The sequence below is a fragment of the Tiliqua scincoides genome, chromosome 2 (assembly GCF_035046505.1).
Source record: "Tiliqua scincoides isolate rTilSci1 chromosome 2, rTilSci1.hap2, whole genome shotgun sequence".
NCBI classification, from domain to species: domain Eukaryota; kingdom Metazoa; phylum Chordata; class Lepidosauria; order Squamata; family Scincidae; genus Tiliqua; species Tiliqua scincoides.
In genome coordinates, this window is record NC_089822.1 from 115,792,287 (window position 1) to 115,936,465 (window position 144,179).

A 144,179-nucleotide genomic window follows, 5' to 3' on the forward strand; every position below is an offset into this window, starting at 1 on the left:
AAGTGTGCATAGAATTGAAGTCTAAATTTCCCTAATATAATTGACAACTCTAATTATAGTTGGATCCATACTCACCCTGAGGATTCCATTTTGTTATGTTTTATAATGTATTGAAATTTGCTGAGCTCTTAAGATGTCATGGTCCATGATAACAAAAAGGGAAAGTTTATACGTATTTATTTTTGCCTGTGTGTTTGACTGATTGGTTAGTGTAAGAATGGATGGATGCTGCTAGCTTTATTTTCTGTTACTGCTACTGTTCTGACAGATTCTGCAGCAGGGACATCCATTGTGTCAGGCTCCGACAAGGACTGCATTTCTCCTTTTTCCATGGATTGGCCCCTGGTAGACCTCTACGAACACCTTTTGCCCCTCCCCCTGGGGCTCTGTAGAATGAACCCAGGACACATCTGAGACTGAGCAGGTAAGTAAGCAGAAAGAAACTACCATCCACAGGATCAAAATTATTTTGTATAATTTATTCCTCTAACATTCTGTTTCCTGTTCCCCAATAGGTTTCTCCTTCTGTGTACCAGGCTTACATAGCCCAGCGCTCCCTCCCCTTTGTTCAGTGTTCTGCAGCCCAGCTGTGGCTGACCTTCACCATGGGAGACATGGCCAACAGCACAGTGGATTTCTACCCAAAAAACCAGCGGCGAGAGCTGAACCATGCAGGTGGTTTTGGCTGCACCCTGTCTGAGCTGCGATCTCTCATGGAGCTGCGTGGAGCAGAGGCAATCCAGAAAGTCCAGGAGGCTTACACTGATGTCAGTGGGCTCTGCAGGAGACTCAAGACGTCCCCCACTGAAGGTAACAGGCTTATCAAGGTTTGGGGAGAAGGGGCACTCAGTACCTGGCTACAGTCCCATTACCACAGATCAATCCTACACAGATCAGCCCTTTTCAACACTACACACTGGCAGGACCAAAACCACACTCAAAGGAGGCAGAAAATTCTCCATAGTGTAACCCACTAGCAATCAAAGCTCTTTTTCCAGCCTGAACCTGTGGATTAGCCTAAGGGGAGAAATGTTACAGACAACATGCACACACATCCTTTCTGTAGTCCCAAATGATTAAAGGGGATTCACTTAGCTTTTGAAGGGCATGCATGGTCTTTCACTTGACATCAATGCTAGCTAGGAGCTCTTTATAGAAAGAGGAGAACCTCCTAATGGTCTCTTTAAAAGTTTGTGGAGTAAGATTAATTGTGAGGGATCCACTGTGTTCTTTCTGCAACCCTGTCTTGGAATCAAATAGACATGTGAGAACAGGGTGCTGTGATCCCTTTGAGGTGCATTTATGTGAGAGGAACTAAATCACCCTTGACCTTCCTCTTGCACATAAAGACTGAAATCGCAGTACAAATAAAGCCAGTTTTAAGTGCCATGAGCATCAGTCAAGAAACCAAGAGAACTGTAGTTTTCTGTAGGAACTACGATTTCTGAAGAATTATTATGTGTACCTTCACAATCCCAGGTTTCTGAGAGGGAGACTGTGGCAGTTAAACTGGATACAATGTGGTGGTTTTTATTTGCCATGGAAGTGTGGCCATGTTCCTTTTCCTGTGGTTGATTCTGATAGATCCTGTAGTTGAATCTGGTAGATCCAACTGGTAGTTGAAGTTGTATCTGTCAACTGGTAGTTGTACCTGTCACACATGGCAACCATGGAAAGATGCTATCGTCTCTTATGTAAGGTGTCTCACTGAGAACGGAGATGCAACTAGCTTTGGACCACAGCAACTGTTTACACCAGCAATTTCAAACATCAGCCCTTGTCAGGCTCTTTAGGAGCACTGAAAATGGAGCCCGGAGCACCAGTGCCATTCAAACCATTGAAAACCTTTTAAGAGATTGACTTACTATCATATCAACTTGCTGAGGTCTAACTTAGCCTTTAAATTGGAATTGATCAGTTGGTTTCAAATTCAGGCAGATCTCCCATTTTTTTGGTGAAAAATTATGTGCAGCGAGACATTGGTTATGGGAGGAAATGAGCCCTTTAACCCATTTGAGATGGACATCAATCATTTAAACTGAGCTTGTCTCTCAAGAGTACGTGACAATTGTTTATACTGTAAATTGTTTGGTAATGAAAAGCAGTGGCCTCTGGGATGTGAAACAGCATCATCTGTTTATTACAGTATGTTTAAAGTCAGTGATCTACAACCTTTTTCATCTACAGCACACTAACAGCCCAATCCTATGCATGTCTACTCAGAAATAAGTCCCACTGGAGTAATTAGGGCTTACTCCCAGGAAAGTGGAGATAGGATTGGGCTGTGAGAAGGCACTAAAATTGTCAAGGCACACCATCAGTCTTTGACAACTGGCAAGGTACACTGTGCTGCTGGTTAATATCCCCCAATGACCCTCCCCAAACTCATGTGTCACAGCTGCAGACCATTGGTGACATTCCAATGTGCTTGCAGTACAGTGGTTGATAATTACTGGTTCTAGACTCTTTAACTCTAAGCTATAGCCCTATCTTAGGCTGATAGACATGTCTTCATGGAATTTTCTGTGTTTAATGAGGGAATCAATTATTCATGACTGTTTTTGACTATTATGACTGTCATGGCTATTTATAACTGACGTGCACCTATTTAGTCAATTCTGTTGTTGCATTTGCTGGAGGCATAAACTGGATCATTGATTGTAGTTTTGTAGATTTCTGATTCCTTTAGTACATGAATAAAAAAGCAGGGTGTAGTGTTTGGTCTTTTAGTTTAAAGCTTTGCTCTTTACCATCATGATTGCTGCCTGCAAAATCTTATAGTCTGTGTTCTGCCTTACGCAATGCACTCTCTGTTGCATTGTCAAGGAAGAGCTGCCTGTGGCTAAGGGGTGGGATAGAGATACACTGGTATATGTATTTCCATGTGAATAGCATGTTACTTCTTTCAAATTCTGTTTTCAATGAGGAGCTGCTTAAGGTGATTCACATGACTGGGGAAAGCTATGTTCTGTGAACATTTTGTTCACAGAGCTAAAAAAACTTTATCTATAAAAGCAGTTTACATAGGCAAATAAATAACATATAAAAATAAAGAAACTGAAATCCTAGCTTAGTGAGCCATGGAAAAATTCAGTAATTTGATTTTCTGTAGCATAAAGCTAGTTAAAGCAAAATTCTCCATAATTATGGCCAGATTAGTCAAATGTCTCTTGCAATTTTTTTTGTTCTAAGTTTAAGATCTCAGGGATTGTCAATCAAGTTAATCTGGTCTCTTAAGCTGGTCTTTGTAAAAAAATTTTTACACCTTCAACAATATTTCAATTGTTCAAAGAATGGGAATCCAGAAAGCAAGCTTTACCTCACAGGTGGAGACAAGAGTAAAGGTATGTGGCAAGTAGCCTCTGAGTCATTAGCCTCTTGACCATCACAGTGTCCTATGGACAGTTTTGTATCTTCTTTCTAGTTCCGTCCCCAGCATGTCCAGATAGAACTGGGAAAGACCCCGTCTGAAAACCTGGAAGACTACTGTCAGTAAGTGAGTTACTAGAACCAATGGTCTGACTCAGTAGGGCAACTTTCTGTGTAGCATGTTCCCAGAAGAGTAGGGTTTGATGAATTAACCCAGGGGTGTCAAACTCATTTCATCCTGGGGGCCACATTGGATTCAGGGCACCTGTTGAGGGCCAAACTCCAAATGTGGCACCCGGAAGTGACCTGAACACAGGAAGTGATGTCACAAGTGACATCACTTCCTGTTTTTAAAAAAGCTGAGGCTTCCCCCTTGCTCTGCTACTTCACCCCACCCATCCCCCATCCTACCACAAAGCATCCCCTGCCTGCCAGCCAGCCAGCCAAGCGTCCCAGTCACCCCAGCCCCCCATCCTACCACAAAGCACCCCCTGCCAGCCAGCCAAACGTCCCAGTCAGCCCCAGCCCCCCCATCCTACCAGAAAGCATCTCTTGCATGCCAGCCAGCCAAGCCTCCCAGTCACCCCCCAGCCCCCACCTGCCTGCCACTAGTCAGGGCCAGGGAAGCCACGCACAGCGGCTCTGGCTCCCAGGCCCCCTCTGGCCACCACCAAAGCCCAGGAGAACTCTGGCCGTGGCTGGAGGGAGGACTGAAGACTGGGGATACCGTGCACTACTGCTCTAGCCCTCAGAACTCTCTCCCGCTGCGGGCGAGCCCTGCTCGCGCCTGGAGGGAGGACTGAAGCTGGGGATGCCATGTGTGGGTGCTCGAGCCACTGGCGTTGCTAGGGGTGCAGGGGGTGCGGGTCGCACAGGGTAACACGCCCTGGGGAGGACGTGCTAACTTCGCGACGTTAGGAGCTATCACATCATGCCATACACCATTGGATGTGTAATGGCCAGTGGAGTGCAGTGCAGAAAACAGAATTGAAATCGCTCCTTTCCTTCAAAAGTTAAGGCCAAAAAACTGGAAGGAAAAAATGCATGCAGCCCTATGGAAAGTGAAAGTGAGCCGTATCGTGCGTTTACTCGCGAGTAGGCGTACGTGCCATAGTCCACCAGAAAGGGCAGGCTGAGAGGAATCCAACATCACCAAATTGGTCCCAATCCAATGAATGCAGCCCCCTAAAACACCCGAGAAGCTCCCCCCTCCCAGCTACGAGTCTGAGCCCGAAACGAAGCCACGTGGTCGCAAGTAGGTGGACTTACCTTAATCAAGGCAGGCTGAGAGGCTCCAAGGACATTGGAATGATCCTGATCCAATGAATGCAGCTCCCAAAAACACGGAGAAGGAGGTCCCCCCTCCCAGCTGCGAGTCTATGGAGCTCTATGGAAAGTGAAGCAGCCTCACATCGTGTTTACTTGTGAGTAGGCAGGCGTACCTTGGCTGGTGGTCAGGCCAGGCAAAGGGGAATGTGAGGACACTGGAATGGTCCCGATCCATGGAGCTGGAGCACAACAAATGCTCCAGAAGGCAGCCTCCCCCCCCCCCCTCACTAAAAAGGACAAAAAAGTCGCTTGAACTGGTAAGGGGAAGTTTTCTATTTTGCACTTGCAAAGCCAGGAGGGTCTTTATCTTGATATACCTGAAATCGAAGAACTTTAAACTGGGCACTGGGGAGGACTGGAAATCTCACTGATTCCTTTGGGGGGGTTGTTATTGCAGGCAGGCTACAGAGTAAGCTCCATTGACCACTATGGGACTTACTTCAGAGTAGGCATGCATAGGATTGGGCTCACAGGCTGCACTCTTACCCACACTTTCCTGAGAGTAAGCCCTATTGACCACTATGGGACTTACTTCAGAGTAGACATGCATAGGATTGGGCTCACAGGCTGCAATCCTACCCAAACTTTCCTGAGAGTAAGCCCCATTGACCACAATAGGACTTACTTCAGAGTAGATTCACTTGGTGGAACAGGACTGGCTCCCCCTTATGTAATTATTTTATTTTAATTTAATTATTTATAATTATTTATTTTAATTTGCTTGATGATGTCACTTCTGGCCATGACATCACTTCCAATGGGTCCTGGACAGATTGTCATTCTAAAAAGTGGGTCCCAGTGCTAAAAGTTTGAGAACTGCCGCAATAAGGTGTTAGTAAGTTGACACGGAATGTGTGCGTGTGAGACTCTACAAGTTTTCAAAATCACTAAAATCAGAGTTTGGAGGAATAATCCCATCATGTTATATATCAATCAATGCTTTCTTTCATGTAGAATGCAATGAAACAAACCACATTGAAATATCTGTGTTATAATGAAAGGTACAGCCAAAAAAATGGTGGGAGTGGGGCGATGGTACATCACCACACCCACCTGGGGCATTGCACCGCCCACTGCATGGGGTGATGCGCAGGCCTCCCGCACCGGGTGACTCAAATCCTAGTGCCACCACTGGCTCCAGCCCTCAGTCACCCCTTCCAGCTGTGGGCAAGGCCCACTCGCAGCTGGAGGGAGGGCCGGAGACGCCACATGTGGCTGCTCCAGCCCTCGCAACTCTCTCCGGCTGCAGAGCTCTGTTCGTAGTTGGAGCGAGCGGGGGTGGGGCAGCCCCAAACTCCCCCAAAGCCTGGGGAGACCATCTAAAATGGCTCTGCGGACCGCATCTGGCCCGGAGGCCTTATCTTTGACACCCCTGAATGTAACCCCTGTGTAACCTGGCATGCTTTCTACAGCTAATGCCACCAGTCTTGGTTTTGAGAGTGGTAGCTTAATTATATGAGCCAAGGCATATTAGACCCACTACAGAACAGCACTGAAAATGCAGTAAAGCCAGGAATGGCTTTCTGAGCATGTGGTCTTTTTCCACCACTTCTTTTTCCAGCATGCCTTAAGAAGAGCCCTACTGCATCAGGCCAAAGACCCATCAAGATACCTGCATCATGTTGCAAGATACCCTTGCACCTGGCATTTGGAGGTAGCCTACTTCTTAAACCAGGAGGTTGCATTCTGGTTTGTAAAGTCTGGTAAACTTTTCATTACCAAAATCAGCTTTCCACATATCCTGACATTAGGGGGAACAAGATTTGCAGATTCAGAAGGCATTTTTGGGGAATTGAGGAGCCAAGCAAAACCTTTTTTATTTTTATTTTTTGGTAACAACTTGTCTCCTGGGCATATCCTAAGAAAAATCCAGCCACTGGAGGTCTGGCTATGCCCACATTTTTTCACTCTTCTCTGTATTACTATAATTGAAACAAGAGAATGAGAACACTTGATCTGCTCATGTTTTTTTACACTTGTAAGGATCTTTACTCACAAAGCAGTGATGTCCAACTGGTCTCTGATTAGGAGCTGGGGCACGAAAGCAATCTGCTTCAGCTGCTTGCTTTCCTTCATCTCTCCCTTTGCTGCTTTCCCCTTGAATTGTCCTTGAGGTTGCGGCAGCAGCAGCTGGTACTGGTTCTCCACTGCAGGGAGCTGCAGGCTCCTTTCTGAAGAGACACAGGGAGAGAGGAAGGGTGGAATCAGGCAAGTGAGGAGGGCAGCAGACAACTATGTCTGGGAGTGAAGAAGGTCAGGGAGGGACTAGGGAGAGCAAGACTGGGGGGAGGGAGGCAAAAACAGGTGAGCTAAAGAGTGGCCAAAATGCAGTAACTTTCAGGTTGCAGCCTAGAGCTGCAAAATTGATGTTAACAGTTGGGTAGAAGGAGTTCTTAGTCAAGAGGCTTTTTCAGGTTGTTCTCAACAGTTGCAAGTGTGAGAAACCTGGTTTTTCAGAGAAAATAAACAATGGTTGGGATTCTAAGGATTTTGTGAAGACTACTGGGTGGGGTTTATAGGCCTTGAGCTATTGCAAGACCTTCATTCATTCATATAATTTCATCTTTAGTATATTCATTTATGCAAACTTATGTAAATTTATTCAAATTTTAAATATAAATTAATTCTTTTTTTCTGACACAGCGTCAGAGAGATGATGTGGCCCTCCTGCCAAAAAGTTTGGACACCCCTGGTGTATAGCAAGGTCGGACCCGTACACTGTCTGTGGCCACCTAGCTTATGAGACTTAAAAAAAAAATTCACTTTACCAGTCGCTCAAGTCTTTGTTTTTTTTTTTACTGTGGTTGGGGGTAGGACCACCTTCTGAATAATTTTTTGAGTGGTGGTGCAAGGTGTGCTCTGGAGCCCAGGGTGCAAGGTGTGCTTAGAATTTTGCACCAAGTGGCATGGAAGGCTCCATTGGAACACTCTGAGGCTGCTGGAAGCCTCTGTCCAGGGCGCCAAATCCAGCAGCCCCAAAACACTTGATGAAGCCTTTTGTGCTGCTTAGAAGCTGTGCGAAAGGCTCCATCAGAGCCTAGGAAAGAAGGAGGCAGCTCAGGCTCAGAGGAAACAAACGGAGGAGGCAGACGTGTGGAAGTAATTGCAGTGATGATGACAGCACTGCAATTACTTCCAGGTCAGAAGCAGGGGGATAGCAAAGGCAGAGGTGGGCCCTGGCAAGGAAAAGCCCAGAACTGCCTCTGGTTGAGCTCTGTTTGTTGAATTTGAACCATTCTGGTAGCATTGCACTCCACCTGGCCTCCAATAGGAGTTAAGGGACATTTGCCTACTCATGCGTAAACGCATATGTGTGGCCCAGTTTCACTTTTCACAGGGTTCAATATATTTTCCTTGTCAGCTTGTGGTTGAGGACTTCCTTCTCAAGAGTTTGTTGGTCAGAATTCATCCAAGTAGGACCAAGAATTTGTGGCACTGTGTTCCCCTCAGTCTTCCCTTCAAAATGAACTGAGGCACACTCACCTGCCAATGAGTAAATGTGCACATACTGCCCTGTTTAAGTTTCCATAGAGCTCAAAACGTCCTTGTCAGCTAACAGGTTGTCAGTTTCATGATCCACCATAAAGGAGGTCATGACTCACAGTTTGACAACCACTAAACTACAGTACAGTTTCAAAATTTATTTATGGTAATCACCTATCTTGGACCACTTGATAATTCACTCATGGATTTAAAAGGAATTCAGTGGTGTTGCTAGGAGTGCGGGTTGCACTAGGTGAAGCACATGGTGGAGTGACACCACTACAGTACTCACGAAAAATTTTTAAATCTTGATATTTTCAAATAATACCATAATATCAATCAGTGTGTGATGTCATGCATGCTATTCAATCAAAAGTGAGCCAAAAAGCCAACACGGCAGGGCAATGGTATCACCATACCATCCAACTGGGGTGTTGCTTCGCACACTGCATGAGAGGTGGTCTATCATTTTTTCCTCTTTTATTATGAATAACATGATACAAAAGATACAATTTTAGTACATAGTATAAAGGAGAAAAAAGTGAGAACACAACGAAAAAAGTAAAAAGAATAAAAAAATCTTTAAAGAAATACCTAAAACAGGTTTCCAAATATCAAGAAAGTTATCAACATGAAATTGTCTTTTGTATACGACAGATTCAAATATAATGACAGGAGATCCTCCCTTAATTGGATAATAGTGGGCGGGAGTTTGTCCTTTCAAGTTTAAGTATGTCTTTTTGCAACTGTCAGGGTGCAGAGAGTCCTTCTTTGTTGTCCTTCAGAAAGTTTCCATAAAGTGGGTATATAAATCAAACGAATGTACATTAAAAACTCTGACTGCTGCAAAACCTGATTACCTCTAATAAACTAATAACCTCTATCCAATATATAACAGCACAGGGCCAAAACATTTGTCAGAATGATGCATTACACTCACCACATCACCAACAATTCGATTCTTTAATAAGTCCCTTACTAAACAAACGTTTGGGAGTCCAGTAGACTGTAAAAATAATTTTTTTGTTGGATCAGCCTTAAATTCCATAGATATTTTGGTCATATTTGCTATTGCAATCTGCTATTGATAATCTGTTTATTGATGGGATTTCGCTATTGATATCACAATCTGCTATTTTCCTATTCCTCATTCCACACATTCCAAAGACTACTATGGTCATATTTGTTCAATGAAAGGTGGTCCATCATAGGGGTGATGTGCTGACCTCCCGTACCAGGTGATACAAACCCTAGTGACATCACTGCAGCAATTATCATGCAAATAATAACTACTGTTGCAAAATAAAATGGAAGTGTTCAGCCAAGCCGGGGACTAGACAATAATCTTGGTGAGGGTATGAATTAGGACTTTAATGGAGGCTTGTATTTCTTGCCACGGAGCACCAATGACTTTAAGAACATAAGAAGTGCCCTGTTGGATCGGGCCAAGAGCTAATCTAACCCAGTTTCCTGTATCTTCAGAGTGGGAGCTCTCAAGACAGCAAAATGCCTGTATCCTATTGTCACTCCCTTGCATCTGGCATTCAATTATAGGCTACCTCTAAAACATCCTCTACCTCTAAAACACTGCATATAGTCATCATGGCTTGTAACCTGTGGTGGACTTTCCTACATAATTCTGTTCATTCCAGATGCCAGATGTCATCACCACATCCTGTGACAAGGATGCATAATTCACTACATAATTTTATTGTCTCAATCATGTCCCTCCTCAGACTGAAGAGCCCCAATGTTGTAGCTTTTCCTCATGTTGCAGCAGGATCAAAAGAGACCACTGACACCAAGCTAAGGCTTTTTATTAGGAGGAATGGAACCTGAACCAATCAATGAAAAGACCTAGTTTTGGGGGGAGGGGCCAGCCAGCAGCTGAGCAGACATGTGAGCTCTTGAAAGGCACTCTGTTTTTCCCCAAAAACTGTGGATCTGAGGAGACCCGAGGATTGTTTGTCAGGAGAAACAAATTCCTCCATGTGATGGCAGGATTCCTGAGGTGATAAAGCCGGGGGGGGGGGGCTTTCCCAGGAGATTCCACCGTCTTGGCAGCAATGGTGAAGAATTCATTTTGAAATCAAGCTGAAGGCCCCAGCAGGGAAAGACGCTGAGAGTCTTAAGTAAGTGTTATTCTTTTTGTCTGTGCCTGGCGTGGACTAAATAATTTGATTGCCTGATTTGTTTTCTTGACCTGAGAAGAGGAGGAGAGGGGAAGGTTTCCCCCCTAGCTGTATATTGGTGTGAGGAGAAATCGTAGAAGAGATTTACCAAGCTTGTTATGGATATATGAAAATATAACTACAACTTTACAACTTTGAATTTCGATGGATTACAAATTAACTGTCCCTGAAAAGTTTGTGAATTGGAGCATTTATTGCCTTGGTTTGTTACTATCATTTGGGATTGCCTGAAGGAGTGGCTGGATGTTTTGACATTCCTGGACAGAGGAATGGCGTTGCCAAGGCTACAAGTATAAACAAGATAAGAGAAATAAAAATAAAACAATAGTGCACCAGTGACATCTAGTGACATCTAGTGGATTTTAAAAGACACTGCAAGAACTAGATTTGTGTTTGCAATTGAAGCAAGGAAGATAATATGCTGAGGACATCTCGTGGCCTTAAAGAACATTGCAAGCAGAAGGAAGGAAGAACAAAGATGGCGGGCAAAACAGTGAAAGTCCGAGGCTTGCCAGCATTGGAGATGGTACTTGGAAAATTAGTACAAGAGGAACCGAAAGGCAAAGACTGGAAACAGACTGTACAAGACAACATAGAAAAACTGTTGGTAATGGTACAGCAACTAACAAACCAATCTGTACAAACTCAAGTTAGTGTGGATGCTTTAACTAAACGATGATCTTACTGGATGGAGGTGAAAATTACATCAGAAGAAAATAAACAAAAGATTGCGAGATTGGGACAAGATAAGAAAAGATCAAGCTAAAATACAGAAGAAAATCAGCATGATGCAGAGAACGTTAATGGAAATTCAGATGGATAGTGCAGCTCAAGTGGTGAGGATACAAAATATACCAGAGGAGAAAGGAGAAGATACATCGTGATGGATTGGCAGATTAATATCAGAATGGATTGATATTCCGATGGAGGAGATATCTAAAGAATTGGACTCAGTGAGAAGAGCGAGCACTTCTTATCTGAGAAAACACGAATTACCAAGAGAAATCCATGTGAAATTCATCAGAAACTTTTTACAGAGATAAATTACTGATGGCCTCACAGGAAAAGGAATGGACATTGGATGATAACAAAGTCAACATTTTGAGACATGTTCCAGAAAAGAATTAGAAGAATATAGACCAGAAATGGAGTCAGATGAAAAGAAATCAGATGATTTAGAAACAACAGATGCATCAGAGAAGGAAGAACCTAGAGGAGTGGGTAAGAGGCACTCACCAATAGCAACAAGAAAAAGACAAAAAGAGAGGAAGATTAGTAAAAAGAAACGCGATGACTAATGAATAGGGCATTGTTGGTGAATAAAAAATTAGGAGAAGTTTTTGTGGTTTCAGATGAGAAAAAAAGGTGTCATTTATGTTAAAGAAAAATTGAGATCAAAATTAATATATGCATTATAAGATGGACTATTGGACTATTGGACTTTGGCCCTCCTCACCCTAGCACTGTCTGTTCTAATGGCAGTCTGCTGGTGTTGCATCTTTTTAGATTGTGAGCCCTTTTGGGACAGGGAGGCATTAGATATTTGATATTTGATTTTCTCTGTAAACCGCTTTGTGAACTTTTGTTGAAAAGCGGTATATAAATACTGTTGTTGTTGATGTTGTTGAGATGTAAGAAGAAACAGTAAAACAATGCATGATAAAATGGGCGTAAAATATAGGCCATAATTTCACAATAGATCAATGGGAACAGATCTGGAAGCATAATAAATAACTTACTAGAGTAACAAATTTTATATTATTTTAGATATTATAGATAAAGAAAATGATGTATACCTAGTTATTATGATTTTAACTGTAGCGAGGACCTTATATGCTAGATATTGGAAGAATACTAAAATACTAATGAAAAATGAATTAACAGAGAAAATAATGAATGATACGGAAATGGACAGACTTTTAGAAGTTTTGGATTAACAACAAAAACCAACACAAATTGAGCAAGAGGAAAAAACCCTTTTATGCTTGGTTGAAAATGTAGAAATATATGATAGGGCATTTAGATGATTGTATTACATATATATTATCTTTGATATGATATATGTATGATGAATGAAAAATGATATTAAGAGGTAAATTTAGAATGGATTAAGATATGTAATTTTATTAGTTTTAGTGATATATGATAATGATATATGATTTCCTGCACCCTTTGTGTTTTTTGTGTAGTGAAGTGTGTTATGTTTTTGTGTGTTATGTGTATTTGTTTATAGTTGTTTTTGAAAAATGAAAATGAAAAAAGACCTTGTTTTGAATTCCCTCAATTGAGACAGGACCTCAGGCAGGCAGGCAGGCAGGCAGCAGGACTTGAGGCAGGCCAAGGGCTGGAGGCTTGATGGAGGTTCCCCTCTGGTTCTCAGCTCCAGTGAGAGGCTCTCTCAGGGCTCTTTCAGCAGTCTCTCTGAAGGTCTGCAGCTCCAGCAGAGCTTGCTTTCAGCTGCTTCCAGCAGTTCTCTCCTTAGCTCTCCAGCAGAGCTCTGTCTTCAGCTCCTCTCCGTAGTTCTTGGTGTTCTCTCTCCTTCAGGGCTTGCTCCCAGCTCCTTCTCCGGTAGTCTCTCGTCCTGCAGAGCTCTGTCTTGAAGCTCCTCTCGGCAGCTCTTCCCTGGTGGCTCCCATAAGGGAGATGCCCCAGCTCACTGATCAACTTTTCTAGTTCCAATATATTCATTTGAAATGTGATTTGTTAAGACATAAGAATGTCTTAACAAAATAATTAACCTATCTGCTTCAAGAACAGCTTGAATACAAGAACAGCTTGAATACAACATTTATTCGCTGTGTAGGCAGCTGCAGAGGAGTGGATGAAAGAACCATGGAAGCCATGCACAGGCATTCATATGTAGGCACTAGCATCAAAACACATTCGTTCCCCGGCTCAAATATTTTACTGATAGAGATCTAGTCTCAGTGTCCATTAAGACAAAATAGGGATGGTACCTTGCCAAGAACATTTGTCCCCAGAAATAGAGATTGTCCTTGGAAAAGAGGAACAGTTGAAGTGTGTGGGTGGAAGGGGGTCACTCTGATATTTCTGTGTTCTAGATAGTCTTCAACAGTTTCTGTTCACAAGGGAAACAACAGTCCTTATTTTCTGGTTATTTGTTGCTGTTAAGAACGTTAGAAAAATTCTGCTGGATCCAGCCAGAGGCCAAGGACTGGCCCAAGACTTTCTGACACCTGAGGCATTGACATTTGTCAGTGATAATGATACCCAATAATATGCCAGTGATACCCCTTACCCAATGATATACCAGTCTTTGCTTCTCCTACTTTCCAATGTTCTGTCTAAGCAGTCTCCTCCCTCTCTGTCCCCTACCTTCCATTTTCAAGCCAGGGATTGGAAAAAGGAAAAGCAACAGTGGAAGTAAGTAGGTGAACAGAACTGGGCGCTGCTGCCCCCCGCCCGCTACCTAGGTGATGGTTTCAGTTGCCTTTATGCCTTTATGCCTTTAGGCTTTTCTACAGAGGCCCAGCAGCTGTTTCTGGGAAGTCCACAAGCAGGAAATAAAAGCCTACTTCTCTCCCACCATGAAATTCCTCTGCAACTGGTATTCAGCAGCATAGTGCTGCTTGATTTGGACATACAGCATCGCCACTATTAGTAGCCATTGGTAGACTTGTCCTCCATGGCTTTGGGCAATCACCTTTTAACACTATCCAAGTTAGTGGCCTTCACATTTTTAGTAATGAATTCCATAAGCAAATAAACCAGCATCCTGCTAGGACTGCCAGGAATCTGGTTCCTGGTCCTCACTTTCCATTTCAGTCCCTGCTGTTATTGAAGTATAAATGTCTGTTGTTTGATTTTGAGAAAATGCTGATAAGAAGGATTTTGCCTGCATCACTGCACTCCTTAATCAGCTCCTGCTTGTGGGGGAACACTCAGAAATCTATTGCCCCTTCCCCTGCAGCTCTGGGGCAGAAAGAAAGCTGTTGCTCCATGTAGCAGGTGGTTTTGGAATTGTTTTGTCACTTATGTACGGTATATTGCTTGAGCCTGTAGTACTAAGTGACAGCCATATGGGGGGAAATAACAATATTCATTCAGGGACACCCTGGGTTGGGGCTAAATCTGCTTCTGCTCCCTTGTGATTCCATACATGGCAAGAAAGCAGGTTTTGCCCTTCCTCAGCAGTGTTTTGGGCCTTCTTATGTTGCTGCAGTGCTTTGAGTAGTCAAGGATGGGGTGGTGGGAAGAGTCTGTCAGAGATACAAGTAGCACTAGGTATGCCACTGTAGCCCAGATTTATCTCAGTGAGAAATAGATCAAAAAATATGACATGTGGAGAAGTAGATTTTAGGTGTATTGTTGTATCTGGTAGGAGAGATGGGTTAATTGCACTAACAGGTTTTTGCCTGCTACGTTTTAACCTTGATATACCACTTGGAGGAACTGAATGGAAAAATGGCCAACAGGGTCCCGTAAACAAGTGAGCTTCTTATGTTGCTGCAGTGCTTATTGTCTTATGTCACCCTGATCCTTCTCCTCCTCTGCTTCCCAGGGATCTCAGACAACACAGCTGACCTGGAAAAGAGAAGGCAGATTTATGGACAGAACTTAATCCCCCCAAAGAAGCCTAAGACTTTCCTACAGTTAGTATGGGAGGCGCTCCAGGATGTGACGCTGATCATTCTTGAAATTGCTGCCATCATCTCTCTGGGACTGGCTTTTTATGCCCCACCAGGAGAAGAGAGTGAAGGTGAGAGACCGTCATCATGGACTAATTATTAGCGCTATAACAGGTAGAAATAGCTTCCCTACAATCATTGTCTTGGACACACAGGAAAATTGGGCCTTTGATCACAGGTGATATCAGAGGTTGGCCAGGTTGGGCATTAGCCAACTCATGCCTATCAGTGCCTACCTGGCCAGATCAGCCCCTGAACTCTCAGTAGTGGTGGCAATGGGGGTGAGCTATGGGCGACAGCTTTGTCTCAGGGCTCTCTATGGAATATTACCTTGCTAAAGGAGTATTGCCCTGGGAGCCATAGTGAGTCGAATGACCAAACTACCCTCAAGGTGAGTTCTCCTGTCCCAAAATGGGTATCCAGCTGCCAAGTGGTAAGGGGGATTTGGCGCAGGTGTGTTACAAAATGGTCATTTGTAACCAGGGTGTGTCCCAGGATGACACCTTCAGTATCAGAAAAGCCCAGCCCATGTAACTAGAGAGGCAGCAAGTACCTGTGGCAGAGGGGACAAAGAGGTAAGTAGGTACAGAGAAACAACTTGCATTCCTCAGCAACATCTTATCCAAATGGTAGAGCTCTCTTGCAGTCAGTCATACCAGTTGAATTGCCAGGGTAGTCAGATTCTCAGAACTAGAAGGTTTGTAGTCCATGATGTTAACATCCCAGTTTAGTTAGTATCCCAGTATCCCAATTTGAACTCCTTAAATCCTCTCTTCTTGCTAGTAGTCCCAAAGAGTACGGAATCTGTGCCTGTTCTACAAGCCTCCTGGTTCAAGATGCAAGTGTGTGACTATGGCCCAAGTCCTAACCAACTTTCCAACGTTGGCATAGAGGTGCCAATGGGACATGTGCAGCATCCTGCAGTTGGGTGGCACTCACGGAGGTCTCCTCAAATTAAGGGAATCCTTGTTCCCTTACCTCAGAGCTGCATTGCTCTTATGTCGGTGCTGGAAAGTGGGTTAGGATTGAGCCCTATTTCTTCTTTCAGAACCAAAGATTCAGAACCAAATCTTGCCGGACAAATCTCATCTCCTAATTAATAACTTAGGGCGCAATCCAAACTTATGCTGGCATGCAAGGCACATTTGTGCCTCCTCAGGAGGAAGCTGGGCTGGCGCTCAGAGCTGGCACAGAGAAGCACTGGCCTGCGGAGGCTGATGCACGCCTCTGTGCTGGCTTCCTCCGCGCGGGCCACCTGGGCTGATGCAAGGAGCAAAGGTAGGTGAGGGGGAGGTATTGAGAGGGGGGAGAGCAGGTGGGTGGCCCCGGGAGCAGGCAGGAAGCATGAGGTGTGACTGGGATCCGGCAGTTATGCCAGATTCCAACCCCCGTTCCTGGGAAGAATGGAGCAGCTCCAAGCAGCTCCCATAGGGATCAGTGGCCCTTACCGCTGAACCCTTGCCACTGGCTGAGCCACTTATGGATACAGCACAAGCCTCTTGGGTTGCTTGTTTCAGTGCAGGATAGGATTGCGCCCTTAGTAAAATAGGGGTTAGATGAATTTGCAACTGGTTGGATGGCCGTACACAAAGGGTTCAGTTCACTTTTATTACGGTCACTGGCCCGCATAAAAATAACAATACATTCATAGTATACAACTGAACATACATACGACCCATCACAGCATCCTAACATAGGCTCCTGACAACATAATATACTAAAAATTAATAGATCTAAGTCTAGATAAGACTAAGTTTGGTCTAATTATTGTGGATTGAACTGAGTACAGTAACTGAGGAAGGTACTTCTGAAAGTCTTCTAGTCCATATTGGAAAAAAAACTTATTCAGAATATAAAAAGGGTTGTTTGTCAATGGCTTTGCATTAACCTGGAAGACAGTTTCAAGTGGGGTACCTGGAAGACAGTTTTGAGTGGAGGTCTTGGGCTTGGTTTTCATTAACATCTTCATAAGATGAAGGGATACAATTTGTGGATGGCACCAAGCTGGGAGGATAGAATAATAGAAGGCACAATAGAAGGCAGTAGAAGCCGTCAGGAAGACCTCAACAAAATGGATTACTGCACTGAAATGAATAAGATGAACAGGGAGAAATGAAAGGTTCTGCATTTAGGCAAAAATAACCAGACTCAGGTATAAAATGGTAGAAACCCGACTTGGCAGCACAACATGTGAGAGGGATCTTGGAGTTGCAGTGGATCACAAGATGAACATGAGTCAGCAGTGTGGTGTGGTTGCAAAAAAGGTGAATGCAATTTTAGCCTGCATTAGTAGAACCAGAGCTTCCAAGCTGCAAGAGGTTGTGGTTCTGCTTTACTCTGCATTGGTTAGACCCCCAGCTGGAGTACTGTGTCCAGTTCTGGGCACCTCACATTAAGAAAGATGCAGCCAAACTGGAGCAGGTTCAGAGGAGAACAACAAGGATGATCAGAGGGCTGACAAACAAGCCCTACCCAGAAAGGTTGAAGGAACTTGGTATGTTTAGTCTGGAGAAGAGAAGGCTGTGAAGGGATATGGCAGCACTCTTCCAATACCTGAAGGGCTGTCATATGGAAGAAGGGACAGATTTGTTCTCAACTGCCTCTGACAGTAGAACTATATAGAGAGATATAAGAGAAGATATTCAATAGCAGTGGCATACCTAGGCCATCTGTCACCGGGGCAAACTAAAATTTTGGTTCCCCCCCATTTAATTAATTAATTAATTAATTAAATTTATTTATTTTCAAATTTATTATTTGCAAAACAATGTGATTTTAAAAAACTGCCTAACACACAGCTGCCTAAGATAGACAGCACCACACTGGACAAGCAGCACAACAGCATATTAATGTCACACAGGAGGCTCGATTTGCAGCACTGAACTGCTTGAGCATAGGGAAGAACCCTGCTGAACAAACTGAGAGCAACATAGAATTTTATCAGGGGGTACAAAGTTTTTTTGGGGCCCCTTCCCAAAGGAGGAGGGGGCAATGGGGGCAGGCAGAACAGGGGGCCAAATAAGCCAGTGGGAGGGTGCTGATAGCCAGAACAGTCTTTGGAGCACGGGTCTACCAGGCTTCTTGATGCGGAGCCCAGGTCTACCTGACCATGCTCCATTGGCAGCTAGATAAAGTAATATGGAAACCCAAACACACTCCTCAGTCTCTCTAAAATCTTTGAAATATAGAGAATCCATTGCAGAAAATTAGCATCATCATAGTTAGGCTTGCACTAGAATGGACAGTGTGCTGTGTGGACCACAATGAACTTCTGCAACAGCTGTAGCCCTGCAACTGTGTCCCTGAACCAGCCATTTTCAACCACTGTGCCATGGCACATTGGTGTGCCACAGGAAAGTCATTCATTAGTAGGTCCACTGGGGATGCGAGCCCCCCCCCCCCACTGGCAGCATGGTGTGCCTTGACAATTATCAAAAACCTGACAGTGTGCCATGAGATGGAAAAGTTTGAAAATCGCTGCCCTATGCACTCCTTCATGGTTACGGGATCCACAAGCCGAAAAGCTGCTGTAGCAGGCCAGTTTCCTCCCAGATTTGTTTCTGTTAGGGAGGGTAATGGATGCATTCCTGGGCCTGGTGTGTATGAAGCAGCAGTTGTCACCTCATGCCTGTGGTTGTGCGCCCAGCATCATGTGCAGACAGTGAGTTTGGGTGAGATTGGAAAACATAATATCCCAAGAACTATCTGGGCCCCCTCCTTTGGTTCCTGGACCCCCTTTCTGACCCTGGGCCTGGGTACAAATTATCCCCTTTACCTCCCTCTTTTAGGCCCTCATCAGCGGCAGTACTCATTCAGTTCAGGTCTTCATTTTTTACTGCATATATGCTTATTATTATTAACAATAGCACACAATAACAGTTGATAATAGACACCCAATTCCCTGCCTCTCAGCAGATTGTGAATGTTTAGTGGCTTCTATTATTAAGAACATAAGAAGAGCCCCAAGAAGATATCAGGAAAAAAAATTCCAGATGGTAAGTATGGTGCGGCAGTGAAACAGATTGCCAAGGGAGGTGGTGAACTCTCCCTCACTGGAAATCTTCAAGCAGAGGCTTGACAACCAGCTGCTGGAGATGCTTTAGGAGGATTTCCTAATACAGGCTTGGGTTGGACTAGATGAACTTTAGGTCCCTTCCAAATCTATGATTCTATGATTCAGAGCTCAATTTTGGGCTCAACCACTGACGTGCACTGTCGCGCACATGCTGTAAGGCACATTTGCAAGGTTTACTGCTGTGTGAGCACCCGTGCTAGCCAGTGCTGGGCTTGTGCTGGGCGGGTGCCCGGCCTCCACCGTTCGCATGGACGGTAAGGTAAGCAGGGGCGGGAGGAAGGTGTTCCGGGGAGGTGAGAGAGCAGGGAGGAGGCATGCTGGGGGAGGAGCAGGAAGGGAGAGAGGCGGGTCCGGTGGTGCTCTGCTCCATTGGATCCAGAGCATTTATGCGGGACTTGGCGCCCATTGTGGGGCTACTTCCCTTACCCGGGACAATGGGACAAAAGTGCCATATATGCATTTCACGTTCATTCACCCATCAATGGAACACTAACCTGCACATCAACTTTCATTCAAGTTGGTTATCTAGCACTTTTTACTGTACAAAGTGCCACTCAGCGGTTGCAACGACCACGGTAAGGTAAGAAGGGATGGGGGGAGGTGGGGAGAAGGCATTCTGGGAAGGGGTGTGGTGGGCAGAGGGTGGGGAGGAGGCGTGCTGGGGGGAGGGAGGCGGGTCTGGTGGAACTCTGCTTAACGAGATCCAGAGTGTTCATGCAGGGCTCGGCGCTCATTGTGGGGCTATTTCCTGTACCTGGGAGAAAGCGGACGAAAGTCCCCTTCTCCCTAGGTGCCGCCCGCTGCTGCCAAGGATGTTCTGGATGTGGTGGCAGCCATTTTAGGTGCTGCCGCAACCTTGGGCAAGGGAGTCAGGCAACCGTGTGCCACAGAAGCGCAGGATTGGGCTGCCCATTTGGAGACGGAAGGTGAAGCAACCCTCTTACAATGTCAGTATAACTACCCAACCGATCATTAATCTCAGTCAGCCAGCTCAAATTTCTTCCCTTCATAGTGGTTCATTGAACACTAACTTGCACATCAACGTTTATTCAAGTTGGTTATCTAAGCACTCTTTACTGTGCAAAGTGCTTTATATGTTCATGACATCCTTCATCTGCAATACAAACCTTTGAGGTAGAGAAGGCTATTCCCATTTTGCAGATGGTAAACTGAGGTAGAGTTGTCCCCAGATACACTCCCTTCCTAGTGAGTCCCTTTGTCATTTGGGTTTTGCCATTTGTTCATCTGTCCACTGCTGAACTTTTCACCAATGATCTACCCAGCACAATCCAGGAAAATAATTTAGAACTTGAGCCGTTTAGCAAAATCACCAAGATAAGCACTGTCCATATTTGTGGAGTGTAATTTTGAGAGCTGTTTGAGACAAAGAGGAATTCTGGCAACAGTAGTCTGGGAGAAGGTTTAAGAAGTCAATGGAGGGGCAATGTGGTTCTAATGGTGGGACACACACACATACACCATGCCTTCTTTTCCCCATTTTCCAGCCTGTGGGAATGTGGCATCTGGTGGAGAGAATGAGGGTGAGTCAGAAGCTGGCTGGATTGAGGGTGCCGCCATCCTGCTGTCTGTGATCTGTGTGGTGTTGGTCACAGCCTTCAATGACTGGAGCAAAGAGAAGCAATTCCGAGGTCTGCAGAGCCGCATTGAGCAAGAGCAGAAATTCACTGTCATTCGCAATGGCCAACAGGTTCAGATCCCTGTGTCTGAATTGGTTGTGGGAGATATTGCCCAGGTCAAATATGGTAAGGAGGCAAAAAAGGGATGAATGAATTTATTACTGTGAACCTTCCAAAGATGCGAATGTTGGGGGAGGGGAGAAGTGCATGGGAGAATCTTGATATGTAATCATCCCAAAATTTACATTATCTACTTAAGAACCCTTGAGTCCTTATCTTTCGATGTTGGGTGGGGGGTGCCCATGGCATAAGATGTGGGCTAATTCATAGCTTTGGAGCAGTCATCAGGAACATCTTTCTGTATGAGTATGTCTAGCACATGGATATGTGGACTTACAGACTGCAGTGAGACAGTGGGGAGGAGACAACCTCAATATTTAGTAAATCTCCAGTGTTAAGGAGCTTCTGCAGTAATGGAGCCCCTGATGAAGCCCCTCTATTGATCTGCAACTCCCAAACAAAGTGTATGGATAGAGTGATTAAATGGATAGTCTCACTAGATCTGAGAAATGTAATGAGGGCAAAAGGTAATATCTGGGGACCAAATTTAGTTGCACTGTCAGTCTGTTATTCCAAACTATTTTCCCTAGGTGACCTGCTTCCTGCAGATGGGGTGCTCATCCAGGGGAATGATCTCAAGATTGATGAGAGCTCCTTGACAGGAGAGTCAGATCATGTACGCAAGTCAGTGGACAAGGATCCCATGCTACTATCAGGTGAGGAACATGAAAGAAGGGAGTGCATCTCAGAATAACTAGCAAGACCTGAAGTTTTCAGCTACTGTATGCTTGATCTTGCAGGGCAATGGTCTCCAAAGTTCCTACCTTTCAGAAACTTTCCACATTGATTTGTCTACCACTGAAACCTTGTGCTTTGCAGAGGATTCTTGGACGCAGTCCAAGACACAGTTGGTTTAAATGGATGGGTTTCATTGTCCTTGAAAAATGGGCTGCCCAATCCTAACTAAATGCCTCCGAGAACGGATCTCCTGCAGATACCGAGGCCCCACCTGTACATGCTTTTGTTCTCCTTTGTGAAAAGAGCTCTTCCTTTTAGCCAACATTCACAGACTACTGGGAAAGATGTACAGTGGACATTGCCCATTGCTGGGGCAACTGGGCTAACGTCTAACATCAGGTGCCAGTCTCTGAATGTGTATTTCAAGGAAAATCAACTGGTGATAAATTACAGTAAAACTAAGATCTTGGCCTTCTCCAGGAAACCCAAAAATCAGTGCTGGAAGATCGGAGGCCATAAAATAGAGAAAGGTGTCCCACTTTAAATATTTGGGGGTGGTATTCCATACAAATGGTTCTAGGAAAGCGCATGGAGAATATGTAATGTTAAGCGGTCAGCAAACCTCTTCTGCTATTCTGCAATTTATGCTAAGTAGAGGAGCCCAGCATCTGCCAGCAGCCCTTAAATTGTTTGAGGCAAAGGTGATGGCCCAATTATTGTATGGAGTGCAGTTGGGACCTTTTCCCAATGATAATGGAGCATGTCCGGTCTAAGTTTATTAGGGCCGCCTTTAGTGTATCCAGTAATATCTTGAACACTCTTTTACGTCTGGAATCAGGCCTGATTAGGAGAGAGGCCCATGTCTGGATAGCCATTTGCTCTTACTGGTTAAGACTGCATCTATACCCATTAGGGATTGCTCCCCTAATCCTCCAAGATGAGTATAAATCCAGGTGGATTAAAGGGCTGGAACGAAAATTGTCCTCTCTGGGATTTTCTATACCATCTTTGTTTGAAATGGGACTGGCTCAGGCGGGAGTTAGGATCAAGCAGCGGATCTTTGAGATAGAGCGCCAGGATAATGTCAGAAAGTTTTGTATCAAGGAGGAGCTCAGATATAATAGCTGCTCCAGCTCCCTATCTTTTCCAGTTGGAAATCCCAAGCCACAGAAGGGCATTTACATTGGGGTGTAGTTTGCCCTCAGCTGTAGTGGAAGGATGCTTTCGGAAGGTCCCATTTTTTAGAGCAATTGTGTCCTTGTGGGGCAAACCAACCAGAAACCACCAGTCATGTTTTGCTGGATTGCGTTTTTTATAAGGATATACAGTTCTCTTATTGCCCAACTGTTAGAAGAGCTCACCAAATGCCCAGGTCAAGATTATAGTCATTCTCTTCTATCAGATGCAAATCCAGAGGTAACGTGGAGGGTGGCTAAATTTCTAGCCGCTGCAGTTAGCATCAGGAGGAAGAGAGTGGATTGTGACCTTCCAGGTTGCTCATAGAGGAGTATAAACTTCTGAATAAGTTTTTAATTCAATGTGGACTAGTAGACTTTCAGAAGTACCTCCCTCAGTTACTGTACTCAGATCAATCCTTAATAACAAGACCAAGCTTAGTTTTATAGATAGGTCTATTAATTTTTAGTATGTTGTCAAGAGTCTATGTTAGGATGCTCTGTGGTGGGTCATATGTATGTTCAATTGTATACTATTTGTATTGTTATTTTTATGCTGGTTGGTGACCATAATAAAACTGAACAGGCTATGCAATCTTGGAGTCATTCACAATGATAGATCCAAGCAATGCCACTTCTGTCCCGCCAAGCCTAAATCACATCTCTTCCAGTCAAATTCAAATGCTGCTATTCAGCCATGGTCAGAACCATGGCAGGTGCTGCTGCTTATCTTTTGGAGGCTTGAAGCAATCAACTACCCATTCATTCATAATTCTCCCCCATCAATGATCAGGCACCCAGTTTAGGGAGAGTTAACAGCATGAACTCAGGAGATTAACCCTTCTGCTCTTCCAACTGGCTGGAGTGACATTGCTGTCTGATGGCTTATTGACTCTCCATTTGGCTTCCCAGGCACTCATGTCATGGAAGGCTCTGGACGGATGGTTGTCACAGCTGTTGGGGTCAATTCGCAGACTGGTATTATCTTCACTTTGCTGGGTGCTGGTGGAGAAGAGGAGGAAAAGAAAGACAAGAAAGGTAAGGTCTCCCCCCTGGGCTAGAAAAGCTTCTCCTCAGTGTTACCAGCATCCTCTCTGAATCTTTTCAATCTTCATCTCACGTCAGCCATTTTGTTTGCCAGTGGAAAGGGTACCAAGGTCAATCTCAAATCCACTTTAACAATACTTTCAAAACTGGTCAGCTTTTTTTTTGTGGATGTTTGCAGTCTTTGCATAGTGGTATTATTTTCAACACGTAGGTACTGTCCAACTGCTACCAAAGCTGTGCCAGGTTCTGTTACCTGCTGCCAACCCCATCTAATTTTCATTACCACCTTAACTCATCTCCTCTGTGACGACCACTTCCTTAAAACTGGCCAAGCAGGGGGATCCTGGAAACAGAACCTCCCCCAGCATCTTCCCCACTGGGCCAAAGTAAAGGAAATACCTTAAACCATTTCTTCCCAAAACTGCATATAAGCATCAGAGACAGCCGTGGTGGTAACATACTCCCCCAGCTATGCCACTGGAGAAGGAAGAAGTAAATCGTCACCCCATCCTCTTGCTTGTTTGCTTGAAGAACATGCCCAAGAAGAATGGGGCAACAGCCAGTAAGCGAGCAAGCTGGGGTGGTGGTGACAGGTGGGTTTTGGGCGCCCCCACCAGTTTGCTGCTTCCCAGCCTGCTGCATAAAGTACCCATTTCAGTTATCCTCATGGATGGATCATTCCATCAACACATAATAATGGGTTCAAGACTTCATTACTGTATATTGCCCGCAAGGTCGTTGAATTCACTCAGTTGCTCTCATGTTCAGCATCACAGTTTGACTCTTCATTACACAAGCAGTGCTGTGCCTTTGAATTATTAATATGTCTTCTTTATTTCACACAGTCTGATACTACTCATGTCCATCTCTCCTTACCTTAATAAACCTATTTAAATGACAAACCTGATGTCTTGTCAACTCAGTGGCATCAGTATTGGCCCAACGGGACTCAAATCAAATGTGTACACCAAATTCTTTAAGTACCAAATAAGTACTTAGCTGAAGTTTTTGACTTGGTGTTACTGGATCGCTTGTTAGCTATTGAAAGTTGAATAGCCAGAGGTGTTTCTCAGCAGTTGTGTTCAGATGTAAAGAGTAAACATGTTTATCTGCTACAAAAAAGAGCCTTGGAGAGCCATAGGTTCATATGTACTCCTTCCTCTGCAAGTGAGAGGAGAATGAATTTTCAAACACATCACAGTTCCATTTCCCTGAGAAATCATACCAGAGAACTGCAGTATAAACTATAGTTAGAAGAAGCAAAGGCCAGACTGTGGTTTGGTATTCTGATTTTTTTCTAATTTTGCCTTGTTAACAAGTTGCCAAAACTAATGCACACCACAGAACTGAGCCGGAGGAGTGGGGAAGGGAATCACACGAATTTCCTGAAGCCTTTTGTGGCTTCCTAAGGCTTACATACATACATGCATACATGCATACATGCATACATACATGCATACATGCATACATGCATAGAACCGAGCAGGAGGAGTGGGGAAGGATATCACATGAACCTGTGGCTTCCTGAGGCTTGTTGTGGCTTCCTGAGAAATAGTGAAAGATGCTAGCTTCTGTTACATTAGAACATAGCCAATCTGTTCCATTAGAACCTAGTCAATCTATCGGAACCAGCAGCAGAGTACAAATAGATATCCCAAATCTGCTAAAAGATGACCTAGATTCCAGTCCATAGAGCCATTTCTCCTTGCCTGTTGAACCACCAAGTAGCTTAGCCAGCTCTCCTCCATGCCTCTCTGTCTTGATTTGACCCTTCCCCTTCCTGTAACTTCTCCATTTGTGCCACTTAGAGGTGTACAGATTTACAGATCCTGTTCTTCATTCCCACTTTTACGTATTCCTGTTTCCCTTCTCGGTCCTGTGAGCTTTTGTTCAGTTTACCTGTCAAAACCTGTGCTTCTGCCCATGCTCTTCTCACTTTCATCTCAATTGTATTCTGACCCCTGCTTGTCTCTTAGTCTGCAGGTCTCATTTCATCCCCTTGATTCAGATTCATGGTTGCTGGAAGGACAACAATTCCTTTTCCAGAGGGGACAAATGCCCTTTAGAGGTCTTCCTAGCCACATGGAAACTGCTTTCCAATGAGTAACTCTCATGCAGCTTAGAGAACTTTAAAAGTTTCAACCTCACATGCAGGACCTAATTGCATGATTCTTTCCCCTGGAATAGTTAGCTCCCCTGTATGGGTCATGGTGGTGATGATTCTGTGGGAAAGATCCATTCACCCATGCAGTTTGGGTCATTTAAATGCTCATCCAAATGCATGGGAACTGCTTGTGGGTAAATCACTCACATACAATTGGGAGAATATCCAAAGGGCACAAGAGCATAACTGCATTAGACACTATTGATTCACCATTGCTGAGGTTTGACTCAGCCTGCTGAATTATTACTTATTTTTGGAGCCAGACTCAAATGAGATTGGCAGGGATGTGCTGGAGTCGCTTCCCCAAGTCTCAAGTTGAGTCCTGAGTCTCTACCCCCTTGATTCGAGTTGCAAATGATCATAATGGATAGCCATTGCAATTGCCCAGAGGTGTTTTTAGAGTCAGTTTGACTCAACTCATTCTGAAAAGCGAGTCAAGGCGTGAGTTAGGCACAGCTCCGCAGAAAAAAACAGAGGTGCTGGTGGGGTGTGTGTGTGTGTGTGTGTGTGTGTGTGTGTGTGTGTGTGTGTGTGTGAGTTCTCATTTAACACTCCCCAGATGTTCCCATCTCATCTGCCATCAGTGATGTGGTGAAGTCCTTCACTTTAGCCACACATTTTATTTCAGCCAAATTCATCACATTCAGCCAATCCATCCATGTGATGGATTGCCCCAGACTAATTATAGACTTCTAGATCACCCACAAGGTCCTTCTGATCCTGGCTCTGGGCTGATCCTGGCTCTGGGACCAGCTCTGGGCAGGACTTGTGTCGCAAGCTTGGCAAGTGCTCGCTCAGTCCAGGCACTGTCTCTTCTGCTGGCTTGGAGTGGTGCTGCCTAGAACTGATCTCTCAGGCAAGTGTGCAAAGAGCAGGGCCCAATTTGGCCAAATTGGTCAAACTGCCCTAAAGCCGGCCGTGCATACACATTTGCACCATGGCTATACAGACACTCCACATAGCTTCAGTCTGCTTCTTTCTTTATTATCTAGTCTAATTAACTGTATTAATGTTATTTTGTCAGTTAAGGCAGTGGACTGCAAAATAAGATACCAACAGTACATTTTAAAGCATCCCCCTTAAAACAGCTACAGAACAGCCAGCATAAAAACCTTGGCAAGAAGGGCCACGGGTTGGAGTTGAGGCAGGTAGAGCCATGGCAGAACTGGTGAAGTGAGGGAGGAGGCAGGGGGAATCTGACAGGCCAGGGTAGAATATGGCTGGTCATGGGTTCAAGCTAGTGGAATCAAATTCCAGTATTGGCCAAGAACAACTTTTTACTGGTCCAACCAAAAAATGGACACTAGTTGATCAGTCTGAGCTTGCATCCGAGGAGGCATAATCACTAGGCCCACATCTTAACAGGAAGTCCAACTCTGCTCCAGCTCCTGCTGTTGCTCCTGCTCATTCTTACTGCCTGTCTGCTCACCCATGCTCACGCACCCTTTCCATGTGGCCAAGGGTAGGACCAAATTCCACTACGCAGAGGACTTGGGGGTGGGGGGTGAAGGCAGAGTAGCACTGCCATGGCCATCTGTTTTATCAACTAGTAATTCTTTCATTCTGATGAAAGAATGGGCAGCTGTGGTGGTGGCAAGGTGGAGGGAAGGCCTGTTGAGAACATTTTATCTGGGAGCTCCCCAAAACCAGCTCTGGTTCAACAAAATCAAATCACAGTTAGTAGCAGAACTGCACATGAAAATCAACCCAGAACCGAAGATGCCTAATCAAATGAAGATATATATTTTTTTAAACTATCCTTCTCAAGATCCTGACCTTGTCTCCCAACCCCATAGATGAGTGAAAGCTGCACCTGTGTGTTTGGAGCCTCTTGGCTGGGACTTTCCCATTGGGCAGGGTTGGATGGGATGGAATCTCCTGTTTGTCAGTGACCATGCTCTCCATAGTTTGTGTACTGTGCTGGTGCTGTCTTGTCTGTTCTCAAGCGTCCTGTGTTTGTCGTTCCCTTCTGTTGTAGGGAAGCAGCAGGATGGGGCAGTGGAGAATAATCAAAACAAAGGTAAAGTTCCAGGATGCTCCCCCACAACACACTTATTCTTTTTAGTTCTGCATTTAGCTAAGAATAGTAACTAGATCTGAGATTCATCTGTCAAATTCTAAATTTATGTTGCATTTGGTGGGGGCTTTTTTTTAGAACCAGGCATAATGGGCCAGAGGCAAAGGAAGGCAGAGCTCTCATTAGGATTGCCAGTACCTGAAATAAAAAAAAAATTGGAACATCTTGGCTGGTTTCACAGAGGAAGAGCCCTGGGAGGTCTGGGGGTGAAGGCAAGAGCAGAGGCCTTTGGGTTTCTGGTGGATCTGGGGTGCAGCCAAACATGTATTGGCAATTTGGGGATAGAGTCCAGCAGTGTTGAGTGGGTCAAGCCAAGTAAAAAAAAAAAAAAAACTATGTAAAACAGCTGAGGTAGGAAAAGCCCCTTTCTTGGCCTTCACTTTACAATGAACTGTCCCCAAAGCATTTGAAGCATTGTTTGGTCTGTTGGCAACCTCATTCTTTTTAGCTTTAGTAGCAAAGGAAGGAATTCCAGGTGCAATTTTTCTCACCTCTGGATGAAAATCTGCTCTCTTCTGTGCTTAGTCCACCGCTCAGAGTGATTAAGATTAGAGTGCCATCATGAACCTAAAATCTTCTATAGTTGGCAAAGAATGGAAATACTCTGTCCATACTGACATTTGGGCAAAAAGGTCAAGGTCCAGAGACAGCACAGTACTTGAGAGCTGCATCAACAGCTAGAATTTAAAAGCCAGAATTTGCGAACCTCAGCATTGGGCCTGACAATCAGGAGCCTCACAAGCAAAATGAAATGCAAGTGATGGTTTCTACGAAATAAGAACTTTGTACAACGAAGGTGGGAGGCAATAAGAGATACAGGTGGGACCACGGTATCTGCTGATTTGATATCCACTGATACCAAAGTCCACCTCTAACTGCCTTGTAGGGAAAAAGTACCAAAATCCAATTTCCCTCCTTTGTACTGTTATTATTTCATTCCACTAGATTCCATTATTCACCCCATCTAGTGGTTAAATGCAGTATAGCATCCACACCAATGGATTCTGGAGTGATAATGCAGGAGCAAGAAACCTGGAAGCTTTAAAACTAATTTTCCACTGATTGTTGTTTAGGGTTGCCAATCCTGTAGCCTGCAGGAACACACATTAACTAAACTTGCATAAGGCAAACTACTAAATCCTCTCCTGGCAATTTTAACAAGGCCTCTAGGAGTTTCCAATACTGCATCATGATGGGGGGGGGGGGAAATATTCAAAATCTTCCTGGAGTGGTGGGAACCCTGGTGTTCTTTCTAAATGCTTATTTGTGCATATGCCCTAACAAGGAATTTGAAAACACTCCTCTAGGAAGCTTGCAACATGCTTTACCTTTTTTCCAGTTCTGCTCCTTTGCATGATGTACAACTTTAAGCAGATGTAGTTTTCCCTGGGAGAAAGATAAAATGTGGGAAAACTTCATTTGCCTAATTTATGTGTGTCATATTACTATTTACAGGGATGGGGCAGTTAAGAAAAAAAAAATGGCAACCCAAGCCATAGATTTAACATGGGTACAGGATGAGACAGGAATACTCTGTGTATGGGTGAACCAGTGATTGGTTGCTGTCTGTGTAGCCAAAAAGCAGGATGGGGCCGTCGCCATGGAGATGCAACCTCTAAAAAGTGCCGAGGGTGGCGAGATGGAAGAACGGGAGAAGAAGAAAACTAGTGTGCCCAAAAAAGAGAAGTCTGTTCTTCAGGGGAAGCTCACCAAACTGGCCGTGCAAATTGGGAAAGCAGGTATAGTAGGATATTGCATCATAGAACCCAAATGGGTCCCAGTAACATGCTAATGAGTCCAGTTGTGTCATGGTAAATTTTGAACCTTGTTATGATAGCCATGCCCCTCAGAACCACATGTTCAGCAGGACTTACTCCCAGTAAATTTACACAAGAGTGTAGCCTTAGTGTTAATCTAAGCTGCATGTTGTCTGTCACACAGTTATTTGGAAAGACAATGGCTTAGACATTAATATACCCTTAGGCAGATTTCTCAGTTTGCTTCCTGATGCTTCTTCTCAGCTCAGGTCCTTTGGTAGAAGTTTCCCAGGCAGTACAAGACTACTCCTGTTGATAACATCACAATTTCTGCTATAAGTTCTGCAGCTCAATTCTCCCATAACTACACCCCTGAAGGCCCCCCCAGGGAGACCCAATTCCAATTCTACACTTTCTGGCTTTAGATTGGGCGTTCTCAAAGTCTGGTACCTTGGCAGGATCACATGTCTAGCTGTCACTCTGGACTGTCTGTTTCTCTCTTTTTCTCCCTCACCTTTCAGGCCTGGTGATGTCGGCTATCACAGTCATCATTCTGGTTCTGTATTTCGTCATTGAGACATTTGTTATCGCTGGGCGGACATGGTTAGCTGAGTGCACCCCTGTCTATGTGCAATACTTTGTCAAGTTCTTCATTATTGGTGTCACTGTCCTGGTAGTGGCTGTCCCTGAAGGCCTGCCATTGGCTGTCACCATCTCCTTAGCCTATTCTGTCAAGGTGAGAACATTATTTTTTGTACCTGGCAGGGGGTTGTTACTCTTTGAACAGTCCTTTCCTAAACATTATCAGTGAACTCCTTCCCCTTTTGAAGATCCAGTGTGGGGTGGTAAAAAGCCATACTTGGGTGTGATGGCAGTGCATTGAGTTTGTTTGGGCAGGGTATATTGAAGATATTAGGGAACTCCACCATCAAGAAATAATCTTACAGGGAGGAGGGCTGGTTGATCTTGTAGACTCTTCCATTTTCAACTTCTGCTGTGTCCTCAGCACAGTAACCAGTGCAGCCAAGGGGAGACATCTGTGGCTCACCATTTACTCAGAGTCTGTTCTTTGACTGCAGAAAATGATGAAGGACAATAACCTGGTTCGGCACCTGGATGCCTGTGAGACCATGGGCAATGCCACAGCCATCTGCTCTGACAAGACAGGCACCCTCACCACAAATCGCATGACCGTTGTGCAGTCCTACATGGGTGACACTCACTACAAGGAGGCCCCTGACCCCAGTAACCTGACACCCAAGACACTGGATCTACTCGTTCATGCCATCGCCATCAACAGTGCCTACACCACCAAGATACTAGTGAGTGTTAGCCCTCTGTCAAAATTATGAGTCCTCCATGCCACTGAATCTTTAGGCTAAGCAAGCCAGGAAAAGACTGCCTGTGTCTGCCGTTTTGAATGAAAATTAGGGTAATCTGGGGAACTCAAAGACTGAGGAGGTCTCTGGCATATTTCTTGATGTAAATTTGTAAACTGTCAATTTGGATAGGCAATTAGTGGGAAATTATGCTGACCATTTATGGACTTGTATGTACTTTGCTCTTTCATCCTATGGGTAGTGAGTGCAATATTCCTTTAGGTTAGGAAACAGAACTAGAGTTGATTATTAAACTAATAATTTACGAATAACGAGCTGCTAGCTAACACTGATATTAACTAGGCTGAACTAGCTCAAGTTACACTGAGCTTCCTTCCAGTCTCCAGCCATTACCTTTCCAGTTTCCAGCCATAAGTCTCCATAAGTTCCAGCACATTTCTGGTCTTTGGGTTGTTGGTTTTAAAGCAAAAGTTACATGCACTGCAGTGTGCTTGCTGCAGACCAAACTACTGTAAATAGTTTGTTGGTAGCAGATCCAACTCTTTAAATGAGGGTCTCCCCAATAACGTAGAGTGTGTGTCCTCCAATTTAGGGGCACGTAAATGAGAAGGGCTGTATCCTCTTCCCTTACTGTGGCCTACCTCTCTGCTGGCTCTCCGCCAAACTCCTTCCCCCCACCTGTCAGGCTCTGATAAATTGTCTGCCCAAACATGAGGCAACCTGTTGGGCTTGAGTCAGTGGCAGGCAGGGTAGCGGATTTGGAGTGCTCTTCACCTCCTGTCTGCTGCCACTACCACCCTCCTCCAGCCTGCTGTGGCCATGAGTCATATTGATCTGCTTTCCTGTTCACTCAAGAAGGAAATGAACCATCCACCTCCTTACTATGCTTAAACTTGTTCATGCAGTCCCTTTAAATAAACCTGGAAGTTCCACGCTTCTGGGTTTGCTAAAACCACACAAACCGTAATGCCCCTTCCGCCCCCCCAGTGGGCTGTGTCAGGGGCAGTGGTGGTGGAGATGGGCAGCATTGTAAGTCACAATGCCCCTGCTCTTATATTAGCCCCGTTTGTAGAAAAGGGCCTAGAGGAAAGGCTGCTGGGAGGCAAGCAGTGGGTGTAGCAAGGGTTATACTCCCCTCATCCATCTGTATGCACTTATATTGGTTTAATAACATTTTAACCAACATGGTTTCTGCCAAAGAATTATATGAATTGTATTTGGTGAAAGCACAGAGATTTTTCTGTTATAGAGTAGTTCACCAAACTATGGGATCCTCAGGGAGGGTGCAATCCTAACTTGTGCTGGAACAGCCTTCACGCCATCGGGCCTGCACTGTATCCAGCACAAGTCTGCAGCTGTCTGAGGTTCAGCCTGAGGCAAGTGGAAACTTTCCCCCTTCTTTCCCTTTTTCCCTTTCTCTCCAGGGAGAGCCACAGCAGCTCCAATGAGTCTGGATCTGCGCCAGTGGCATCACTAGGGGGCGCGGGGGTGCGGGCCGCACCAGGTGATGTGCACGGGGGGGTGACGCACACTGGGGGTGACGCGGTAAAATCATGGTGGTTAGGAGTAACTCCATCATGCTATATACCGTTGGATGCGGAATTTCGAGCGGAAGGCAATGCAAAAAACCAGAGTGAAATATCTCCTTTCTATCAAAAAACTTTCTATGGCCAAAAAACTGGAAACCAAAAAATGCATGGAGCCCTATGAAAAGTGAAAGTGAGCCATATCGCGTGTTTACTCGCGAGTAGGCGAACTTGCCTTAGTGCGTCAGAAAAGGCAGGCTGAGAGGAATCCAACAACACCAGAATCGTCCTGATCCAATGAATGCAGCCCCCAAAAACACCAGAGAAGGAAGTCCCCCCCTCCAAGCAGACAAATGTATTGAGCCCTATGGAAAGCTAAACTAAGCCTCACGGTTGCATTTACTTGCGAGTAAGCAAACATGCCTTGGCTGGTGTGGAAGATCAGGTGAAGGAGAGTGCAAGGCTACCAGAATGGTCCTGATCCTATGCATCCAGAGCTAAACAAGTGCTCCAGAAGGGAGCCCCCCCCCACTAAAAAGGATCAAAACAGAAGCTTCAGCTGATAAGGTGAACCTTTTTGAGATTTGCAAAGCCAGGTGGATCCTGACAGTGATCTGGTTTAAACAGAAGTTCTTAAATTGAACTGGGCACTGGGTAGGACTGAAAACCTTACTGATTTTGGAGGGAGGGGGTGTTATTGCAGGCAGGCTACAGAGGAAATTCACTTGGTGAAACAGGGCTGGCTTCTGCTTATTTAATTTTTTGTTTTACTTTAATTACTTATACTTATTTATTTTAATTTGCCTGATGATGTCACTTCCACCATGACATCACTTCTGGTGGGTCTTGAACAGATTGTCATTGTAAAAAGTGGGTCCCAGTGCTAAAAGTTTGAGAACTGTTGCAATAAGGTGTTAGTAAGTTGACACCCTTGGGGGAGGGTGTGACACCACTAGTGACCAAAATCACTAAAATCATAATTTGGAAGAATACCATCATGTTATATATCAATCAATGCGTAATTTCGTGCAGAATGTGTTCTATCTTTGTTCTATCAAAAGGGACAGCCAAAAAACCAGTGGGGGTGGAGTGATGGTACATCATCACCTGGGGTATTGCCCCGCCCACTGCATGGGGGTGACGCGCTGGCATCCCGCACCGGGTGACGCAAACCCTAGTGATGCCACTGATCTGTTCCATCCAACAAGGTGACACAAATCCGAGCAGCATGGGACTGCCCCAGGCCATGCAGGGATGGGGCTGGAATCTGGCATAACTGCCAGATCCTGGCCCGTTCCCTGCCTGCCCCCAGGAATGCTCACCCTCCCTTGCCCCAAAATGCTTCTCTCCCACTTCCTCTCTGCCCTCCCCAGACCCTTGTGTCACCCTACCCGGGCCCGCATCCATCGACATTACCACGCAGGATTGTGCCCAGAATTACTTATAAACCTCTTGGCAGAAGAAATGGATAGGGTTGGGAGAACCAGAGACCAGTTCTTATCCTTTTGTTCCACTAGCCTCCAGAGAAAGAAGGGGGCCTGCCACGTCAGGTGGGCAACAAGACAGAATGTGCACTGCTAGGATTTGTGGTTGGCCTGCAGCGTGACTACCAACCTGTGCGTGAACAGATTCCTGAGGAGAAGCTCTACAAGGTCTACACCTTCAATTCTGTCCGCAAATCTATGAGCACTGTCACTTGCATGCCAGATGGTGGCTACCGCCTCTTCAGCAAAGGTGCTTCTGAAATTGTCCTCAAAAAGTGAGTTTGCTCTCTTGTGGGGGAGGTAGAATGACCACTGATGAAGTGAATGCCTCTATTAACACAGTCTGGCACAGGGGAATCTTAACCTGGGAGGGAGTGGGGCTGTATCCCTAGGGGATGTATGAAGGGGAGGTCCAGGGAGTGTGTAAAGTGTTCCCAGAATTAAGAAAAAATGAGCCAACAAATGCCTATATTTTCTTATTGGCTACAAGATTAACTAATTTTCGCTTTCTTATTGATTTTTGTCATGAGATGTTAGATGTCTTTAAGTTCTAAGAGGAAAGAAATGTTTTTCCTGAAATTTAATGTTGTTTTGAAGGGCCACTTTTTGCCTTATGTGTACAACGCAATTTCTTATAATAATATTGTGAAATAATAAATAATTTTTGAATAATAGTGATGAAGATAATAATAATAATGATCAGACCAAAGGCCCATCTAGTCCAGCTTCCTGTATCTCACAGTGGCCCACCAAATGCTTCAGGGAGCACACAAGACAACAGCACAAACTGCATCCTGCTGCCTCTGGCAATAGCAGGCAGCTTACCTCTAAAACCAAGAGCTTGCACATACCTACTATGAGTTGTAACCCACAATGAACTCTTCCTCCAGAAATTTGTCCAATTCCCTCTTAAAGGCATCGAGGCAAGTTGCCATCACTACTTCCTGTGGCAAAGGGTCCCACAGACTAATTACATGCTGGGTAAAGAAATATTGGCAGGGAGGGGGTGGCTGCAAGACCTTATCACTGCTCATTTTCTCAAACAAGAAATTTTTTTTTCTTTAGGTTTCTTAGCATTTTTTTAAAGCTAAATAATCCAGTTCTGCATCCCTCCTCCCCAAATGCTCAAATGCTTCCCAATGCTCAGTGGTCAATATTAATGGCCAGCAGGTGCTATACTACTCACTTCTTAAACAAGAAAATTTATATATACAGTAGAACCTCTTTAAGTTGACCACCCAAGGGACTGGAGGAAATTGGTGAACATAGGGAGGTGGTCAACATACGGGGGGAAATGCATTTAAATATTATCATGTTTATCTCCCAGGATGACAAATGCAAGACCAAGTTATTATTTAGATCAGATTTTTAAAAAGTTATATTGCAAATATCAATGAGAATTGATCCTCTTGTGATTTTTACTATTTATATCATCTATATCTATATCAAGAGACAGAATAAACAGCCCACAATCAGTGTTTAATAAAACCCCTGAAAATTCATAAGCTTAAAAAAATTGTAAGTTAAAAAAAATACTTGGTTTCATAGCAGACAGGCAGACCAATGCTATCCCTTGCCGGCCCGTAGCATGTAGCCCCAACGTAGCCCCAACAGCTAAAACAAAAACAAAAACACTTTTTTACTTAGGCTGCCTGGCCTCCACAGGGTCTCCTCAGATTCACTAAATGCCAGAAGGTGTTTGGTATGGTCCCTCACTAAAAGCCGTTGAGAAAACTCCAAAGTCAGGGAATAAGAGGACAGGACATGGATTGGGAACTGGTTGAGGACTAGGAAACAGAGAGTGGGTGTCAATGGGCAATTGACAAAAAACGTGGAGAGAGGGGGAAAGTGGAGTGCTTCAAGGATCTGTCCTGGGACTGGTGCTTTTCAAAATCTTCATCTTCAACAAATGACCTGGAAACAGGGATAAGCAAGGAGGTGGACAAGTTTGTGGATGACACTAAACTTTTCTGAGTGGTGAAGACCAGAAGGGACTGTGAAGTGCTCCAGAAGGATCGCTCCAAATGGGGAGAATAGGCAGCAAAATAGCAGTTGTGTTTCAATATGTGTAAAGTAATGCACTGGTGATGGGAACCAAAGTGAAAGGACAGTGGCTTCACTATGCACAAGCAACCTCATGTTCCTCACAACTTGGTATATGTCCAGATACAATCGGGAACCGGCACAGGTCTGTCGGCTATGTGCAGTGTGCCCACTTATAAAAACCCTTTCGCACACGTGCTAGCAGGCGTAGGGGAGGGATTGTCACGTGGCTTCTTGCTTTTCCAGGATGGGACAAACCAGACAAAACACAGGCCCACAGTATCGTGTTCAGTGGGCAATTTACGGAGGGTAAATTAATACTCTGTGCAATGGTTGAAGTGGTCAAGATACAACGTACAGAGGTGGTCAATATAGAGAGGTTGGTCTCCCATAGTGTATATGCAGTGTCTGTCCATACTGTGAAAATTAAATCAACTTAAGGAGGTGGTCAATATAGAGAGGTGGTTAACTTTGGAGGTTCTACTGTATATAAATAAGTTGGTGTTTTTTTTTTAAAAAAAACACACTAAGTAATTCAATTCTCTTGTAATTTTTGTAATTCAGTTCTTCCATTGTAATTGAGCAAAGCAGTACTTACAACAGGACGGTTTTCTTTTAAACTACTCTCCAGTTGGGGCCAACAAAGTCTACAATCTTACCCACACTTTCTTAGAGTAAGCCCCATTGAATAAAATAGGACTTACTTCTGAATAGACCTGGCTAGTATTGTGCCCAAAATCTCTGCTGACCTCAGGAGCAGCCAGCCAGCAAGATGGGAATAGAGAATTAATGGGTGAGGGGGGAGGCTACGGAAGGAGGGCAGCTCATGATTGGTTGATGATCAGACAGTGAAGTGCCCTGAGTCATTCCAAGAGAAAAAAACCAGTTTGGCTGAGCTGGGGACTTCGAAAACGGAAAAAGGGGCCTCTGCAGAGCCCGCAAAATTCAAAAGAAGCAAAGTCACAGAGCAGGTGGGGGGGGGCAGGAGAGACAGGATAGGAGGGCAGTGGCCGGGGGGGGCCAGTGAGCTCAGGGGGTGGAGGAAAGCCAGCCCGCCCTTCCCAAACATCTAAAAAAGTCTCTAAAAAAAGCTTCCAAGGAGCTGCTAAGTAACACGTGCGCGGGGGGGGGGGATCGCAGCTTCAGTGCCCCTCTCCAGGCTGCCTGGCCTCAGCACCTGGGGCTTTTGCCCAGTCTGTCCCCTTCCCCAGGTCCACCAAGTGATGATAATTATTGTACAGTGAGCCCTCCTTATCCACAGGTTTACCTGTGAATTTGACTCAACACCCTGGGTGCAACTGGGTCTTCCAGTCACATCCAAGAGGTGTTCTGAGGCATAGGGAGGCTACACTTGGCCTCCTTGGGCCTCAGAAGGCCTCCCTGAGGCATTTGGAGGGCACTTCCGTTTTTTGACACCCCCCCTCAAAAAAAAAAAAGCCAAAAAAAGGTTTGGCAGGCCTTATGAGGAGCAGGAAGGCTGTGCACTTTCACAATGGTTGTCTCCCTGGATGCACATGAAAGTCCAGCACTGATAAGGAGCAGGAGTTGGCCATTAGCCTCTAAACTAGGTCATTTCCACCAAGTACTATTACCACCAACAGAGACAGCAGCTGTATTCAGGAGTGGGCACCTTGCTCTGCAGCTGGGATTTCACTCTGCACCCTACTTTTCCAAATTGTGCCTCTTTTAGCTGCCACAAGCCATCTCCACTCCCAACAGGGGCCAGCAGCCAAGACAGCACCACATTGTCACCATGGCAATGCCTGGAATCACCATGGAATCAAGCAATGCCTCCCATACTGAGAAATACCATTAGTGGACCACTGGTTGAAATACCACTGATAGAAAAGCCCATGCTGCACTCTCCCCTGTTGCCTCCATCTACAATGGTTACCCTGTTAAAAAAACAATGGTACTTGATTTTATAAAAATCTCTCCCCTACATTCCTTCAAGGTCACAGCCAGAGGGTGGCAGTCGTAGGAGCTTGGCACTGTTGGGCTATTCCAGCCAGACCTGTTACCTGAATATTCAACTTTCATTTAAAAAAAAAAAAAAAAAGAGGAAAAAAAGGTAAGAGAACAATCCAGCCAAACCAAAGCACATTTAAGTCCCACTTATTTTAATGGAAAAGTTAAATGTACACTTTCGTTATTCTCATCTAGTTCTTATCTTTGGCTGGATTGATTCCCTTAGTCTCTTGCCCTTTTAGGCCTAGTCTACACATGCAAGAGGGTGAAGTGATAGAGTTCTGAGGTGTCAGAATAGATGTTACTTCGGAATACGTGAAAGATACAGTACTGTATTTCTGAATGCCCCTTGGTATCATGCCTACAAGTAGAAAATAAGAAGTTTTCCTCCCTCCCTCATGTGCTGGGCTTCTTTCAGGTAGTGTTTTGTTTTGCTCAAATGCGCATTCAAAAATGGCATCTCCCACTTGCGATTTGAAGTGGCACAGTCTGCCTCAGAATTCTGCCACCACATTCTTCTGTATGTATAGTTAATGAAAGGTGATTAAGAGAAAACATGTAAGTTTTAAATAAATGTCAGTAAGACATTTCTGTGATAGAGTTCAGTTAAGGGTCTGGCTGCATGGTATTCATACCAAATCAAAAGCAGACTTGTATGAGCCAGGCACTGACTGTTGAGGATTCTGAAGGATCCTTTGTAGATAAGCAAAGAACCCTGGAGGAGATCTACAGCCTCTGGCCACCTTTCTCTGTTAGTGATTTACAGGGCTGGCATTTGTTGCAGGCTTTGGAGCAAAGCCCTGCACTGACCCTCACCATGGTGCTTCCTGCCCCTGATGGTGCATTAGATGCTACCAGTACTGGTGGTTCATGCATTGTCCTGGCTGAGTGGGATGCCATCCCTGCCATCTCTGACTTTCTCTATTTCTTGTTTATGCCAACTTGAAAGACACCATTCTTTACCAAGGAAACTTCAGTAGAAAGTTGCAGCCTGAGACTGAATTAAACTTTATAAAGAAGACTGCTTGTATTTGTGCAAATCAAATTTGAATGATTCACAATCAAAACAATGGGTTCCTGTCATGTTTATTTGTTGTGCAATTAATTAAGGCCACAATCCTATACACACTTTTCTGGAAGTAAATCTAATTGAACACAATGGGACTTACTTCTGAGTAGATACGCATAGGATTGTGCTGTAAATGAAATAATGAACTGAAATTGAGCCAGGAGAATTATCACCAGTTACAAAATTACAGTTAATTTTGTTATTACCTGTAAATTTTGTTATTACCTGTAAATTGTCACTGTGCTTTTCTTATTTACAGATAATTGTCACAAAACTATGCAACAGAATTGTCCTTCAAATATTTCATGCATCTCTTGCATTTCATGGCCATCTGATCTCACTGCTTAAATATTTTTCTTTTATTTTCTCTATACACACACCCTTGCCAACCATGGATGCATCTTCATGCATCTGATGAAGGCTGCAATCCTATGCACACTTTCCTGGGAGTAAGTCCCACTGAATACAATGGGGATTATTTCTGACTGAGCAGACATCACAGGATTGTGTTCAAAGTTGGCTCTAGTTCACAACAGCTTTTGCTATGTTAACATTTGTTAGCAAGTTAAAATTTGGAAGTTGGCTATTTCAGTTAATCTTGCTTCTAACAGCTATGGACTGGGAGGGGAATTAGCTTGTAAGGGATAAGCAGAGAGAAAGAAGGGAAAGGGAAAAGTGGGCAGGGGCTATAGCAGGGGTCTCTAAACTGTGGCTGAGGGGCCATATCTGGCCTGCCACAAAATTTTATCCAGCCCTCAGCAACTTGTCTTTTTTTGTCAGACCGTTTGCTAATGTTTGACTTTTTACTTATTATATGTAATTTCTCAGTTTAATCCGTTTCCACCCAGCCCACAGGTGTACACCTTTGATCCCTGTTGCGTAAATGCTACGACATTGGGCAGAAATGGCCTTAAGCATGGCATTATTTCTTTGTAATTGTCACATTTATCTTTTACTATTATTATTATTATTATTATTATTATTATTATTATTATTATTATTAACAGTATTTATATACCGCTTTTCAACTAAAAGTTCACAAAGCGGTTTACAGAGAAAAATCAAATAACTAAAAACCAAATAACTTTTGTTCTGAATCATATCATGCTGATTACAAAAAAAGATTCAGATAAAACTTAAATTTAAATTTCATTTATTTATTTATGAAACTTCAGACCATGAAAATGTACAAAATATAAAATGTACAAAATGTTATGATGTGGCCCTCACACTGAAAAGTTTGGAGACCCCTAAGGCCCAAATCCTAACCAGTTTTCCAGCACTGGCATAGCGGTGCCAATGAGACGTGTGCTACATCCTGCTGTTGGGTGGCACTCATGGAAGCCTCCACAAAGAAGGAGAATGCTTGTTCCCTTACCTGGGGCTGCATTGCCCTTACATTGGTGCTGGAAAGTGGGTTAGGACTGTGCCCTAAGTCTTCAAACCTGGCATTACCTCTAGCTTTCTCTGCCTGAGTCTGCCAGGAACTTTACTATTCTGAATAGTCAGAGCTCACACAAGGCTGCTTTTGATTTTACAAGTTTAATGAAAAGCCAGGCTGTAAGACATGCGAAATTTCTTGAGGGGTAGGGGGAATCTCATTGCTAGATTTGTTTCATTCCCAAAGCCCTGGACTCATAGCCATTGTATGCTACGTGTAGAAATAGTGTGGCAGATAAAATGCTACTGGTGCATGTATGTATCTTTTTTTTTCTTCTCCCTACTCCAGGTGCACAAATATTCTAAATAGTAATGGGGAACTACGCAGCTTCCGACCCCGTGACCGAGATGAAATGGTTAGGAAAGTCATAGAGCCCATGGCATGTGATGGGCTGCGAACCATCTGCATAGCCTACCGTGATTTTCCAGCAGGAAAGGAGCCCGACTGGGACAATGAGAATGATATTGTGATAGACTTGACCTGCATTGCTGTGGTGGGGATTGAGGACCCAGTGCGACCAGAGGTAACTGCTGAGATAGGGTGGATTTTCTGTGGACAAAATTCCACCAATTTTCTGGCCTTGTTTTTCCTGAAGAAGGGAAATGATCTTGCATCTTAGATTTCAAGTTCCTTTTCCATAACTGATTCAAAATTGAGAGTAAGAATATACCTGCATTCTGTCCTGTGTAATAAGAGAACTAATTGGTAGGAGCAGTCTAAAACAGGGGTGTCCAAAGTTTTTGGTAGGAGGGCCACATTGTCTCTCAGACACGGTGTCAGGGGCCAGGGAAAAAAAGAATTAATTTACATTTAGAATTTGAATAAATTTACATATGTTTACATAAATGAATATATTAAAGATGAACTTATATGAATGAATGAAGGTCTTGCAATAGCTCAAGGCCTATAAAAGGCCTTGCACAAAGCAAGGCTGGCCTGTCCTTTGCTGCTGCTACTGCATCACAGACGTGAAACAACAAGCAGTGGAGGGAGCCCTCATCCCACAACTCACACAAGAGGTCAAACAGTCTCCCTCAAGCTGAGAGCAGTTGCATCGGGCCAGTGTGGGCTCCAACAAATCTCCGGAGGGCCAGAGGCTCATTGGAGTCTGGAGACTCCCTGAGGGCTGCATTGAGAGGCCTCGAGGGCCGCAAGTGGCCCCAGTACCGGGGTTTGGGCTCCCCTGGTCTAAAATGATAAAAATGAAATAACACCGCCATAACATGCAATTGGGCTTATAAAACAACTAAACGCGATATCCTGTTAATGCAAAAACACCAACATATACCTATCCAAGTGGCTATGGCGCATCTGAGTGGTTCTTACTGTGTTTCTAAGCCCCTAACTCCCTTGGAGCTCCAGCAGCAGACCGCCTATTGGAAAAACAGGGCAAATGCCCTGGGTGCAGAACTCACACACCTCCAGGACCATGTTGGAAGCCTTAATGAGAATCCATGTTGAAAGCCATGTTGGAAGCCTTAATGAGGTTGGAAACTGCTTCCGGATTTCCGGAAGCACAGTTTAAGTCTTTGGGGAAGCCTCAGATGGCTTCTCCTGTCGGTACTGGAGTGGCATGAGACTCTGTGGAGAACTAGGTGATTGGGAGGGTGGCTTCATGGCGCTTTGCCCCAGGACACCTTGAGGGGAGCCTCTGTGGAGCTCTGTTGCTTTAACTGGTAGTAGAGTTTTCTGAGCATGCTCAGAAGCTGCCAAGGAAAATGTATGGAACCCTATGGAAAGTAAAACTGAACCACAGTGCATGTTTACTCATGAGTAGGCAACCATGCATTGGCCCATTGGAAACGGCAGGCTGAGAGGAATCCAGTGCCACCGGAATTGTCCTGATCTGATGAATGCTGGCCCTAAAAAGTTTGAGAAGGAATTTCCTCTCAAGCTGATAAATGTATTGAACCCTATGGAAAGTAAAACTGAGCTACACATTCATATTTAAGTGTGAGTAAGCAAATGTTTAATGGTTCCTTGGTGTGTTTTTTCCTGCGCTTTAAAACCAGTTTGTTTCCATAGCAATTCAATGCTATGTTCAATTCTGTTGGTTCTATCTTCTCAATATTTTCATTTGACAAGGTGTTTGTTTGTGTTTGTGCGTACTCCCTGGTAAGTGAAGTAAGGTAGGATTGCAGCCTTACACAGTTTGAGATGTGCAGGAGGGGACTGGAGACAATCCTAAGAGCCAGCAGCTGACCTTTAGGAAGTGGAATTGAGGAATTATGTGAATAAATGATGAGGCCAAACCACCTGCTGCTCAGTGCTTCTGCTGCAACTTGCCTCCCAGGTTGCTGCGCCTTGCTTGCTACCCTCTTCAGGTTCCCGTACATGCGCAGGTAACCTATCACAGTCAGCCAACTCAGAGCCCAATCCTCTGCATATCTACTTGGAAGCAAACCCAGTCTAATCAATGGGGCTTACTCCCAGGAAAGTGGGGAGAAGAATGCAGCTTTGGAGCCCAATCCTCTGCCTGTCTACTTGGAAGCAAGCCCAGTCTAGTCAATGGGGCTTACTCCCAGGATAGTGTGGATAGGGTTGCAGCCTCAGAGCCCAATCTCCTGCCTGTCTACTCAGGAGCAAGCCCTACTGGCTTAGATTGTGGAGACAATTGGGCTGCTGCAGCCTTGCCAGGAGGAGAGAGGAGGATAAGGGGGCAGGCAAGTAGAGAGAACACTGTGACGAGCAGAGGAGCGCAGGCTACACAGGGCAGGGGAGTGGTGAGCAACTGGTCCCGCTGCACAAGGGGAACCCCCTCCTCAGTCCAGGCTGGGCTCCACAAGGGTCTCTGGGGCTATGCCTGCCTATCGGGGGCTCCATCTCTCTCTCTCTCTCTCTCTCTCTCTCTCACACACACACACACACACCCAGTGTCCTGATCAGCATCCAACAGCCCTCCCCCCTCACCAACACACTTCTTCCTCCCTCTCTAAACACAAACAAGCACTGACATGCTCTACTCCACTCCCCACGCACCTCTCTGAAGCCAAATAGGGCTTCAGGGGGCAGCATGTTGAGCAGGACAGGTGGAGGAAATCAGGGAGGGAATGAGGGCTGGCAGGTGCATGAAAGGAAGACTCCGAGGAGGTCTGTGCCCGTCGCCAGCATCTCAGCTGTGGGAGGGGGAGAGGGCCAGCTCCTCGTGCCTGCCGCGACCTACCTTCCATCTCAGCTGCAGGGAGGGGCAACATGCAGTTTTGCCCCTCTCCGTGACTGTTGCCCCTCCTCCCTCCGGAGTTCCTGGCGCTGGCAGGGCTGCTGGCAGCAGCCCAATTGTTGCGCACAGGTGCTGTTGCCCGCAAGTTGTTGCCCCCACCCAGCCTGTAGCCCGGTGCACCTGGTACCCCCTGCAACCCCCTAGCTATGCTACTGGGCTCAAGGGATGCTTGCTGCACCGTGTGACACGCACAGGGGGGATGACACCACTATTGCTCAAAATGGTTAAAATCTTGGTATTTTAGAATAATTCTCTCCCCAATCCCTCCAAATAATTTCCCTTGTCAGATTCCCCCCCCCAAAATATTCCCTACCATATTCCTCCTTTTAAAAATTAATTCTCCCAATAGTAATTTTCCTTTTCAAAATCCATTCCCCCTTCCATCTCTAATTATTATTTAAATTAAATATTTAAATATTTAATTTAAATTAAATCTGGCCTTCAGCACCGTATCAGATAAACAATGTGGCCCTCATGCTGAAAAGTTTTGGACAAGGTCTAGAAAAAAGGCACCTTGGCAGGACAAAATGATTGAGACATATAAAATTATACCTGGGATGGATAGAGGGATGCTCTTTTCCCTCTTTCACAACGAGACCCAGGGGACATCCACTAAAACTGAGTTGTCAGGAAAGTTAGAACAGACAAAAGAAAATATTTTCCCAGTGAGTATAAATTTGTGGAATGTGGTGATGGTCTCTGGCTTAGATATCTTTAAAATGGGACTGGACAGATTTATGAAAAGTCCATCTCAGTTTCAAGTCATGATGAGTATATGCAACCTCCTGGTTTTAGAAGCAGACTGTCTCTGAATGCCAGCTACAAGGTAGTGGCAACAGGGTATCTTGTTGATTTTTGTGCTCCTGGAGGCATCTGGTGGGCCATGTGAGTTACAGGAAGCTCAGAAGAGTTATGTGTCTGAATGACATCATCTGTAATCAGGAGCTGAGATTTCTGTGCCATGTTTACCTCCTTGCCTCTCTCCATGACTAACAAAACCAGAATAAAACTCCACCAATTTTCTGGCCTTGTTTTTCCTCAAGAAGAGAAATGATCTTGCATCTTAGATTTCAAGTTCCTTCCCCATAACTGACTCAAAATTGAGACAAAGAATACCCCTGCTTTCCGTCCTGTGTAAAAAGATTAATAGGTTCAACAGCCAATGCTGTATTGTGAATAGATTATTGGACTTGCATCTGGGGTGGACTTTGTCAAGGCTACTGTTTAGCAGAAATAATTTTTACAAGAAGTGTGCAAGTTTCCTTTGTACTGTGTAGATTCATTTAACATAGAAGAAAAATCCAGTTAATGTAGAATTTTTAATATATTAAGCTCAGAGTATAAACAACTCTGACCTGGACTCAAACATCTCACTCAGTCAGTGGCTTAAATGATGTGTGTGATAGGATGTAATATAGTCCATCAGATGAATAAACACTGGGGCAGGAGGATTTATTATGGGAGAAACATGTTCAGAGCCCATGGGCATCCAGGCCACTGAAACTCCATCCAGGGCTTAAAGTTCACTAGGGTTTACAGGCCAAAAATAATAGCGTCTCTGAAATACAACATGCTTGCACTGAGTAATCACAACTTGACATGGGAATCGGAGAACAGCATCTAAGAGGAAAGACACAACTCCCAGGCACAGCTGGGATCTGGGATCTGTCATCTAAGAGGAAAGACACAACTCCTTGATCCCTGGCACTCATAATTCTTAAATGGGGCCTGCTCGACTTCTGGAACATATTATCCAACATTTCTTCACAGTAATAATAACTAGAAGCTAAGAGCCGTATCCTATCCAATTTTCTAGCACTGCTGCAGCCTTGCCAATGATACATGCTCTGTATCCTGCAGTAGGGGAACAGTCACAGAGGCCTCCTATAGGTAAGGGAACATTTGTTCCCTTTTCCCTGGTCTGCATTATGGTTGCACTGACACCAGAAAGTTGGATAGGATTGGGCCCTAAGAGCGCTGTGTGTGTGTGTGTGTGTGTGTGTGTGTGTGTGTGTTGAAAATGGATAGCTAAGATTCCCAAAGCATCCAAATCCCACTCAGAGATTCAATGTGGGGGTGGAGGGTTGTACAAGCATGGTGAAATGTATTATTTGGTAGTATAATAATACATTATAGGGCTGGTTATATGAGCCTCATGTTTCTTTTTCAGGTACCAGATGCCATTCGAAAATGCCAGCGTGCTGGAATCACTGTCCGTATGGTGACAGGAGACAACATCAACACAGCCCGCGCCATCGCTGCCAAATGTGGCATCATTCAGCCAGGGGAGGACTTTCTGTGCCTGGAGGGAAAGGAGTTCAACCGGCGGATCCGCAATGAAAAGGGAGAGGTACTTGATACATTATTTCTAGTAACTGGGAGGGTGCAGCTCCTAGACTGGGAACTGTAAAGGTGCTGCTCCTTCTGACGGCAGGGGAAAGTCTGGTGCAGAAATGTTCTTGTAACGATTGAGTAGATGACAGTCAATCTGGGGATTAGGAGTGCTGTACACTTTGGTTTGCACTCTCCTGCATGTATCTAGAAAAGTGAACTATCAAGACCCAGTACTCATTCACATATTCATGTTTGTCAAGAAGATTTGCTTTGTGAATGAGCTAACACAAAGAATGCACTACAGATATGTTCACATCCCCTCTTATAAAGCATTTATAATAAAGCAATTTCTAATATTTCTAATAAATAATAATTTCTAATAATAATCTCTAATTTCTAGAAATAATAATTTCTAATAAAGCAAATTATCAAGTGATGATAAGCCAAATGATGTATATGATTGGGTGAACTAGTCTTGAACTTGTGGAAGTGAAAGTTGAAGTAGACAGGACAAGAGATGGATCATAGCATTTTTGTCTTTTAAACACACCCACACACAGATAGACATACACAGATAGACCCAGCGCCAAGTCGAAGGACATAATGGAACGACCTAGACCAGGACCTAGTGGAAGAGGGCTAACCTTCCCCCCCCCACTAAGTAAATATCATGCAGACACTCCAGCTGCTGTTTGCCCTGGGAAGAAAGCTGCTATGTGCACAGATATCTGACTATATATGAACTGATTCCATTGAATAGCCACCTGATTGGAATGGAATAGCATTTGAGGTTATCTGAAAGGTCTATGTGGTGTTGTATCTCGAATGCACATAATCCCTCAACCTTTTTGGAAACTTTATAGGTGTGGTTCATGCACTAGCTCTTTCTTCTCTCTGTCTTCCTGCACCACAGATTGAACAAGAGCGCCTTGATAAAATCTGGCCAAAACTTCGAGTTCTGGCTCGATCATCACCCACTGACAAACATACCCTAGTTAAAGGTAAGAGATTGTTCATCCTTTTGCTCAGGAGTATTACAGTGGTAGAAATCAGAATTCCTGGGGTCCGAATGTCTTTTCCTGAAAGTGATGTTCAAATAACGTGGGTTTATCTATGTGAGCACATCCACATACAGAAGAAAACCTCTTTAAAAGGATGTCACTGCTATTTCACTAATGAGTCAGTGGTGTTTATTTGACCGTAAAGCCCAGTCACTTCTAGCTTACCCATATTCATTTCCTTGAAGGTATCATTGATAGCACTATTGGGGACCAGCGCCAGGTGGTCGCTGTGACTGGTGATGGGACCAATGATGGACCAGCACTCAAGAAAGCTGATGTGGGATTTGCCATGGTAAGAAAAGTTGAACTGAATTTGCTTCATTGTATCCACAAGAAAATCCACTTCTTGGGGAACAGAAGGATTTATAAAGAGTGCTCACAGTGAGAGGTGTTTGTTTCTGGTGATTAGGATTACAGCTTAAGGCAGGGGTGTCCAAACTTTTTGGCAGCAGAGCCACATCATCTCTCTGACACTGTGTTGGGGGCTAGGAAAAAAGAAAGAATTAATTTATATTTCAAATTTGACTATAAATCAAATTTGACTATAAATTTGGGCAGCCCTGGCCTAAGGGCCCAATTCTATCCTTTCCCAGCACCCAGCAGTGCTGAAATGTCTTCCGCTGTATCCTGTGGGGCCAGGAAAGGTGCTGAGCCTTGGTTCCCTTAGCCCATGGCTGACCCCCAATGGATCTCCTCAAATCTGCCCCAGCCTTTGAACTGGTGTAGAACCAAGGAGACCCATGTTGGGTGGCTTGGCTCTGGAGGAGGGATAGGATCCTGTGGCAGCCTTTGCCACAATTCCCACCCACCCCCCTTGGCCCAATTTGCCCACCAGCCTGCCAGTCCGCTTCCCTCTGCCTAGTTTCACCCCCATCCCACCTCCTCACTCCAGAAAGCTTCCCTGCCACTTGGCAGGGATATTCACCACTGGGTGCTCAATGTCCACTTCCTTCTGGTGCTGAGGCCCAGTGCCAACAGGCGCTGGCCTCTCCACTGGCACCATATGCTCCCTGTCATTGCCTTACTGCATTTTCACAACAGCTGTTGCCAGGGTAGTTAGCCAGCCACCATCGCAGCCCCAGCATAAGATTGGGCTGCAAGTCTTACTGTAAGCAAGTAAGTCTTACTGTAAGTGGGAAAATAACACCATTTTCAAATGCCTCTACTCATATCTCAGCCATGGGGTGAGCTTGGCTTCCTCTTGTCTTCAGAATTGAAATGACAGCTGTGTCCTATGGCACAAACATCAGTCACGATATTTTATCCATGCCTTAGGCAGGCTGTCTGCCTTTTTAAATAAATACAAGGATGTACACTGATTTACCATTTCATAGCCAAGTGACAGGTAGACCACAGCTGCGATATATGGACATCTGCAAGAGGGATCTGAAGGCCTTAGGAGTGGACCTCAACAAGTGGGAAACCCTGGCCTCTGAGTGGCCCGCTTGGAGGCAGGCTGTGCAGCATGGCCTTTCCCAGTTTGAAGAGACACTTGGCCAACAGGCTGAGGCAAAGAGGCAAAGAGGCAAAGAAGGAAGGCCCATCGCCAGGGAGACAGACCAGGGACAGACTGCACTTGCTCCCAGTGTGGAAGGGATTGTCACTCCCAAATCGGCCTTTTCAGCCACACTAGACGCTGTTCCAGAACCACCATTCAGAGCACGATACCATAGTCTTTCGAGACTGAAGGTTGCCAACAGCCAAGTGACATTCCCAGGCCTTAAAACCCTACATAGATCTCCTCGGTTCTGCGCCAGTGATTGAGGGCGCAATCCTAACCCCGTATGTCAGTGCTTTCCAGCACTGACATGTCAGGGCAATGTAGCTCTGAGGTAAGTGAACAAACATTCCCTTACTTTGTGGATGCCTCCGTGATTGACACCCAACTGCAGGGTGCAGCACACGTCCCATTGGCACCGCTATGCCAGTGCTAGAAAGCACTAAGGGGTTAGCTGATGGAGATCTGAATAGATCCATAGGGTTGGGATTATAAAAGCATTAGCTATCCTGATTGGGTTATGCTGGCCTCAAGACACAGAACTATCTTGTACAATAAAATTCTTGTGATTCTCACTGATAGACAGGGATGGTCCCAATTAGCTAAAAAGCTGGTCTCATCCATATACATATATTTTAGTTCCTATATCAGAAAACGTCTCTCTGCAGATTGAAGGAAAAAACATTTATTTGGGAATCCTGAGCAGGTAACAATATAGTGACACTAAATGATCTATTAAATCCCAAAGAATATTCTCATTTCCTGAGTTACAATAAAAAAAGTTAATTCCCTAGCTGCGTATCTTGGCAATATGCACCTAGCGTACCTTTTCTGTCATCTTTGTGGTTTAGGAACTTGTGCAATTTTGGCTCCTTCACAAATATGTAGAATTCTGCAGTTGCTAAGCGCTCTGAGTACACCTCGGAGCTTATTGGTCTCCAGATCTGACAAAAAGAAGAACCTCTGGTGAAGCCGGCTGCTGGAGTTGCAAAGTATAGGGAGAAATTTTAATGCATGTTATAGAGTCATTGCTCCATTGTGTTTTACTGCAGCAATTTAGTTAGCAGTGCAGTGAATGATTTCACATTTGCAGTATTTGGTTATATCCCAGCAATTCTGGTACTGAGTGTTGCTCAAGTGTCTGGCTTAAGATGGCTTTAATAATTGAACAACATAAGAACATAAGAACAGCCCCACTGGATCAGGCCGTAGGCCCATCTAGTCCAGCTTCCTGTATCTCACAGCGGCCCACCAAATGCCCCAGGGAGCACACCAGATAACAAGAGACCTCATCCTGGTGCCCTCCCTTGCATTGGCATTCTGACATAGCCCATTTCTAAAATCAGGAGGTTGCACATGCACATCATGGCTTGTAACCCGTAATGGGTTTTTCCTCCAGAAACTTGTCCAATCCCCTTTTAAAGGCGTCCAGGCTAGACGCCATCACCACATCCTGTGGCAAGGAGTTCCACAGACCAACCACACGCTGAGTAAAGAAATATTTTCTTTTGTCTGTTCTAACTCTCCCAACACTCAATTTTAGTGGATGTCCCCTGGTTCTGGTGTTATGTGAGAGTGTAAAGAGCATCTCCCTATCCACTCTGTCCATCCCCTGCATAATTTTGTATGTCTCAAAATAAGGACAAATAAGGACGCACTCCTAAGGCACCCTTGGGCCAGCGCAAGTTCCTTGCACCAGCTCAGGAGGGTTGCAAATGTGCCTGAAAGCACGTTTGTGCCTCCTCAGGAGTCAGCTGGGCTGGTGCAGGAATGCACGCTGGCCTATGGAGGCTGAATCCAGCCTCCACACTGACTCCATGGAGAAACCTTGCATCGGCCGAGCTCAGTTGGGGCAGGAGGTGGGTTTGGGGCCTGGCAGATGTGCCGGATCCTAGTCCACATTCCCAAGCAGCACGGAACAGCTTCAAGCTGCTGCACTCTCCTTCCACTTATACCACCTCCAGAGGTGGCGCAAGGAGACCCATTAGGGCTGCGGTGGCTTACCCGGGACTTAGGGGAAGAGTTTCCCCTTACCTCCGGCTGAGCCAGTTTGGGGCCCTATCTAGTGCTAGATACAGCGGAGACCTCCTGGCCTGCCTGTTGCAGCACAAGATTATTATTATTATTAATTATTAACAGTATTTATATACCGCTTTTCAATGGTAAGTTCACAAAACCGTTTACAGAGAAAATTAAACAAACAACTAAAGCAGGGGTGCTCAAACTTTCAACTTTAGTGATGCTGGACCTTTAACAAGTGTATAGAAGAGAGAATTTCAGCAGGTGTAGCTTGTCATCTGTGGGATGACAAGTTGCACCTGCTGCAATTCTCTCTTCTATACACTTGTTAAAGGTCCAGCGTCCCTAAAGTTGAAAGTTTGAGCACCTCTGAACTAAAGGCTCCCTGTCCCTAATGGGCTCACAATCTAAAAGGATGCAAAAGAACACCAGCAAGCAGTCACTAGAAAAGACAGTGCTGGGGTGAGGAGGTCCAGTTACTCTCCCCCTGCTAAATAAAAGAAGAGCACTCACTTAAAAAGTGCCTCTTACCCAGTTAGCAGGGATAAGATTGGATTGCACAGTAACAGCACAGGTGTGCGCCACTTAACAGTGGGGATATGTTCTCCTGTCACTGTTGTTATGCGATTAAGTGCACAATCCTGCCTTTCACAAACAAACTCAAAAAGACCTTTATTGGCATATAATACAGATACAACAACAACAACAGCAGCAGATGCGGACCTAAGGTAATTAATATTAATACAAAGGCTATATGATGAACAAGGAGGTTTAGAGTATTTACTTCATAAAGATATACTGTCCGTTAGCTGTTATATCTTAATTCTTTTTGCCACCATTTGCTGTAAATAAACCACCACCCTCTCAGTTACATTGCTGGAAACATCACTCAACAAATGTTTTTTAACATCATCAGGATATTCCTTCTTGTCTACTAGAATCGGGTTTAAGTATTTGGCTCTGATATTCTTATATATAGGGCATTGCAGTAGCATATGTTGGAGAGTTTCAGTGCAGCCCTGATTACAGGAGCAGCATCTAGCAGAATAAGGCCTCCCATTAAATCTACCAAACAGGACTTCTGATGGAAAAACATTAAAACAAACAAGCATCTGAATCAATACTCATTGCTTGATAAAATATCCGATTGTCACTGCCCACCCTAGAATTAAAATCACGTATGTAGAAGAAGTATGTGTGTAGATGGATATCTGTGGATATGAATATCTGCTCTCTAATTCTTCTGTTAAACCAGTAAGTGAGTCCCAATGACTATACAGCTCTGAGTTATTCATATCCTAGGGCATATATATATTAAGCATAATTACACTAGTTCCCTTAAGATCAAACTTAAGTGCCTGTATTTTATTATTAGTTACCAAGTTGCTTATTAATTCAGTCTTAATATGTGGGGCCGCTAATGTGGCTAGTCCCACTTGAGGATGCCATCTAGGATTAGTTTTATAGGCTGGGCAAGAGAATACTTGGAATCCCTGAACATACAAAGGTTGTTGTGACCATGTTTCTTTGACCATGAGGTCAAAGTTGGTAAAGTATTTCAATCGGTTCCTATCCTTAGCCTTATCCCACCACCCTGCAATGTTTCATGATAAAATTTTAATTCCTGTTGGGTGCTGGGATGGGTGTGAGGGGGGCACCATCAGTCATTCTCCTGGGGTGGTTTGTTCTGTGACAGGATCAATCGATATCACAGAGTGTAGGCTCCCTTGGAACAGAACTGGTGTCTAGAGCTGTCACAGTTCCTGTGTTGTATTCCAGTTCCTCTTCATTATTATGTTCAGTTGGGTGATAGTGGACTATGGCTTTTGATGTAACTCTTCTCAGACTTGAAGTCTCATCCAATGGGTTTGATTTAAGGGGGAGCTGCTCTGTGGTGATCGTTGAATTAATGTGAGTCCAGTCTTGTGTTCCTTCCACACTTGTTTGATGTTTCCCTTCTTCCATATTCATGAGGAGTTCAGATTTCACCTTATCCAGGCTCCTGAGAATCCTCATTTGTTCTTCTTCAGTTAATTCCTTGAAAGCAGAAATTGCACCTTCAACTATTTCCTCCCCATCTATCTCCACTTGCATTAACAAATCCTTAGAAAGGAGATCCTTTCATCTTGGTAGTACAGGACACCTCAGCATCAGGGGGCTTCCTTACAGGTGCCAAAACATGCCCTTGCAATAGCTCAATGATCTCCATTGCCCCCACATCCCTCGAGAGGTTAAGGCCAACAAGCTTCTTGGGAATTTCCTTGGAGGCTGTTGTGTACTGGGGCTTAGGAATACCCCTTAAATCAACTAAAAAACTTTCCAAATGGGATGTCATCTTTTCCAGAGCAGCCATCTCATTATCTGTCAAGTGCTCAGTTCCTATCCAGTTGGGGTTCTCTGCTTTGGGAATTCATCTCCTTGTTGTAAGGTTTTTCAACAAGCTTATAGCTTATAAGCAGCAGGGTTGGACTCTAGCCAAGAGTCATTTTGAGATGACCTTGAAGCTGGTACAGCAGCTGCCAGCAGCTTCAGTTTTTGTTTTGCAGGGAGCAATGGCTTTAAACCAGTGTCGGCAAAAACTCTTTTAGCTGTTATTTTAAAGGAGCTTAGGAAGTTCTCCATCTGTAGTAGCATCATTGGGATTGTCGAGCTGATAACTTGATAAGTAGCCTTGTAAGAAAAAGGAGGGCCAGGGAGTCCTTCCAATGTTTCACTTCTGATGATTTGACTTCTGAGCGTAGCAGCGGGCTTAAAGAGATAAGCATGCTCTTTCGATCATGCCAGCGTGCTCTGTTAAAGGGGAGGTTCCCAACCTCAAGAATAATTTGGTTTGCTTGAAAAGTCCGTGAAACTGGTAAAGGTTTGTCTGTTACTTTATTCATCCTGTTTTTGGGTCCTTAGGCTGTTGGAAAGATTATCAGATTCTTTTCACTGGCGCAATGCCAAACAGTCACAAACCTTTTAAAAGGGTTTGGAGGGCTTTATTTCTACAATAGTAAGTTACACACAAGCCAATTGATTCAGTTTGGATACAAATGTTCACTCTTCATTTCTGTTCTTGTTTCTCAAAGAACCACACCCAGAAAATCACATTAAATAACGTGAGATAAACAAGTTACCCATGTGACACTGCATGTCACTTCCACCTCCTTATTGGGCATATTATGACAGGTTTGGTGCATGGTCCCAGCTCTAATTAGGAGGTCATTCTGCTCTGCATCTGTTCCTGGCCCACACCAAGGGTTATACAAGATCCTGGAATTTTCCCTTTGGGAAAGTTATGATCTACATGTTCTGCCAATCATTATTTCTTTAGGTCACTTTGACATAATGACCCTCCTATCCTGTTTTTGAGGGGAACAACAGTCATTCTCTTGGCTCCAATTTCAGTTATTTTTCCTAAACTAGAGAAGATAAGTTAACCCTCTAAAATCTCTATCAAGGCTCAGCCATGGCTCTCACATGCATTTGTTCTGAGGTACTTTTTAATTTATGTTGGCTATCAGCAACATAAATTGGGTCTTTTAATGGGTCTTTTAATTAACTGCTCCTGCAGATCTTCAATTTGTTGAGAGATATGTTTAAGTTTTTGGAAGGTAACCAGCACAGTCCTCACAGTAGCAATGCAATGCTCCCCCATAAGATTTAACATCTGCTCATTAGTTGATTCCATAATCTTATGGGCTTCTGGGTCTTTATCTTTATATTTAATTGTTCCTTCTGTTACAGGGGACTGTTGAGAAAGAAGTTTAGTTGTTCGAGCACAGCTTCCCTCAGAAATGGGGGAGTGCTCCTATGATACAGCAGGTATCTGCATCTCTTTTCTCCAGCTCTATTTCATTCTCCAAAAGGCTAAAGTTATTCAAGGAAGCAAAATTTGTTTCACTCACAGTCCAGGTCCAAATGGTTAGTTGCTCTAATCCAGGGGTGCTCACACTTTTTTGGCTCGAGAGCTACTTTGAAACTCAGCAAGGCCCGGAGATCTACCAGAGTTTTTTTACAATGTTCGCACCATCATAACATATAACATTTATGTGTACAATGTATGTTGGTGTACCTTGCATAACCACATGAGCCAATATTGCACAACACAACATAATTAACTATAAACATTTTTTGTAATTACTTGAGTTTACTTTGATGACTTGCACTGAAGTGAATCAGCCAAGGATGCATAGTCCAGACAGTAGCTGCTGACAGCCAACCTCAAGCACACTTCCAAATGTTCATCAGTCATGGTGGAACGGTACTTGGACTTAATGATCTTCATGTAGGAAAAGGCTGACTCACATAAATAAGTGGAGCCCTTCCTGCCTCAGGTGCTCTTATATCCCTGAGGATATCCTTATATTGCCTTCAAGTGGCTGCAGCTGTGCAGCACACTCTGCTGGATGCCCAGGCCTTACCCTTAAAGGGGCCACTGCTGACACCACATCTACCTCCTCACCAGATCTTCCTCGATTCCAATACAAGTGGGGGGGGGGAGCAGATCTCTATTCAGACCAGTGCAAAAACAGGGGAAAGGTGTGGGTGAGGGAAGATCTCTATATAGACATCACAGCAAGACCAGTGCAAAACCCCTTGCACACAGAACCAACAGATGGAAGTTGGGGGGGGCAGATCTCCATACATACCAGTGCAAAAACAGGGGAAAGGTAAGTCAGCCCCAGTAGAGTCAACGGGGCTCACTCCCAGGGATGCATGGACAGGAGAGAAGCCTGCCAGCGGCTCCTCTCCCAGGGAGGAGCCTGCTAGGGGCTCACTCCCTGGGCTCACTCCCTAGGCTCACAAGCCTGCCAGGGGCTCACTCCCAGGGATGCATGGACAGGAGAGAAGCCTGCCAGTGGCTCCTCTCCCAGGGAGGAGCCTGCCAGGGGCTCACTCCCTAGGCTCACTCCCTAGGCTCATTCCCTGGGCTCACAAGCCTGCCAGGGGCTCACTCCCAGGGATGCGTGGACAGGAGAGAAGCCTGCCAGCAGCTCCTCTCCAGGTTTACTCACTAGTCAGCCCCAGTAGAGTCAAAGGGGCTCACTCCCAGGAATGCGTGGATGGGAGAGAAGCCTGCGATTGACTCATTTTGCCTCTGAGATCGACCAGTCGATTGCAATCGATGTATTGAGCACCCCTGCTCTAATCTAAGAGCCTCTTGATTGTGCTTCTATCCACCTACCCCTATAGTGCTGTTACTCACAGCTGAACAATTTTGAAACAGTAGAAATAAATAAAAAAGCATCACTGTTGTACCGTGATGTGATTGCTGCTTATTTATGTTGCTACTTGCAAGTGACTGAAACAGCATTCAAACTGAGCTGAGAACAATACTTTGGCTTGTTCACATGAATACAGAAAACAGCAGTTAACAAGAGTAAGGGCACAATCCTAGCCAGGTCTACTCAGAATTAAGTCCCATTTTGTTCAGTGGGGCTTACTCTCAGGAAAGTGTGGTTAGAAGAAACTTATTTTGCAGAAATTGGGGCAGAGCAGACACACATGCACATGGCTCAGGGCACAATCCTGACCAGGTCTACTCAGAAGTGAGTCCTATGTTGTTCAATGGGGCTTACTCTCAGGAAAGTGTGGTTAGGATTGCAGCCTAAGAGACTTATTTTGCAGAAAGTGGGGCAGACACACGTGCACATGGCTGAGAAAGTTATTTTGCAAAAGAAGAGCAGGGGAACAGCAGGTAGCTGCTGGCAGATTCACCTTTCTCCTTAAGGAAGTAGCGGAGAGTGCTTGGAGGCAACCCAAATGTCTGAAGTACAAGATGTGCTGGCTGGTGGGTGCAGAACTCCAAGGGGGGGTGAGGCAGGAGCACTGGTGTGGGGGAGAAGCCCCAAGGAAGAGCACCTGCTGGTGGCTGCAAAGCCCTGAGACAGGAGCGCTGATGGGTGGGGGGAGAAGCCCAAGAGGAGCGAGGCAGGAGCGCAGATCCGCACACTCTCACGCCTCAGCTGCAGCACTGGAAAGCCGACTTTGTGCTTGTGCAAGGCCTTGCGCTCACACGAGAACAGAAGGGCTCGCATGAGCTCAAAGCCTATAAAAGCCCTTGCGCAAACACGAGGCTGCTCTTTCTTCGCTGCTGCTGCAGCAAGCTGGAAGCAGCAGTAAAGGAGGGGGTAACGTGAAAGCCTTCCAAGGCCCCAGAACATCATTCTGAGGGTCGGGGATGCCGCGCATCACATCTGTGGCCCTCAGAATTCTCCTCCAGATGCAGCAGAGCGCTAGTTGCGGTCGGAGTGGGCAGGGTGGCCCTTGAACTCCCCCAGGAGCACGCAGGCTGTCCATAAAGGCTCCACAGGCCTCATCCAGCCCACGGGCTGTACGTTTGACACCCTTGTTCTAAATTAAATTTAAAACAGAGTGAAATATTAAATCTGTAATGAAAAATGTAGCAATCGTTATGGAGTTCTTTAATGACCTTTCAAAAGTGAACTCTCTGAAATTGTTTATCTTATATAGGTGAATTGCCCCTCTCCCCTGCTTAGTTTAAAATTTTATTTTGTCTATTTATTTTAAATTTTAAAGTAGAGCATTGTAAAATAGTCTACTTGCCTAGGAGATACGGTAGATGAGCAGATGTGGAGGAAACTAATGGGATGCACGAGAAGGAGAGCTAGGTGAGTTGCAAAGGAAAAGGAGGGACTTCTCTGCCCTTTTTCTTAGTGTGCAGGTGTTGCAAGGTTGATAAGGCAACTCAAGAATAACTCGGTTCTCAGGAGTGAAGGTTTGCAGGATTTTTATTTCATTGCAAGCAATGGGCATCTCACAGGACTAGTGTCCAAAGCGTGAGAGCCCTTCCCAATATGGATTCCAACTTTTTTTACAATTTTTGGCCCTTTGTCCCAAAATCTAGACTTTCCATTGGCTGAAATTTGACATCAGAGATGGGGCTAACTCCTAATAGGATACAGATAAGGTACAATTTGCATTAAAGATGGGAAATAGGTGGGCAACAAGTGGGCAAAACAATTGATTGGCTCTGATTTACATACAGGTGGGGTTTCACTTTAAAACCTAGAAAAGTACAAAAGTTTCTAAATCCCAACAGGGTGCACTATAATTTCATTTACCCAGTGTTGAATTTCATTCACATAAATCAGGCCAATTATACAGATTGTTTGATAGGTAACATCATTAAAAGAGAGCAGTATAACACTTACAGACAGGTGTGAAGGCAGACATCACTTCATATGACTTTATAAAATAATTTCTTGGCAGAATTTACTCATCCCTCATTAGGATGGCCTGGTTCAAGCAGCCTATCTTATCTCCTCTGTGTTCCTTTTCTATGTGTTAGTAAAGCACTGTGGGGCCCTCTGCAAACCTCTGCAAAGCAACGGCTTTTAAACTTCTTTTAACAGTTTTACTAAAATCAAGCAGTTTTGGTTCCCTGTGGCCTTTTTCTATTATATGATTATTATGTCCCCTTATATGTGGGTTACAGGTTTCTTTGCCCCTATATTGCATAGATGCACTTTTGCTCTAAATCAGTGAGTGAATGTTTTTGCCAAGGCATGTGTATCTCTGCCAAGGATGTGAGGCCCATCCCTCCAGTAGCTGCCCAAAACTGGTACCTGCTATCTCTTGAGCTACATCCTTTGAAGCTCAAGCAGCTTTAGTCAGACTAGTAAAAAGGATTCCTTCTTAAAGCCAAGCAGCTTTCACATTGTGTGTTGCTATGCTTTAGCAGTGCAGGCTTTCACATATGGGCTACAGTTTGGGGACAAGGGCTACCGTGTGTTACCAGGGATGTGCCGGAGTCACTGCACTCGGGTTGTGAGTTGAGTTGTGAGTTGCTGACCCCAGCTCAACTCACAACATGCAGCCTGAGCCACATTGAGAGTCATTTTGACTTGAGTCACAAGTCTTTATGAGTCTCGTGCAGCAAAAACAAAAAAAAACGCTTAAGCCTCCCTGCCCCCCTTCCACCCACCAGCCCCTGCCTCCTGGAACCAACCTATTCTCCTCACATCAAGTCTGCTGCTGCTGTCCTTCTGACTGCTGACTTCTGGATCGGCCACAAGGTCTTTGGTGTAATGTGGAAAAGGTGAAAAAAGGAAGTAACCACACGAGCAAGTTGTCACTTGAGTCAATTTGCATCATGACTCATTTCCGAGTCACTGGCCTGAGTTGAGCGTTGGGTTCAAGTCAGTGACATCCATGACTCAAGTTGACATGAATCGCGAAAAATCAGCATTTTCACATGCTGAGTCATCATGACTCAAGCGCCTATCCCTGGTTACTGCTGTCACCTAGACCAGGGGTCTCCAAACTTTTTGGCCAGAGGGCCGCATCAAATATCTGGCACGGTGTTGGGGGTCGGAAAAAAAATTTAAATATAAAATTTATATAAATAAATTAGAGATGGAACTTAGATGAGTGAATAGATGAATGAATGGGCTCATTCCTTCTAACTCTCTGGCCCTTAGAACACCCTCCAGACTCAACCAGAGCACAGTTCCAGTCATGTTTGGCCAAGTGGGCCAGAGGCTTTCAGGGGACAAGAGGCTGGCCGCGGGCTGAATAGAGGCTTGCTGCGGGCCGCATCTGGCCCCCGGGCTGGGGTTTGGAGACCCCTGACCTAGACACATTGATTTGTATTGCAGATGTATGATGCATGTAAATGAATACTGAAGAAACAGAAAAGGAAATCTACCTTAGGAAAGGCAAATTCTGCAATCAGAATAAATTATGCAAAGCAAATGAATCAACTGATTTTATTTGCACAGTGCTGAGTGCAGTTATTTCCAGGTTTTCAAAGTGTTCAGAATAGGGTTGGAGGAGATGATTGCCCGACAAAGGTTAAGTAAGGGAAAGGATGAAATTTTGGTTCAGGTGGCAAGTCAAACTTTTAATCTGCTTGCCATTTCTGACTGAAGTTGATAGTAAGCTCTTGCAGAACCAGCAGCATCTGAACTTCTGAGTTAAGCCCCTGTGAGGTGCATTTAGAGTGTTGATCCCCTGGGAATATGGGGATCAGGAGGGGGTTTTGGGAGGGAGCAGGTGGGAGTTTCTTGCCAAAAAGTGCCCACCATATATTTGTCTCATTCCTCAGGGCATAGCAGGCACTGATGTGGCAAAGGAGGCTTCGGATATCATCCTAACAGATGACAACTTCTCCAGCATTGTCAAGGCAGTGATGTGGGGCCGCAACGTTTATGACAGCATCTCCAAATTTCTGCAGTTTCAGCTCACAGTCAATGTGGTGGCAGTCATTGTGGCCTTCACTGGTGCCTGCATTACACAGGTGAGCCTCATCACAGTGCAGGAAAATCATAGTGGAAAATGAAGGAAACAGTTCTTGCTTGGAAGCTGAAAAATGACATGAGGGCCATTGGGAATATGAGGACCCAATACTACTGATGCAGCATAAGGCAAGTTTGCAAACCATAGCGCTGGTGCTGGCTAGTGCCGGGTGAGCACCAGAGCTCTGCTGCTCAGCAGTCGTGTGGACTGCTAGGCAGTGGAGAGGAAGGTGGGGGTGTGGAGCAGATGGGGAGGAGGCATTCTGGGGTGGGGAGAGGGTGGGGAGGAGGCATGCTGGGGGAGGGAATGGGGTGGGAGGAAGGCGGGACTGGTTGAGCAAAGCCTGACAAGGTGGAGGACGGCTGGTGGAGGCCACCCTGACACGGACGATCAAAATTCTACGCTTACCCTTGGATCTAGGTAGTAGCCCCATTGCAGGACTACTTGGCTTACCTGGGGGAAGGGGCCGAAAGGAGACACCACCACTGCCCATGATGTGTCCAGGATGCAGCCACAGCCATTTTCATTGTCTCTACAGCCTTGGGCATTGAGAGTGCAGGATTGGGCTGTTCGTTGCCCCTCAAAGTCTATATGGGAGGGAATCCTAATCTTACTGTATGCTGGTGCAGTAGGCACTGCACTAGCCCAGGGTGTTGCAAATGTGCCATGTTTGCTATGTGGCACCCCACGAGTAGGCTCTGCCAGTGGAAAAGTATGTGCTGTCCTGCCAGTGCTGAATCCAGATGCTATACCCGATGGAGCAGGAAAACTCCCACTGTGCGGTGCAGGGGCAGGAGGAGAGCACAAAGGAAGTGTTCTAGGGTGGAGGGAGGGCAGTGAGTGGGCGGTTCAGGCCCAGGAAGAGGGATTGGTGGCGCTGGCCTATACCAAATCCTATTTCCCCCTCCCAGGCCTGAAAGCCTGACACTGGACTCCTTTGACTTCCACCAGCATTTTTGCTGGCACAGATCTGAGAAACAGATTGAGCAGGTTGAGCTTTATCCAGGGTAAGGGGACAAATTTCCCCTTACTCTGAGGAGACCTCCAGCCTGCTCAATCCCAGAGTTGCATACGATGCAGGCTGTGCAATCCCACTGACCCAGCACTGGTTAGGTTTGGGCTGGGAGACATTTACCCAGGGCTGTTATTGTTACCTGTTATTGTTATAGCCATCAGCTTTCTCAACAGTTGCCTGAGTGACAGTACATAAGACAGGGGTGTCCAAACTTTTTGGCAGAAGGGCCACATCATCTCTCTGACACTCTGCTGCGTGCAGGAAAAAATAATTTACACTTAACATTCGAATAAATTTACTTAAATTTACATAGGTGAATATATTAGCTATGGAACATATGAATAAATGAAGGTCTTGCACTAGCTCAAGGCCTATAAAAGACCTTGTGCAAAGCAAGACTGGCCTTTCCTTTGCTGCTGCTGCTACCTCACAGACTTGAAGTGGAGTACAACCTCAGCCCGCAGCTTGCACAAGAAGTCAAACAGTTGGCCCTTGTAGTTGCATCAAGCTAGCACAAGCTCTAGCAAGTCTCCAGAGGGCGAGAGGCTCATTGGAGGCTGGGATCTCTTGGTGGGCCAGATTGGAGGTCACCGAGGGCCACAAATGACCTCTGGGGAGGGGTTTGGGCACTCCTGCATTAAGACTACAGTCCTATGCAAATAAACGTGCACAGGCTAGACCTATTGATATTTGTCTTGGATTTAAAAAAAAATCCATTTTTGAGTTTTATATATTTGTCTTTAAATAACACTTAAGAGTTTGGGCTGAAATTGGTTAGATCAGTGGTTCTCACACTATTAACACTGGGAACCACTTTTTAGAATGAGACTGTCAGGACCCACCGGAAGTGATGTCATGACCGGAAGTGACATCATCAAACAGGAACATTTTTAACAACCCTAGGCTGCAATCTTACCCACAGTTACTTAGGAGTAAGTTCCATTTACTGTCGTTGTTAAAAGAATATGCATAGTAGCTTGTTAAAAGTACAGGTCTGTAACATTTCTCCAAATGCAGTCACATACCATGGTAGCATCAAGTCTGATAGATTAAAAATAAAATATTGAAATGAATGGAGATCCACCTGAAATTGGCTCGCGACCCACCTAGTGGGTCCCAGTCCACAGTTTGAGAAACACTGAGTTAGATCTTTAAATAAAGTATAAAATGTTTCAAAGTACAAATAAGTGGCATAAGTGGAAATTATAAGGAAGAACTTTAAAGTTGAGTTTTTTTGTTGTGAACCTATGTGAAGTGGCAGAGGGGTTAATATGACGGTCCTTCATGAGCTCCTTCATTTCAAAATGTACTACTATATCACACTTTGCAAAACCTGTTTAGTATATCCCAAGCCCCCTGGAAAAGTTAACTTATATAGAATTTTGAATATGAAAAATGTGGATGTCTGAGCAGATACAAAGCTAATTGTGACTAAAAATGCGCATCTTGGGATGTGCCATGGCTTAATAGTCTGAAATGCAGGTGAGTGCACGTGTCCTGGCTTTATTCGCTTTTTTATCCTTTAGTTGTCTGACATTTTGGTGCCAAAATGCCTTTTCATTTTGACTTCTATTGTAGGACTCCCCACTTAAGGCAGTGCAGATGCTGTGGGTGAACCTGATCATGGACACCTTTGCCTCCTTGGCTCTCGCCACTGAGCCCCCTACTGAGGCCCTGCTGCTACGCAAGCCGTATGGACGCAACAAGCCCCTTATCTCTCGCACCATGATGAAGAATATTTTGGGCCATGCTGTGTACCAGCTCACCATCATCTTCACCCTCCTGTTTGTGGGTGGGTTGTTAAGCACTGATTTGGGGTTGGTGGATGCATGGAGTTGAGCCTATTGGTCTGAACTGGTAGGGTGAAGAGAGAGATCTGGGTCTGGCACTCTCTCCATGACGTGCTGCTTTACTTTCTTCCCCTATCCACAGGCGAGGTTTTCTTTGACATTGACAGCGGCCGCAACGCTCCCCTGCATTCTCCACCCTCAGAGCACTACACTATCATCTTCAACACCTTTGTCATGATGCAGCTGTTCAATGAGATCAATGCTCGCAAAATCCATGGTGAACGCAATGTCTTCAACGGCATTTTTGGCAACCCTATCTTCTGCAGCATTGTTCTGGGCACCTTTGGCATACAGGTATAGGTCTGAAGCCACGTATGACCTGGACCATGCAGTGCTGGAGGGAGTTCAGTGGGGAGGGGAAGTTGGAGGAATACATGGATGGAAATGAGGGGTGAATAGACAAATGTCTATTCTGCAAAAGGATGGGTGCAAGGTTGGGTGATTTTGGATAAAATGTGGTGTGCATGTATATGTGGATTTCATCAGCAACTCATCTGCTGTGCATAACAACAACAACAATAATAATAGAGAACAGAACTGATAGTTGGAAATGAAAAGTATGGTACGATATTAAGCAAGATATTTTCCAAGGTGATTCACTTTTACCGTTATTGTTCGTCATTGCCATGATTCCACTATCAGTCAAATTAACTAAAACAAAGTTGGGTAATCAAATGGCCAAAAATTCACAAAAAATTAACCATTTGCTTTATATGGATGACTTAGAGCCCAATCCTGAGTTCGATGGAAAGCCAGAGCGCTGTCGCAAACGTGCTGCGAGCCTTACTGCCGGGCTAGCGCCCGTGCTAGCCCAGCAATGACTGGTGCTGGGCTAGTGCCGGGTGGGAGCCTGGCGAGCGCCCATCCTCCGCTGCTCAGAAGTCTCACGGTAAATGGGGGCAGGGAGGGGGGCGGGGAGGAGGCGTTCTGGGGAGGGGGGAGGCGTGGGGAGGGCAGAGAGAGGGCGGGCAGGAGGCATGCCAGGGTGAGGGAGCAGAGAGGAAGGAGGCGGATCTGGTGGGGCTCTGCTCCACCGGATCCAGAGCATTTGTGTGGGGCTTGCTACCTGACACAAATGCTCTTCCCTCACTGCCGACCTTTTGGTCAGCGGTGAAACGAGTAGCCCCATTGTGGGCTGCTTCCCTTTCCCGGGAGAAGGGGACAAAAGTCCCCTTCTTCGGAGGTGCTGCCTGCAGCTGCCTGAGGCACACAGGATACGGCGGGAGCCATTCTCATCACTGCTGCAGCCACGTGCCCCGGGCAGCTCAGGATTGGGCTGTTAAAGCTCTCTGAAAAGTCAGAAACAGAAATTCAGTCACTGACAAATACTGTTCAAATATTTAGTACAGATATTTCAATGGAATTTGAAAGATGTGCCACACTAGCTATGAAGTGATTTCTGTAAAATCACAGAAAGAGATGACATTGAAATGCCAAATGGCCAAATGATAGTCTAACCAGAAATAAAGCTATAAATATCTTGGCATTTTACGTACAATTGGATAACATCCAGCATGAAGAAGTGAAAACCATTGTCAAAAGGGAATATACCCAGAAGGTAAATTTTGAAATCTAAGTTAAATTGTGGGAACACAGTTAAGGCCATTAACAGCTGGGCCATAACATATAAGATATAGTGCTCAAATAATTAATTGGACTCAAGTTGATTTGGATACTTTGAATCAGAAAACTCGTAAACATATGACAATACACTATGCTTACATCCATGTAGTGATGTAGGCAGATTGTATTTGCCTCGTAAATTTGGCAGCAGAGGGCTTTTGCAAGTAAAACAAACAGTGGAGGAAGAGAAACATGCATTGGCTGGTTATGTAAAAGAGAGTCAGGAACAAGCACTTGTTGAAATAATGAATAGGAACTTACTAAAAGTAAATAACAAAATGTAACAAGAGTATAGAAAAAATACTATAAAAACAAGAACTGAAAGCTGGCACAATAAAGCACTGTATGGTCAATATATGGAAAAGATCAAAGACAAAATAGATAATGAAAAAAGCTGGCTATGGTTAACATCTGGAACTTTAAAGAAAGAAACAGAATCATTAATATTAGCAGTCCAAGAGCAGGCTAATTGAACAAATGCAATAAAGGCCAGAATGGAAAAATTCTCAAATAACGCAAAATGCAGATTGTGAAAAGAAGTCGAAGAAATGATCATATACTTAGTTCCTGGAAGAAGAGAGCAAGACTAATAGCAGGATTGATGAAATCGGTAAATACCAGGATCTAAAAATAGAAATCCAAAGATTATGGCACAAACCAGCAGTTTTATCCCAGTGTTGATTGGTATACTGATTGCAGTACCTAAAGCACTTGAGCTGCATTTAAAAATCTGAATACTGACAAAATCACTATCAGTCAAATTCAAAAACCTACCCTGCTTGGTTCAGCACACATTAGTCGTAAATATATAACGTCTTAGGCCCGTAAGTGGGGCCTGAGTAGTAATTAACGCCAAGTCCAGCTAAAAAACAAGCAGCTGTGATATGTTGTAGTAGTAGTAGTAATAATAATAATAGTAATAATAATAACAATGCCAAAATATTATGGAATTTCCTACTACAGGCAGACAAACATCTATCACACAATACACCAGGCATAACTGTAGTCAAAAAGAAAGAAAAACAAGTCAAAATCATTGACATAGGTGATAGCAGAAAGAGTAGAAGAAGAAAAAACCTGGTAAAAACAACAAAATACAAAGATTTACAAATAGAAATGGAAAGGCTGTGGCAGAAGAAGACCAAAGTGATTCCAGTGGTGATTGGTGCCCTCAGTGCTCTTCCAAAACACCTTGAAGAGCACCTGAACAGCATAGGGCCACAGAAATTACCATCAATCCTGCATAAAGCAGCGTTATTGGGAACAACTTACGTTTTGCGAGAGTATTTATAGGATAAAAAACAGGCATCCCAGGTCCTTAGGAAGGACTCAGGCTGCAATCCTAACCACACTTGCCTGAGAGTAAGCCCCATTGAACAAAATAGGATTTACTTCTGAGTAGACCTAGTTAGGACTGTGCCCTTTATGTCTGGATAAAAGAAACCAGTCAATAACACCTACAGGACTGTGCAAAAATCTCATAATAATAATAATAATAATAATAATAATAATAATAATAATAATAATAATAATAATAATAATGTAATTAATTGATTGATTGATTGATTGATTGATTGATTGATTGATTGATTGATTGATTGATTAATAAGTAGTTGGAAAGGGCAACAGCTCAGTTGCGGAGTCTCTGCTTTCCATGCTGAAGGTCCTGGATTCAATCCCTAGCATCCCCAGGGAGGACGGAAGGAAAAAACCCCAGGGGAGCTTCTGCCAGTAGTGATCCAGAAGGTCCAGTGATTTGCCTCAGAATAAGGCATCTTCCCCCCATAGTATATATGGTACCTTATCAGGTTTCATAGGTACAGACTCATTTGCCCTGCCCTCAAGTGGTTTAAATTATTTTTTTACAAGTAGGGATCTACAACGAAATGGTGCAGTGTATCCCTAATCCCTAACATGAGTGCGGCGTGTGCCTGCTCAGCGCTCCAGAGAGCATGAAACTGAAGCCTTGTAACATGGACTCTGTTGTGGATGATGAGTCTGCTATTAGTTTTTCCTCCCCACCTCTGTCTTTCTCTCCACACAGATCGTCATTGTGCAGTTTGGGGGGAAGCCATTCAGCTGTTCTCCACTGAACACAGAGCAGTGGCTCTGGTGTCTCTTTGTAGGTGTTGGAGAGCTCGTCTGGGGTCAGGTATGAAATGGTTTTTCTGACCTCTCTATCTGAACTGGTGTAGAATTTGACTGGAACCCAACACTGCTCAGCAGTCAGCCCAGGAACCTGGTTGCAGTAGCATAGCTAGCGGGGGGCAGGTGTGGTCTGCCCCGGGTTCCACCCTCACAGGGGGGGATGACACTGCTGGTGACCAAAATTGTGGAAATTGTGGTTTTTAGGAATAATACCATCTTTTGATGTGTAATTTGCAGCAGAATGCAATAAAACAAATTGAGTGAAATATCTCTATTCTATCAAAAGTTACGGCCAAAAAAACAGAAAACAAAAATACAACTGTCTTTTGTAACAAAAAGTACAATTAACTCAAAATGGACCAATGAGACTGATTGTTCAAAGAGCCAATGAGATGGTATTATGACATAGCATGGAACCAATAAGGTCTTAGCAAGGTGGCACCCTCAGTGGAGGTAACACCAGGGGTAGATCCAGTGCTTGTATTTGGGGTGCGGGGGGGGGGGGAATAAGCATTAACTCCAGAGCCCAGACAGTTAGACCTGGGCTCCTGGTTTAACTTTGGCCTCTGTGGACAAGGTTTGCTGGGTGAGTTAATCTGGGCTCCTATCTAGTCTTGGAGTCAGGATCTATCTGCCAGGTAGACCTGAGTTCCCATTCCAACTGCCCTCTTTCAGGTGGATAGACCTGGGCTCCTGTCCAGACTTGGGAGCCCAGATCTACCTGATGGGTAGACTTGGGCTCAGATTCCAACCACCCTCTGGAACCCTCTTCTAGGCTGGTAGACCTGGGCTCCCATCTGGATTTGGAGCCCAAATCTACCTGCTGGGTAGACCTGGGCTCCCATTCTAACTGCCCTCTGGCATCCTCATCTAGGCGGGTAGACCTGGGCTCCTGTCTAGACTTGGAGCCCTGATCTACCTACTTCCCATTCCAACTGATACCCTGTTTCGCTCCCCATCCTGGCGGACGCCATTACCTGCTGGGCAAATTAATTTTGTCATATAGTGGGGGTGACAAAAATTTAAGAACCCCGGGTGTCAAATGACCTAGCGATGCCACTGCCTGGTTGCAATGCCTGTCCTACAAAATATAAAGCAGACTCTGCTTTGTGTGTGTGTGTGTGTGTGTGTGTGTGTGTGTGTGTGTGTGTGTACACAATAAGAAAGTGCAGAAAAATTGCAGGTGTGCTGGGTACAGAATCTTGCATCCTGATAATCTCAGCTTTCTTTCTTGTCATTCTTTGTTTTTTTAAAATCATTTCTAGCCTTTATGGCTATAATACCTAGTGAAATCTCGGAAGCCAGCAGGTGGGGTGTAACATCAATGCCCTACAGGGCGGTGTACACGGCTGCTCCAGCCTTTTTTCCTCACAACAACCCTGTGAGGTAGGTGAGGCTGAGAGAAAGTGACTGGCCTAAGATCTCCCAGGAAGCTTCATGGCTGAGGGGGGGGGGGGTTTGAACCCGGATCTTCCAGGTCTGAGTCCACCTCCCAAACCACTACACCACCCTGGCTCTCAGAATTCTGCTAATTCTGTTTAATTAGCAGAATTTATACAGATTGCAGAATTCAACTTCTATGCACAGATTTTGGTGATGTTGATGCAACATTTTTATTTGACTTGCTTGCTTAAGAAGGCCTAACAGTACATATTTTTACCATGAAAAGTTGGCTGGGGAATTTTGGCTTGTTTTTGGCAGTCTAGGAGAGAAAAAATTAGTGAGCAATGAAAGGATTAAGTGCTCCTCCCTACTCTGCTATTTCTTCACTCTCAATGACCTCCTTTCAAAGCAACTTTTCATTAAAAAAAATTGCATCAAGACTAAGTAGTATAGATTGTGTGTAACAACAATCACCCTTCAGGATTCTTAATTTTACACCCAATACTTCTGTGAACTGAAATTGTGCAATATCAGTAGCTCATGGTCAGCATGACTGCCATGACTGCCGTGTGGAACACCAGCGTGCTAGCTTAAAACCCTGTGTCTTAGACTGGCTCGAACTTGTTCCAATATATTCAGTCTTCTCATGATGACTTTATCAGAAACAGGAATTAGGAAACAGGGTATTCAATTAATAGCTATTACAACTGTAAGAAGGGATGTGATTCTGGGAAAACATAAGCTAAAGACAAGAAACCTGGCTTTTATACAGCTAGGAAAATCTGCACAGTGTTTAAGTAAAGTTCCTTTAGTCTCTCTATGTCATTTGTAAAGTTTGTAGCAACATTATAAATCCAGCAACTGGGGGTTGTTAGCTCTTTCCCCATAGCGCCTTTAACTATCACAGTGAAGTGAGAGAGAAGTTAGCTGTGGGTCCTCCTAGCCATTCCTTCCCTTGTCCTGTCAACTAACCAGCTTCCTTACCTGCTGTGTGCCACACCTGGAGACATACTTGCCACAACAGATGAGGGAGGGAGGATAACAGCAGAGTCATAGAGGGAAGAGGTGCCATCAGCCACAGCTGCCTTGTCCCCCTGCTGCACTGGGAGATTTAAAGGTCTTCATATGGTATCTGCAGGGTAAGAGATGGCAAACGTCTACTACCAGCAACTTCTCTAGACTCCTCTTCTCCAGGGGAAATACTGGGATGTAGAATAGAAATCTACTCCCTCCTGCAGGTCATTGCTGCCATCCCCACAAGCCAGCTGAAATGCTTGAAGGAGGCGGGGCATGGTCCCAGCAAGGATGAGATCACCGATGAGGAGATGGCAGAGGATGAGGAGGAAATTGACCATGCCGAGCGGGAGCTACGCCGCGGCCAGATCCTCTGGTTCCGTGGCCTTAATCGCATCCAGACCCAGGTATGAGACCAAAGAGAAGAGCTATTTAGTACCTAACTCTTCCCACCAGCACTACCCATCCCTTCCTTTGCTTTAGCAGTGATTTGAAGTTAAACTCTTCATCTGGTTGTCTTCCTCTCCCTTGGTAGTTTTACCCTGATGTTCATGCCCGGGGGTGAGAGAGAGAGAGAGAGAGAGAGAGAGGGTGACTCATAATTCCAGTCTAACCATTCCATGCAGCAGAAAGAGCTAATGAATGCAATGCTTGGATGCATGAACCTATAGAAGCAAGAGCAGGATGGCGACTCGGTTACTGGGCTACTTGGACATGTCCAGTAAAGGGCAGATAGTAGTGGTGGTGGTGGTGGTGGTGGTGGTGGTAACAATTCCTATAGGAAGAATCCAGGTAGGTCACTCTAATGCACTTTTGACAAATGGAGAACGGAGCCTAAGAGGTGTTGATTTGTTCAAGGCCCACCCTTGTGGCTAAAGAGGGACTCAGTTCGGGTCTTTCCAATAGTACAAAGATATTGCATATGTAAGCTGCATATTCTCTCAGTTAGGCCTACAGTGAGTGGACAAAAGGTATCCATCACAAGGCCAGCACAGCAGCTACTGACTATATGATGACTACTGACTACGGTTCAATCACTTGCATGGCCGAGAAACCACAAATGACAGACAATACCACAAATATTCCAGCTTGACATTTAAATCTTTACATGTGCTTGATCATACTGGAAAGAAGTTAATAATGTCTTCCTCTGGAGAGGTGAAGCAGCTTGTCTCAGGAAGTGGTTTTGGCCGTTGACCCTCTCAAATTCACAGATTTTCCCTGACCTTGTAGGGGTTTTTTTCCTGACATATATTCCAGGAAGTGAACACTTGCTGTGTGTAGTAAACATCCAGTAGATGTGTTTTGGGGAGCTGACATTTGTCAAATAGAGGTAGAATTGATATTAGGGTGGATTAAAGTTAAGAACAGTCACAGGACAACTGCTGGGTGAAGGCCCTTTAGCTCATTTAGGTTTTAGGCCCCTAAACTAAAAACTCTGCTCAGGAGCAGGAGAAATACTCTTGCAATTACTTACCTCTGTGATTGTAATTGTCCATTCAGGTGGCCACAAAGAAAAGCATCAAGGTTCAAGATACAATTGTGGACTTATAAGACAAACCTCCAAATGCAAACAACAACTACAAAAACAAATTCTGCAAGGGTGCCACAACCTTGCAGTGGTTGCAGTCAATCTGGCAGTTGACACCCATAGTAGGCTATGACCTAGTGTTAAAGTAGTGCATTGCAAAAGAAGAGTGATATTGAAAGGTGGGGCAGAGAAAAGTTGAGCCTGGAATCTAAAGAAAAGCACAAGGTGCTATGAAGCCTTGAAAAAAGACCCTTCCAGAACTGCTGGAAACCCTGTCACACTCAGGGTGACCAGATGTCCTCTCTTTGCAGGACATGTCCTCTTTTGTAGCCTTGTGTCCAGGAAATGAACTTCAGTGTCCTCCTTTTCCCTATGAGCGGGCCCCTGCACAGCACCGGACCTCCCATTAGATGAACAGGGCAAATGCCCTGGGCATGGAACTTGCGCGACTCCAGGACCTTAACAAGGCTCCCAACACGGTTGGAAACTGTGCTTCCAGTTTTCTGGAAGCACAGTTTAAGACCACGGGGAAGCCTGATATGGCTTCTCCCATTGGTCTTGGAGTCACACGAGGCTCCGTGTTGGTCCAGGTGAGTGGGAAGGGGTGGCTTCACGTGGGAGAGGTGGCTTCATGGAGCTTTGTCTCAAGGCACCTCGAGGGGAGGTTTGCCCCTGCAGGCAGCGCAAAGCCTTCTTGAAATTAATGTTATGTGTCATAAATTATATGTAATATAGATTTAAATTTAAAACTATAAGTAATATAGTATTTAAATTAATCGCATGAAATCAATGTAGTATCAGTATTTTTAAGTGTTGTTATGTTCTACATTTTTCTTGGATGTCCTACATTTTGGGGTGTCTTGTCCTTTTTTGTGGTTGTAACAGCTGGTCATCCTGCCCATACTCCTTCAATCCTTAGATTTCTTGCTAGGTATAGCTATCATCACATTAAGCCAATTTATGCTAGTATGAGGATCACAAAGTTGCTGGGACAGTTTTGGGTTGCTCTCTCTCTTTCTCACACACACACACACACACACACACACACACACACACACACACACACACACACACACACACACACACACACACACACACACAGGTACTTGATGGCTACACTGACAAAAATCACAATATATAGTGGAGGTAGCACACAGTCAAAACCCACCAGAGGGCAGATTGATCTACATCTAACTATTATGGGGCACTTTGAACAGGATTAGATGCACAGTTGTGAGATGTGTTAGATGCACAGTTCTGAGACACCCATGCCAAGCTTCTATGTTCTAACAACATGCTTTTTGATTGCAGTCCTTCCCCATCCCTTCCTCTCACCTGCCCAAGCTGCCTTAAAGATAGTGTGGGATGTGTGCCTTGCAATTCTTGGTTGTTGTTGTTGTTTTTTTTTAGCAAGTCAAGCAAGGGGTGGTTTGTTCTTGCCTTAAAGTGTTGATGCTGCTGGATCCCAGAAGTACTCAGTCCTGGAGCATGATGAGAGATGACTAATGGCATGTTTTGGGTCAAAATTGCTACTTCACAGTTGAGATGTTCTCCTGATTGCCCAGTGGCAGTGGGAATACAACCCAGGAATCCCATCTCACAAACCCTCTCCTCCTCCAGCTCCAGCCCATTTGAACACAACAGATTCCAGCCGACCCCAGAGTGGGAGTGCCCAGACGCCCCATCTTCTACTTGTCTTTGCTAAACCCAATAACGGCACACATACCCCATGTGTCAGAGATACAGAAGGAACCCAGGGAGCCTACCTCCATTCCACCTTTGCCAGACTTTCCTTCCCATACCTGGGATGAAGGAGCAGGTGTTCCAGAATGGAGCGTAGAGTTCCAGGCAATCTTAAGCCCTGGTTCTTAAAAACTTCATCTCTGCCCCTATCTGCAGGCCAGTAAGTTTACTCCTTTTCCTTGAGATGAGGGCAGAGTGCACTAGCAGCCACCTGAAGCACCCCCCACTCCAGAGCATCATTATTTGACAGAATGGAAACATCTTCCAAAATAGTTGGGGAAGAGAGGAGCAGGGAGCTTCCAAAGGCCTGGCAGAAAAGACCTGCTGGCATCAGACAGGAGACTCTCCTGCTTCCATTTCATCATCCCATTTGCACCAGCAGGAGATCAAGGGATCCAAATTGGAGCATGACGTAGCATACATTATTTCCATTTCAGCCAAGCTATAACCTGCAAAATCCCACCAGCCCTTTACCCGTACACAGTTTTTACTACACACCCAGTTAGGTTAATTTTTTTCATTATATAGATGGGGTAAACATGGCCAAAAGAAAGTGATTTTGCAAAGTCTGTCTCAGTGAATCTATGTTTATACTGGGATTTGAACTCCAGTCACTATTTGGGGAAGGAAACGCACTGGTCTTGTGGCACTGTCCATTCATTGCTAGTAAGCCATGCATGAGTTTATGTTAATATGGTTACCATGTAATGTGAGCAAAATACCCCATTGGCATAAATATTGTAGGAGTTTATGGTACTTGTTACTGAGGAGAAATTCAACATATGTGTCATACACTTGTGTTTGAGAACTACAACCCCAGGCCAGATTTTTATTATTTTATTCTGATGTCTCATGCAGCCCACTCAAGTCAGAAAGAGTTGTCCCTCACTCTGCCACCCCCTTTCTTGATGACATTAACACAGACCATCCCTAAAACAAGATAGAATAGTGGATGTGCCAAGGATATGCAGGGAAAGTGCCCTACAGGTAGACCACAGCTGCGATACAAGGACATCTGCAAGAGGGATCTGAAGGCCTTAGGAGTGGACCTCAACAGGTGGGAAACCCTGGTCTCTGAGCGGCCTGCTTGGAGGCAGGCTGTGCAGCATGGCCTCTCCCAGTTTGAAGAGACACTTGGCCAACAGACTGAGGCAAAGAAGGAAGGGCTCCCATAGCCAGGGAGACAGACCAGGGACAGACTGCACTTGCTCCCAGTGTGGAAGGGATTGTCACTCCCGAATCGGCCTTTTCAGCCACACTAGACGCTGTTCCAGAACCACCATTCAGAGCGTGATACCATAGTCTTTTGAGACTGAAGGTTGCCAACTATCCTAGTGATACCTGAACATTTGAACAAGAGCACTCCAAAAAGCGAATGCCCCTACTCATGCTATGAATAGAATAGAGATGAGCTCAGGTTTGCTTGTATCCTACTTCAAGCAGGTGAGCAGATCTGTACTCACTTCAGTTTTGCAAGCAGCCACTATTTCCCCTTTTCCCAAAAGCTAAGTACTTAACTTTTGGGGTGTAGTCGAGATCATAGACTCTCCACTCTGACAAGAGGAACTGGGACTGCCAGTCCCAGAAACTCTGGTGGAAAACTGACATTATTTGTATCATTTCCTCTCGGAAGAATCCTCTGATTTGACTGGCTCTCTTCCTGACAAAAATGTTGCAAATAGCATTAGTTTCTCACAGGAGATATTGAATCGGTAATCTTAGTACAGTACCTGGTATGAAGGGATGCTTTTCTAGGGCCCTGGGTGAGTACACCACCCCTTGTTCACAATGGAGAACTAATGTAAGCCAGGTTTATAGAAGTTTTCACACAAAGAATGCATCCCAATGCTATGTATGGTGGAAGACATTTATAACTCACATTCCCATGTGAGCCAGATACAATTGATTGCCACTTTTAGGCTTGGATTATGAGAGGATCAAGGTCTGTCTCTCCTTGTTGGGCATAACTTGGCTTCTTTGACATCTTGGCTTGTTTGTACCCTTTAGTATAGTGGTATCTGCTGGAGGCACATTAAGGACGCAACCCCAACTCCCCTTTCGGCCGGCACAAATCTCTTGAACCGGCCAAAGAGTGTTGTGAGAGTGCTGTAAAGCACTTTCACACTACTCTGAGGGGAGATAGACATGCCCTGGTCACCCTGCACTATCATGGGCCCTGGGAAGAGGTGCGTTTGCGCCAGCCAAGCTCTACTGGTATGGAGGTCTTAGGGGTGTGAAGAAGAGATGGGAGGTAGGCATTTTGAGGTGGGGGTGGGTAGGTGGCAGGCATTCCTGGGGATGGGCAGGCAGGGAGCAGGAGGTGAGGCCAGGATCCAGCAGTTATGCCAGATCCTAACCCCAAGTGACCCAGAGCAGTCCTGGGCTGCTTGGGATTTGTGCCACCTTTTTAGGTGATGCAGATCTGAGTAGACCCATTGGGGTTGCTGCGGCTCTTCCCTTGGTAAAGGGCAAAGTTTCCCCTTGCCTCGGGCTGAGCCTCAGTCAGCCCCAAACTTGTGCTGGCCTGCCTCTTCCAGCACAAGTTAGGATTGCGCTGTGAGAAGGATTTATGAATGGCAATTTCATAGCCTTATACCAAATCAAATCACTGGTTTCTTTGTATGCAGTTTATAGTGCAAGAAATGAATCTTGGTTACTCATTTGTTAGTAATATTACTTATACTCATCATTTACCATAGCTGTATCTTTCCTTCCTCCAAAGAATCTGGGCTTGATTTGAAAGTGCAGAGCATTCAAGAGCAGCAAAGCTGTACTCTGTCCTGTAATGTAATGAACGTTTACCTTTAATTTTATCCTTAATTTCTTTGGTGGCTGTGTGCTACTGGGCTACACAAAGCCAATGCTGTCATACTAATTCAGCCAGCTGTGCAATGGCTCTCATTCATTGCCAGGAGGGTTGCATAGGGAACCTGCGCTATGGATTCTGCCTCATCATAATTAGTGAGAAATGGAGATACCATGCTGGTTTTCACCTTGGGCATCAAAATGCTTTGGGCTGGCTCTTAAAGTTCCTGAGAGATATAGTAGTCAGAATCTAATTTCTGATAGCGTAAATACGTGGACTAAAAGCACTAAAGTCTCTTACTGCCCCATCACTTAAAAGCTTCAACTTTATAGGCATCCATGTAATATAGCACATAACTACAATCTTGAGAGAAAGAGCCCATGAAAGAGAGAAGTCAGTTAAATTGTGGATCTGTGCTCATGGCAGAAAGCTACAAACATCTATACCAGCCACTGTGGGAAACAGAATGGTGGAACCTTCATCTGCTTCAAAATTTCTCTTCTTTATACAGTACTTGCTCTTACCCACTGGTCAGTCAGTCAGCATTGGCAGTCAGTCAGCATTAAACACAGGACCAATCACCTGTTTGGGGAGGTGAGAGGTTTGAAGCATGCCTTCATCACCACCACCCTCTGCCAGAAGTGATTGGCACCATTAGCATAATATTATGTACTTTATGTTCAGTTTCCAGTGCTTGATGCTGGATGCAGAAATACAACCAAATCCATATATGCAATGATCTTTTGTTCCCAATTCTGCAGGGGAGATGTGTATATGGAATTCATTTGGTTGCTTCTGTGTGCAAATTGCTCACTGGTTAAGAGCAAAAGTAATACTGAAAATCCTCTTGTAACCTATATCTAACTTCCGGAGTAAACCATAACCTGATTTATTCCTAATTTTACTTTCCACACCTCCGTATTGTAGAGTGCCTCTTGAATCAGGTTGATACTCCCATTCTTTTACAATTTTCCAATCGCAGCTACCAAAGAACATCTTATTTCCAGTGTGTAGTTCCTTCTATTCCTCCTTGTTGTAAAATGGGGCCATTTTGACATCATGAAGTAAAAAAAACCATGACATGAGCATTGGTTACTAATTTGCATGCCAATCTCCCATTTGTTGTTTGAAAAAAAGGCAGCTGTCATTCCTGTGGGGCAAAAAAAGCTACAAGTCTCAAGGGCATTATGCATCAGATTCTCTCTCTCTCTCTCTCTCTCCCTCCCTCTCTCTCTCTCTCTCTCTCTCATCTGTTTTTTCCACTGACTACTGCTCAGTGGCATAAATGTTTGAATGTGCCAACCAACATTAGTCACCACAAACAGAACTGGCATATCACTCAATGTCAGTTTATATTTTCACTGGAAACAACTGTGTGAACTATTTCGCTGCCATCAAGTGATGAGACCTCAAGCGATGCATCAGTTTTCAAAGTTTCCCTCATATAAGGAAAAGATTGTTGAGATGGGTATGTTCTTATGACAGCTTCTCATTGAATGATTGGTGCTCAGGTACAGATAACCCTGCAGCAAATACACGTAAAATGTCCATCATTTTTATAGGAGGTCATGACTGTAAAATGGGATGTGAAGTATGGTTGCATGGCCACTGCTTTCATGGGATCCCTGCCAATGAGGTCCAGGCCAATTGGGGTCAGGGCTAGATTTTTTTCCTAATTGCAACAGTGCTGCACTTGGCTGCACTTGGCTTTTCACCTATGAACAATGGCAGCTTGCAATATGCAACAATGCTGCACTTGGCTTTTCACATATGAACGAATGGCAGCTATTCGCTTATATGAGAACAAGTAACTGTGAGAGTCCAGCCTGTTCTTATTTGCATCTTCCTCCCACCCTTCATCTGTAAAATCTTATCTTTGGTCTTTCTTGGTCAGAGTCTGATGGAATATTGGGCAGGAACTGGTTATACCTATAGAGATTTGTATTGCTGTTCAGTTATACAGCAATTTACATATGCAAAATGTTTTATAATTCTCCTCTTCTTTGAGGCTGAGGTGTTGATGAACCTGTTGTCTTTTCATTATTTTATTTGTTTGCAACTCCATTCAAGTTATATTGGTCTTCACAATGTCTTGTAGCAATGAATTCCACAGGTCAGCTGTGCCTTGCATTGTGCTCTTAATGGATGATTCATAACCACTACTGGAGTCCCTGCAACAATTCTGGTATCACGTTCCATGGTTTGTACTTTATGTAAACTACTTAGAAATGAATGGCGCCTTCAGGTATGACCAGTTGATCTTCTGCTGGTGCAATTTGCTCTTTCCATAAAAGAACATCAGTGTGCTGCCAACACCCACCAGCTGGCCTCTGGCACATAATGCTTCATTGCCTGTGGCAGGAGGCTGAAACACCAGCATGGCCAATTCTGGCTGGCACGCACTGTTCCACTGCAGTTGCTACCCGCTGCCATCCAAATTTTCTATCTCATTTTCTCTCCTGCAGATGGAGGTAGTTAGCACCTTCAAGAGAAGTGGCTCCTTTCAGGGGGCTGTCCGACGGCGTTCTTCTGTCCTCAGCCAACTGCACGATGTAACCAATATTTCTACCCCCACTCACGTAATTCTCTCCGCCGCAAATGCCAGCGCCGGTGCCGGGAGTGAGTCTTGATTTCCATTTACTGCTTGTGATTTAAAAAACAAACAAAACAAAAAAAATTCTATCCTCTTTCTGCCCTCTTCCAATCTCTCCCCCCTTTCCCTTCTATCCACCCCACTCCCCTGGTCCCTCGTTGCTGCAGTCACTGTTGCAATATTATTTATTTCAGTTTTTTCTCTGTCCGGTCTCAGTCACACCGGATTTACTACTTCTATAAAGCCATACAATTTCTGTGCTTTGCCCTTCTTCTTTAGCCACCTGCACCCCTTCTCTCCTTGGTTTGCTCGTCTCTTCTGCCTTCTCTTATCAGTGGGTGTTGGTTTGTAATGGACTGGAGTCAGATCCCCAGCTGGTCAGGTGGGATTTGGGGTAGAGAACAGGCTAAGACATTGGAGCAGGTCGACTGATACCAACTGGGGATCTATCCTCGTTTCTCAGTCTAGCCACACATCTTGATGGTGATTATGTGTAATGTGGTGTTTCGTGTGTGTCACTCACAGCTGCATGGGGGAATGTATAGAGCAGAGCAAGAGACTGAGTTCCAGAGACTCAGAGTATGAAGCTTTTGGACAGGGCTAGATTCTTACATTACTGGTCCTCCAAATCAGGAGTTCACTGACCATCCCGAGGGTTAAGGCATTTCTGGTCTGGATTAAATTTGGAGGCAGACAACACAAAAAGGGCAGTTGTTTCCTTAGCTGACCAGGCCACACTGTGGAAGTTCTTTCTGCTACGCGTGACCATACCCTATACAAAAATGAACTGGCAGATCAGATTCAGGCCACTGATCAGACAGATTCAGGCCACCCAATGCAGCTGCTGTGCAACTCACACGGGAATGAATGGAAGTTGTTCAACAGCAGAAGCTGTTCCTTGCATCTCTTCTTGCAGCTCTGTGATGTTGAGCACCATCTACACTTCACATGTAAACAATAGGGTTACTATGAACCTTTTCCCAAAGAATCCTGAAAGTTTTGTGAAGTCCATGAAATGTGTTTGTAAACTTGGATTCTAGACACATCTATGTTATAGCAAGTCATTCCCTCTTCCCAGGAAACCCTGAGAAATGCATTACTATATGGGGAAGGGATTCTCAGCATCCTCACTAAATTACAGTACCCAAGATTCTTTGGGAAGAACCACGACAGTTTTAAATAGTATAAGACCAATGCAAGTTGGGAATGTGGGTATGCTTTGTCACGGTTCCTTGTTTGGGAGTCATGACAGCGAAACAGGTTTGAAAAGGGCTTGAATGTGTAATGTAGGCATGTAAACTGGAGGAGAAGGATTTCTATTGAGGCTTTTAGTTAATTGTAGAAAGTTAAAAACAAAATTGCTTTGGCAGAGAATGAGAAAAATGTAGCAGACTGAAGCTGGATACGCCCCAATTGCCTGAACATCAAAGGTTTGAAAAGAATTGTAGAAAGGGTTAGAATACTGGGACAAGTGGAGGGAGAGATGTCTGTGGAGAGGGTGTGGCAAGAGAGGGGAGCCTTTCACTGGTTCTGAACCAAAAGGTGAGAAACTGCCTCTTGATGTTGTCAGGGACTAGGTCCTCTGTGTCCTAGAATGGAAATGAAGCTGGTCCCCTGCTCCTTTTATCTGCCTCAGTCCCTTTCCTGTGCCTCACCCAACCACCTCTGCCTTATTGGAAATAAAAAAAATCCCCTCTATTTCTCATTTTTGGAACAACAGTTAAAGATCCAAAGAGGTAAGCTGTGCCTGTTCCCTGCTGGTTTAGTTTCCACGTATTCTGGGAGCGCTAATTGCTTAGACTATTTCAACAGTTCCATTTTTTTTTAATCAATCAAAGCCATGCCAGCATTGTAGTGTGGTGTGGTAGATTCATGGCACCTTTTGATATGACATGCAGTGGTCTTGCTTTTCAATGGGGACGCACCCTACAGTGTAAACCTTCGAGTATGGCCTTATAATTTTTGCTGCAGTTTTAGCAGTTGCCTCTCTCTCTCTCTCTCTCTCTCTCTCTCTCTGCTGCCTTTATATTAAACTCTCTTCCTCCCTTCCAGCGAGCTGCTGTCACTCCTTGGGAAACTGAAATCCATTAATGGCCTTTGGTATTTCTGCATCTCTTGCATCTTGGAAGCACTGTGTCTGTTTTTTGTTTGTTTGTTTTTTTTGTTCTGTTTTGTTTTGATGATGTTTATATTTCTTTTTTAGGAACCATATTGTGGATGGCTAATGGGTTTCTCCACCCTAAATTTTCCAAAGGGGAATTTGTCATTTCAGGCTCACAGCATAAACAGAGACCAGCCTAAAGCAATTTGGAACAGGAGGCAGAAATTCGAAAAACTCTCTTCCCTCTCATTTTTGCCCCATTCCTAAATAACATTTGGGCATAGTCTACTGAAAAGGTCTCCCATTTGAAATGAGTGTGCCTGTGAAAGGGTTCATTTCAGTGTGACTTATGCAAGAGAACTTTCTGGTAATTGCCCTCTTAGGCTGCAATCCTAACCTCACTTTCCTGGGAGTAAGTCCCATTGAACACAATAGGACTTACTTCTTTGTAGACCTGGTTAGGATTGTACCCTTAGTTGGTCAGCTCTGTAACCCTTACAGGCACCTGAAATCTGAGGGTAACTCCTTGCTTTTGAGGGTAAAACCTGATAACTTCCATATGATACTTGGGATATCAGTGACAGCGATCAACTTTTCTTACCCCTACTGGGAACCTATATAAAACAACTAGGGCCTTGAAAGGCAATTATTTCCCAGTAAAATACAAAGAGGCAACCCCCCAAACACCGACCTCATTCATCCAACCCAGAATCTCATGTATTAGCTCAGTAGCATCCTGGAATGTTTGTCCATTTTGAAAGCAATTTAACAGCTGAGTTAAAAGGAGACACAAAACATACTAATTACAGCCTAGTAGGGATGATAGCTTTTATTTAGACAGGGCTCCTGTGCCTATAGTAACTGCTATGACAAGCAGAATTTCAGCAAGAGAAAGTTCACCTAACACTGCCTCTCCAATTTGGGGAAAGCTTGCTTAACCACTCTCCATATTAACATCTGCCTGCACATAGCTAGTATAAGCTCAGCCCTGAATGGCTTAGCAAGTCTGCTGGAAAAGAATGCTAGTAACCTGAGAAGCTGTATGTTTTTATTTATACTTCTTGCACAGGAATATAAAGCATCCCTTAGTGAAGAAGCCCACCCTCATAATGCTGCTTTTGAAATCTGGCCAGATCATTTTTTGGTATCAAACTAGAAAGCAAAACAGGAAGTGCCTCACACAAGAGGTACTTGTGTAACTGCCCATACCATTCCATTTTAACAACTGCCATTTCAGCTGCCAGCAGCAATAGAGCATGTAGATTGATAGTGTAAATAGGTGTGGTTGGTATTTGGACACTGAACACAGGTCATTGTCAAAATACTACGATCTCAATTTAACTGTAGTTGCGCAACCACTAGTGACCCTAGAAGGCAATTTATACCCCTACCAACCAACCATGTTTGATAGGATCCTAATGAGGAGGAGGATGCACACGCCAGTTGCTCAAGTGAACCTACAATACCTTAGACACACAACTATAAGTCAATCTCACAGATATGTCAACGGCAGGTTTTGAGCAAAAATTATGGAATTTTCTATGACCCTCGGATAAGATGGGGGGGGGAAACTTTGGGGGGTGTCTGACTATAATTTTGTCTGATTTTACCCAAGACCAGATACTTGAAAAATAACCTACCAGTAACACAGGCCAACACACATTTTGCTTCCTTAAACGTTACACCAATTCCTGGGTATATTTGGGGTGCCGATTCCAAAAATGGTATCCGTTTTGCCTTATCACTAGTTTTGGAGACACGGCATAGCCTCGTGAGGAAGCTGCTTGAACCATGCACTAAAGAGGCTATGCCGTGTCTCCAAATCTACACATGATAGGGCAAAACGGATGCTATTTTTGGAATTGGCACCCAAATTCATATCAAACCACCATAAAGTTTGGGAAAAACTTTTCTGACTCTCAATTTTGTAGGCCAAAAACAACCCAAACAAGACTGTACAGTCTCTAATTTATTAAAAATATAGTAAAAGATTCTAAGATACATTTTTATTCATTAACTTTTTAAATTCTGGTCATCACAACCTTTTTTGTAAACACTATCAGAGTAAGTGCACTGTAAACAACATACCAGTAGAGCCATTAATCAGATTCTTCTTCAAGGTGTCTGGTGTGTTAAGCCAGAGGCTCAACACATAACATACAATTTATGACATATAACTGAGAGTATGCAATTCATTTCACAGTGGAGAGACATGCAAGAAGGAATGAGTGTGAGCAAGCACAGCTACAGATAGCTGCAACCCAATTTACTCAGAAATAGACCCATAGCTTTCCGTGGGTGTTATTCTTAAGTTATGGTGCACTGAATTGTAGCCTCAGACTTTGTTTCAGATGAAAATAAGGGTTACATGCTGGTGTTTTAAAAATCAGACCTCTGCCAAACATTTGCAAAGTGGAACAAGGCTGCAGAAGAGAAGAAGGCTTGCCTGATTTAAATGGAAGCCTTGAGTCCTAGCTTACTTTTTTCTCAGGAAAAGTGAAAAGGCTGCAGCTTGCAACCTCACCCTGATGGAGTTGGATTGCCCTCTAATTACCTCTGCTTTGTTCTCTTGCTTTTCTCTGGGCTTTTCCTGTGCTCAAACAACCCTGACCCCTGAGTGACCTGCAGATAAGTCCAGATGATTTATTGGCAGATTTTTCACCTTATAGGCGAGTGTCTATGGTACACATATGGAAGTCTGCTTCCCTTCTTGCCAGATTTGTGGTGCATATCTGGCAGCACATTTTGATTCTTACCAAGTCAGCACTGTTCAGATCCTTTTGCAAATAGAGGTGAGCTGTACTCTTGATAAACATCTTTTGGAGGTATTGCAAGACATTTTTTGTTTAGGACTGTATTAACCCATTTCTGCCCAGCCCACAGGTGTACACATTTGATCCCTGTTGCGTATATGCAACATTAGGCAGAAATGGCTTAAACTTTAAATGGGGAGAAATTTAAATACTGTATAGCAGTGGTTCCCAAACCAAGCTGTTGGTCACCAGGGAGCCATGGAAACCAGCCAGGGGAGCTGCAGAGTCCTTAAAAACCTTGCCACCCTATATAATGTATAAGATTGTAGCCCTAATGGGGGGGTCATGCCCAATAGGTTAAGGAGGTAGGTTAAGGGACTTGCCAGTTTAAAAAGTTTGGGAACCACTGCTGAATAGTATTATCAGGTTAACGGGTTAACGTTATCCTGATTATTATCAGTTAACGGGTCTCTTCTGCATAAGTTTTTGACTCCATATTACCTATTTATCCAACCTATGGATGGATTAGGGGAGAAACCTAAATAAATGGGTAATATTTGTCCAGGGGAGACAAACCAGTCTCTTCCCTCCCTCTCTTGAGCAGTCTCCAAACTGCGGCCCGCTGCATGCCAGAAATATCTGTCCAGATGTGGTGCTGCAGTGGCAATGGCTTTCCATTCTGCACTGCAGCCTCCTTTCTTCATGCCTGCTCTTTACACATCCTCATATTGGGCAGCTGCTTTATTGCCTGTTGCCCCAGAAGCCTCTGTACCCTGATTTCCCAGGGGAAGCAGTTACACAGCACAAGGCTATGTAAAGGGCTGGCACAAAAAAAAAAAAGGCTCCTGCACGGAACAGAAAGCCTTCACCGCCACCTCACCACACCTAAATGGATATTCCTCGTACACCAGATCTGGCTTGCGGGCTGGGGTTTGGAGGCCCATGCTCTTGAGCAACCCAATAGTGGAAGCATGGATTCCTCCATCACCATCCCCCACTGAATGAAGTGAGCATTTTGATTTCTGTTCCCGATTGTGAGTCTAGAATCAGAAAGTAGTAGTTAATTCTCAATTAACATGTGGAGTAGCAAGGTATGATCTGTTGTAAGTACATAATCAAGGCCATGCAGAAGTGCACACTACCTCTAACAAGTGTTCATCCCGCTCCAGGGAGACTAAGTTCATACTTAAGAAGTTCCTTCTACTGAACCAGACAGTTGGTTCATCTAGTTGAACATGGTCTACTATACTGACTGGTAGTGGCTCTCCAGGATTTCAGGCAGTGATCTTTCCCGGCTCTACTTGGAGGTGCCAGCGACTGAAACAGAGAACTTCTACAAACAAAGCAAGTGTACAAAACACACATAAAATTTTTCTAAACCACATCATTGGATAGATAAGCGCAGTTCACAGCTCTGCACGGGCACAGCACTGACCTGGCACAGCCACTAGCCTCAATTCATCAGACTTTTCAAATCTTTTCAAAAAATTTAATGGAGCCTGAAATGAAGCCCCTGTCTCAGCCCCCCTCCTGTGCACCTCTCCTCTACAAACATTCCCTCCCTATTATTTTCCCTTTGCAGCTGCTGAGATATCATGGATGGCACTATATCAGTATGAGCTGGGAATTTCCTGCAACATTTTCCTAAAAACAGACAACAGACCCCAAAACAATAAACCAGTCAAGTGTTCTCCTTCCCCTTCCTCCTTTATTGTCTCTTCACCTAACACCCTCATCCCATCACTGCTGCTTTCTGCTTACTCATGGATACTTCAACATCATATGCAGCTAAAGGATGCAGCATGCCTTCCCAGAACCCACTGCTACCAATGCAGATTAAGCAAAAGAAAAAAGAACATTCTCTTGGCAGTTTTAGTAAGATTCTGTAATAGGATCTCTCTCCAGACCAAGACAGTCAAAAGGCTAAATTATCAAAAGATAATTTAGAATCTTCTAACCAAGTTCATTAACCTGCTGAGCAGTTCCAGGTTACAAATCTATATCTAAAGCAGAGCTATTTTCACAGCCTTTGCCACCCATCCACCCAAGGACTGCTGAGAATTTGCAGTCAGAGATTTCTAGTGACCCTCTCCCCTACGCATACCTGTAGTTCCCTGGATACTGGGTAGGACAGTTAAGCAAAGGTACACCTTTGCTATAGAGAGGCTCTTAGCTTTTTGAGACCTCTCTGTTAAAAAAAAAAAAAGCTTTTCTTCAATCCCGGTTACATAGGACATGACTGATGACAAGCTCTATGCCAAAGGATGCTATAAAGTGCTGTCATTCCCCAAATGATATCACAACTCATTTGACCAATTTCTGCCTAGTCAAAATAAGAGACTATTTTTGCCCTTGGAAGTAATCATGGCCCAATTGTTGTTTTTTGCTTTTTGATTTAGTAGCACAATCCAGAGAGGGCTATGTATTGGTGGGAACACTGTGCCATCTTGAAAAATATTTCTCTGTAAAGGTTGGATCAGAGCAGCTTTTGCTATATTTTTTCTCATCTAAATGATAGTCATTTACTACTATAAAAATTATAACTTTTATCTGGAGATACCATTGAAGCAAGGCTAAAAATTCCTCAACCCCTGCTGAACTAAATGGGCAGAGGTGTAGCTCAGGAGCGACCATGGGGTACATTTCCCCAGGTACCGTGCCTTCAGGGGTGCCAACCTAGACCTCCGATGGCAGCTCCTGAGGCACAGGGAGGTGCAGGAGAAGGTACTGCAGCAGGGAGGATGCCTCTTTGCCACCACAGTACCTTCTCCTGTACCTTCCTCATGGGCACTCAGAGTGGTTGTGAGCCGCTCTGAGCGGCCAACCATGTTTTTCATGAACAAATTGTATCAGCACAATTACATCCAGATTAGGCACTTCTATGGGGTGACATGCAACATCACAGCCTTGGGTGCCAAGATGCCCTAGCTACACCACTGAATGTTGGGGAGGCCTTGTCCCTCACAACAGTGTTCCAGATTCAGCCCAATCCTATGCATATCTACTCAGAAGAAGTCCTATTGTTTTCAGTGGGGCTTACTCTCAGGAGCGTCTAGGATTGCTTGGCTAACCTGTGTTCTAGAATTCAGAGGGAACCACTGAACGTGAGATAGCTCCTCTCTATAGTAGTTCTACTGATTCTACATGGCCCTGCTCTGAGTTATGTTTTCTGATCACCTAGAATGTGACAAAAGAGTGTGACTAAGACCAGGAAATTCACTTTTATTATGAGACGAAGGTTATATAGTGATACATATTGGTAATATAATATTATGCTATTAATTTTGCTATGTAAACCACTTTGTAAACTATTTTTTTTGTTGAAAAGCAGTGTAGAAATACTATTACTACTACTAATAATTTAAACCCACATCTTCCGGGCCTAAGACCAACTCCTGAACCACTGCACCATCCATGGGAAACAGATGAGAGTGTTGTCCCTGGCTTTACTCTTTTCCAAAACTGCAAATAATAACAATAGATTTTTATGCCAAACCTGTGTAGGGGGAGGGGGGCCATAGCTCAGTGGAAGGCTCCCACAGTACTGTAATCTCAACTTATATCCAATCTTTCGTCCATTGATGGGGCAGACAGATCTCTTGCACCAGTAGGTGCTCACATAGCACTAGTGTGCCATCTGGAGGTGAGGCATTCCATTACAGAAACAAAATATGGTATCTCTAGGGCACATATCTACAATGCAACCATATATGAATTTATACCAGTTTGACTGTCATGGCTTCTTCCCCAAGGTTCTTGGGAACTGTAGTTTGATAAGGGTGCTGTGAGATGCAAAGCTCCCCTCACAGACCCGCAATTCCCCAGAGAGAATAATTTATTATCACATTTTTATACTGCCCTTCCTCCAAGGACCTCAAGGTAGTGTACAATAATTCCTCCCCTCCTTTTGTCCTCATAAAACCCTGTAAGGTAGGTGAGGCTGAAAGGTAGTGACTGGCCTAAAGTCACCCAGGAAAGCTTCATGGCTGAGTGGAGATTTAAACCCAGATCTTCCGGGCCTAAGACCAACTCCTGAACCACTGCACCATCCATGGGAAACAGATGAGAGTTTCGTTCCTGGCTTTGCTTTTTTCCAAAATTGCTAGTGAATACTGAATTTCTACTACAGACACAGTGCCTTGAGATCTATTACTGATGTTCAGAAAGGGCAGCCCACCCACCACCCAGTGCTTTCCCACCTCAACCTACTTGGCTCCTTCTTTCTTTTCTGTATCTCACCAACCTGTGTTTGGCCAGGACAAGGGCAGGAGAGAAGCCTGCAAGGCATGGACAAAGGCATCAGTGGAGCGGCATGAACTCACCTCCCCTTCTTCCCTCATCTCCTTCCCCAAACAGCAAGGATGGGCCTCAATACTCGAAAGTTTACTGAACTGTTGCAACAATGCATGGGTCTTTCTTCTCTTCCTTTCCTGAAGCTGTGATTGGTGATGCCTTTGCTCTGTTTATGCTGTTCTGCTTTTCTGGAGTCACAGTTGTGGTCTTCCTACCCCAAATTTCTTGCAGCATGAAAGCAACCCCTCCCTCCTCATCTCTGCTTCCGCTGCCTGCATCTTGCACACTCCCAATGGGGCTATTTTGCTATGTGTACCAGTGGCTGCAACCATTCACTGTCTTGCTTTTCCATGGCACAGCACTGCATGCTTTCGTCCAAGAGTCCAGTTCATCAGGTGGGGTCCATGGCTTGGTTACGAAACAACCAGCTTCCTTTAGAACCATCACCATGACAAAAGATAATTCCCAATTAAAATCTGGATGTGTTGTAGTCATTTTTTCCAATCAAAAGCAAGTAACAGTGCTGTAATATTTAAATGTGACATTTTAGGCGCAATCCTAACCAACTTTCCAGCACTGGCATAGCTATGCAAGTGGGGCATGTGCTGCATCATGCAGTTGGAGGGCAGTCACTCAAGGTAAGGCAATGTTTGTTCCCTAAGTTGCCTTGCCCTTACCTCGGTGCTGGAAAGTTGGTTAGGATTGCACCCTTTATGAGTTAAAAGGCTGTATAGCAGGGGTCTCCAAACCCTGGCCTTGGGACCTGATGCGGCCCCCAGCAAGCCTCTTTCCAGCCCACAGCCAACCTCTTGTCCCCTGAAAGCCTCTGGCCCACTCAACTGAACATGACCAGAACTGTGCTCTGATTGTGTCTGGAGGGTGTTCTGAGGGCCAGAGAGGTTGAATGAATGAGCCCATTCATCCATTTATTCACTCATCTAAGTTCCATCTCCAATTTATTTATTTATTTAAATTTTATTTTTAAATTGTTTTTCCAGCCCTCCACACCACGCCAGATATTTGATGCAACCCTCTGGCTAAAAGGTTTGGAGGCCCCTACTCTATAGGATAATTTCACTCAGGTATGCACAACTTATGGCCCATGTGTCTGAATGCCGCCTTGTGGCCTGCCAAATATTTGACAAAAATAGCAGAAGCAGGAGGTTGATGTCTATGGCCAGTGGGCTGCATCCAGTATGATGGATCAAGTTGGGCATTGTGAATTAATTCATCCTTGCAAAGTAAACAAGTTATGGTTCACAGTAGGGAAATACCTTTATTAGGATGAACCAAAAAGATCAAAAAGCAGGCTATCAAATGTTATAGGATCAGGCTTAATGGTAAGCCAATGAAGAGGGGAGAGAAAATAAGTGGGGACATGTTTTAGATTTCCCCAACAGTTTGAAAAATCAAAAGGTAGTGTTTGGGAAGGTTAATGTTGACCTGAATGAGTGATGTGAGATTATTTCAATACACACACAGGGGTGCTTAGATAAAGGGAGCAAAAAAGGGGGAAACCCCTCCCCCCAATACTGGCAATATAAAAAGTCTGTAAGTTATGTACAAACTTGGAACTCATGGGTTCTTCCCACAGCAGAGATCAGAAAAAAAAGCAGTGCACAAGGTGGACTTCATATTCTCAAAGTGTGAGATAAATTGAGCGTTGTACTAGGCCAGGGGTGCCCAAACCCTGACCTGGGGGCCACCTGCAGCCCTCGGAGACTCCCAATCCGGCCCCCAGGGGGGGCTCCCAGTCTCCAATGAGCCTCTGGCCCTAAGGAGACTTGCTGGGGCCCAAGCTGGCCCGACACAACTTCTCTCAGCATGAGGGTGACTGTTCAGCTTCTTGCATGAGCTGTAGGATGAGGGCTCCCTCCACTGCTTGCTGTTTCACATCTGTGATGCAGCAGTGGCAGCAATGGAAAGGCCGGCCTTGCTTTGTGCAAGGCCTTTTATAGGCCTTGAACTATTGCAAGATCTTCATTCATTCATATAAGTTCCATCTCTAATATGTTCATTTACGTAAATTTGAAACATAAATTAATTCTTTTTTCCCCAGCCCCCAACACAGTGTTAGAGAGGTGATGTGGCCCTCCTTCCAAAAAGTCTGGACACCCCTGCACTAGGCTAAAAGTCAATTAAATGCAAATTGGGTATATTACCTACTGTTAGAGGACACTTTTCCATTCTTTAGACCTAGGCCAAGCCAAACCAGCACCCCAAGTGGTGCCCAGATTTTTCATCCCCCTACATGTACATGAACGTGAATGTGCACTCCTTACCTCTGCCTCCATCTTCTAGTGACTGCTCATCTACTTCTTCAAAAGAGGTTAGCCAAAATGAGCTGAGAGCAGAAGAGTAGAACAGAGCAACCCTGTTTTGATTGCTGTCCTGAAACAGGAGCAATACAGACAGGCTCACAATAGCACTCTGCTTCCTCCTCTAGCCCCACAGGTACAGCTTTGCTACTGCCCCAAGTGAGGGCTGGAAAACAGGCAATAGGTGGGCAATGTGATCAGTAAGGTTCAAAATGCAGAGTGAAGTAGCTGGGTAGACACTGTGCAGGTGAGGCAGGCCAGCTCACTGCCTTCCCCAGCCTGCTGCTCAATGCAATAGGCCTCATGAATGGGCTGGTCCTGCCCCTTTACAATTTCCATTCCATGCATGAAGAACTGAAGTTGACAATGTATGTAGGAATCCCACCCACCCACCCAAGCTTTATGGCCATTAGCAATCTCCTTCAAATATAATTCAGGGTGCCCTACTAGTCAAAAAACCAATTTAAAATTACCAGAGCAGTACATCCAAAAAGGGTAGGAAAAGGCATCCCAGCAGCCTGGCAGGACTAACTGAATAACTTTCCTGCCAAAGTCTGCATTGTCCAAAACAGTCTTGTGTACATTGTAGTGTTTGGTAAATGTGTATAGAGATGCCCACGTAGCACCCCAGGCAGAAAATTAAAATTGCTCCCCTTTCAACTAATTAACATAGGACACTATGAGAGCTTCTCCTACACAGCCATACTGTTGTATGGCTCCCACTCATTTCTGAAGGATTGTGTCCCATGGACCAGATTTGTCTCTGCTGCCCTTATTGGCAAGCAAAATACAATTCCTCAGACTGCTGCCACACTTTACAATAAGGGCATAAGGCTGTGCTGAATAAGTTGATAGGGTTCATCAGTCAGTGTGATCATGCTGAGATCCATGAACCCAAAGGGATCATGGGTCCCTTTGGGGAGAAGGGTGGGGTATAAATAAAGTTATTATTATTATTATTGAACATATATTCATAAGTGGACATAGCTGCCTTCTAATGAGTCAGCCCACTGATGCCCCTTTCTGAGTACTGTCCACACTGACTCTCCATGATTTCAGGCAGGGATCTTTTCCAGTCTTACCTAAAGTTCAGGGAGTGAAACTGGGGCCTCCTGCATGCAAAGCAGGCACTTTACCTACAGCTGTATCCCCAAACAGGTAATGTTTTAATGCAAGATACTTAGGACTGAAATCTGACTGAGGGTGCTAAAATTTTCTCATCAGAGGCCTGGGCTAGAGCCCAAAGTAAGGCCATTCCCAACCTGATATAGGCTGAAAGTTCCTTCAATTTCCTCATATCCCTTGGGCGATCTTTCAGCTATCAAAGCCAGAGAAGGCTCTGTATTTTGCCCCCTTAGACCATTTACTAAGTGGTAACTGATGGTTATACAGTTATACAGTTGGTAAACTGGCTGTACTTGTTTTGCCATGTGTTAAGAACACTTTTACCCCTTCTTTGCTTCACTGGACTTCTGATCAGTTACAGAAGTGTTGTAAGATTTTCCTTGCTATTTGACAGGACAATACAGAGGACAGACTTATCCAGTGTACGTATGTCCACTACGGTAAATTCTCACTTAACAAGTGCTTGTCTGTATTCACTGAAAATTTATTCAGAACAAATGAATAATGGGAGGAGAGAGTCTTTCCATCAAAAGCCAAAGATCGACAGTACTCCTTGCTTTGTGGTGACAGATCTAAATTCTCTTTGATTGCAGACTAGAGAAGCCAGGAGTCCTGGTTCTCATTGCCTCCTATAAGAATATGGATAAGATTCACCACTACCCCCATCGTCTCGGAGTAGGAAAGATAATTGAAGAGCTGTGGATCCTTAAACATCATATTTGCTCCATATTTACTTGCTAAATGACCTTAGTAATCTGACCTTCTACCATTCTTGCATGCTTCTGAATTTTGTTAGGGTGTCTTGTTTTGCTTTCTCCTTCTCTCTCTCCTCAAGTTGATCCCTTTGGTAAAGGGGATTCTGCCTATCCCCAAGCATGATGTGGCATGAAGGCATTTGTATTCAAAACGCTTGTGGATCACCTGGGATCTGTTGTGCCTATCTTTTACTCACAGAGCATGCAACCTTGTCCATGTTATATATCTCTTGCCAATCACCAGCTTTCTAGGCACTTGTCAAGATGGGCTGCTCCTAGTCCTTTCATGGGAGAAGTGCGATTCTTTCACCCCTAAATCCACCAGAAATTGTAAGCAACTAACAGCCATGCTAGGAGCAAGATGTCCTGGCATTTCTACCCACAAAGCACTGCAGAAACAGGGTAGCAACAGCAGCATTCACTTAGTTTTCCCAGCAGCAGCAGGTTCATTCTGCTCCTCAACTCAAGACAGGCTGCAAATCTTTTATGCCTTCTCTGAAGTAAGGAAATGACTGCAACTCCCCACTATCATGAGCAGAGAAGAAATGTAAAAAGCTCTTTAGCATGTACAATGTCAGTATCAATCCATATTAGTGCAGGGCCACAAGATTTGGAGGGGTAGGAGATTATGAAAAATATACTGTTCCTCCCAATTTGGTATCTTTCTCAAGAAGAATTTGAGATACACATTTTAAAATCACCTTTCTGGTTCTTTCTTTCTTTCTTTTTTAGATTAATGAACTCATTTTCAGCCTGCCACATCTTGCAGAACCACCAAACTATTTCACCTAGCATCATACATGGCCAGCCACAGACCACCTCTATTTTGCATCTTTGAATCATGTACACTTCTCATCCTTTCCCTTGGTTGCTCTTCGCATTCTTTTTGTTTGTTTGATCTTCATTGGATTTGCTCTTCATTGCTGATGGAGACTCTTTAGTCCCCCTGTTCCAAACACCAGCATTAATGTCCATCACCAGGATTCATTAAGAACATCCCAAGAACAGCCAAACCATGGAAATGAATAAGCAGTTTGTCCTGCCAAGCACTGGCAAACAATATATAGTTGAATAGAGAAATGGGGGAGAGCTGGCTGTCAGCATAGAAAAATTCTTTCTTTGGGATTTAGATAACCACAGCAATTGGGGACCATGAGGTCAGAATGAGACAGCAACCTTTCACTATAATGGGGCTACTTCTGAGTAGTCATGCATAGGATTGGGATTCGAGTCTCTTAAGCATTAAGAGAAAGGTTTTTGGGAATCTGGCTGTGCCATCAGTGGCCCAGTAACTGTTTCATCAGCCTGTCAGAACTTTTGGCTTATTTTACAAGACAAATTCCTTACCTTGGGAAGTCTTGTTCTCTGTGGAGGAAGGGTGCATTCCTGAAGATGGATTTGCCCTTGCTGCTAGGAGACAGGGTTGACAAAGTCATATGGCCTTCCTCCAGTGTTGAGGGCTCCCATGTTACCCAGATGCTCCCATGTTAGCCATGCTGAGCTAATGAGAGCCTACTAAACTGTATGATTGTACAATTAACAACAACATACTACCACTAGTAAGGTAAAAGAAAGAGACCAAGGAGGTAGAGACAACAGGATTCCAAAAGAGGAAGGCTGCAAAAAGATAACCTTAGAATTGTAAAAACCAATGGGTGCCCTACGATTCTCCACAGCGAACTAGACTTCCCAAGGTAAGGAATTCATCTTTTTTCCAGTGGAGGAAGGCTCCATTCCTGAAGATGTGACATACCAGAGCAATACATCCAAAAGGGGTGGGAAAAGGCACCCCAGCAGTCTGGAAGGACTGACTGAAGAACTTTCCTGCCAAACCTTGTAGTGTTTGGTAAATGTGTGTAGAGATGCCCATGTGGCAGCCCTGCATATGTCCAGAATCAAAGGGGTCCCTCTGAAAGCTGCTGAAGTGGCGACACTCTGCAAAGAGTGTGCTAAAATACCCTCTGGAGGCGACACTTTCTTGGCCCTGTAACATGACGATACAATCTATGATCGATCTGGCCAGTGTTGAAGAGGACACTCCCATGTACTGAAATTAAGCTGGAAACCACCCTGTCCGAATAACCTAACTGCCCCAGACAGCTAACCTGAAATGTTGAGGGTGCAGGGCTGTGTGAGAGTAAGTCTGGACGAAGGAAAAAATGCCCAGGGATCCCTGGTCGATAAGTCTGATCAGTTCCAGATTCCATGGTCTGCATGGTTCAAGGCAACAACGATCACCTGTGCTCACAGGAGCTGAATACACTTCAGCACTCGCCGAAGGAGAGAGAACAGAGAAAACACATAAAGGAGCCCTGGTGGCCACGCCAAGTGGAGTGCACCCACTGCCTACATCCCCTCCTGCCAATGCCTGAACATGAATCTTGGTAGCTGAGTATTTTCGCTGCTTGCGAAAAGATCCAGCACTGGATGATCTAGATGCTCTATCATGCCCGTAAATGCTTGTGGATGAAGTCTTCATTTGGCTTCTCTTGGATGAGCCAGTCCGCCTCTGTATTCCTGCAAGTTGCTCTGCTTGAATTGACAAGAGGTTTGCCTAGGCTCATTGAAGCAGGAGTGCTGCCTTGTGCACTAGACTGCTCGACCTGATGCCACCTTGGTGGTTGGCCATAAGCTTTGGCCAATGTGTCCATGTGAATGAGAACATGGTGGCCCTGAAGTGAAGCCTGAAAGGACTTGAGGGCTAACCATATCACTGAGGTGTCTCTCTTGTAACATTCACTCTCCCTGTACCAAATGCCCTAGACAGTGAGTGCCCCAGCCTACCAGGATTGCATCTGAGACACAATCAGGTGTAATGGGAGCTCCAGGCTCACCCCTCTACTCAATCTGTCCCTGCGTAGCCACCATCTCAACTCTGTCTTGAGTGACACTGGATCCTGACTTTTACAAATTTTCTGTTCTATGTAATTCTGAAAGGGTCTGAGGACCTGCTGGAGTCCCCGAGAGTGTTGTTGAGCCAATGGGACCAGGTCCTGTACTGACACAAGCATACCCAACAGCCTGGACAGTAACATCATGTCCAGGCTTTTGGCAACCACTATCTTTTCCAGAAGCTCATAGCTTCCTGCAGTGGTCCAGACATGAAGCAGTCTGAGAGAACTTGGTGTCTATGAGAACATCCAAGTGATTCAGTGACTGGGTCCAGACCAACATGCTCTTTGGTCAGTTGGTCGGTTGACCCTAGCCTTTCTACTGAAGAAGAATTGTGGTCTGAGAATTGTCCAGGGGCTGATCCCTGGACAGTGCCTTGACCAGAAGGTTATTGAGGTAGGGATAAATGAAAATGGCGTAGATGGGCCATCACTGCAATCAGGATTTTGGTAAAAACCCTGGGTGACGAGGGAAAACCCTGTATAATGGGTCTTCATAATGAAGATCCTTGTAGTAAAATCTCTAGTAGTGCTTGTGGGTCTGCAGAATCGGGATATGGAGAGGCAAGGATGGACATGGCGGGCATATTCAGGGTACTCGAATGGACACAGGCATCTGCGGGGCTTGAGAAAGTTGACTTGGAGGGTGCTAGTTAAGTGCCGCCATTTAGTCTGAGAATGCCTTATCCACCATGTCCTGCACCCATACCATTGTGTTTCCTGGGATATTGGGATGCCCCCAACGCTGTGATTGGGTACCCCAATTGTGCACCCCTCATTTCCCCTTTCCCCTGACTTGTCCCCACAAGAGATGAGCCTGAGAACCCCTCTAAGGCCATAACTTGCCTGTCTGATAATGGGGAAGTTTAGGTGCCAACAGCAGCTTCCAGGACAGTTGTGCGCCCTTCAAAATGGTGTCTGCAAGTTGCTCAACCCCCAAAATGGTGCCCCTGATTTCCTGGGTAAGGAAGATCACCACGTGGCTGGAGAGCAGTGGACAGGCTGGGCACCAAAAATTTGTCAGAGACCTGCTGGGCCCTCAACAGAGTGTGGACACTGGGGGAGAAATGAGCGTTCCTCGGCTTCTGCCGGCAAAGCTGTGAGGTGCGCTTGTCTCCTGCCTGCTGCTGCAATGTTCTGGCAATCCTGCCGGCTGCTGGCAGGACAGGGCCCCATAAGTTGTCTCTCCAGAAAGAGAAAGTAGAGGAAAGGTGATGGGAGAGGGGAAGAAGAAAGGCTCGACAAGGCCCCCCACCCCTGGAGCAAGGTGCCAAAAAGAAACAAAAATTCTTCCTTTGAATTTTTAAAAAATAAAATAATCCTTAACAGGATCACAAAAGGAAAGAAAGACAGGGTAGGGAGAAACAGATGAAAAAGAAGAAAGCAAGAGAAATCCAGTGGAGCAAGGGTGATGAGCGATTTGTTCCTAGCAAGGCAGGGCTGAAATTGGGTAACATGGGAGCCCTCAACACTGGAGAAAGGCCATGTGACTTTGTCGACCCTACCTCCTAGCAATGAGGATAAACTTGTCTTCAGGAATGCACCCTTCCTCTGCTGGAGAACAGCCTTCCAAGGGTTACAGGTAACCCAAGTTAGCACACAATATATGTAAAGATGAAGTCCAGCTCCTTCCCCAATTAAAAACGTGAGCCTCAATTAAAAACCAGCAGACTTATGCTGGTTTTAAGTCATTCCCTCTTTCCCAGGAACTGCTTCTTTGAGCTTGACTAGGAGTCTCTAACAGAGAATTCTCAGTAACAGTTCCCAGAATTCCTTGGAGGAAACCATGACAGTTAAACTGGTATAAAGCCACTATAACTTTGTAGTAGAGCTGTAACCTATTCTTAATTAGTTAGCAAAGTAGGGGACTACTTTGGAGAGCCATTGACCACACTTTGTCTACAGTGCCTTATATCTAGTGAGTTAGAACAAAGAGGGGAATTGGGTGGTAGAACTACTGGACACTATCCCAGCTATTCTGCCTTGCCCGTGACCAGGTCAGGATGACAGAGGACAGTTACCAAGACCTACAAACAGGGCCTGGCTTAGGTTCAGCAATCATGAGTCAAGCTCTCATTCTCTCTCTTTTCTCTTTCCTTTTGGCCTTCCCTGCAGATCCGCGTAGTGAAAGCGTTCCGTAGCTCCCTCTATGGAGGGCTGGAGAAGCCAGACACGAAGACCTCCATCCATAACTTTATGACGACGCCTGAGTTCTTGATCAATGACTACATCCACAACATCCCCCTCATTGATGACACAGATGTGGAGGAGAGCGAGTGTCCCCCGAGACGGTGCTTCCGGGCCAGCCCCCCACCATCCCCCAACAAGAACAACAATGCCATTGACAGCGGTATCTACCTAAGCACCGTTGTCAGCAAGACACCTACCTCCTCGTCCAGTCCAGTCAGCCCACTCCACAGCATGGAAACCTCTCTCTAACACAAGCCCACCATGCAACCAATCAAAATGACTTTGTGCACAGCAGGGATATCCAGTTCCTCCTGGGAGATAAAGACAAGCTGAATGAGTCAGGAAGGAAAGCAGGCAGGAGATGGAGTTTCTCGTCTTGATGCTGGAGATTTTTTGATCTCATTAGGGTGGAAATGGACAAGATTTCTGCCACTGGATAGCTCAGGCAAATGAAGAAGAGAAACCGTTGACATAAATGAGTGATAAGTGATAACTCATAAGTGACAGAACATACTGTTGACAGGGATAAGAGATAAGTTTTCCTCGGAGCAACCCATGAGGGGGTTGGGTTGAGTCCTGGAGGGTGTACAGGAAAAACCACCCATTTCTCTAATCTGTTCTTCGTTTCGCTTTGGACACAAAACACTCACTCAACCCACAATGATTCCCCCATTTAGGGGTTGCTTTAATTTATTCCTGGGACCTTTATTCAGCTTTTTTCCCCACGAAGTTTAAAAAGGAACTATATTTGCACCGGAAAAAGAAAAAAAGAGAAAAAAAGAATAACCTAGACATCTATTATCCTAAATATATATAAATATATATATGATACCAACCAACAGATGTATTAAGGACCTTCTGACCATAACGCATGCTTGTTTTAAAAAACCCTCCTTTCTCTCCCCCTCTCCTGATGAAATTTCAGTCTGGGGCAGTTTTGTTTTAAAAATCATTGCTTGCTGTAGCTTGTATTTCATATCAGGGTTTGCCAGGAAAAGGGAGGATTTCCTGTTAGAAGGGGCAATTGATGATGGGAGAAGTTATGAATTACTGGTGTTTTACTGCTGCACAGATGCAGGATGACTTAAATTAGGGTCTGGTTGTAGTGACCCATATCAGGCAGTTATCCAGAAGAAGTGACCAAAAGAGTGGCCTAATCTGAACCACCACACACCAAACCCCCTTGAAGTGCTCAGAAATTAAATGCTTCCCAGTTGTTGTTTTTTTACCAGATTCCAAGAAATATCTAGGCAAGGGAGAGTATAAAAAAAAGGTCAAGATTATTTTGGTTTTTTACCTAGTAGGAAACAACGGAGGCAGTATCTGCAGAAGACTGTAACACCCAGCAGCCCACAATAATAGTTACAGCTTTTTAATCTCCCCTTATAGCTTCCACTCATTTTAATGTACTAGTATAAATTTATATTCAGCCTTATTGCAGGGTTCTGTTACATTTCTATGCCTTCTAACAGTCCTTTTTGCACTGATTGAGTGGACTAAATTCTACCTCCTGTCCCAGACAAGGTACCAGTTTGGACTGGGTGGGGAATGACTTCTGAGAGGAATCCATACTTCCTTAGGGAAACTTGCCTCAGGGCCATTTCTTCCACATAACATCCTCCACCACCACCCCCATACACAGTTATGTTACATGTTAGCCAGGGCCTGATGCCCTTCAGCCTCAAGAATTCTGAAAGATCCAAAATGTACTTTTGAAACAGCTGTGACTCTACCATGAGGTAAAAAGAAGCAGGTGATCTGTGGGACATACACAGTCCACAAGCCTCTTCAAACCTCTATTATATTTTTGTGTAGCTCCTATACATTTCAAAGCACTTGCTCAGAATAACATTCTGATAGATTAATCCCATGTTAACTAGCTGGAGAGAAGTGAACACCATTCGTATTTTCTATTTCGTATAACAGATGATCAGGCTAGCTCTGGAGATCACACGAATCGCTGCCACTGAACCATGAGTATTCCTGGCTGACATGTCATACTGGTCCTATGAGTAGACCACTCCCCTGAGGTGGAACAAAGAAGGAAGAAATATTTTAAATATTTCTCTCACTCTTTTCAAGCTGCTTAGGGTAGCCTGCATTCACACAACAACTGATGAGGGCTAAGAGAGAGAAATTTGTCTAAGACCGTGCCTGAGGACTTGAACTGGGGTGTCTTCAGTCTAAGGCAATATATTATCTGACATACCACACTGGTTTTCATAAATGGCCCTTGAGTTTTGGGAGAGATCAGTCTATCAGATTAGGACAGAAGAAATCAAGGAACCAAAACATCTAGATTTTGTTACAGATGACTACAAACATGCCCCGAGCACTGAGAGGAGAAAATGGCTTCTACCAAATTAAGGGCACAATCCTAACCCATTTTCCAGCATCGACATAAGGGCAATGCAGCTCCTAGGTAAGGAAACAAACATTCCCTTACTTTGAGGCGGCCTCTGTGAGTGCCCCCCAACTGCAGGATGCAGCACATATCCCATTGGCACAGCTATGTCAGTGCTAAAATGTTGGTTAGGATTTGGGCCTAAGTCTTCCTTCTCTACTGCCCCCCGCACACTAGTCCAAATTTAACCAAACTATAAGGCAACTAAGATATAAAAATTCCTATTGGAACGTGCCTGACAGAAGCTCACCATTCCACTGGCTCTCCACAGCAGTTCACAGAAAACTGGGCAAATAATACAAACCTAACCCCATCAGGACCACTCATTGGCCATAAATTTAAATAAAGAGGAGCTCAAGTTCTTCAAGATTTCTCAAGAAGCTTCGGGTGCTAAGGCCTGCACAGATACAAGCCCCAAATATGGAGTTGCATGGAGGCCATTAAAAAAATCTACAGGTGGGGCCTCATTACCTGTGGGGGATCCATTTTCATGGATAATGAAATCCATGGGTTTTGCCCCTTTAAGCCCTCTGCAGGCTTTCTGAAGCCTGCAGAGGTTGCATGCATCCACCTGCAGTCTCTGTGGGCTTCAGAATGGCCTTTTTGGCTGAAAAAAACACTGCTTCCAGTTTCCTGAGGGAAACTGGAAGTGACATTTTTATACCATATAAGGCATTCTGAGGCCATGGGAAGCCTTGGGAAATCAGAAGTAGCATTTTTTGGCTGAAAAGGCCATTCTGAAGCCCACATAGGCCACAGGCAGATGCAAGCAGTCTCTGCAGGCTTCAGAGAGCCCTCCTGAGACAACTGGAGCACAGCTCCGGTTGCCACTGGAGGGCTTAGGATGGCCAAGTCTGGCTTCAGGGTCCCCTGAAGCAGTTGAGCAGTTCCACGGTTAAGCGATCTGTGGATATGGAGGCCCACCCTGGTTCTGTCATGCATGTTGATGGGAAAGCAGTACTTAACCGTTAGAACTGGACAAGGCAAGTGTCAAGATAAAAGGGTGCTATCCCTACCAGACTGTTTTTCCAGGACTGCAAAGATGAGTTGCCCTCAATTCTTGCAGCCTTCTCTACATTCAAATTAAGGCTACAAGTCCACAATATTTAGAAGCCGTGGAACGTGTTCTGCATTTTCCAAGGGCAAACCTGCTTGAAAATACCAGCTGCAGCACAGTCAGAAAAGCCATCCCTTCCTTGGAAGGGCAAATGCCAAACCCATCTGTAAATGTTTTTGTCACCATCTTTTCTTTCCAAGAAAAACAACAAAATGAAAAAACAGACTAAAAGAAAAAAAATTTTTTTTCCTCATCTGAGTGTTTAAAGAAGAAAATAAAATTTCTCAAGTGTTTAATTTTTGAGGAAAGTGAATGGGGCAAATTCCTAGTCCCCACCTGGATTTCTTTTCATTCCATATTGTAGATATTATTGATAGAACTATTACACACACACACACACACACACACACACACACACACACACACACACACACACACACACACACACACACACACACACACTTCAAGCTGCTGTACAAATTTGCCAGCCGTTTACCTGTGAGTTCTGCTATTTCACAACAATGGAGAAACGAATACACATTCCTTCTACGAGGGAGGGGGAGAGATTCTGTTCTTGTTGCATACTTTTTTTCTAAATCATAGTAAAAAGGGGTGAGGATGAAGGGTTTTCTTTAAAAAAAATAAACAAGTAAAAAAACTGCTTGTACATTTGTCCAAATGGAAGGGACAATTAAAAAAAATTGCAAAAGTATCAAGATAAAAGCACTCAGTTCTGCAAAATGTCATTACTAATTTTGATCAAACAATTTAGGGCGCAATCTTTACCCCTTATGTCAGTGCTTTCCAGCAGCACACATCCCATTGGCACATGACAGTGCTGGAAAGTACTGACATAAGGGGTTAGGATTGCACTCTTAGAAATATAATGGGTTGCCACCAAAACAGTGATAGACAGAACATGTTTAAGTCAGATACATCACATCTTAGGGACTATTCATAAAATATATCACATTTTTTGAAGCTTTTATAATCCCTTTCTGATACATTCATTGCTCCGTTTCAACTAATAGTCTATTCCTCCTCAGTCAGAACTTCCTCTCTCCTCCCTCACTCGATACTTTATGGATGGTCCCTTAGATAATGAAATCCTAGAAATGTAGGGAAACAGTCAGTACAATCCAAACTCGGGCTTTGGTTGGCACAGTGGCCACTGCACCAACTGAAGGGTGTTGCGGATGAGCCGTAAAGTACATTCACTGCATCCAGAGACTATGCTGTGCCTGCAGAGCAGCCTGCGCTGTCCCACCAGCATCCAGGCATTTTGCTGGATGGTGTGGGTAAGGTTGCACAGTGTGGCAGAAGGGCATGGGGAAAGTGGCAGAGAGGCAGTGTTTCTAGGTGAGGGGAGCGCAGAATTGATTGGGCCCAGCAGGGGGGAATCAGAGTTACATTGGGTTTCCCAGATTTGCACCAGCTATATAGCTGGCATGGATACAAGAAGCCCCATAATGCAGGCTGGGGCATTACTCAGGGTAAGAGGAAAGAGATTCCCTTACTCAAGAGGAGACCTCCCGCTGCCTCCTGTATTGGATACAGCAGAGTCCATGCTAAGCCAATGCAAGTTAGGATTGGGCTGATGGTGCATGCCTCCTGAACCTCTTCCCCAAGGGACTGTGCTTGTTAGGTCTGGAGGAGGGAGGTGGTAGATCACAGAAACAGGAAAGTATAAAGCCACATACCACCCTGGTCCTTATTGATACTTCTGGTTTAAAATTAAATTGGTTTTCCATTGAAACTGAGGGCCCAATCAGTTTCATCCTGTGCATCCTGTGGTGGGGGAGCAGTCACAGAAGCTTCCTCAAGGTAAGGGAATATTTGTTCTTGCAATATTGGGACTGTGTTGTGGCTGCATCTGTGCTGGAAAGTTGGATAGGATCGGGCCCTAAAAGTATATCGACTTTTCAGCAGAGGCCGCACCCATAGAGAAACATGGCTAATTACTGCTTTCCTTTTTAATCAGAAGTTCAAGCTGTGTCATTCTAGGTTTTTTTTTGTTCCTCTAACTCTAGGGCAAACACGGAGGAATTACAATGCAAATGCTCACAATGCTATGGCTCACAAGTGGCACAGACACTGAAAATTTATTTCAGTATAAACCAGGGGTCTCCAAACCCCGGCCCGGGGGCCAGATGCGGCCCACAGCAAGCCTCTTTCCAGCCCGCGGTCAACCTCTTGTCCCCTGAAAGATTCTGGCCCACTCAACTGAACATGAGCAGAACTGTGCTCTGATTGTGTCTGGAGGGTGTTCTGAGGGCCAGAGAGGTTGAATGAATGAGCCCATTCATTCATTTATTCACTCATCTATTTAGTTATTATTAGTTATCTAAGTTATTTAGTTATCTCTAATTTAGTTATTTAAATTTTATATTTAAATTTTTTTTCCGACCCTCCACACCACACCAAATACTGGATGCAGCCCTCTGGCCAAAAAGTCTGGAGACCCCTGGTATAAACTTTTGTAGACTGTAGTCCACCAGATGCCTGAAATGAACTCTGTCCTTGCTGTTGTGGTGATGAGGGAGGCAGAACAATCCTGTTGCTGGTGCCTCTCTCTTTCTACCTAATCTGCCTCTATGCCATGGCCAACATCAGCAGACTCCACTGACACCATAAGGACAAAGCCAGGCACAGACAGAACATCTTTTGAAAGTCTCCCTTCCAGTACACATGGATGACATATCTATGCTGTAGCATGTAGCCCCGGAGGACTAGAGCAGGCTCTGAGTTTCACCAACCACAAGCACAGAAAAAATTAAAATGTCCACCACCACCACCCCTTGTATACTCTTATTAAGTTTATAAACTCTAAAATAAACTCTTATTAAGTTTAATAAAAATACAAGGACAGAGGAGATTGGATAAATACAACGTAGAAAGAATAAAGCAAGCAGGCTCGGGCATTAGAACTATCTAGACGCAAATCTTCATAAAAACGCAAGCAGACAATTACAGGCAAACTTGAAGGCAAATTAATTCCCTTCAGCACTGGTTCCCAACTGGTGGGTTATGACCCACCAGCCAGGGATGCACTTGTCCCTGCCCCTTTACAGGGTAGGAAGGGGGAAGGCAGTAATGTGACTCTCAGGATTGTACTGTTGCTAGGTATGGGAGGTTTTTTTACATACCTGCAGCCAGCGCTGAAGTTCTAGGGTGATTTGGGGAGCCTTCCACAGAGCTCCCCAAGTCTCTGTAAGTCTAAAACAGAGAAAAGAATGGGCAATTCCAGTTTTGTCACAAAAACTGGAAGTTTTTTTCTTTTCTTTCTCTCTCTCTTGTTTGTACTTTGTTTTTTTCCTCTGGCTGCAGGTTAGTAAAAAATTCCCCTCCCATCCCTGACAGCAGCACAATCCTGGGGATTGTGCTTCTGCCTTCCCCCCTCACTCACAACTCACAGTGCTCCCAACTCCCTTGTAGGAATTTGGGAAGCACTGCCCTACAGAGCCTACATCTCAGTGTTCCCTATCTTGTATTCACTCCAAGGTCAGCTTGAAGAATCTAACCTCTCGTCCCCAGAGTTCAGGAACACATAGATGCAACTTCTGAGAAAGCCAAGCATGAACATATCCAAGCATCCTTGGACTTGATCTTAAGAAACCTACAGTTGACTATGTCACTACTCCATCTGACTAGGTAGTTTATGACAACCTGGACATCCCTACTGGCCCTCTGACTTGGTCAGTGGACTTGGATGCCCAATTAGTTGGTGCAGACCAATTCCAACAGGGGGCATGACTAGGGCTATTGTCATGGCTGGACCCAGATTAGAAAGACATCAAAACCTCAAATAACTTGTTTCCTTGGCCATGAATATGCTTACATGTTTTTACCACATACTGTGGCAATGAATTTCTTTACGCATTGCCCAAAATACAGTTAAAATACTTCCTGAATCCAATGCCATTCAGTTTAATTGGCTGAACCAGAGTTCTAGTATCCTGAGAAATATTTTTGTTCCTCTTGTAAGACTTCTTACATTTAATATTACAACTTTAACTTCCAGTCCAGGACATTGCCCAGTATCCTGAGAATTTCAAGATAATGGAGTTTACATTTCTATCTCTCATGGCTGGACACACTTGAAAAATACAATGGCAGCTCCTCATAAAAGTACAAAGCCATTCCACACACTAAGTAGCAGCAAACTTGGTAAATGTACCAAGTTAACAGTGAGCTATGGACAATCTTGGGTCTCTGAGGGGCAAATCTGTATGTCAGTTCTTTGCCCTAGAAAACAGGGCAAAACATTTCTAGGGCAAAACATACACATTTTGCCCTAGAAATCATATTGAGAATCTTGGCATGACTTTTAATGGATGGAAGAAACTACTTCACTCAGTGTAGCTTTTGAAACAGCCTCATGCCCCCTTGCTGTTCAATCCCATAGAGACTTTGTCCCCACATTTGCAACTAGTTGCAGATCTTTCCAGTCTCACCCTGAACACCACACACAAAATTCCAAACTGTGCATAAAAAAATCCACCTCACTAAGACATGTTAACAGATTGATGCATGCAAACAAAAACAAACAAGAATGGAGATAGATTTATCCACTTTTATTTCAACACAGCTCTGGGATTTTCCATACAAGAACTCCTTTGAAGATGAGGACAAGTTTCTAGCCATTGTAGTTACACAGAAAATTCTAAAAGTACGTGGGCAGATTCTGCTTAACTCCTCAGACCAGGTTATGGTATTCATGTGGATTTTGTCAGTTAGGGGAAGGGTTACTTTCCTCAAAAGGCTCTTTGGACTCCCACTGAGTACATTTCAGTTTTTACTCACCTGCTGCTTCACACCAGTCTGCATGTTCCAAATCCTCTTTCCTCACTCAAGACAAGAATTTCTGCTCATGACATGCTAACTAACTATATTTCTGACTGTTGTGGGTTCTAATCTCATACAAGTCCAACTCCTCAGAATTTAAATTCTGATGAACTGAAGATGAATCAACAATAGGGATGTTTAAGGCCTACAGAACAACAAGGGGTCAGAGCCACCACTTCCTATCACAATCTTGCAGAAAAAGGAAAGTGATGTCTGTTGTTAGACAGAGCCAGCACTAAAGCTGAAGCAGGAAGACTGCTCTGTCCTCACAACTGCATATGACTTGTCCACTTATGAACAAACCCCAGTCCACCCACCCTCCAGATCACCCCAGAACACACTTCAGCTGACCTTTTCTGTATTGATAACATTATGGTACATTAGGATTTTGCAAGAGAGAAGTAGCATCTATGAAATTGGTTTCCTGACTAATCTGGGCCATGAAGAACAATTAGCCAAGCCTAAGGGCCCAATCCTGAACAGTGTACACTGGATTACTGCTGGCGCGCATTGTCATAAATGTGCCATAAGGCAAGTTTGTGGGCCCTACTGATGGGCTAGTGCCAGCAGTAGCCCAGTGCTGGCCAGCGCTGGGCTACTGCCGGGCAGCCACCAGAGCTCCACCGCTCAGCAGTTGTGCAGACCGCTGAGCAGCAGAGAAGTAAGTGGAGGGGCGGGGGAGGGAGGGAGGTGGGACCGGTGGAGCTTTGCTCCACCAAATCTAGAGACCCCTCATCGGGCTCACCGCCCGACACTCCCTGCTGATCTTTGGGTTGGTGGTGAATCAATTAGCTCCATCGCGGGGCTACTCTCTTTATCCGGGGGAAGGGGATGAAAGTCCCCTTCTCCCGAGGAGCCAGCAGCGGCTACCCGGAGTGTGCAGGATGTGGCGGCAGCCATTTTTGGCACCACCGCAGCCCCACGTGCCGGGCAGCTCAGGATTGGGCTGTAACTCATTAGTCTGGGAAGCCAAGGATTGCCAGAAGTGGAATTGCCAGAAATGGGATCTCCTCAAGGGAAGAGAATTTTCACTTCCTTCCCCTTGGCAGACAGCAGCTGGCAGCAATGTGTCTTTTTGGCTCTGTGCCTGTGTTTCAACAGGTGCAGAGTCAAAGAGATCTGTGTTGAGATGCCCGATTCACGGGGGGGGGGGGGGTTTCAGAATGTGGCGGCAGATGCTGCTGCTGTCTCCACACCCCCCTGCAGGCCTGATCTTCCCCTCCCCCTGCCCAGTTCCACCCTTCCCACACATTGCCCCACCCCGAAAAGCTGTGCCATTGCCCGGTGGTCTTGCTTACCTCCGGTAGCAGCATGGCATCCTCTTCATGGTGCTGAGGCTCAGCGCCAATTGGCACTGGCCCAGCACCCACTTTTGCTGGGTGCTGTGAATGTGCTTTATGGCACATTCGCGATGCCCAGAGCCGGCGCTGAGGCTCAGCGCTGGCTTCAGGATTAGGCTGCCTGGCTCTAGTCTTGACTCCAACTTGGAAGAACCGTGGTTCAAGGACACCACAGAACAGCATCAGCTGTGTTCTATCTTTACCAAGCCTTGAAGCCAAACTCACTCCAGTTTTCTCTGTCTAGATGGCTCAAATGAAGCAGGAAACAGGATCTGGTGCCTTTCGTTTTAGGTAGGGGCACTGCTACCACCTTGAGCGATCAGCTATTTCCTTCCAGCTTGAGTGATCAGCTGGTTTGGCACATTGGAACATGGAACTCTGTCTTCATTGCCCAGATTTGCTTAAGATATTTCTGTGTCCAATGTGTAGATCTGTATCAAGTCCAAGACAATTTGGTCAATAACATTCTTGGAGAGATCTTCACTGAACATCTAGGAGGAAAGAAAACCAGTTAGGAAGAAAAGGTTCTACATAACTGAGTTGTAACAAAGGCAGAGACCAAGAATAATTTTTGCAGAAAGCCAATGGCAGCTGGAAACAAAATTCAGTGTCCATGGTGCATACATTTATCCTGCCCTTGCATTTGGGACATAGGTTTTGCAGAGTTCTGTACCATAACCTGCTTGACCAGAGGCAAAATAGGAACAAAAGAAATTGTCTTGGACATACACCATGGGAACCAAAGACCATCAATTGTTTTTCTTTCTCCAGCCTTAATGGTTGACCAGGTGCTGACTCCAGCCCCAACCAAAGAGGTAGGAATTTCTCTTCCCTAGAATTCACACAAGTCTTGATGCCTAAATGTTTCGTGGCCTCATTAAATGGTCACATTAAAGCAGAAGAAGAAGAAGATCTTTAACAAAGTCTATTTTCTAAATTTGTAGACTCCTGAAGAGTGCCAAGTTACCTCTCCCACTCTAACACCTAAGTTGATGATGCAACATATCCTCATCTTAATACAGATAACATTACAAACAGTAGCTTTGACCACAATCCAGATTTGGGCCAACACATAGATCCTCAGCCAGTGGCTACCTGCCCACCTCTCCCTTACCTGCCACCAAGGCTGCTCGGCTTCAGCATCACCAGGTACCTCCACCCCATAACACTGCAGGGCAAGGTAAAGGACAGAAACAGCAATATGCTGCGGTGAATGTTGCAGGCACAGAGGCCCATGGTAGCTGTCTCTCAGCAGGGCCCATGCTGCCACGGCCACTGGGGTCCGATCCCAGCTATGCCGGTTCATCCAGTGCTTCAAGGACAGCAGGTAGTGAAGAAGGTACTGCATGAAATGAAGAACGGCTGTTAAGAATACTTGAAATCATGGGGGTACTCTTTATTATCAACATTCCTGGCACATTGATTTCAATGGGGATAAAGGCATATACAAAATTCAAAGGAACCATTGCTCCAACTCAAGGAATACAAAATCTCCTTTCATTATGGATGGTAGAATCGCACAATTATTTCTACTTAAACATCATACTAACTCTGCCAGGTACATTAGTCCAAGGCACAATGACTATCCCGAGGTCACCCAGTGAGCTTCATGACTGAATGGGAATCCGAACTCATGTCTCCCAAGTCCAATTCCCATGCTAAAGCCACTCCACTGCACCAATTTGGGATGGCAACATGAATGTGTATTATCATCCCCCCATCTTTAAACTAATGAACAACATAATACAATATAATCACAATATTATATATGCAACTACAGGAGCCCCCCCATATCCATGGGGTACCATTCCAGGCCCGCTCCCACAGATACGGAAACCACAGATACAAGGGAACCCTATCTCTATGGCCATTAACATCATTTAGATCAGTGGTTCTCAAACTTTGAGGAAGAGTTACTCCCTCAGTAAGTCTTTGTGGGGGAGGGTCTAGGGCAGAAACGCGATCCCCAGGATCACGCTGCTAAGGGGGGGGTGAAGAGGGGTGCTTGTAACTTACTTTCAGAAGGCAGGGCTGCAGCAGGCTGCGGGGAGCCCTGCACAGCGCTCCCCAAGGCTTGAAACTTTCACTGAAAACGGGCGCAAAGCACCTCCTGCAAAACGGAAGTGCTTTGTGCCCACTTTCAGTGAAAGTTCCAAGCCTTGGGGGAGCGCTGTGCAGGGCTGCACAGGGCTCCCCGCACCTCCTGCAGCCCTGCCTTCTGAAAGTAAGTCACAAGCACCCCCCTCGTCCCCCCCAATGGACACGATCCTGGGGATGGCTTCCCTGCCTCTCCCCTTCCCCCATCCCTTAAAGGAACAGGGGAACCTTTACACCTTTGAGAACCACTGGTTTAGATGATTACCACTAGGATATGTTTTTCCCTTTTACAGCAGTGGTTCTCAGACTTTGAGGGAACTTTACTCCCTCAGTAAGTCTTTGTGTGGGAGGGGCTAAGGGGGGGATGAGGAGGGGTGCTTTCACTTATATTTAAGTAGGAAGGGCTGCTGGAGGCTGTAGGAGGTGCAGGAAGCCCTGCACAGCCCTCCCCGAGGTTTGGAACAGTCCCCTTCCCCTGCCCCTTAAAGGGACGGGGGGCCTTTACACAAACTGGTGGGTCACAACCCACCAGTTTGAAAACGAATGTTTTACAGGATGCTATAAGCATGCAAGCTTATAGCTTATGCACCTAGGCTGCAGGGAGCCTGAATACTTGAAGAGATTAGGTCACACATTAACAAAAAGCAGTTTACTTCCTGTTTCCTGCTAATGTTAGATCTAATCTCTTCAAGCATTCTGGCTGCCTGCAGCCTGTCTGCACATGCTATAAGCTTGCATGCTTATAGTGTCCTATAAAAGGAAGAAAGCAGTATGCCAGCAGTAAGCATCTAAGGATGCAATCCTATTCTGCGCTGGAACAGGCAAGCCAGGAGGCTTGCACTGTATCCAAAGCAGGATAGGGGCCAAAAGTGGCTCAGCCAGAGATAAGGGGAAACTTTTTCCCTTACCTCTGGGTAAGGCGCCTTCTCCCCTATGGGTCTCCTTGGACTTGTGCCACCTCTTAGTCTGTCGGAAAGCCCCCAAAAAAGACCCAAGAAGGAAGTCCCTCCCTCCAAGATGAATGTATCGAACCCTATAGAAAGCTAAACTAAGCCTTACGTTTGCATTTACTCGCAAGTAAGCAAACATGCCTTGGCTGGTGGTCAGGTCAGGTAAAGGGGAATGTGAAGCCACCAAAATGGTCCTGATCTGATGGAACTGGAGCTCAACAAATGCCCCAGAAGGCAGCTCCCCCCTCCACTAAAAAAGATCAAAACAGAGGCTTCAGCTGAACTTTTCTGAGACTTGCAAAGCCAGGTGGATCCTGACAGAGATCTGGTTTAAACAGAAGTTCTTAAATTGAACTGGGCACTGGGTAATGCTGAAAACTTTACTGATTTTTGGAGGGGGGGAGTTATTGCAGGCAGGCTACAGAGGAAATTCACTTGGTGGAACAGTGCTGGCTTCTGCTTATTTATTTGTTTTACTTTAATTATTTATACTTATTTATTTTAATTTGCCTGATGATGTCACTTCCACCATGACATCACTTCTGGTGGGTCTTGAACAGATTATCATTCTAAAAAGTGGGTCCCAGTGCTAAAAGTTTGAGAACTGTTGCAATAAGGTGTTAGTAAGTTGACACCCAGGGTGTGTGTGTGTGTGACACCACTAGTAACCAAAATAACTAAAATCACAGTTTGGAAAAATAATGCCATCAAGTTATATATCAATCAATGCTTAATTTCATGCAGAATGTGTTCTATCTTTGTTCTATCAAAAGGTACAGACAAAAAACCAGTGGGGGCGGGGTGATGGTACATCACCACGCCCACCACCTGGGGTGTTGCCCCGCCCACTGCAAGGGGGGTGACATGCTGGCATCCCACACTGGGTGACGCGAACCCTAGTGACTCAACTGACTACTGCAGCTAAGGACCACTGTCCAAATAGGTTGAATAATTCACAAAACTAAAGCATATGCTGAATTATTGCCTCAGATTCACCACAATGCCAACAGTTAGCTTCTTTAATAAGGGCCCAATCCTATCTAACTTTTCAGCACTGGTGCAGCTGCTGTGCAGCCCCAAGGTAAGGGAACAAATGTTCCCATACCTTGAGGAGGCCTCTGTGACTGCCTCCCCACCATAGGATGCAGTGCACACCCCACTGGTATGGCTGCACTGGCACTGGAAAATTGGATAGGATTGGGCTGTTAGTCCCTTATTAAAAAGATGTATTGGAGTCCAGTAAACTCTGAAAAAGATTTTTTGCTGAATCAATTGTTATGTAAAATTCATTAATATTTTAGCTATATTTGCTAACACTATTTTCCACTGATAACATAAAATGGGACATTCCAGTTCTTGATTCCACAAATCTTGGAGACAAGTAAGGTCATATTTATTCAGTGATTAAAAGTTTGTATAAAAATATTCTGGGTTTCCTTTTCTTAGTGGATTCAATAAGCATATCTAAGACTAAAGACGTCTGAGAAGCTAAAATTGCGGCTGGGCCAAACGTGCTAATAAGTGCTAATAATGTGCTAATAAGTGCTATAAATGCAAATATTGCCATTTGACTGGGCTTGGTAAATCATATTTACTATTCAGTTTAGTGAAAGAACAACTCTTTTTTTTTATCATCATCTTGATCACCATCAACCATCCTATCTAGAGTAAAAATTTCTGTCAGCCCAACTCTTCCAAAAAAGGACTTACTTAAGCTTCTGATTTTTTATTCAGGACTAGCCCAAAGTGTTAGTTCAGGGTGAGAAAATGGGTCAAGTTTGTATTTTCCAGCAATAATGGTCCACAGGTATCTGACAAGAGATTTTAGGTAGAGCTTCTTGTATTTTAATCCAGGTGAACCCTAAGGCTGACCATTTAGGAAGATGTGCCAAATTCTGGATTTCCAAAATAGTCCAAGAGACTTATCAAAGTTCGGAAGTGGACCCGATAATTAGGGGAGGATAAAAAATATACCTGTCATTCTAATGAATGCATATTTTCGTGATGAACTCTATTCCTCTCTTCAGAGCACAAAGGATTATACACAGATCTTGGGTTGTTGCAAGAATAAAGCAGACAGAATGATTTGCCCAATGAGCTTTAGTGATGGGTTTGAACGCAGATCTCTCCCAAACTTTACTGATTCCAACACACATTTCTAGACCTTACTGCCCTAGCATCCAATCCAACTCTCTCCCAAGAATGGTACTCCCAGCCTGCCTTAGCTCATCCTGCTAGTGACTGTCTCCACCACAGACTCTAAGGATGCTTTCACCCCTGCCAAGACATTCGCCTGCCCTTCATTGGGCTAGAACCTTGACTTGCTTTTCTAACCTACTCCCATCTGGGTGACTGAACTCAGAAGTTGGAGCTACAAGGATGAGTCCCTGTTTTCAGATTCTATGCTAAAGAGAGAACAACAAAGTTGTAACTCCCAAGCAAATCATGCACCCCTTTCCCAGCTAAGCCCTATGCTGGCCTGACCTTGTGAGGGTGCTGGAAGGAGACACGAAAGCAGAGCACTCGTAGCATGAGCAGCTCACACTGGACAATGCTATCTCTCAGCTCCCAGAAGTGAGTGTCCAGCTCCAGGGGATCACTCCGGGGATGCAAGTACCTGTGTGCGAGAACAGAGAAAAATACCGAAAATTGAAATAAATGGAAGTGCTTTCAAAACACTTCCATTACATAACACAAAGAGGATGTGTGTATCTGCTGTCAAGAAAATCTCACTGGGCATGCCCAAGCCTAAAATAGACTAAGTGCTAAGTAAAATAAAGTAGGCTAAGCAAAGTATTGAGAAACAAGAAGTGAGTTTTTAATGCTTTACAAGGCATTTGGAGGTATTCCCCAGGCCTCCCAATGCCTTATAATTAAAAACATCACTTCCAGTTTCTCAGTGAAACTGGAAGTTGTGCTATTTCTACTGCAGAGCTCAGTTTGAGCCCAGCAGAGTCCGCGGACAGATGTCTGTGGCCTTGGCTGAGCTCAGAGGCACCTCCAGAGGCGAGGGGAGCCGGGCTCCCCTCGCCTCTGGAGGGTCCAGGCCACAGGGACAGGCCTTTGCCCATATCCCCAATTTCAGCTATTTCCTGGGGGGTTCTGTAACAGAACCCCTGCGGATAAGGGGGCACACCTGTACTTCTTTTGTGTGTTTATCTTCATATAAAACACAGAACTAACTTAGGACATGTACTGCCACAAGATTAGAGGATAGCTGTTGGCTATAAAAGGGAATTAAGTTTATGAAGGCTGGATCTGTCAAAAATTATTGGCTATGATGGCTAAATGCTCCACGTTCAGAGCAGTATACTTCTCAGTAACAACAGCTGGGAGGGATAAACTGAGGAAGGTAGTGGTCTACATGCTTTACTTACAGGCTTCCTAGATGCATCTAGCAAATCACCATTGGAAACAGGATCCTGGCCCATATATACCCTTTGCTGGATTCATCAGAACACTTTAAACTTAGAAAAATGTCTCACTGAAATTAAAAGGGCTTGGCGCAAGCAAAACAAAAGAATAAGTGTGCAAAAACATTCAGTGTATAAAATCCCTTGGATACCAGTCCATTATAGATTTAAATGAAACTAGACTGTACATCTCATATTGTGCCCATGTAGCTATACATTCTTAACATGCCAAGTCCTGCACTCCAGTTACCAGTTACCTGTGGCTCACATTGATGATGTCCCTTGTCCGCAGATGCTGCTCTTCTACCTTCCCAGCCAGATAAAGGGCAGCCATTGCTACTAGGTAGGGGTCATAGGGCTCCAGAGGCACTTCCGTAAAGAACCGGTGATAAATGGTGCACGCAGTAGCAACAGGGATGGAGTGCAAGCCCAGTTTCACACCTGTTGCAAAGGAGATACAGCTAGCAGGTTTCTGGAACTCTATCAAGAGGAAGGGGAAATAAAGCTAGATGCAACACATCCTTCACCCAGAGGCAACAGTGAGGTAGCTCTCTCAGGCAACATATACTGAATGTTGTTAAAGGACAAAACAATGGGAGTTGGACAACTCTAATCCAGAAGATACAGTAGTCCCCCTGTATCTGCAGGGGCTATGTTCCCACCAACGCTGCAGATACACAAAACTGCCAATAGCAGCACACCTTACGCAGTACTTACTGTTGCACTGGTGTGCTGGCATTCTGGTGTGCTGCTTGACTGCGCTCAGGACTCATCTGTCTTGTTTGCAACCCTCCTGTTGCTATCTTTTGTCTTCCTCTCACTTTCCGCTTCCTGTTAGCATTGCTTTCATGACTCATTTCTCATGGCAGAAGCTAACAGTAAGTGGGTTGGAGGGCTACAACAGAAGTCCTGAGTGTGACGGCAACAGGAGGCAGACAGTGAGAGGAAGGCAAGAGACAGCAACAGGAGGGCAAGAAAGACTACTTCCGAGTATAACGGTGGGGGGGGATTTGCGAACCACAGATAACTGAAACCAAGTCCACGGATATGGGAGGGCAGCTACTGTACAATCCTTTGGAAAGTTCACCTCACTGACATGAATGGGAGCTGTACCGAGGGCCCTGCAGTGCCCTTGCACAGCTCTCACTCATATCAACGAGGCTCATGCAGGAGAACTTCCCTGTGGATTGTGCCCCTCTGTTAACTGTTGCGTATCTGGGAGGCAGGATGGATTTGGATTTTCTATTTCAGGCATCAAAATGTCAGCCCTATCCTTGAAGCCCCCTTCAGCCACAACCACTAAAGGTGGCAGCTGTGGGAGAGGTCTGTTCGCAGCAACAATATTCCAGGCCCTTTCCATTAATTTCTGGTTCTCCATTCCAAAATAAAAAAGATATCCCTAAACTGCCATGCCATAAACCTGACAAAGTATCGAGGACCAGAAAAATAAATTTAAATTTAAAATTTAAATAAATACATCAGAGAGGGAAAGGGGGGAAGAAAATTGGGTAAGAGGCACTTTTTCAAGTGGGTGCTCCTTTTTTAGCAGGGGGAGAGTAACTGGCCCACCTCACCCCAGCACTGTCTGTTCTAGTGGCTGTCTGCTGGTATTCTTTTTGCATCTTTTTAGATTGTGAGCCCTTTTAGGACAGGGAGCCATTTGGTTATTTGATTTTTCTCTGTGGACCGCTTTGTGAACTTTTAGTTGAAAAGCGGTATATAAATACTGTTAATAATAATAATAATAATAATAATAATAATAATAATAATAGAACATCTCCTTGCAAACCAGGGGGCTGATGGGTCTCCTTGGGCTGGATGAGCTGTACTTTGAAGACCCATGTTCTAGGTCAGGGTTTCTCAACGTGATCACTACCTGCTTGGGGTGGCACACCTTCCAGCTATGCCGCTGTTGTGTGGATAAAAGGAAGGAAGGAGCTATTACACCATTCGGTATATACCACTTGTACAACTATGTACTTCACTTGAAGGATGGGAAGTATAAAAACGTGGAAAAAAATAAAAAGATGTTGGTGGAGGTTGTGCGACACTGAAGAGGAGGGGGAAGGGGAGAGAGTGAAAGAACCCAAGGGTGGCAATGCAGGAACAGGATGCACAAAGTGTCTGAACAGCAAGAGATGCATTAACATGGTATGGGTTGCGGGTGGAGAGATTGGATAGTGCAGTAATTTTGAACAACTGCAGAAACTCCAGGCTCTCATCTGAAGAATGTTGCAAGTGCGGGGAATTTTTACACACTGTTCCTCGTTACAAGGCAGCTCCATAGGTCCTCCTTGAAAACCAAGGGTCTGATGGGTTTCCACTGGCCAGATGAACAGACTCCATAGGCCGGATATGGTGCTTAGGCCATACTTTGGAGACCCATGTGCTAGGCCAGGGTTTCTCAAACTGTGGCTCGCGATCCACTTGGTGGGTTGTGGCCTGATGGTGGGTCGCAAAGCTGAAACTGACAAGCAGATAGCTAAGAAGGAAAGTGCATGGAGCCCTATGGAAAGTGAAATAGAGCCACATCGCACATTTATTCATGAGTTGGTGCCCGTGACTTAGACCACTGCAAAGGGCGAACCAAGAGGAATCCGACACCACCAGAATGGTTCCAATCAAATGAATGCAATCCCCAAAAAACATTGAGCTGGAAGTCCCTCCTTCCAAGCTGACAAATCTATTGCGCCTGATGGAAAGTGAAACTAAGCTCGGTGTACTGGCTTACCGCTGGCGCACACTGTTGCAAACAAGCCAAAAAGCACATTTGCAAGCCCTAATGCTGGGCAAGCGACAGTGCTAGCCCAGTGCTGGCCGGTGCTGAACCGCTCCACTGGCTCCAAGGTCTCTATGTTGGGCTTGGCGCCTGATATGGAGGCTTTTACCTCACCAGGTTTTTACCTGACCTTTTGGTCAGCGGTGAATCAAGTAGCCCCATTGCGGGGCTATTCCCTTTACCCAGGGGAAGGGGACGAAAGTCTCCTCCCGAGGTGCCGCTGGCAGCTGCATGAGGTGCATAGGATGTGGTGGCAGCCATTTTTGGCACTGCTGCAGCCCTGCACCCTGGGCAGCTCAGGATTGGGCTGTAAGCTATACATTTATGTTTACTCACAAGTAAGCAAACATGCCTTGGCTCATGTTAAAGGTCAGGCAAAGGGGAATGCAAGGCCACCAGAATGGTCCCAATCTGATGAAAGTGGAGTTCAACAAATGCTCCAGAAGGCAGCTTCCTTCCCCCCCACTGATAAAAACAGAGGCTTGAGCTAATAAGGTGAATTTTTTTCTGTTATTGGGCGCAATCCAAATGCACCTTTGGGCCACCGCAAGTCCCTTGTGCTGGCCCAGGAGGGTCACAAACATGCCATAAGGCACATTTGCGCCTCCTCTAGAGAAGCGCTCCTCAGAAGCGCTCCTCTAGAGAAGCGCTGGTCTGCATAGGCTGACATAAGCCTCTGTGCCAGCTTCCTCCTCAACACTTGCATTGGCCCGGCTGGCAACTTGCTTAACCTGTTGAATTTCCTTTTCCATCAGACAGATATCATCAACAAATGCCAATATAATAATTTTTTTTCATTTCCAGAGCCTTTTGAATAAACACAAGGATCAGCTCTTGTTGGTACAAAACCCATCTCTTTGAGAGCTTTGTCCAAACATTTGTACCAATTCCTGGCACTTTGTTTTAATCCGTGTAGAGTAGGGGTGCTCAATAGGTGGATCGCGATCTACCGGTAGATCGCAAGGCAAAATGAGTAGATCGCGGAGTGCCGACCCCCCCTTCAGGTGCCTCTGGGAGGAAACGCCGGGAGTAAGGCCCATTGTACTCAATGGGGCTTACTCCCAGGTAAGTGTGGCTAGGATTGCAGCCTCACAGCCTAATCCTAGGCATGCCTACTCAGGAGTAAGTCCTGTTAAACTCAGTGGGGCTCAAGGTACACCAACATACATTGTACACATAAATGTTATATGTTATGATGGCGCGAACATTGTAAAAAAAATTCTGGTAGATCTCTGGGCCTTGCTGGGTTTCAAAGTAGCTCTCGAGCCAAAAAAAGTGTGAGCACCCCTGGTATAGAGCTTTCTGTAGCCTGTATACTGTGCCTGGTTCTTTACTCTCATATCCTGAGGCTTGGGTCATGTAGGCAGTTTCTTTTAGTGCAGCTCTTATTTAGTGCTTATTCAGATAAGCTGTCTTAAAGTCATAGTGATGTACATGCCAGCCTTTTGTGGCTGCAATGGCTAATGCAAGTCTAACAGCCTCACCTCTTACTGTAGGTGCAAAAGTTTCATCATACTGAGGATACTTTAGCTGGGCAAATGCTTGGGTGACTAATCTAGCTTTATACTGGGTCTGGCCATCTGCTGAAACTTTTTTCTTAAATACCCATTTGCTCCCCAGGGCTTTGTGCCCCTCAGGCAATTTACACTCAGTGAAAACTTGGGAGCTCCTGCATAGCTTTTAACCAGTTCTCTTTCTCTGGTTTGGGTAGTTTTAACACTTCCTGGTATGTCTGAGGTTCACAGGAAACTTAATAAACATTTACTCCTTCATTACAGCTTGATACTTCTCCAAAAGTAAAACGTTGGGATGGTACCCCCTTGTTAGCTCTTTGAGATCTCCTCAGAGCTGGTTCCTCAATTTCCTGAGTTTCCTCTTCTAATTTTGGTGACTGAGGGGTTAACAACTCCTCCTCATCACCCTGAAGCTGGAGAGGGCTGCCTGCCTTATCTGGTTGTCTAAGCAACTGATCTTGACCATCCATGGAAGGATTTTCACTGACTGGGAGAAATACTTGGGAATCTTCTACTCTTTTCCAGCCGTGCCTGTTCATTGAAGTTGGCAGACCGGGAGATAACTATCCCTTTACTCCCATCAGTAAGCCTATAAGCCTTTGAACCTGGCTCATAGCCCAAAAAGGTCAACTTGTGTGCCCTGGGCTGGCCTTTGTGCCTTTTATGGATATGCACCCACACATCTGAACCAAAAACTCTCAAGTGAGATAAGGAGGGTGGCTAATCTCATATAGTGCCTGGTATGGGATTTGATTAATTGCTGATGTCCACAGGCGATTGACCAGGTAATGAGCAGTCAACATAGCCTCTTCCCAAAACAATTGGTAAAGCCCTGGATCTGCTAGGAGGGTATCCTTTATGGTTTGTAACCACCCGTTTCTATGTTCCGCGACCCCATTTTCAGCAGGCATATACAGACTTGTGCATCTGTGTTTGATCCCAGTTTCCTTAAGCCATGCCTGAAATCTGGCATTCATGAATTCTGACCCACAGTCAGTCTAGGGCTGGGCTACCTTTTGCCCAAACCTGCACAAACTTCACCCACTGGCAGAACTGCTCAAATGTTTCATCCTTTCCCTTTAAGAGATAGCAGAACCCATATCGTGTATAGTCATCCACTATCACCAGTGTATCATCATCCACTATCTTGCCCCTCCATAAGTTTCATGCATGGGGCCAATTAAATCGGCATGGACTAGCTCAAAAGGATGGTTTGTTTGTCTAGTACTCTTTTTGCTCACTGGGTACACTTTTGATTTTGCCTGTTTGCAAGTTGTGCAATCCAAAAAGGTTTTGCACTCATTTAGGCTAAGGCCTTGCGTACACACTAATGTCTTCTGCAGCATCTTAAAACCCACACGCCCCAGCCTCCTGTGCATTAAATGAATACAATTATGATGTGGTGGCTGGTTTCTGAAAGTAGCCTGGGTCAAATTATTACTGGCTACAGCCTCTAGCACATACAAATTAAAATGGTGCCCTGTGCACAACTTTCTCAATTTTTCTTTATAGTGCACACACCCCCTGTGAAATTCACTTAATAGCCTTGCTGGTCAAGGTAAGAGACACTAAGCAAATTATGCTGAAGGGCAGGAACACAAAGCACCCCTGTTAAAGACTTACCCAAACAGGGTACAAACACTGTTCCCTCACCCTGCACAGGGGAGCAAACCCCATTTGCCAAGTTCACATGTCCTTAGGCTGTGGGTTCCAACAAAGCAAATAAGGCTGGATCATTTGCAATGTGTTGACTGGCACCACTATCAACAAGCCACATGTCTTGAGCATCGTCTGCTGTTTTCACCACGGCGACCTGGATCCTTCCAGTCCTCCTCTGTGAAGTGAAGCTCTTCTTCTCTGGGGCTTTGGCTTTCCTTGCCTTGCAGAATTTTATCAGGTGGTTGCTTGAGTCACATCTGTAGTACCTCTTGACAACATGCACTCTGGACATCTCCTTCTCTGCAGCTTGAACTGTAGTTTCACATGGCCTTGGGACATCACTGGCACCTTTGCTCCGGACAAGCAGATTGTTTGCTCTTTTTTGCTCTTCTTCAAGCAGCCAATCGGTAAGATAAGCCAGAGTCAAATTATGCTGTGGCAGGACCTCCAGAGTAGTAACAAGCATATCCCACAATTCATCAAGCGAGCTCAGGATGATAAAAACTTTATGCAGCTCAGGGAAGTAAATATATTTTTCTTCCAACTCCTGGAAAGTCTGCTTTATCAGTTGCAGGTGGTCTGACACACAGCCTCCCGGCTGAAGGCGAAGCTGGTACAATTTTTGTGTCAGGCTTATGTTAGAAACAACAAAGTCTCTGACATAAAGTTGATGCAGCCTCCCAGTAAATGCTGGCAGAGGTGATTCCCTTCACATGAATCAATTGGTTGTCCTCTAAGTACAACACAATTGTAGCCAGTGCCTTTTCATTTTGCCTCAAGTCCTCCTCCTCCTCCTCCAGCTGTTCAGGAGCATTGGACACAATCCCCCACAGCAATTCTTTCTGGGGGTACAGTTCCATCCAATAACTCCATGCTGAGTAATCAGAGCCATTCAGACGGCATAGGGGAAACCCTGTCACTGCCATAACAGACTGCATCTTAAGCTTGCCCAAACATCCTTGCCCCTCCTGGGCTTACAACATAAATCAACTCACCGGGTGCAAAGCCTCAGCGTAGCTTTGAAGCTGCTGGCTCTGGGTCCATAACCTGTCGAGGAGGGAGTTTCTCCTTATCAGGCAGAGTAGCAGAATGCAGCTTCAAGGATGGGGCTTGCAACCCAGCAGAGAATAGACAGGCAGAGTTGCACCACCAATTAAGTCTGTATTTACAAATATTTACAGCAGCAGCAGCATAGACAAAGCAGCAAAGAGGATACAGCAAAGAACACACCACACACAACTTTCCACGACCACCAACAACCCACAAATGAGGTTTCTCACAGCCTTCCTTATAAGGATTTGTGAGCCAATCAGGATGGGTGTTGCATCATCCTCTTACCACGCCCTGTCTTGAGATGCATGATCTCATCCCTGTGATTGCATCAGCCACATACAGTTACATTACAGTGCGTTGGGACCCTGTGTCATGATGACTCAGCACTTTACATATAGGCTGCATGGAATACATTCAGCCCTGCCTTATTCAGGCCTGCAAATTCTATCATGGTTGTGCTCTAACCCTGACAGAGGGCTTTTTCATTACACAGAAGTCACAAGTTTGGTGATCGCTGCTCTAGCCCATCAGGCAAGACTCTCAAGTCCTGCACAGATTGGGATAGCTGCTCTTGTTCTTATTTTGTTTCTTGGGATAGTGGCTCCTCAGAATACATATTTCCCCTTCTCAATTCAGTCCTCCTTTCTTGCAGGGACAGAAGGAATTCCTGTCTAAAAGGAATAGGTCCAACTATAAACGACATAGGAAGTCCAGCAAACTACTCACCTGCTTCCATAATGAACCTGCAAACTTTGAAATGCATTCTGGCATCTGCTGACACCTGACCAGTTTCCTGCAATCCAGAGGGATCCATGAAAGCTGGTTCACCCCACAGCATCTGTGCAAACAAAAAGGAATCTAAAGTCAGTTAAGAAACCTACTTTCACTAGGCAATCCGTCTTGTTCTCTCTCTAGGCAAAACCCGTCTGCCACAATTCTAACAGCAGCTGGTCTCACTCCTTTTACTACGACTCAGTTACTACTGTTATGGCAGTCTAGCAAGAGCTGTGTGCCGACTGAGGGCCCAATCCTATCCAATTTTCCAGTGCCGGTGCTGCTGTGCCTATGGGGTATGCACTGCTTCCTGTGTTGGGGGTGCAGTCACAGAGAAGGTGACAAGGGAAGAAGAATGTCGCCGTGGTGTCATAGAGACAAAGATGCTGTGTTGGATCCGTGGTATCACTCGTTTTGACCATGTCCACAATGACAACATCTGGCAGCGTTATGGTGTTGCTCCAATCGAAGACAAGTTGAGAGAAACCCAGCTTCAATGGTACAGCCACGTTCTGCGCACCAACAGTGATACACTGACACAGAAGGGTCTTCAGTTGGAGATCAATGGTAATGACCAAAGCAGCACTGGCTTGACACGCTACATGGCGACATGAAAATCACCTGCCTATACCCAGACCAAGTCTACAATCGAGAGAAATGACAACTCTGTTCCAAAATAGCGGACCCCACCACCACACAGTACAAATACTAAAGAAGAAGAAGAATTGCAATGTTAGTTCTAGGAAAGTAACTTGCCAACAGAGGTTAGCATTCCTTGATCCCCGTTGTTAAGTGCCGCTGTTGTTACACGGCATCATCTGTAGGATGATGCCCCATGATGATGCCTCATCTGTATGATGAAAGCCTCACCTCTGAAGGCTTTTCTGAGCCCTGCAGAGGCCATGCATGCCCGCCTGTGGCCTCTGTGGGGCTCAAAATGGCCGATATATCTGAAAAAAGCTACTTCCAGTTTCCAGAGGGAAACCAGAAGTGATGTTTTTATGACTTACACATGTGGCTTCTGCGGGGCTCAGAAAAGCCTCCAAGCTCTGGAAGTTTGGGGGGGAAGACAGGGATCAGCAACAGACCATCAAATGTGCAGTCTGTCGCTGATTGGAACATCGTTAAGCAATGTAATTAAGGTTTCCAGCTATCATCACTAATTATTTTATGATTCAGTAACTCCTGTTGGTTCCTAACATGCCTCCTCATTGATACACAGCATTATAGGCTGCAAGCTACTGGAGATACTGCCCATTTCCAGTGTAGCAACTCACACCTGCTGGTTGGTTAGATTCTTGCAAAGAATGCTAAAGTAGGTGGCTCTTGATTTGATCCAACAGGATACTTATTGCTCTATTTTGTTCACTTATTAATGTCAGTCTTTCTGTATATTAGAAAAATAAATGGGAAAGAAAAGCAATAAACTTAGCATGGGGAAAAAAAGTTAAGTATAACCAAGCTGGTTCTAACAGTTGTTTCACACTCCACAGTGAACTAAACACATCACAGAGGTCCCAGAAGGGGATTATGTATGAATCTGGATAGGATTTATTTTTTAACTTTTTTTGGTATCTTTTTATACATTCTTAATAAAAAGTGCATTACTCAGAACAGATTAATTCAGCTTAACTGTCAAGAAGTCCTGAACACTTCACACACACTGAATTATGGCAGTTCTAGTACAGTATAAACAAACATATTTACAAAAATAAAAATAGCCAAATTCTGCAAAACTTAATGCAACCTGACCCACTAAGAATCCATATAGCAGTCCTCACAATACTATATGCATTTCCAGAACTGCAAGTCTTATTCAACAGCAATTTGAAGACTAAAATTCTGTAGCATTGTTGTGCTTGCCACAATCACCTTACAATGCCTGAGGGTGACATCATGCTATCCATAGCAGTCTGCCTTAACTCAATTTAAGCCACCTCAGAGCTATTAAAGTGTTCTGACATCATGCTGCAGTGACAGTACAATTCAGCACTCATACTGCTCATACTGTGTTTAAGAGCACTGACTTCAGAACACTGAATCATGGCATCACACAAACATTATCTTCCCTAACAAAGCTCCCCCTGTGCTACCCTTACTTGAAGCAAGCAGGAGCCACACAGCATTCCAACCTATCTGTACCTAGTGCCCCTGACCCAATCAAAAGCCATAGGGCTTCCTCTGGCAGTCCTATGAACCAGGCCCCCATCCCACCAAGCTTCTCAATTCCCGGGTACCTGGATGTAATCTCAATGCCCACAGCACACTTCAGGACCTATAGTAAAACATCTGGGTTGAAGAGGTGGTTTATTAGCATACAAGAATGGTGCAGTCCAATCAGAAATTACTTCTCTAAAGGCAGAGATCGAGTGGCAGGTTGTAACATCCTGTATTGGCCAGTCACTGAAGAGGGCAGGGCAGCAGGCGCCTTCTGAAGGGAGTGATGAGCCTGTTCAGCATGAAATGTTGGAGTAGAATTCATTCCGTGCTAGGCTTTAGCTTGTGCTTTAGCATGTTCATTCTAGAATTCATTCCGTGCTTTAGCAAGTTTAGCTTGGAGTGAGGACTCAGTGTCTGAGTAGACAATGTTAACATTCTGCTGCTGGCATTGTTTCATGCTAAGTCTCCAATATGGGTATGGAAAAGTGCATGTTATGCAGGTTACAGGTGGCAAATAAAGTGGCAGCTCCACTTGGGTTTTGTTTCTTTAAAGCTCTTGCAGTGAACTCAACTCCCTGCCTAGAGAGAGCAAAGGTCTTTTTACAAAACTTGTTTACATAATTAGTGCTCCTGAAAAACAACTCCTAATTGATTGATTTGCGCACCTGTTCAAGAGAGTGAATCAGAATTTGAAGTTCAAAGGAATTAGCAGCCCTTGGAGTTTGGGTTTACTGTTTGTTTTAAAGTTACCTTCTCTTGAAGATCTTACACAAGCTTTCATTGTGTCAGGTAATTATTTTCCAGGTTCACGTGCATAGGGTTACAGCCTTCAGTTAATGGCCCCAAGTATAGCAACTCAAAGCTGTAGTCTTGAAAGAAAGAAAAAATCCTAACACAGTGATGGCAAACCTTTTGGTCTTGGTATGTCAAAAATTCAGAAAATGCCTAACTTTGCTGATGCCCCCCCCCCCAATAAAATAAAACAGAAACAGTTTTTTTACATACAGGTCAAATCTCCTTATGCGCAGGGGTTTCGTTCCCTAAACTCCTGCTGATAAAAAAAATTCATGTGAAGCCAAACCAGAAATGACGTTTTTCCAGCAGTGACAAAAACCTGCTGTAAAAACTGCCCTATAACTTTTAAAACAAGAAATACATGTGTGTTTGGGGGGGCGGGGCGGGGAGCTTCCTTTACCTTGTGCAACAAGCTGGCTGGCAGTCTCCAGCTAAGAAAGCTATTTCCAGATCATTTAGCCCCCCCCCAACGCCCCCATTGTGGAAACTATCCCATGGAAGGAGCTGCCCAGCACCTCGCAGCACGACTACCCTGGTTTCTGAGGGCAGTCTCTCTCTCTCATGTGCACACGCACACACACACACAAGGCTGCGCTTTCCTAAAGCCCCAAGGTCCCCTTCCCCCCCCACTCCTGCTGCTACTCCTGCCACCGACACTCTGCGCCCCTCACAGATCCACCCCCTCCTCACAAGCAGTCTCAGCATGAAGCAAAGTCATGTCTCTTTAAATCCCTAGGGCGCTTCTGCAAGTGACTGGCTGAGACATCCAGTCTCCTCACCTGCCTGCCTGCTTTGGGGCTCTCTCCTGTCCCTTAAGAACACTGAAGCGAGAGGGAAAAGTTTGGGCTTCTGCCTCCTTGTGTGCTGGGGGTCAAGGGAAGCTTTGCTGCTGGCTGGCCGGCCCTTCATCTTGTGGCTGAGGAGGAACCAGAACCAGGTGAAGCCTCCTCGCTTCAATGTTCTTAAGGGACGGAACGAGCGCCAAAGCAGGCAGGCAGCCGAGGAGACGAGATATTTCCCTACAAGTAAAGGATGAATATCAGTGACCTCTATCAAGGTTCAGCAACTTCTTCGAAATCCGAAGGATAGGAGACAACAGCTAAACACACCTGGCGTGTAGTGTAATCGTATCTACATAGGCACCTACCAAACGTTGTATAAAAACCAGATTTGCAGAACATGAGAGGCACTACAGTTCAACGCACCCGGATCAATCAGCAATAGCACAGCATACAGTAGAAACGGGTTATCAAATTTCAAAGCCACACAGGTTCTTTCCAGTAATAGATTTTATTTCCCAAAGCTTTACAGAGAAGCAATCGAAATAGTTAAACATCCCCAAAACATCAACAGGAAAGAAGAGGCATACGTATTAGCAATACCTGGCTTCCAGTCCTAAAAAGAACAGACATTAAAGAGCTTTATAAGGAAGAGGTTTCTAGCAGAGATGGATACTGTGGTTAGGCTGAGTTTGCTTAAGAATGCAGCAGTAAAATGGAACTCTAAGCACCTGGAGGGTACTGATTTTTTTAACTGCTGTTTCTGGCTTGCTCTCTAGCAACGTGTCCTCTCTGTGCGCGTTCTCCCTGATGAAGATATAAAAGAACAGAACTAAACATTGGACTTTTTTAATAAAATAGATTCTAATTCTTTGACACAACCATGGTCTTCTCACCCGAATAAATATATGTTAAATTTTGGTCATTAGTGGTGTCACCCCTCCCGAGGGTGTCAACACATTAACACGTTATTGGTTCCATGTTGTGTCATAATAACATCTCATTGGCTCTTCAAAGAAGCAGTCTCATTGGTCCATTTTGAGTTAAGGTATCTACTTCCTGTTACGTAAGACAGTTATATTTTTGTTTTCTAGGTTTTTGGCCATAACGTTTGATAGAATGAAGATATTTCACTCTGGTTTGTTTCATTGCATTCAACTGTAAATTATGCATCACATGGTATATAACATGATGGTATTTTTCCTAACAACTGCGATTTGCATGATTTTGGTCACTAGTGGTGTCAGCCCCCCCCCCCCGAGGGTGGTATCCGGGGCGGCCTGCCTCGCCCCCACTAACCATGCCACTGGTGTGGAAAATGTAAAACTTAGCTTCATAATTCCAACTTTTGTTCTAGTAATATACAGTCAGTTCTCCTTATATGCAAATTCTCTATCTGCAAATTTGCTTATCTGCAAGGGGCAGAATTGCAACTTATCTTTCATTATCAGCGACTCTGTTCTCGTTAACCATGAATTCAACCCTGGTGTTGATGATGAGAAGCAAATGATAAGAGGTCTCTGGGAGGCTACCTGAGGGCTGCTCTGGGGCTGAGGCAAGCCAGGGAAGGAGCCAAGAGACAGGAGGAAGACAGGAGGAGAATGTCAGGTGAAGCAATTCCCTCCCTAGTGCTAAACTCTGAGGCCTCATTGTCAGGCCAGTAATGTTCAACAAGTTGAGAGATAGCGAGCAGAGATAAATCATCAATGCCACAGCCTTCATCAAAGGAGGAAGCATCAGATGTTGGAGATGTTAATGAGCCCTCTCTATCACCCAGCTCCACAGACTTCAAAATTCAGGTTCATAAAATTCATAGAGTGTATGGTGAAGAGGGTCCCCTGGAACCTAACCCAATTTTCCCCATAAGCTCAATGATTCAGTATCAGCTAATTCGGTATCCACTGGGTTGTCCGGGAACCTAAACCTAGTGGATAACTGATTATATCAAGCTCTTTTTTGTTATAAACTAAGGTTTGCTGCAAAAATAATATATTGTTTGACAAACCACAACAGCAACTCAAGCAAACAGCCATAAAGAAGTGAGCTAAACAGTCTCCTCTATTTTCCTGTTACCATGGTTTCCATTCACACAGGGAAGCATCAGTTTCACAGCTAGAAACACTTTCCTGGGGTTGAGGAAAGGGAGAGAGAACAGCATATAAATCTCAACAAGAATCAAAGCTCATTTCCAGTGAGAGAGAGGGGGGGGGGAAACAACCAGAGCCTCTGAATCAGTCAGATCCATTAGGAGACAGCTTTTAAATATCTCATGTATCAAAGCTTCTTGAAGTAAGTGAGCAGAACGCTAACTGCAAATCAAATTCCTCTGGGGGTAGAGAAAAAGGCATCGTAGTGGGAAGGAAGGCAGCAGAGGCCCATCTCAAACCTCCTGGTTGTGCTAAAGTAAAGGTCTGGCTATGCTGAATACCACCACTGCATTTGCTTATCCGCAAGGGGCAGAATTGCAAAAGAGAGCAACTAAGATGATTACGGGGCTGGGGCACCTTCCTTATGAGGAAAGGCTACGGCGTTTGGGCCTCTTCAGCCTAGAAAAGAGGCGCCTGAGGGGGGACATGATTGAGACATACAAAATTATGCATGGGAAGGATAAAGTAGATAGAGAGATGCTCTTTTCCCTCTCATACAACACCAGAACCAGGGGACATCCACTAAAATTGAGTGTTGGGAGAGTTAGGACAAATGAAAGAAAATATTTATTTAAGCGTGTGGTTGGTCTGTGGAATTCCTTGCCACAGGATGTGGTGAGGGCATCTGGCGTCTCGGAATGTTCAAAAAAAGTGATTGCAACTCACTTCCAGTTTTATGATTGCAAACAGGAAGTGGGTTGTGATCTGCCATATCCCTCTGCTATGTCCTATTCTACCTTCCAAGCCTTTCCCCCCCAACACAGGACATATTGACCGTGTACCAGCAATTTTGCTGGTGCGGGTTAAAGTAGCCCCAATAGGAAGACTCTGCACAGGGTAAGGCAGTGGTACCCAAAATGTGCATCATGACAACTGGGGCATCATGAGGCACTTGCTGGGGTTTTGTGGGCTGCCTGTTGTCCAGCAAGGTGTTCACAGCATGAGCCTCCAAACAGCAGCAGGAGGCTCAGCATGGACAGAGCTACAGCATGCGAAAACAGTATGCTGGGGGAAAACTTCCTGCCTGCCATGACCCCTCTTATTGCTAATTTGAGGCTTGCAATGTCCTCCAAACCCAGAAGTAAGTGGCGGTGACATCTCTGCTTGATGAATTTGACATCATTGTCGTCTCCTTCTGCGTTTCGTGGGCATTGCAAGCCAGGTACGTTTAGGAAGCACGTTTAGGCGCACACAAACTAGAGAACATGCAAAGCTCTGCCAAGGGCCCTCATCAGAGGTGTATCTAGGAACATACAGGGAGGCGCAACAAGAGCCTCCAAAGAAAAAGGAACGAGGGTGGTGGCCAGGCTGTGGAGCCACCAAAACACAAGAAGAGGCGGTAGTAACCTTGCAATCTGGCAACCCCCTTCAAGTGGTGCCCAGGATACATGCCCTATGATGCCTCTGTGCTGGATACAGCCTGGGCCATGTGGCCCCACTATGTCAGTGCTGGAAAGGATTGAGCCATGTGTTACCGAGCATCTCCTGTTGGTGGACCAACTAAGAGAGCTTTGGAGTTCTTCCTCAAGTAGATTGTTATGGCCAAAAAACACAAAAATAACAATACTGATGTGCAGCAAATTCAGTGCATGTGACAAGCCCAATCTATAGTGCACAAGCACTAACATAACACCGTTTGTTTGCTACTATGTGGATTTTCAATTTTGATCAGGGATATGAGGAAAATTACCTCTGAATGTGCTAAGCCTCTAAACCAGGGGTGCCCAAACCCCGGCCTTGGGGCCACTTACGGCCCTTGAGGACTCCCAATGTGGCCCTCAGGGAGCCCCCAGTCTCCAATGAGCCTCTGGCCCTCTGGAGACTTGCTGGAGCCCACACTGGCCTGACGCAACAGCTTTCAGTGTGAGGGCAACTGTTTGACCTCTCACGTGACCTGTGGGATGAGAGCTCCCTCCACTGCTTGCTGTTTCACGTCTGTGATGCAGTAGCAGCAGCAAAGGAAAGGCCACTGGATAAGAAGAGCTCCACTGGGTCAGGCCAGAGGCCCATCTAGTCCAGCTTCCTGTATCTCACAGTGGCCCACCAAATGCCCCAGGAAGCACACAAGACAACAGACACAACCTGCATCCTGGTGCCTCCCCTGTATCTGGCAATCGAGAGGCAGCCTGCCTCTCAAACCAAGAGCTTGCATATACCTACTATGACTTGTAACCTGTAATGAACTTTTCCTCCAGAAATTTGTCCAATCCCCTGTTAAAGGCATCCAGGCAAGATGCCATCACTACTTCCTGTGGCAAAGAGTTCCACAAACTAATTACACTCTGGGTAAAGAAATATTTTCTTCTGTCCATCCTAACTCTCCCAACACTCAACCTTCCTGGATGTCCCCTGGTTCTGGTGTTATGTGAGAGGGAAGAGTGTCTCTCTATCCACTCTGTCCATCCCTTGCATGATTTTGTATGTCTCAATCATGTCTCCCCTCAGGCGCCTCTTTTCTAGACTGAAGAGGCCCAAATGCTGTAGCCTTTCCTCATAGGGAAGGTGCCCCAGTCCAGTAATCATTTTGGTTGCTCTCTTTTGCACCTTTTCCATCCTTTTTGAGATGTGACGACCCAAATTGGACATAATACTCCAGGTGTGGCCTTAACATCAATCTGTACAAAAGCATTACAATATTTATTTTTTTATTTATTTATACAGGTATTTATACACCTCCTTTCTTTGGTCGTTAGATTTATCCTCAGACTTTTAATCCAAGGCGGTTTAGATAGGCAGGCTGTTCTAAACCCCCGTAGGGATTTTTACAATTGCATAGTTCTAGTCTTTCATAGAACTCTTGTTTCAGCTGGATTCCTTCCCGGTCTGGCCTCTCTCTGGCCCTTCGCCTCCCACGCTCCACTTGACGACAACACCTCTCTGCCACCGAGGGTCAGCTCACCAGTATATCAGCATGTCGTCAGTTCTCCTTCGGGTACTGACAATATCAGCTGTCTTATTCTCAATGCCTTTCCTAATGATCCAAGGCAAGGAATTAGCCCTCTTCACTGCCGACCCACACAGAGTGGTAGGTTGGTTCCAGGAGGTGGGGGCTGGGGGAGTTGAACACTACCACCCCTTTTTTCTGTTAATTTTTGCTGAAGGAAGCCATTGACTCCTGACTTGACTCGTTTCTCAAAATGACTCTACTCAAAAATTCTACTCTACTAAATTTTGCTCACATCAAGTCACGACAGCTGAAAGGTTTGACTTATGAGTCAAGTCGTGGGATCGCTGACTTGTGACTAGACTAGTGACGAGCTCAGTGACTGGAACACATCCCTGAGTAGGGTGCATTTCAAGAACCAATCCTCAAGGTTACAAAGGTAGGAAGACAGGAAGCTGCTCTACTGAATCAGAGCATTGAGCAGTCCATCTAGCTCAGTATAGTGACAGAGCTGCTGCTCTTGATGTTTTCAGATAAGGATTTTTCTTCCCTTTTCAACCTAAGTTGAACCAAAGATATTCTGCATGCAAAACAGATGCCCCATCACGAAGCCACAGCACCACTCAAGAACAAAAGCATCTGCTATGCAGTAGTTTATATTGTACAGGGGGTCCCCCATATCTGCAGATCCCATATCGCTGATGCACCGGGTTCGGAGGGCCCACCTGCATGTGCTCCCATGCACTCCCCCTCTGGAGGAAAAGAGGAGCTCTTCTCTCCTCACCTCCAGAGGGTTCTCTGAGCCCAGCAGAGGCCACAGATGTCTGTCTGCTGCATCTGCCAGGCTCAGACTGAGCGCGACCGTAAATAAAAACGCAACTTCTCTGTGAAACTGGATGTGATGTTTTTAGTGTCTTATAAGGGTGCAATCCTACTCTGCACTGGAACAGGCAAGCCAAGAGGCTTGGGCTGTATCCAGCACAGGATAGGGCCTGAAGGCAGCTCAGCCAGAGGCAAAGGGAAACTTTTCCCCTTACCCCTGGGTAAGGAGCCCTTGCCCCAGTGGGTCTCCTTGTGCCACCTCCTTGGTGTAAGTCCGAGGAGAGTGGAGCAGCTTCATGCTGCTCCAATCTCCCCTGGAACGGGGGTTGGGATCCAGCAGTTATGCCGGACTCCAGCCCCGCCTCCCGCTCCCCACCCATCTGCCCCCAGGGCCACCCACTGCTTGCCCTCCACTGCCCAGGAATTCTTCCCTTCCGCCTCCCTCCCACCCACCCCAGAGCCTTGCGTCGGCCCAGCCGGGCTGACGCAAGGCTCATGGAGTAAGTAGCCACAGAGGCTGGATTCAGCCTCCATGTGTCGGTGCACCTCCATGCGCCGACGCAGCTTACTCCTGAGGAGGCGCAAATGTGCTTTACGGCACGTTTGCAACCCTCCTAGGCCAGGGCAAGGGACTTGCACCAGCCCAACTCATTCTCAGGCTTGCGCCCTAAGACATTAAGAGACCCAGGAAGCCCTGAAGGGCATACGTGTTTATGCAAGATGACAAAGTCAACTTGGACAAAAAGTCAGCTGGGAACAGTATTGAACATAAGCACAGCAGCCAGGGCCCAAGATGAGGAAGAGGCAGAGGAAGAGTAATACAGAATGGGAGTGTGGTTTCAAATTGCTTTGTGTCTGGCTTCTATTGATTTTTCTCCTTTTCTATTTATAGCAGATTCACTCAGTGTCAGATCTCTTCCAACAGTCATAGGCTCTGGTAGAAACTGGGCCAGCCTGTCTGCTGCCTCTTTTTCAAGGAGAGACAGACATTAGGAAGAGGGATTAATGAGATGTGTGAGGCTACTGTAGTTTGCACTGTCAATAACAACACTAATTATTATTATTATTATTATTATTATTATTATTATTACTATTACTACTACTACTACTACTACTACTACTAGTAGTAGTAGTAGTATTGGTAGTGGTATAGCACCATCTGCACTCACCATACATGAGGTACAATGGAAGAATTCCGTAAACAAAACCCAAACAGATTCCTTTCCCCAAGGAGTTTATATACATAATGTACTACAGATAGTTGGAGAAGACAGCGGGGAGATGGAGGTAGAAGGGCACAGAAAATATGAATGCAAGCAAATGTGGCTGAACATACACAGGAGAAGAAACAATAAAAACTGAGAAGGTATAGCACTTCTCGGTGGAATTCATTGAGCCACAGGACCAGAAATTAGAAATGGTGAGAATATGTATGGTACACCTTCCTCCACATAGATAAAAATAGGAAGACTTTCAATAGTGACTTCGATGCATAGGAGTGCAACAGTGCAAACTCTAGTGTAGTACCCACTAGCAGGACTATCAGTCTGCCAGTTCTACAGTAACATTCTCCTTATCTGTGACACTTTAAGTTTACAGCATAAGTAAAAGAAAAAGGCAGGTTTGTGAACTAAGAAGCTTGTGATCTAGTTTGCTTACAAGAGAAGGGAGAGCAGAGGCAAGAGTTTAAAAGATCATTTGAATGTGAGCAGCTGGACATATACAATCCAGTGCAGCTGAGAATAATGAATCAGAATAGGGGCTAGCTAGACCAGGTGTGTCAAACATACAGCCCCGAGGGCCAGATGTGGCTCCTGGAAGCTCTTTATCCAGCTCCTTTTATAATTGGGCTCTCCCAGAGCTACCCTTTCTGCCATGCCACTTCTGCCAAGGCATCACTTTGCAGAGCACCTCTAAGCTGCTAAACTGCAAAGTGCAGCCTCAGCAGAAACAGCGCTGCTGAAAAGGTGGCCACGGTCTTCCATATCTTGAAAATATCAAAATTTGCATCTCTTCTGCCATTTGCAGTTGATGAGTTCCCACTTGAGAGCAAAGAGCTTATTCCTGGCCATCATCTGCTTAATCACTTCCTGCTTAATGACATCACTTCCAGTCCTCAGCAGGTGCTATAAACACTATTAGGCCTACTATATGAAACAAGATTGACACCCCTGAGCTAGGCAATTGCAGTAAAGGTACAAGCCGTAGGAGGGGACTGCATATTTCACTGACGCAGATTTGTCAGCCTTCAATAGTTTTTCAGTGCTTTTGTTTGCATAATCACTTGGACCTTTTTCTTCTTCTTCAACTACCTGTTGTACTTGTAGAAGTCCACAACCTCCAATTTTATGTGTTGGATATACGAGTAAATTGTCTACATCACTTTTTTGGATATAATGCACAACGTATGTTCATTAATTTTCATGTTTTACAATCTAACTTTTCTCATTCACTTTGAGTTCTATCAGTTATTCTGGCTGGGAATCCAATTGCTGGAATGGCCCATGTATTACTGAAATGACTTTGATGATATTTCTACCTTAACTTTTGATTTTAAGATTTTTTTGCACTCTTTTGATGTATTCTAGCTGCGTCAAATCTTGCATTCAGGATGTTATCTGCTTCTAAGGGCGCAATCCTAACCAACTTTCCAGCACTGAGGTAAAGGCAATGCAGCTCTGAGATAATGGCACAAACATTTTCGTACCTTGAGGAGGCCTCTATGACTGCCACCCAACTGCAGGATGCAGCACACACCCCATTGGCACAGCTATGCCAGAGCTGGAAAGTTGGTTAGGATTTGGGCCTTAGTTTCCTAAATACTTATAATTTTCATTATTTGACAGTGTTTTCACAGTGTATCCATTTCCAAGTTCTATTTCATCTAGGTTCTGTATTCTTCTATGTTGCACTGATAAAACTGCAAATTTGTCCAATTCAAGCTTCAGTTGAATTTTACTACTAAATATTTGCATTGTAGTCAGCAGTGATTCAAGTTCAGTGGGGCTTTTTGTATATAGTTTTAAATCATCCATGTACAGCAGATGATTTGTTTTCCTGCTTAGCCTGAAATATGGTACTCCATTTTGTTTTATTCAAAATAATTGACAAGGGAGTTAAAGCAATGTTATACAGCAGGGGTCTCCAAACCCCGGCCTAGGGGCCAGATGCAGCCTGCAGCAAGCCTCTATCCGGCCTGCGGCCAACCTCTTGTCCCCTGAAAGCCTCTGGCCCACTCAACTGAACATTACCAGAACTGTGCTCTGATTGTGTATGGAGGGTGTTCTGAGGGCCAGAGAGGTTGAATGAATGAGCCCATTCATTCATTTATTCATTCATCTAAGTTCCATCTCTAATTTATTTATTTAAATTTTATATTTAATTTTTTTTTCTGGCCCTCCACACCACGCCAGATATTTGATGCGGCCCTCTGGCCAAAAAGTTTGGAGACCCCTGTTATTCAGCAACGGTGACAAAGCATCCCCCTGAAATATGCCTAACTTCCCCAGTTTCTTCACCATAGGCCAGTGGTTCTCAAACTGGGGTGTCGTGATGTCCCAGCCAGAGAGCCCTGGCTACTTAAGGGGTGGGGAGGGGGGAGGCAGCGACATGATCGCCAGGATCACGTTGCTTTGGAGGAGTGCAGGGGCTTGGCTGCACTTACTACAGCTGACAGCAGCCTTCCAGGAGTGCAGGAAGCCCTGCACTAGCCTCCATATGGCTCCTCAAGTGTGAAAATAATTGTCGTGACTCGCTTCCGGTTTTGCAATCGCAAACCAGAAGTGGGTTGCGATCATTAGTTTTACATTCTCTGCATGTTGGGGAGCCCTGCAGAGGCTAGTGCGGGACTCCCCGCACCCCTGGAAGGCTGCTGTTGGCTGTGGTGAGTGCAGCCAAGTCCCTGCACCCCTCCAAAGCAACGCAATCCTAGCGATTGTGTCACTGCCTCCCCCTCCTGCAAGAACTTACTGTGAAGCTCAAACTCCCTGCGAGCCTGAGAACTGCTGCCATAGGCCATTAACATAATTTTCCAATTTTTCATGTTTTCTTTGAAGAATTGCTGGAAGTTCTTGCTAATTCCAAACATTTCTAGGCACTTGTTGATCCAGCTATGTGGCAACGAATCAAACACCTTTTTATAATCTATCCATGCCATATGTAGATTTGTCTTTTTGAATTTGTGAGCACCATTTTGTCAATTAGCAGCTGATCTTTTGTTCCTCTTGACTTTTTGAAATTCTCCTTTTCAGTTGGGTACAAATTGTTTTCAAATAAATAGTCATATATTGATCTTGCAATTATACATGTAAGTAGCTTGAATGTTGTTGAGCAGCATATGATTGGCCAATAGGTTAATTGCCTTTTTTATCTTTTATTATTAAAAATATTTGACATGCTGTCATTCAGTCTTCAGTGATGGAATTTTGAAGAACTGTTGAATTGCACTGTTAAACGTTGCAGGATACTGTTTGATGCTTTAACCAAAATTCATGCAATTCATCTGGCCCAGCTGCACTCCAGCTTTTCACATTCTTTATAATATGCTTCATAATCATATCAGTTGTTATCACAATCTTGTTCATATGTTTTCCTTTCTACAAACATCTTTAATCCATGAGGCATTTTTATTATGTTCAACTGGGCTTTCCAAAATTTTAGGGTGTCATTCCAAAAATTTTCATTCTAAAATTTTAGGGCACCATCTTTATATGGGCTGATGATTTTGGGGGCTGCATTTTCTCCTAATGATTTATAGAATAACCTTTAATTATTTCTAAACTGCATGTTTTCCCTATACTGTTACCCTCCAGGTTGACCACATAACTAGAAAAGAGGGCAAGACACCCCAAAATGTAGGACATTCAAGAAAAATGTAGGACATGGCAAAATAAAAGCTACAAACACTTATATATTGGTTTCCCATGTTTAATTTAAACACTGTCTCACTTATTATTAAACTTAAAACTGTATGTGTCAAATGGATTAATACTTTTTAGAACAAACAATAAAAAACCAAAAAAAAGCACAAACTGCTGCCACCAAACCAAACAATCAAAATAATGCAGCTCCTGGAGAGCTGATAGGACGGGCAACACAATGCCCCTTACTGGGGTGTTCAGATCCATCTTCCCTTCCCCCTCCTTGCTGAAAACCTCTTTCAGACATCATATGGAGAGACTGAGTTCATATGCATCACGTTTGCATCATTTCAAGAAACCAAAAATATACCATGTATTTGAGAGAGATTATCTGCTATCCAATCTGGGGGACAGAACTTGCCCTATTAGGTTCCACAAAATCATGATTGATTTTTTATTCTCTGCCTCCTGTTAAATGCTGCTCTCCCACCTCACCCCTGCAACAACCATCAGATAAACCTTTGAAGGATCCCCCCCTGCAGGACCCTGCCTCCACTCACTCAACGCACACATGCATGCACACTCTCTCCCCCCCCCATCCCTGCAATAAGTGAAGGAGCCCCCCTGCAGGACCCTGTCTCCACTCACTCAAGACACACATGCATGCTCTCACCCACTCCCTGCCTGCCAGAAGCACCAGAGCAAAATTCCAGGCGGACCCCAGGACGCTGTTTACACACATGAACTCTCCCCACCCCCGTGGAGGAAAAATAAAGTTACAAAAAAGGCTTCAACTCACCCCCAGCTGACGCCAGAGCAGGCATCAGAGGACTCCTTATCCTGCAATGGGCTCCTGGGGAAAGATGGAGAGCACCCGGCATGCCTAGCTCAGGATGCTTCCTGCCCTCCTCTCCCACGTCATGTGGCTATCAGAGGATTGGCCCCAAGCTGCATTACTAAGCAAGAGGAACCTGAGCTGATTGGAGGAGGTGCCTGCAGGGCAGGGCTGAAGTCTCAGGGAAAAACGTGCAAACAGAGGAGACAGCCCAGCAGGGCAGGGCATCTTTGGGCATCTGCTCAGCCGGCCAGAGCTGGACTTTACCTAGCAGGGGCCATGGCCTGGGTTTGAATTCTCCCATCATTTCAGCAACTGTTTTCCTGTCCAGGCTGCACGTTTCCTGCCAGTTCTCCTCCTTGCACATTTGAAAGTCTCCCCTCTTCCAAGTATTTCTACTGACTGATACCTGCATGGAGTTGATTTATTTTATTTTCTCACCAGATTTTCCATGAGGTGTTCCAGGGGGTTTCTCTTTTGGTAATTTGTAACCAAGTTCCAGGGATATTACGGCAGCTGCACCGTACATGAGCTGGTTGGTTTCCTTCAGTGTGTGAGTTGGAGTTGAACTGATGTCTTCCTGTACATCTTTCAGTAGAACTTTCGCTTGTTTACTCCATAGCTGGAGTATTCGGGCGCAATCCCAGCCCCTCGTGTCAACGCTTCCCAGCACTGGCCTGGCAGTGCTGATGGGACGTGTGCTGCACCCTGCAGTTGGGGGGCACTCACGGAGGCCTCCTCAAAGTCAGGGAATGTTTTTCCCTTCCCTTGGAGCTGCACTGCCCTTAACTCCGTGCTGGAGAGCGCTGACAGTAGGGGTGAGGACTGCACCCTCTGTTGTACATCTTGACTGACATGGTTTAATATTTTTCCTTTCAGGATGTTTTGTTGCTCATGGTGTCTAAATTGCTCCCTATAAGTTCTTCTTCTTCTATAATATTTGTTCCACTGTGCCCTCATTGAAAAAACATGCATTGAAAAACTCTCCAGTTTGAAAAGCACAGTAAGTGCTTGCAGGGGAGAGGAAGGAGGCAGCAGGAGTGGGGGGGAAGGTAACGCAATCTCCAGGATTGCACCGCTCAGGGGGGCTGCAGGGAGCCCTGTGCGAGCATCTGCAGGGCTCCCCAGCTCATTAGAAGTGAAAGTGGAGCGATCGTGCTCCACTTCCAGTTTTGCAGAAGTGGAATGCGATAACTCCACTTTCACTTACTGCATGCTGGGGAGTCTTGCAGATGCTTGCGCAGAGCTCCCCACACCCGCAGGATGCTGCTGCAGGGTCTCGTGTGTACATCCCAGTCCCTGCAGCCCCATTAGCGACGTGATCCTGGGGATCATGTTGTTGCCTTCCCTCTTGCCCCCGCCCCTTAAGGGGGAAGAGGCCAGGGCCTTCAGGCTGGGGTGTCGCGATGCCCCAGTTTGAATACACCTGGGCTATTTGACACACAGGGCCCCTTTCATTTTTTACACCCCCCCATACAACATACTGTCCCTGCATCTGGAGGTTCAGTGTAGCCATCATAGTTAAAGAATGATGAATGATGAACCATGAATGATGAGAATCCACTTCTAAAGTTATCTAAGCCAGTGACCAATTATACCCAAACTTCCCACCACCCTACATCAACATCTAACCCCCTCTTCCTGTTCAACAAGCTGCAGGAACTCTTGTGTGACAAAACAAAACTTTTCCCCACCTCTCTTTGCTGCCTTTGCTTTGAATGTAGGTAGCTAGGAATCATCAAGCAGGTGGGGAAGGCAGAATTTCCAACATGTAAAATGTTCTCAATAGAGCCATTGAGACTCCCTCCAAAGATTTTTAAATATAGACAACCACAGTCCACTCACAGTGTGTCATTTGGCACACACTTTTTCTTTTTTTGATGGGAGGGTGATCTGGCTGTGACAGCTGTTACCTCATTGTGCTCCAGGGTTGATTTGTGGAGTCAAAAAGATTTTTCACAGGTAAGCTCAAAGGTGTTTTGTCTCCCTTCCTCAGAGCCTCCAAGCACAGTGAGGCCACATGCTGCTCAAGTTGCAAGGACATCAGAGTGCTGCTGCTTCTCCTTACACAGCATCCCCTGCTGGCACCTGGGTTAGACTGCCCCCCACCCCTGCTTGCTATGCTATTGGCGTACAGCAGTTTGCGATGCCACAATAGTAGTTACAGTGGCAAATTGGGAGATCTGTTGCCATATATGCCCAATATGACTGGACAGCCCATGTGGTAGGATAGAAACACATATTTTCTTCACTTGAAGCAAATACCTTGGAATACAGTGCATGTGTGTTCAAATCTGCACTCTAGTGTGTTCTACTGCACTCTAAAATGTTAGCAACATGTGAGAAATAAACTTTTCAGTTGTAAGAGTGAAGTGCAACTCCAATTTTAATTTTTTTTTTGGGGGGGGAATGCATGGTTCACCTCTTGGAGGTTTGGAAACACTGCTCTCAACCAGTGGGAGGTGAAAGGCAGCTGCACAGTGTGACACCCTCGGGGGGGGGGGTGACACCACTAATGGCCAAAATTATGGAAACCCAATATTTATGAATAATACCATAAGATCATAATATCATTTGATAGATATTTTAATGCGGACTGTAATAAAACAAACTGTATTGAATTACCTGTATTCTATCAGAAGTTATAGCCAAATAATCAGAAAAAGAAAACACAACTGCCTTATGTAACAAAAAGTGGGTTCCTTTAACTCAAAACTGACCAATGAGAGTGATTGTTCGGAGAGCTTATGAAGTGTTATTATGATACTTCAGGGAACCAGAAAGTTAGTATGAGTCAGCTTTCATTTCATAGTATCAGATACTAGAACTAGAACTGGCTTAGATAACTTTTAAAGTAGACTCCAGAACTTGGTGAGGGTGGGATCATGGAGAGGGGCACATGTGGTAATATTTGGGGGGGGGGGAGGAAAATGTCTTATGTTGGTAAATGAGTAGGGGACACTGGATAGAAGGATTACTATTGGGGCTATTAAGTGAATTGTGAATTATGGTTCTGGGGAGGGAATTAGAAGACCTGTGTGAAAGTCGCCTATGACTGCATACCCTTCTGTGTGTATACTGGTCTTGTTTTGGAAGGAGACTCTTCTGGAAGGAGAGCTAGTAGAAGAGGATCATCACAATCCCCTACCTGCTGCTTTCTTAGCAGTGCTAGAGGAAGAGATGATTTCCCCTGCCCGAATCCCCTTCTTGCTTGAGTGCAAGATGAAGTGATGGGTAGGTGGGGATGGCAGACATGCAGGCAGATACCAGATGCAGTTCACTGCCTCCTCTAGCCCACCATTTGAAGCTGCCACTTCACCCAATCTGCTGGGAGGGCTGGCTCTGGGTCCTGGTATGGGGTGGCGAGAGAAATCCAAACAGAATAGTACTTTTATTAAGGCCATTAAATAAACCCCAAAAGAAGCAAACAAGCCTCATCAATAAGCAAGATTCTTCAGTCTGTTTTAATCTGTAGCCACTTACCTAATTGTAAATAATGAGACATTTCGTTAATAAACATTTTTTAAGTCAAGAGTAGCTTTGTGGGACACACTGTGTTGTGAGATGGAAAAGGTTGAAAATCACTGCAATAGGCAGTTATCTGCCAGTGTACACTTGGATGCCTTTGAGGTCTTTGTCACCACTGGATTCCATCCACTAGCCCAGCTTTGTGGAGAATAGGAAAATCACACTGGCATTTCTGAATGGGTAATGGAGAAACAGAATGAACCAGCCAAGCGATGAGATCATCTGTTTATATTCACTACTTCCATTAAACTGAAGAGGAGGGGAGGGAGGCTTTTAAGGACTGATCACTGGCCTGTGAAACTAGCCCTTTGTTTATTAGGATGATTGTTGTCTCTCAGCTCCTTTGTGTGTGTAAGGCTGATGTGCTCCTGGGCATATCTCCTCTCCCTTTCAAAAGAGATGATCTCACCAGCGAGATACAGTCAGCATCAGCAGCATCTTAGCCTAGTTAACAGCTGCAGGGAATGGGGCAGCAAACTGGAGAATGCACACTGGAGAATGGGGCAGCAAACTGACCACTGGAGAATGCACACTGTTGGGGTGGATGTGGGGGTGGGAGATGGTCTGCTGAGTTGAAAGAGAGAGAGAGAAAAGGCAACATGGCATGCTGAAGGCATGCTGACTACTTCCATCTTACATAGGCTGCTTTTGCAATGCTTAGCCATGGTTACTGTGACCACTCTTGAAAAATGCCAGTGAAGTGGCTATACTCTCCAACTAGAAACCTGCAGCTAGTCAGTTCCGGATAGTATGTGAATTGCTTCAGATCTTTTTCTCCTATGGCTTTTCTCTCAGATCCCCTTCTCATTAATCTACCCTTCCTTCAGGACTCTGTTTCTCAGTCTACTGCCTGCTTACTTGCCTCTTTCAGCTACCTTACCTCTGGATCATTTCCCCATAGTTTTTCTACCTTCTGGATGTTCTTCTTCCCACTTTTCAGTGTGTCCCACAAAGCTACTACTGACCCAGGACATTTTTGAAATTTTAACCCCAGCTAAACTGAGTTTTCCTTTCCTTTGGAGTATACCTTGTACTGCAAATATCCTAACAACTTTGCTCCCAAAGCAGTAGGCATGTTTATAAACACTGAATCATCACAGCAGCTCACCTAATTGGTATCAGAAGTTTAATTGTCACAAGTGCAGTAGCTAGCTAGGCCATCAGTCTATAGAAAATAAATACATCTGTACCAGAGTGATTGCATCTTGCTTCTAGTGTATATGAATGCCATTTCACGCTTTTGGTTGAATTCAGATTATGTTCCAAACTGATATGGAGGATCATCCAAATTGACCCAGTAGCTGGCAAGGATTAATTTTGAACACATTGTGAGACACATATTTTTCTAGTTTTTCACTGACCAAAAGAACAAACAATTAGAGGACAGGTCCTCTCATGGATTGAGAACTGGTTGAAGGCCAGGAAACAGAGAGTGGGTGTCAATGGGCAATTTTCACAATGGAGAGAGGTGAAAAGCGGTGTGCCCCAAGGATCTGTCCTGGGACCGGTGCTTTTCAACCTCTTCATAAATGACCTGGAGACAGGGTTGAGCAGTGAGGTTGCAAAGTTTGCGGATGACACCAAACTTTTCCAAGTGGTGAAGACCAGAAGTGATTGTGAGGAGCTCCAGAAGGATCTCTCCAGAATGGGCAACAAAATGGCAGATGCGTTTCAATGTTAGTAAGTGTAAAATCATGCACATTGGGGCAAAAAATCAAAACTTTAGATATAGGCTGATGGGTTCTGAGCTGTCTGTGACAGATCAGGAGAGAGATCTTGGGGTGGTGGTGGACAGGTCGATGAAAGTGTCGACCCAATGTGTGGCGGCAGTAAAGAAGGCCAATTCTATGCTTGGGATCATTAGGAAAGGTATTGAGAACAAAACGGCTAATATTATAATGCCGTTGTACAAATCAATGGTAAGGCCACACCTGTGTCCAGTTCTGGTCGCCGCATCTCAAAAAAGACATAGTGGAAATGGAAAAGGTGCAAAAGAGAGTGACTAAGTTGATTATGGGGCTGGGGCACCTTCCTTTTGAGGAAAGGCTACGGCGTTTGGGCCTCTTCAGCCTAGAAAAGAGGCGCCTGAGGGGGGAAATGATTGAGACATACAAAATTATGCAAGGGAAGGACAGAGTGGATAGGGAGATGCTCTTTATACACTCTCACATAACACCAGAACCAGGGGACATCCACTAAAATTGAGTGTTGGGAGAGTTAGAACAGACAAAAGAAAATATTTCTTTACTCAGCGTGTGGTTGGTCTGTGGAACTCCTTGCCACAGGATGTGGGGATGGCGTCTGGCCTGGATGCCTTTAAAAGGGGATTGGACAAGTTTCTGGAGGAAAAATCCATTACGGGTTACAAGCCATGATGTGTATATGCAACCTCCTGATTTTAGAAATGGGCTATGTCAGAATGCTAGATGCAAGGGAGGGCACCAGGATGAGGTCTCTTGTTATCTGGTGTGCTCCCTGGGGTATTTGGTGGGCCGTTGTGAGATACAGGAAGCTGGACTAGATGGGCCTATGGCCTGATCCAGTGGGGCTGTTCTTATGTTCTATGTCCCTGTTTTCATCTGTGAACTGTCAATTATGAGAAGTCGGTCTTTGCCTTTTAATTTCTGTGCATAGAGGCTTCATGCTTCATAAAACAAGGTGGGAAATGCAGGTTGTACTTTATGGGGACATTAGCGCATCTGAGGGCCTATCTTGCACATGCAGAGTCCATGCCACACACCTTTTCCATTATCTACATAACTGAGAGTGCAATTCAAAAATTGTGCTGAGCCAGCACAGGCCCCCTGTACTGGTTCCCAAGTGTCACAAACTAGAGCACATAGAAATAAAGCACATTTGTGCCAACTTGGGAGCAGGCTGTGCTAACACAAGGACTTGCACTAGCCTGCTGGCATTAGATCCCATCCCTGCACAAGTTGAGGCAGGCAGGTTTGCACCAAGCAGCATAGGAGGTGGGAGAGGTAGGAGGGAGTTCCGAGGAGGGGCACTTCTGGGTGTAGGAGGTCAGGAGGTGGATTGGCCTGGGAGGGGTGGGATCCGAAGTGGCTGCCCACACTGTAATTTGCAGGACAATGGTCAGGAATGCTAAAGCCCAGTACAAGCTAAGGCTGGCCAGGGATGTCAAGAAAAGCAAGAAGGGTTTTTAAAAAGATGCCCAAAGAAAGAAGAAGAGAAATGAGGGGGTGGGATTGCTCCTGGACAAGGATGGTCAATTAGTGTCTGAAAACCAAGAGAAGGCAGAGCTGCTCAACTCCTACTTTGCGTTGGTCTTCTCTCAGGAGGAGGGTTGTGCAAATGTGGGTGCTGGGTCCTTGGCTGATGGGAAGATATGCTTACATGCCTGAAGAGGTAATGAAAACCTGGATAGCACAGGACTGCAGCTTAGAATTGACAGGGAATAGTTAAAAACCACTTACTTGGCCTAAATATATTCAAGTCATTTGGACCAGATGAACTGCATCCTAGAGTACTAAAGGAACTTGCGGATGTACTTGCAGAGCCTCTGTCAATTATCTTTGAAAAATCATGGATGGGGGAAGTGCCACTAGACTGGAAGTGGGCTGGGCTAATGTGGTCCCAGTCTTTAAAGAGGGGAAAAAAGAAGACCCGGGAAATTACAGACCTGTCAATTTGACTTCAATACCAGGGAAGATATTAGAACAAATCATAAAACACACAGCTTGCACACATCTAGACAACAACTCAGTGATCAATAGAACCCAACATGGATTTGTCAAATATAAATCTTGCCAGACAAATCTCATCTCCTTTTTTGATCGGGTTACTAGCTTACTAGACTGTGAGAATATGGTAGATATATCTTGACATCAGTAAAACATTTGACAAGGTCCCACATGACATCCTAATCAGCAAGTTGGTAAAATACGGGTTTGATGATACAATCGTGAGATGGATTCACAACTGGTTGGATGACCATACACAGAGGGTGACTGTCCATGGCTTCACGTCAACCTGGAGGTCGATTTTGAGTGGGGTACCCCAGGTCTCTGTCTTGGACCTGGTTCTCTTTAATATCTTCATCAATGATTTGGATGAGGGGATACAAGGGAGCTTCATCAAATTTGCAGATGACACCAAACTGGGAGGAGTAGCAAACACAATAGAAGACAGTACAAGACCTAGACAAAATGGAATACTGGGCTGAAATAAATCAGATGAAGTTCAACAGGGATAAATGCAACGTTCTGCACTTGGGCAAAAACAATCAAAAATAAAGGTATAAAATGGGAGATACATGGCTTAGCAGCACTACATGTGAGCGGGATCTTGGTGTTGCAGTGGATCACAGGATGAACATGAATCAGCAGTGTGATGCAACTGCAAAGAAGGTGAATGCAATTTTAGCATACATTGACAGAACCGTCAATACTCCAGCTTTCAAGTCACGAAAAGCTGTGGTTCCACTTTTCCATTGGTTAGACCTAACCTGGAGTACTGTGTCCAATTTAAGAAAGATGCAGCCAAACTGGAGAAGGTTCAGAGGAGAGTGACGAGGATGATCAGGGGGCTGGAGGACAAGCCCTACAAGGAAAGGTGGAGGGAACTTGGCATGTTCAACCTGGAGAAGAGAAGGCTGATATGATAGCTCTCTTCAGATACTAAAGGGCTGTCATATGGAAGAAGGGAATAATTTATTCTCAGCTGTCTCTGAAAGTAGAACTAGAACCAATGGGTACAAACTGCAAGAGAGGAGATTTCAATTAGACATCAGGAAAAAATGCCTGATGCTTAGGGTGGTTCGGCAGTGGAACAGATTGCCAAGAGAGGTGGTGGACTCTCCCTCACTAAGAGATATTCAAGCAGAGGCTCGACAAGGACCTGTTGGAGATGCTCTAAAAGGATTTCCTGCCTAATGCAGGGGGTTGGACTAGATGACCTATTAGGACCCTTCCAACTCTATGATTCTGTGATTCTAATTTAACCCCCATCCCTGGCCTGGGTGGCCCTACACAAGCTGTTCAGGTTTGTGCCAGCAGGCGCAAATCTGAGTAGCTCCATAGGGCAGGCTGGGGTGTTACATGAGGTAAGAGTGAAAATATCTCCTTACCCTGAGGTGACCTCCAGCCTGCCCCTAACCTGCACAAGATACAGTGCAGGCCATGTGGTCTGGCTGTTTTGGCACAGGTTAGTATTGGGGTGCCCAGTACTGTGTATTTCTGAGGATGATAGTTGGCAGGTTTAGTTCTAAGACTGTCTGAGGAGACCCTTGTCAAGGTATCCTCCAGTCAGTGGCATTCTAGGGGAGGGCAAGGGGGCAAATATCCCAGGGCACCAACGCCTCTGGGGTGGTGCCATCTTCCTCACCCCACA

The 144,179-nt window shown here is 44.9% G+C and overlaps 2 protein-coding genes across 18 annotated transcripts; one reads left to right on the forward strand and one right to left on the reverse strand.

Moving 5' to 3' along the window:
* The first annotated feature begins 605 nt into the window (after nt 1–605).
* On the forward strand, nt 606–96,382 carry ATP2B3 (ATPase plasma membrane Ca2+ transporting 3). Of its 16 annotated transcripts, none has more exons than XM_066617405.1 (22): nt 606–810; nt 14,896–15,093; nt 20,603–20,860; nt 21,385–21,510; nt 23,620–23,745; nt 26,375–26,394; nt 27,902–27,938; nt 29,570–29,734; nt 30,274–30,488; nt 30,832–31,074; nt 34,136–34,377; nt 40,912–41,146; nt 46,014–46,193; nt 47,091–47,178; nt 47,424–47,530; nt 59,811–60,002; nt 62,595–62,808; nt 62,949–63,160; nt 66,534–66,641; nt 69,259–69,441; nt 77,580–77,693; nt 96,059–96,382. In XM_066617405.1, the coding sequence occupies exons 1-22, from the start codon at nt 606–608 to the stop codon at nt 96,380–96,382; spliced, it is 3,792 nt and encodes a 1,263-aa protein (XP_066473502.1). The 16 variants fall into 16 exon arrangements, with proteins under 16 accessions (XP_066473502.1, XP_066473505.1, XP_066473508.1 ...); XM_066617408.1 differs by having other exon boundaries at nt 77,580–77,666; XM_066617411.1 differs by lacking the exon at nt 77,580–77,693.
* Nucleotides 96,383–104,153: 7,771 nt separating this feature from the next.
* On the reverse strand, nt 104,154–120,077 carry CCNQ (cyclin Q). Of its 2 annotated transcripts, none has more exons than XM_066615923.1 (5): nt 119,971–120,077; nt 112,497–112,680; nt 111,311–111,443; nt 106,894–107,121; nt 104,154–106,270 (listed from the first exon to the last, which is right to left on the reverse strand). In XM_066615923.1, the coding sequence occupies exons 1-5, from the start codon at nt 120,056–120,058 to the stop codon at nt 106,181–106,183; spliced, it is 723 nt and encodes a 240-aa protein (XP_066472020.1). In that variant the 5' UTR covers nt 120,059–120,077; the 3' UTR covers nt 104,154–106,180. The 2 variants fall into 2 exon arrangements, with proteins under 2 accessions (XP_066472020.1, XP_066472019.1); XM_066615922.1 differs by having other exon boundaries at nt 112,497–112,719.
* Between the last annotated feature and the right edge of the window lie 24,102 nt (nt 120,078–144,179).

Bases quoted from the DNA above. Each gene is read 5' to 3' on its own strand.
- ATP2B3 (XM_066617405.1), top strand. From the start codon at position 606: ATGGGAGACATGGCCAACAGCACAGTGGATTTCTACCCAAAAAACCAG. The intron at 26,395-27,901 runs GTGCTGGTGGGG...GTTGTAGGGAAG, and splicing joins CTCCGCAGAAAAAAACAGAG to CAGCAGGATGGGGCAGTGGA. The intron at 27,939-29,569 runs GTAAAGTTCCAG...CTGTCTGTGTAG, and splicing joins GGAGAATAATCAAAACAAAG to CCAAAAAGCAGGATGGGGCC.
- CCNQ (XM_066615922.1), bottom strand. From the start codon at position 120,058: ATGGATCCCTCTGGATTGCAGGAAACTGGTCAGGTGTCAGCAGATGCC. The intron at 112,720-119,970 runs GTGAGTAGTTTG...TCCTCTTGATAG, and splicing joins CAGGTTCATTATGGAAGCAG to AGTTCCAGAAACCTGCTAGC. The intron at 111,444-112,496 runs GTAACTGGTAAC...TCTCGCACACAG, and splicing joins ATCATCAATGTGAGCCACAG to GTACTTGCATCCCCGGAGTG.